General features: G+C 35.7%; 3 protein-coding genes across 9 annotated transcripts in view; 2 read left to right on the top strand and 1 right to left on the bottom strand.

Annotated features, from left to right (window-relative positions):
* Positions 1-14,660, top strand: part of LOC142344808 (uncharacterized) — a 134,869-nt gene extending 120,209 nt beyond the window's left edge. Inside the window, exons 4-8 of the mRNA XM_075396779.1 lie at positions 1,727-1,808; positions 2,161-2,355; positions 9,223-9,299; positions 9,503-9,653; positions 13,702-14,660. Of these exons, the coding sequence (XP_075252894.1) occupies positions 1,727-1,808; positions 2,161-2,355; positions 9,223-9,299; positions 9,503-9,653; positions 13,702-13,877 (681 nt within the window). The 3' untranslated portion in view covers positions 13,878-14,660. The remainder of the gene's footprint in view (positions 1-1,726; positions 1,809-2,160; positions 2,356-9,222; positions 9,300-9,502; positions 9,654-13,701) is intronic.
* Positions 14,661-24,227: 9,567 nt separating this feature from the next.
* On the top strand, positions 24,228-92,440 carry LOC142344806 (uncharacterized protein F21D5.5-like). The gene is made up of 5 exons (XM_075396770.1): positions 24,228-25,583; positions 34,930-35,298; positions 48,272-48,401; positions 91,347-91,665; positions 91,968-92,440. The coding sequence occupies exons 1-5, from the start codon at positions 24,887-24,889 to the stop codon at positions 92,403-92,405; spliced, it is 1,953 nt and encodes a 650-aa protein (XP_075252885.1). The 5' UTR covers positions 24,228-24,886; the 3' UTR covers positions 92,406-92,440.
* Positions 49,048-73,508, bottom strand: LOC142344807 (uncharacterized). Of its 7 annotated transcripts, none has more exons than XM_075396774.1 (4): positions 73,370-73,508; positions 72,746-73,009; positions 58,583-58,724; positions 49,048-49,262 (listed from the first exon to the last, which is right to left on the bottom strand). In XM_075396774.1, the coding sequence occupies exons 1-4, from the start codon at positions 73,395-73,397 to the stop codon at positions 49,154-49,156; spliced, it is 543 nt and encodes a 180-aa protein (XP_075252889.1). In that variant the 5' UTR covers positions 73,398-73,508; the 3' UTR covers positions 49,048-49,153. The 7 variants fall into 7 exon arrangements, with proteins under 7 accessions (XP_075252889.1, XP_075252888.1, XP_075252893.1 ...); XM_075396773.1 differs by having other exon boundaries at positions 58,557-58,724; positions 73,317-73,460; XM_075396778.1 differs by having other exon boundaries at positions 49,048-49,278; positions 73,317-73,460.
* Positions 92,441-117,935: the final 25,495 nt, after the last annotated feature.

Below are 117,935 nucleotides of genomic sequence, written 5' to 3'. Positions count from 1 at the left end.
GGTTTAATATCTTGAACGCGTTGAACTATCTGAATTATAGTATCCCAACCAATGTCTTATAAAAGCATAAAAGGAAGGCTAGCGTGGTTTTGTGCCGCAGTCAGATTTTGCCCTGCATCAATATTTAACAGCACGGTATTACAATCAAGTTTCCAGAACATGTCAAACATTTAATTGACTGCACCTCATCAGTTCACCTTGTCTGTTTGACACTTAGGCTCGGGAGGTCAATAGTTCGAATCCCGTTGGAGTCAAGGATTTTTGCACTCATAAAGAAAAATTTAGGCTACAGACCCTGAATTAAATTGCCTCGCCTGTCGTTCAAGAGCAATTCTTCCAACATTTGTCGGTTTATGTTTCCAATTGCTCTTATACCGAAATGAAGTTCGTTGCTGATATAAAAGCGATTATTAGAGGTTGATTCTGAAAGCCGTTGTAGCTTAGTGGTTAAGATGTGTTACTGTTATCCTGGAGGTCTCGGGTTCGAACCCCCTGCTCGGGTCCGAGTTTTTCCACCGATAAACAAAATTCTAAGCTACACGCCTAAATTTAATTTTCCCCCACCTGTCGTTCGGGAGCAATTCATCCGACGTTGGGCGGTTTATATATATATAGGCTGTGGCCTTGGTTTTGGTGTTTGTTTCGTTGTCTGACGCTCTTCGTTACGTTTTTTCGACGCTATTTTACAGCTATCTTGCTATTTTTATGTGAGTGACGCTATTTCTTCAACTAATTGGTGGTGAGTTTTAAGTTGAGTTGTTTGATGTTTTTACCTCTTTGAGATTACTCTAACCCCTTTCAAGGTCAATATAGGACTCCTATATAATGATCAATCATCAAGCATGGCATCCAAATTGATATCGCGGATTTAATTTTTAGAACAACTTTTTTTTAGTTTGAAAAGCTGTCAGTCTTTGAAAAGGTTTGCGACTCCATCAACTCAATTCTGTATCATTTTCTATCTATATTCTACGTCACGAAAGTAGGTTTTACTGCTGCAAGGGGCAATCTGCCGGCTATGTAAAGGCTCCTTATTTGTGATGTTTGCAATGCAAAAAAAAACGTTGTGAAAGTACGTTTCTAAAAAACCTTTCTAAACGTATAATGTCAATAATCAATGAGGCACAAAACGGAAAATAGAAAAAACACCAAAATATTTATGTTCGCTCTATGCACGGTGTCATTCTGCAAGCAAACCATGATTGTTGAAAACTTTTTGTCTTTGTTTTTCATGGCAAAATTTTAGCCAGATGGTTCGATTATTATTTCCTCCTGGTTTTCAATTAACTTTGATTTCAAATTCACTTGCTTTTTTAAGAAAAAAACATCAATCCTCTTTGCTCAAGATAGTTGTGAGAAAAGCACCATGCTTTTATAGGCGAGCGATAACTGTTGTTTCAAAATTTGATAACATAGCAAAAACTTTTGAAAAAATTGAGGCGAAATGGTTGCAACTGATCAGAAGATTGTGTTGGCTAGGGGAAATTTGGACTCTCTAAATGTTATTGAAAAGAATTAGCGCTAGGTTTTGAATTTTTTGTAGTTTCTCTTTTTCACAATCAATATGTTTACCACCGGCGCGTATAGCTTCTGTTTTTCTCGGTGGATTTATTTCCGATGATATTATTTGTAAAAAATATATTGAAATTGATTTTAATTTTTGTTTTGACTCTCTAGACCTGCTAGCCCCTATGTGGAGATAACTTGAATTGCGCGTTTGTTTCAGTTAAACAACAATGGTGGTCCCAACCCCAAAGAATCTTACAGACCAGCCATGATTGATATCAACGAGATACGAATTGATTCAGGTATATTCTATAGAAATATAGATATCTTTAATGTTTCGTTCATCGATGTATATTTGTTGCCTTTTATGCTTAATAAATTATTTGAGGTAGAAAAAATAGAGTCTACTTATAAAATAAAGTCACGCTGGCAATATGGACTCTATTCACAGAAAGCTCCGAGTCAAGTTCTTGCATGAGTTTACCGAGAAGTTAATTTAGCTGAATTAAGCGTTTAAAATATTGTGAAATTAAAAGTAAATGAAGATTTGAATTGTCCTGCTTGTCTGTTAAGTGGCATTTTATCACGCTTTACTCAGAAATGAGCCGGTGAAATTTCTTAAATAGGTTTCTAAGTTTGAAAAGGATTCTTTAGGCAGCAACAGTCGAGGTCGTCGAGACGCAACAGAGTCCAAAGAGAGAGGTGGCAACAAACTGACAAAGTTCCGTGTTTTTGTATGGATACCAGAGTCAACTGATGTGAATGACTACTTGGACAGAGTTACTTCGAAAATGGCATCAGGAGGCAACAGTTTCTTCCACAACATCAAACAGATTAAAGGATCAGAAGGTATTGTATGAGCACAAAGTATCATCTCAACGCAAATTAATCTGTAATCATCCTTACATGTAAATTGTTTGCGCAACTACATCTGTGATAGCCACGACGCAATAGAAACTGAAACTATACTCAGTTTTAAGTGCTCTCAAACAGAAGTTGCAGCAATTTTAATAGTGCTGTTTAATAGCCGCCCTCATCTTCTCAGCCGGCTATTATAGCGCTCCTATTTTCTTACAATTCAAAGAATTTGAATTGTATTGGGGCGCTGTTTTTTACGACTCGAAGAGAAGTATTGGAGAAGTCCTTTTTTTTAAATCAATTTATTGGAGTGATTTTTAAAGCGGGAAATGAAACGCGTGAAAAAATTTGGAGTGGTTTTTGTGCTGAACAAAATTGAAGAGTGGAGCGCAAAGAGAGTGGTTTTTGTTCATACCGCTGTTTTTGAGAGCGATAAATTGATGTGTGAAAAAATTTTCTCTAAGCGAGCGAAATTTTTTTGTTCACATACGGCTTTTTAAAACCGTTTTTTTGTTATTTTTTGGTTTAAAGGTCTGATTATGTTATTGTGTGATGCTTAGGGTTGTTTTAATAGTGATTCGCAAGTTTTTGGTCATTAATAAGATTTTTATGCCATTTTGCTGGTTTTTCAGCTATTTTGCTGAATTTTAGTCGAATTTAAGCAATTTTTTGCGTTTTGTTTTGTTATAATGCTTTGTAATGGCTTTGAATAGACGCATGTTAGTAACTGAGTTTTTAGATACCAAGTGATTACATTCTCTTAGGTTGGAAACGATTTTTTTGTTTAGAAAAATGACAATAAACTGAAAAAATTTGAATTATTTTTCTTAATTTTTTGCTGTTTTTCGTTTTTTTTTCTAAACTTAGAAAAATTTTTCAGCCTGTTCGACTTTCCTATTGTTTTCGAAGTCTTCCAGTACTAATTCACTCCAATTAACGTGTTTTGGGTCTATGTGCTCCCGTGAAATTGAAAAAAAGCTCAATTGCCCTTTGTTCTTCAATTTTTTATAGCATTTGGGGATGTCTGTAGTCCAAATTAGTTGTCCTTGATGCATGTTGATGATTTTGATTTCAGTTTTGAATCATTTTTTTAAAGATAATTGAGTAACTTTTATGAAGAGTTCCGCACATTTTCGTGTTTTTTTTGGAATTTTTGCTGAGTTCTTCTGATTGTCTGCTTTTTGCTAGTTTTTAATGGTCTAGTTTTTGATAGGAGCTTTTCTAGAGGTTTTGTTGAATTATATTTAGTGCACTTTTCAATGCTAATATCACTAACTTTTCTTAAACACTAACTTTTTTTCTATTTTTTTCGTTCTTCGTTTTTACTCATATAAATAAACAATGATTTGGATTGGTGGACACTTGACCAGATGTAGTATTAAAAGTTTTTTGAAATAATGATTTGATTTCAGCATAATGGTATTTGATTCATTATTTTAGGCCAATTTTTTTTGTTTTTTTTACAGAAAATATTTTTGGTTTTGTTTTTCATTTCCTTTCTTTTACCTACGTTTATTCTACTTGAAATTTGTGTTTGGTTTTTGTCTTAAATAGCAGTGTTTCAACAAAATTAAACTTAACCTATTTCGCGGGTTTTTGCCAAAAGTTGTTTTAAACTTGCAACTCAATGTAAAATTTTTACCACGTGCTTTATCGTCTTTTCTGGTCAGTTATTTTTTCATTGTTCTTTTTCTTTTGTTTTAAAGTGACAAGTGTTATTCAGTAGGATAAGCATTATGTTAGTTATTGTGGTCAATCAGTAGAGTAAGTTTTATGTTTGTTAGGGGCGTTCGTTTTTTCCTTCGAGTCGTTTCCGGAATTCTTCCGGCTATGTTTTTTTTTAAGATCTGTTCACACATTTTCATGATTTTTGAAGTCAAATTGGAGTAGTGATTTTGGTCACGCCGAAACAGGAAATGGAGCGAAAAAGCGCGTGGTTTTGCGGCGTGAATTTTTTTCGCTCTAATTTTAAAGTGGAGTGCGAAAATGGTGTTTGAACAAAAATTCGGTTTCTCGGTAGTGGTTTTTTGTTCACATGCGGCAATTTCACTCTGATTCTTACAGTTTTTTCAATTTTTTGATCGGATTTTTTTCGAAATGGTTTTCCTAATCAATTCACAGCTCATTTTAGGCCTAGTTTTTTGTTTGAATTAAATTTTCATTTCTCGCTAGTGGATTTTTTGTTCACATGCGGCATTTTGACATTGATTTTTTGTTTTTTTTTCTTATTTTTTGATCTGATTTTTTTAAAATGGTTTTCTCAATTCACTTATAGTCCATTCTAGGTCTAGTTTTTCTTTTTAGTCAATGAAAATTCTTTGAATTGTACGCCAGGGCTTGTCCTGCTATGTTTTTTTTTTAAGATCTGTTCACACATTTTCATGATTTTTGAAGTCAAATTGGAGTAGTGATTTTGGTCACGCCGAAACAGGAAATGGAGTGAAAAAGCGAGTGGTTTTGCGGCGTGAAATTTTTTCGCTCTGATTTTAAAGTAGAGTGAGAATACGGTGTTTGAAAAAAATTCGCTTTATCGGTAGTGGTTTTTTGTTCACATGCGGCAATTTAACTCTGATTTTTACTGTTTTTTTCAATTTTTTGGATCGGATTTTTTCTAAGTGGTTTTCCCAATCTATTCACAGTTCATTGTAGGCCTACTTTTTTGTTTGAATTAAATTTTCATTTCTCGGTAGTGGTTTTTTTTGTTCACATGCGGCATTTTGACATTGATTTTCTGTTTTTTTCTTATTTTTTTATCTGATTTTTTTTTAAAATGGTTTTCTCAATTCACTCTTAGCTATTCTAGGTCTAGTTTTTTTGTTTAGTCAATGAAAATTATTTGAATTGTACGTCAGGTCCTGCTATGTTTTTTTACTTCGTCGAATAAAAAATGTTTCGCTTTACCTCATTTTGCCGCCTTTTCAACATTTTGCGTGAAATCTTTTTGACTTCTCTAGGCTAGTTTCTCTCTTCTCTCATTCTGCTGAAAGTGATTTTGAACATCAGTTGCTCAGCAAAGCAAATCAAAATGAACAGAGTTAGTACAAAAATGGATGTCAGAAATAGAAACGGGATAAACCCATAAAGCCCAATTTTAGATGCCCGCTATTTGAACGTCGTTTCTATAAGTCTTATTTATCATCTCTAATGCTTATTTTTATTGATAGTAGCCCCTGTAGCCTCTCTCTAAGAAACAGAAGTATGTTCAACTACGAAATGCCATCAAAATAAATCGGACTTAAAAAAATGTTTTTGTACAAAAATCTTTTTTTTCAATATCTTCTGTTATTGCATTCCCAATCATGCTTATTGGAATCAACGGCGGCTATTTTCCGGCAATCTGCCGGGTAGGTTACTCTTTTTCATCGCAATTATTCGTACCACCAACTTTTTATCAGGCCATTTGACTTACAATCGTCATAAGTGTTTAAATCGCCGGAGCTGCTGTGAAGATATAAAATCACTGTGACTCTGTGAGAGGCTGGTTTTTTTTGTGGTTTGGAACCCCCTCACTGCACCCCTCCCAACGCGCTTGCTCGATCACCTCCCCCTATCCGCTCGCCCCTGCTCTAACCCCCGCTATTGCACACCCCCTTTTTTAATCCTTTTCTATACTAGCCTGTTTTTTAGTTCTGTTATTTTTGGCCACCCGAAATATTCATCGAACGAAGTCATGAGTCGTATCATTTGTTGAAAGCTATTAGAGAGTAGAGTTTTTTTGTTATAGAAGTTTTAATTGCTCTCGAACGAAGTTATTTTTAACGTGTTTTTTATGCAAAATTTTCACTTGACTATTTTTGCACTTTTGTTCATGAACATTCTTTGTCTCTTCAGTGACTTCTTCACGCTTCAGTTTTTCATTCTTGAGCGATCTTAGTTCCTCTGATTCTAACAAATTTTTTGCCAATATAAAAGCGATTATGAGTGAAAGAGAATCAAATCCATTGTTTGTAGCTTACTGACATCCTAAAGGTACGAGGTTCGATTTTTCGGTTTAATTTAGTTCTCAGATGCGATTTTTTGGTCTAAGAAGGTATAATTTTTCCGTTTGGTTTAGTTCTCAGATTGCTCAACATTTTGCGCGAAATTTTTTGACTTCTACACGCTATTTTTGTTCTGCACTCATTTTAATCAAAATGCTTTTAAACAGCAGTAAAGCGATCAAAAAAAAACAGAGTAAATGTCGAAAAGCGAATAAAAAATTTGAACCGCGTTAAACCCATAAAGACCAGTTGCAGCTACCCAGTATTCGAACGTCGTTCTACTTACTCTTATTTAGGAGGTGTAATGTTCCTGGCATTGATACGATTCCTTGTATCATCTATTAAAGAAACAGGCGTATGCCAACTAATCAATCCAATAAAAATAACTGGCATTTTAAAAAAAAGTGTTTAAAATGTGGATTTTTATTTGTTTTTCCTTTCTATCCCAATCAGTTTCATGGGAATCAAATGGGCTGTTTTCCGATAATCTGCCTGGTATGTTTCGATGACCATTAATGGTGGCCTCAGACTGCATGTTAGAGTGCCCAACTTCTTTACGGGGCATGAACCAGATTTTAATTGGAGCTGTGATTTGTTGAAGATATCTTCTTCCATTTTGAAAAGAATTTCAATTCTAAGAAAGGATAAAACACGTGGCAAAACTGAAAGGGGTCAAATTGAGCGGCAGATGACTGAGCTCTACAAGCCTCGGAAATGGACGAAGTCCAAAGTATGCCGGTTGACCCAAATTTTTAATGCTTTTCAAGAAGTTTTTGACGTGATTTGCTCACTTCATTTTGTTGTTTCAATTAACAGACATTGACCAAAATATGACTTGAAACCATAAAGAAGTTTGAATTGAGCTGTGCCAGCTTTTCTTCGTTTTATCAAGTCAATCAATGCGATTAAATAGAATGCGTTTAGTGTTATTTAGCGCCGTGTAATTCCTTAGCTTGACAGGTGCAGTGAGCGCCAATTATTTTGGATGACTTTGAAAACCCATTTTTATCTAATTCTTGAGTTCGATCGATTGTTGCTACTTTGTAGCTGCGAAGCTGTAAGGTGAGGGTAGCTATATTTAGTGCTTTGTTATTTACGACTCCAAGAGGATTATTGGTATTATACTGTGTTTTTTAAGCTGAAGTGATTTTTTTCATGACTTGAAATTTGACTTTCTATTGGACCATTTACCTCCGTTTTGAACTTTGACTTCTGTTTTTGAACATTGGTCTTAAACAGTAGCTAAGAAAATAGTAAATAGGAATTGCTGGTAATATTCAAGGTGAAAAGGCAATTTTGAGAATTTTTGAGCCAATATAAGTCCTCCTTATCTAAACTACAACCCCCCCCCCACAAAAACACACCTACCTACCTATCCCGCACCTCCCCTGGCTACCTACACATCCCACTGCCTACTACCCCCGTGCGTACTCACCCATCCCTGCCTCCCCCAGCTATGTAGCCCCGCCCCACGAACCAACCCACAGCAATAACTGCAAATTGTGTCCAAGTTTTTAATTTTTGATTTTTCTGAATTCGGTTAGGTTTGTTAGAGCTTATATTGCACGAATCTTTGAGATGTTTCCGGTATTTTACCGGCTGTTTTTGTTTCGTTGTCTTTCGTTCATTTTTGGCGTTACATTCGTTTCTTCTCGCTTGATTTTTTGAGCGACTTTTTCGCTCTTGATTTGATGCTTGTTATTAATAGCCGCCCTCATCTTCTCAGCCGGCTATTATTGCGCTCGTATTTTTTTTTACTTCGTCAAACTTTTTTTCGCTTTACCATTTTGCCGCTTTTTCGACATTTTGCGTGAAATCTTTTTGACTTCTCTAGGCTAGTTTCTCTCTTCTCTCATTCTGCTAAAAGTGAATTTGAACATCAGTTGCTAAGCAAAGCAATTCAAAATGAACAGAGTCGGTATAAAAAATTGAAGTCAGAAATAGAAACGGGATAAACCCATAAAGCCCAATTTTAGATGCCCGCTATTTGAACGTCGTTCCTATAAGTCTTAGTTACCACCTCTAATGCTTATTGGTATTGATAGTAGCCCCTGTAGCCTCTCTCTAAGAAACAGAAGTATGTTCAACTACGAAATGCCATCAAAATAAATCGGACTTAAAAAATATTTTTTTTCAATATATTCTATTCGTTCAATCCCAATCATACTTATTGGAATCAACGGCGGCTATTTTCCGGCAATCTGCCGGGTATGTTTTAAATTTGAAGTTCAAAAGGCGGTGTTGCCTAGTTGTTAAGGGCTCTGACGGTTATACCGGAGATCGCATGCTCGAACCTCTCCAGTGCCGAAAGTTTTTTGCACCCAAAAATGTGTTCTAGTGTACAACTCCTCTCTGAATTAAATTACCCCTACCTGTCGTGACTACATTTTGATCATGTGTCTTACCTTACTCAACCAAATGATTAATTTAAAATAGTTTAAGGTTTGAACGATGCGAGTGATTTGATAGAAACAATGCCAGAGAATAAAAAGTGAAAGAGCTTGCAGTTGGAATTTAGAGAGAATTATGGAATTGAAACCAAAGGTAGCTCGCTCGCGCCAGCAAATTATCTAGCGTTTTTAATTAGTTATACTGAACGTATAAATGGGTATATTCAGAAATTATATTTGCTTGAAAAAAAACCTATGAATAATGACCTCTTGTAGTTCAGTGACCTCCTGTATATTTTTTGTGAAAGCTTTATATTTGTTGCTGTGTCTTTGAAAATTTCCTATTTTTACAGAAATAATTTGAGAAATACTATTCGGACAATTATTTGTTCAAATCATCTTACTCTGAATTCGGGCAACAAAAACAAAGTGCGATAGTTGGTATCTCTTCGAATGGTGAATCAAATCTGACTGTTGGTTTGTTTCAGGTGATGAATTGCGAAAAGTGGTAAAGGAGAATGAGCTGAGGAGATTCGCAGCAGAGAGATTGCCGCCTATTAAAGGGGTGAGTCAACTCTTGGTTACAATTTAGATGGAGGGGTTAAGAGGATAAAATATCGAGATAAATAAAGATATCAGTTTATAGACCAGTTATGTTTTTAGCTGCATAAGGTTTTATTTCTGTACGAAATATTTGCAGAAGATGCTAAAAGCTTCTATTTGTGTTAGTAGACAAACTTTTTAGACCGATTTTAAGTTTGTTTTTAGAACAATATTGAAACTGACCATGGGCACGGCCTTCTGCGCAACCCAGAGCCCACTAACAACGGTGGAAACACTGACAGGGAGAATGAACCGGTGATTGAAGTCGAGTATGAAATTCCCTCGGACTTTTTCAGAAATCCCGCCACACTTGCAGGTGAGTGTCTGTCCTATTTTTATTGGTTTTCATTCTTCAGATCTAAGTCGGCACATTGAAAATAGTGCCCTGAACCGTTTTTGCATCCATGAGCAGGATTTGATACTCCTTACCAAGTGGTTAATGGCTTCGAACACGCAGGTGCAAGTTTTAAAATACCCAATCTCTGCAGTGTCATTTTTATATATAAAGTCAAGCAGAGAGAGAGAGAGAGAGAGAGAGAGAGAGAGAGAGAGAGAGAGAGAGAGAGAGATTTTGTTTAAGCATCTTTCTGAGAGAGCGAGAAAAGTAGGTGAGAAAATTTTGCGCTTAGCGAGGCGACATTTTTGATCACGTGCGGCTTTTTCAAAGCGGGTATTTAGTTTTTATAATTTATGCTAGAAATAGTACCTTTGAGGTCATTGTTCAACTTTTGAAGCAAATTGAAGCAACTTTTAGATGGAAGTTTGAGCTATTTTTGCGATTTTTCCCTCTTGGACATTTTTTCAACATTTTTTTTTCTCCGGGATTTTTTTTTGTTGAAATTAGTTGTTTAAGTGGTTTAGGATGTCTTTTGATTCGATACATTTTAACCGTGAGTTCTGTTTGTTAAGGAAAATGGATAATTAAAGTGGATAAATGGATTAATCTAAAATGGATAAATGGATTAATCTATTTCGGCCCATTTTCGTTTATTTTTTAAGAGTTTTGTCTATTTTTCGGAATTTCAGCTTTTTAATAGTCGCCGCCCGCTCTCAACCGCTATTATTTAGGCGCTCTCCTTTTAAATCGCTTTACTTTTCGATCACGTTTTTCGTTTTATAATAGGTCACGATTTTCATGTTTGAGTTCTGACTTACTTCACTCACTGTTTCAACTGAATGGATTTTAAATTCTTTCCCGCATTCAATTACGCAATGTGGTGAATACTGTCAAAGTCAAAAGATCAAAATCAAAAGAGACGGGATAAACCGATAAAGCGCGGTCATTAAGTCATTGAGAATTAGGTTATCAAAGTTCATTAGAGTGTTTGCTAGCTGACAGTAAGCTTTTCAGCTTTCAGTTTAGAAGCTGAATTAAGTATAGTTTTAGAATCCAACTGAAACTTTACGCCAAATTAGAACACTTTTTGTTACTGAAAAAAAGCAGACAAAAATTGGGTTATTTATTTTTTCTTTTTAATCCCGATATGCGTCAAACGCGTCAACGGTGGTTATTTTCCGGCGATCTGCTGGCTATGTTTTATTTTTTCGCTTCCTCTTGTTTCCTAGTTTTAGCTCAATGGAAGTGTATGGGTTGAATTGCGTGATTAATTTTTACAATGATTAATAGCCGCCCTCATCTTCTCAGCCGGCTATTATAGCGCTCCTATTTTTTTTTTACTTCGTCGAATAAAAAAAATGTTTCGCTCTACCTCATTTTGTCGCAATTTCAACATTTTGCGTGATATCTTTTTGACTTCTCTAGGCTAGTTTCTCTCTTCTCTCATTCTGCTAAAAGTGATTTTGAACATCAGTTGCTCAGCAAAGCACTTCAAAATGAACAGAGTCAGTATAAAAAATTGTAGTCTGAAGTAGAAACGGGATAAACCCATAAAGCCCAGTTTTAGATGCCCGCTATTTGAACGTCGTTCCTATAAGTCTTAGTTACCATCTCTAATGCTTATTGGTATTGATATAAGCACCTGTAGCCTCTCTCTAAGAAACAGAAGTACGTTAAGTTCAACTACGAAATGCCATCAAAATAAATCGGACTTAAAAAATGTTTTTGTACAAAAATCTTTTTTTTCAATATCTTCTATTCTTTCAATCCCAATCATGCTTATTGGAATCAACGGCCGCTGTTTTCCGGCAATCTGTCGGGTATGTTTTATTTGCACAATCTCTAAATGGCACTTGAGATTATATTACTTTTCCGAGGTCAAGAAGACTCCTAATTTAGAATATTTGTTAATATTAAGTCTGTGTAACGAAACAAAATGAGCAATTTGATGTTTTCGAACGAAATGAAGGTTATTTAGAAAACAGAGTTTTGTAGTATATTTATTTTGTAGTATATTTATGTAGTATAATTCTAAGACTAAAACATTGCAGTCTTATATATGTTCTTTCTCTATAATAAGGCCGTTGCTGTTATTATACTTCTCACTTTTCTTTTAAAACTCTTTTTTTGCAAGTTTCATAAATCTAAATAGACTTTCGTTGTTGCTGCAGTTTAAAATTGTTTAAGGAATGCAATTAGGATTTTATTAAATGGATAATTGGCCGGGGTTGAGTTTGTATTTTGATCTGTTTCTTTTAATTATATTGTTTATCGGTTTATCTTTTTTTTATTGGTTGAACTGAATCTTAATGGTGGACCTCTGCTAAATTTAATTTCAAGGAACTTCTCCTCAACTGAAATCTTGATGGTTCCCGATAATCAACATTTTGACAGCAGAATTAAGTGAAACAAAAACTTTATGGATTTTTTTATTGATTCTAAAATAATTTCTTAGCTTTTTAAATGTCTTAATTTGAGTTCAGCTTTTGGTTTCTGATCAAATGTTTTGAATCTTAAGTTTTTTAATAACTGTAATTGGTGGCTTGGGGTCAACTATTTGCATCACTTTCTGATGAGTTTACTATAGTCATAACTAAGACACGTGTTGGGTATGCATCCCTATTTAGTAAAAAAAGCAATTTGTTTTTCAAACAAAATTTGTCGCAATTATATTAGTATTGTGGTCTTATGTTATGCGATTTTTTGCTCCACCGATTTTTTGTCGACCCATTTGACTTTTCGTTCTCCAAAATGGGATAAACAGGTGGCGCCCAGAGGGCATTAAGTTCTCTTCGAGCCTTTAAGCTCGGTTATCTCCAAGTCTGCGATTCACAAAAACTGTTTTGGAGCCGCATGCCCACACCCTCACCCTGCGCTTACCTCACGCGCCTTCATATAAGCTAAAGCAAGCCTTACTAAAGCGTACCTGTCTACTGATTAGGCTAACTGCTCGCCGGTTGTTTGAGAGTAATTCTCCGGACCTTAGTCGGTTATGTTTTAAGTTTTAAATCTTTCAATTTTTAAACGTTTGTTTTTCAGCGTAGTAAAGGTTCAAAATCAATAGCAATTTTTTTTGGTAATCTGTCAGCCCGGGATTAATTTCACCGTGATTGCTGATTTGAACATCCCCTTTCATAATATGTGCTATGTTGCGTGGTTTCGAAATTTTAATCCAAGACATTGAATACGTCTTTAGGCAATCATTGGGGTAGTTGTTCAATTGTTCTCGAACAAAAATAAAAACTATTTTTTATAAACGTATGGTTTTTTGTTCGAAGAGGACTGTTATTTTTACGGGTTTTTTTTTTCAGCTGAAGCAAATTTGTTATGACTTGAACTCTGACTTCTTACTTTTCGAACCTTGACTTCTGTTATCGATCGTTGACTTCAGTTTTTTAACATTGGTTCTGAACATAATTTAAATGTCTAACGTAAATTAATTAGGAACTGTTGGTATTGCAAGATTTTTTGGAAGAGTTTATATTTCCCGACTACGAGTAGTCTCGGGTGCTCTATGTGTTGTTTTTAATAGCCGCTCTCATCTTCTCAGCCGGCTATTATAGCGCTCCTATTTTCAAAATTCAAAGAATTTAAATTGTATTGGGCGCTGTCTAAAAGATCTGTTCAAATATTTCGTGATTTTTAAGTCAAGTTGAAAAGATGATTTTCGCTCATTCTGCTCAAAGTGCTTTTAAACAGCAAGCTTAGGCTGCTAGTTACTTCAAGTTCAATCTTTCGTCTGTAATTTGAGACCAGTTTGTCCAATAGTAGTCGGTAATGTTAAGATTATTGGTTATGTCGTAATGGGTAGCAACATGGAAACGTGTATATTCTAAACTTTATTTTATAACATGTAACTTATGATTGAACAACAAATAACTTCAAAGTTATAAGACTAGCTTTTCGAGAGCAATTCATGCGGACTTTGGTCGGTTACCTTTGTTTCTGTTTTTCGGAGACAATTAACAGTGCTCCAATTTCAAAGATGTCTAAGTTATTTGAATATGAGTGGGAGATGTTGTTTCAGCGTTGATTGCGGGAGCATTGGCTGGTCTGCTTTGTACAATACTATGCACAATATTTGTGGTGTACAGAATGAGGAAGAAGGACGAGGGCTCATACGCATTAGACGAGCCAAAAGTATCCTACAAGTACAAGCACGAGTACTACATTGCCAGTGCTACCAAAGAGTTCTTCGCCTGATCAATTCAGGACATGCAGAGCCAGGCAGATTAAGATGACCACAACAATACAATAGAAGTAGTCTACAGAATACATACATTAAATATATGATCTTTTCAGACAACAGCAGCAGATTGTTTGTTTGTTTGTTTGATTGTTATTCAGTTGTTTCTTCTTAACCCATGCATCAATGCAAACTGCAATTCTGATTGTTCGCTCGAATGGATGACTGTAAGTGGGTAGAAATTTAGGTTATTTGGGCAAATCTACCTGTCTAATTTGACTCCACGATTGTGAAATTAAATGGAATGAAAGTTTGACATGACAGCCGTACCTCATGAATGCGGTATCTGTTACTTCATGTATACGGTATCTTGTTTTCAATAGTGGCTTTTTGGAAGCCCTTTTCTCAGCGGCCCTCTCCAGTGTTAATATATCATGGGACTGATTTCTGCTAAAAGAAGGCTAGATAAGATGTTCCCGGTGATTCTCATCCATTTGTATGATTCTGTTCACTCATTTTGATAATAATCTGATTTAGCCAATAATTTTTGTTGTCATTTGTTTGTTTATACAGTGTACATCCTTTTCCTCACCCTTTCCCTATCCGTCCATTCGACCCTCCCACCCCAATCCACACACAATGCAAACAGACATGCAAGCTTAATTGCGAGTGCAGAAAAATTAATTCAGTACATTAGTAGAAAGCCTTTCTTATTAGCTATGATATGTAAATGTTTACAAATAGTATCTATCACCTGCAGAAACGATTGTGAATTGAAGTGAAAGTAGATTGAATTGAGGTGTAATTTACAGAATCAGCAGCTAGTCAACTTTTCAGAATTTGCTAGATTTCAGACAACACCCCCCCCCCCCCCCATCATGAACTATTTTTTTGATGTTTTCATAACCTTATATGTGAAGAAATTAATGCATGTTTGAATAAACTGATAAGAGGCAGGACTAGCCTTTACAAATTATATGCTTAATTATAAGGGTGTAAAAGTAAGGGTGCTTCGCTTATTCTAGCTAATATCATATTGCCAGAATGAGGTGATATTTCGTTTGAACGATTTGATGCATTGTCAAGAGCTTGACTTAAGTCACGTGACTAGATGAATGAAACGCAAGTCAAGTTGTTGAGACTATTAGCAAACAGCCTACAGAAAAGCGAAGTTTGCGTTGGATTAATCTGAAACAGTTGACCTATTTGGCTGATTATGTTGATCATGATGATAGCGATTACGCCCCAATTACCCTACCTTATTATATATGTGGGCTCCTCACTCAACGTATACAAGTGTTGGTAATATGTTCGTTCTTTCTCCTTTCGGGTTTTGTCTGATCCATGCTACCTAGTCATGCTATTTTATGCAACCTATCTTCGGAATCTTGATCACTCGATTTCACCCCCGTTTATATCGAGGATAGTATATTAACATATACCAATAACAATTAGGCCGCAAACGTACTGGCCTTTGTGGTACCATTGCATCGTTCCTAAGGTCTAAGCATAAAACCGAATCCTATTCGTAGGGTCACTATAATGGCGGTCCACGATACTAAGCGGTCCAGTATAAAGAGTTTTTATGGTTCAAGTTAAAAAAGCAAGTGATCTCAAGAGTCCGAAAACATTGAAACATTATGGGATGCAAACTGTAGATGTATAACCTGTGGCTCTCGTTCTCTCTCTCTCTCTCTCAATTTCTTCTTTTCTGTAGTGATGATTATTATTCGCTGATCTCTAACCTCTCGCGTGCTAAAAAGTCCTTTTTGTATAAATTTCAAATTAGTCTAAATCTCATCAATTCGTTTGTTTGTTTGTTCACACTTTTCTCTTTTCTTGCTCTCTATTCTATGTTAGATTTGTCTCTATGATTTTAGTTTACATTCAATTATACACGTGCATCATTATTCGCCTAGGATACCTGCGAAAAAGAACCAAGGAGAACATTTCGTTCCTGGTACTATTACTCCTCTCTTAATTGCAGAACTTTTTTTACCATGAAAAGCAATTGTATCGAATCGTTAAGAAAATTTACAATTTTGCATTCGCTAAGTATCAAAAGCGACAAATTATAAAAATGAAAGTTAAGAGTAAAATTTTTAGGAACGAAACTCGGTGTTTGGAAAGATTAATTCCACTACACATGAAGGCCCAGAAATTTGCAGTAAATTCATCAAACTGTTATTGAATTATACACCAATATTGGGGCTAATAGAAGCCACACTCCCTCTCGCCAACCTCGGACCCTCAAACCAGAGCCTTGCTAATATACTTGTGGAAGAGAGCTGCTGCTTAATAGACATGAAACTAAACAGTTTAGTGGTATTTTGTATTTTTTCTAATTGTATACTCTCGTGTGAATATGGACACTTTGAGATCTAAATGGAAATTGGAACTGAACAGATTTAGTTTTCTAGTCATTCTTCACCATTGACTACTCCTGTAGTAAGTACCTGAAGGCAATATTTGGTGGTTGCTTTTGATCTATTCTGTCCCCCATCACTCCTCCCCCCCCCCCCCCCCCCCCACCCCCACCCCCCAGCTCAATGGGCATGAGACTTCTACATCCGACCCCACATCGCGACTGTGCAATTTGTTACATATAGGAAGGTGCTATGAACAGCACATAATTTAATGGGGATAATTAACGGTTTTTGGGGTACAGAATAGATCCATCGGTTGAAAAAAGTATAGACGATTGTAATATGTATCCACAGAACTCTATCGTGATGCCCGGTCTTTTAATTTTCATACAGGGACTATAATCTCTAATCCCAATCGCATTCGGGCTCTCCTAATGCTGACTAAAATTACTGGGTGTTTGATTTTTGTATAATAGAAATTTAGAGCCTGAATACGATTAGATTTGATTTTAACATGTGGTCCAATCACTGGAAAGCATACTTATTACATGCTAAAGTAGTTTTTGTTCAATAGTAGGAATTAAATTTTTCAGCGTCAGACTTTTTAAGCGAGATATTATATCTGGGCCATTTGTAACAAAGGCTTAGAACAATCCAATTTGTCTTGATGTTGCTATAATTGGCAGAAAACTAAGATTTACTCTAATACCTTCGCTGATCAACTTTAAAACGGTGAAAATGCAAGTGAAAAAAATTTGGGAAACTTTAAACTTCGTCGACGACCTTTGACACGTATATAACTGAAACCTAGAAAATGGCATGCTGGCAAATATAACAAAAACTAAATCTCTTATTTTCAAACGACCTATCAAAATTGATTGCGAATTGGGCTCTCTGGACAAACTCATAAAGATCTCTGCTTCATTATCCACTCAAACTTGAAGTGAAGTGATCATATCGACTGCAAATTTCATCAAGCTAGAAGATCTCTTGAAACTAAGAAACACGATCCGATGCATGCTCCTTCAGGTTCAAAGCGACATCTGTACTTTATGGATCAGCTCTATGGAATCGTTCTTTCTCGCGCTTCAAAAGTTCAGATAAATTTCAAAATTTCTCTGTTGGATTTTTCGTAAAAAGAATTATGTAGACCTGGGAGCAGATAAACTCTTTGCTCTGCAACTAAACATGGTATCATTCTTTAAATTGCGTCTCGGTCTCTACAGATGTGTCTATCAGTATTTTCATATTGCCGCAAGCCATGAAACAGAAGAAGTATCACATGTAAGCCATTCACAATCGGTCCTAATATTCCTGATGGTTGATTTTTTCCAAGCTGACAATACATTCTTTGGCCAGAAAACAATATATGTAGTTTTTTTGCTTGTCAGATTTAATAATTTGGTTGTTGACTTTGATAATATATGCCCTCACCTTATCTGCCAGGTGTTTTTGTTTTTTAGTCGCGATTTGAAAAACCATGTATGACTGTAAGATGGTCCTTCCTTAAATTTCTGTATTTTGTTATAGCGGAACTGCGTTTCCTTTTGTTAATGGATCGTGAATCAATAAAAGCCAGAAAACAATATATGTAGTTTTTTAATAGCCGCGAAGCCATGGCGGCTATCATTGGAGACATCGTGTTTTTTTTACAATTCAAAGTATTTGAATTGTATTGGAGCGCTGTCTGTTTTTAAGATCTGTTCACACATTTTTTCATGACTTTTTTAAGTCAAATTGGAGTAGTGATTTTGGTCATGCCGAAACAGAAAGCGGATTGAAAAAGCGAGTGGTTTTGTGGCGTTAAATTTTTTGGCTCTAATTTTAAAGTAGGAGAAAACGGTGTTTGAACCAAATTCGCTTTCTCGCTAGTGGTTTTTTTGTTCACATACAGCAATTTCAATTTGAATTTTACTCTTTTTTCGATTCGTTTATCTGATTTTTTTTCTAAATAGTGCTTCCAATTCACTCATACTCCGTTCTCGGTTTACTTATTTGTTTAGTCAATAAAAATTCTTTGAATTGTACTTCAGGACTTGTCCGGCTATGTTTTTTAATTCGTCGTCTCCACCGATGATTCTTACGGCCTGACTTCTTGGAATTGACTTTTTAAATTACTTCAGTGAATTCTGCTTTGCAGTTAAAATTTGTGTTCGTAACCTCATTTCTACTTTTAGGCCAATTGCGTGACTTCACTAAAAAAACTGACTTCTGAACTCACTTATGGTACTTTAAATTTTCTGAACATTTACTAGTTGAAGATCAATAGTGTGCATCTATCTAAGTAGTGCCAAACTTACATGCCCTAATGCTTGACTATTAGTCTGGAGTTTTTGATTTCGATATTAATTTTGAAAAAGCTCTTCTGGGCTTTTTCCTTGTAGACCGTATGTGTCCTCAAAATGACAGTCTGATTATAACCCAAAAAGTCTAGTGGTCTACTAAAGCACTGGTGGTCTATTTTATTTCTTTAGTTGTTTGAATTCATGGAAAGCCAGAGGCGTCTATCGCGGCTATTTTCCGGCAATCTGCCGGCTATTTTCTCAAATTTGATTTGGTTGTTGACTTTGATAATATATGCTCTCTGACTTTATCTGCCAGGTGTTTTTGTTCTTCGCGATTTGAAAAACCATGTATGACTGTAAGATGGTCCTTCCTCAAATTTCTGTATTTTGTTATAGCGGAACTGCCTTTCCTTTTGTTAATGGAGCGTGAATCAATAAAAGCCAGAAAACAATATATGTAGTTTTTTTTTGCTTGTCAAATTTGATAATTTGGTTGTTGACTTTGATAATATATGCCCTCACCTTATCTGCCAGGTGTTTTTGTTTTTTAGTCGCGATTTGAAAAACCATGTGTGGCTGTAAGATGGTCCTTCCTTAAATTTCTGTGTTTTGTTATAGCGGAACTGCGTTTCCTTTTGTTAATGGATCGTGAATCAATAAAAGCCAGAAAATAATATTTGTAGTTTTTTAATAGCCGCGAAGCCATGGCGGCTATCATTGGGGACATCGTGTTTTTTTTTACAATTCAAAGTATTTGAATTGTATTGGAGCGCTGTCTGTTTTTAAGATCTGTTCACACATTTTTTCATGACTTTTTTAAGTCAAATTGGAGTAGTGATTTTGGTCATGCCGAAACAGAAAGTGGATTGAAAAAGCGAGTGGTTTTGTGGCGTTAAATTTTTTGGCTCTAATTTTAAAGTAGGAGAAAACGGTGTTTGAACAAAATTCGCTTTCTAGCTAGTGGTTTTTTTGTTCACATACAGCAATTTCAATTTGAATTTTACTCTTTTTTCGATTCGTTTATCTGATTTTTTTCTAAATAGTGCTTCCAATTCACTCATACTCCGTTCTCGGTTTACTTATTTGTTTAGTCAATAAAAATTCTTTGTATTGTACTTCAGGACTTGTCCGGCTATGTTTTTTAATTCGTCGTCTCCACCGATGATTCTTACGGCCTGACTTCTTGGAATTGACTTTTTAAATTACTTCAGTGAATTCTGCTTTGCAGTTAAAATTTGTGTGCGTAACCTCATTTCTACTTTTAGGCCAATTGCGTGACTTCACTCAAAAAACTGAATTCTGAACTCACTTATGGTACTTTAAATTTTCTGAACGTTTACTAGTTGAAGATCAATAGTGTGCATCTATCTAAGTAGTGCCAAACTTACATGCCCTAATGCTTGACTATTTGTATGGAGTTTTTGATTTCGATATTAATGTTGAAAAAGCTCTTCTGGGCTTTTTCCTTGTAGACCGTATGTGTCCTCAAATTGACAGTCTGAATATAACCCAAAAAGTCTAGTGTTCTACTAAAGCACTGGTGGTCTATTTTATCTCTTTAGTTGTCTGAATTCAATGAAGGCCAGAGGCGTCTATCGAGGCTATTTTCCGGCAATCTGCCGGCTATTTTTCTTAAATTTGATAATTTGGTTGTTGACTTTGATAATATATGCTCTCTGACTTTATCTGCCAGGTGTTTTTGTTTTTTCTTCACGATTTGAAAAACCATGTATGACTGTAAGATGGTCCTTCCTTAAATTTCTGTATTTTGTTATAGCGGAACTGCCTTTCCTTTTGTTAACGGATCGTGAATCAATAAAAGCCAGAAAACAATATATGTCGTTTTTTATTAGCCGCGAAGCCATGGCGGCTATCATTGGGGAAATCGTGTTTTTTTTTAAAATTCAAAGTATTTGAATTGTATTGGAGCGCTGTCTGTTTTTAAGATCTGTTCACACATTTTTTCATGACTTTTTTAAGTCAAATTGGAGTAGTGATTCTGGTCATGCCGAAGCAGAAAGTGGATTGAAAAAGCGAGTGGTTTTGTGGCGTTAAATTTTTTGGCTCTAATTTTAAAGTAGGAGAAAACGGTGTTTGAACAAAATTTCGCTTTCTCGCTAGTGGTTTTTTGTTCACATACAGCAATTTCAATTTGAATTTTACTCTTTTTTTCGATTCGTTTATCTGATTTTTTTCTAAATAGTGCTTCCAATTCACTCATACTCCGTTCTCGGTTTACTTATTTGTTTAGTCAATAAAAATTCTTTGAATTGTACTTCAGGACTTGTCCGGCTATGTTTTTTAATTCGTCGTCTCCACCGATGATTCTTACGGCCTGACTTCTTGGAATTGACTTTTTAAATTACTTCAGTGAATTCTGCTTTGCAGTTAAAATTTGTGTTCGTAACCTCATTTCTACTTTTAGGCCAATTGCGTGACTTCACTAAAAAAAACTGACTTCTGAACTCACTTATGGTACTTTAAATTTTCTGAACATTTACTAGTTGAAGATCAATAGTGTGCATCTATCTAAGTAGTGCCAAACTTACATGCCCTAATGCTTGACTATTAGTCTGGAGTTTTTGATTTCGATATTAATTTTGAAAAAGCTCTTCTGGGCTTTTTCCTTGTAGACCGTATGTGTACTCAAAATGACAGTCTGATTATAACCCAAAAAGTCTAGTGGTCTACTAAAGCACTGGTGGTCTATTTTATTTCTTTAGTTGTTTGAATTCATGGAAAGCCAGAGGCGTCTATCGCGGCTATTTTCCGGCAATCTGCCGGCTATTTTTCTTCTCAAATTTGATAATTTGGTTGTTGACTTTGATAATATATGCTCTCTGACTTTATCTGCCAGGTGTTTTTGTTTTTTAGTCGCGATTTGAAAAACCATGTATGACTAAGATGTTCCTTCCTTAAATTTCTGTATTTTGTTGTAGTGGAACTGCGTTTCCTTTTGTTAATGGATCGTGAATCAATAAAAGCCAGAAAACAATATATGTAGTTTTTTAATAGCCGCAATGCCATGGCGGCTATCATTGGGGACATCGTGTTTTTTTACAATTCAAAGTATTTGAATTGTATTGGAGCGCTGTCTTTTTTTAAGATCTGTTCACACATTTTCTCATGACTTTTTAAAGTCAAATTGGAGTAGTGATTTTGGTCACGCCGAAACAGAAAGTGGATTGAAAAAGCGAGTGGTTTTGTGGCGTTAAATTTTTTGGCTCTAATTTTAAAGTTGGAGAAAACGGTGTTTGAACAAAAATTCGCTTTCTCGCTAGTGGTTTTTTGTTCATATACAGCAATTTCAATTTGAATTTTACTCTTTTTTCGATTGGTTTATCTGAGTTTTTTCTAAATAGTCTTCCAATTCACTCATACTCCGTTCTCGGTTTACTTATTTGTTTAGTCAATAAAAATTCTTTGAATTGTACTTCAGGACTTGTCCGGCTATGTTTTTTAATTCGTCATCTCCACCGATGATTCTTACGGCCTGACTTCTTGGAATTGACTTTTTGAATTACTTCAGTGAATTCTGCTTTGCAGTTAAAATTTGTGTGCGTAACCTCATTTGTACTTTTAGGCCAATTGCGTGACTTCACTCAAAAAACTGACTTCTGAACTCACTTATGGTACTTTAAATTTTCTGAACATTTACTAGTTGAAGATCAATAGTGTGCATCTATCTAAGTAGTGCCAAACTTACATGCCCTAATGCTTGACTATTAGTCTGGAGTTTTTGATTTCGAATATTAATTTTGAAAAAGCTCTTCTGGGCTTTTTCCTTGTAGACCGTATGTGTCCTCAAATTGACAGTCTGAATATAACCCAAAAAGTCTAGTGGTTTACTAAAGCACTGGTGGTCTATTTTATTTCTTTAGTTGTTTGAATTCATGGAAGGCCAGAGGCGTCTATCGCGGCTATTTTCCGGCAATCTGCCGGCTATTTTTCCTAAATTTGATAATTTGGTTGTCGACTTTGATATTAAATGGTCTCACGTTATCTACCAGGTATTTTTGTTTTTAGTCGCAATTTGAAAAACCATGTATGACTGTAAGATGGTCCTTTCTTAAATTTCTGTATTTTCTTATAGCAGAATTGCGTTTCCTTTTGTTAATGGATCGTGAATCAATAATAGTCCTTCTATCTATATATCTCAATAAAAATATATTTTTGGTATTTTTTTGAGGTTTTCATGTTCATAAAATGGAGCGGTACTCTTTCAGTCTTGTAGAGATGCTAGAAGTAACGTTTTTTCTTAAACATACTGGGTATTCGGAAAATCATTGTTCACCTGCAATATTTTGAAAAAAAGAAAGCCTCTAAAATTTCTTGAAATGCGGCTGAGTTTACTTTAGCGGATTCTGTTTCTGAAAAAAAATTGTGAGTGTAAATATAACCAGAATCCTGTGAGTTTTAAACTGAACTTAAGGTATCATCAGATTGCCATTTCATCTATTGAATTTCAACAAGGATTACAAATCGAGTTGCTGGGCTTGAAAACAAAAGCTTTTATTAGCTGCCTGAGCTACTATTAATTGCTCTCGAATGAGAAGCGATTATTGTAAACGGATGTATGTGTTTGTGCGTGCGTGCGTGTGTGTGTTTGTTTATGCAATTTTTTCGCTTGACCGTTTTTTTTTGCTTTTCTTCTAGAATAATCTTTGACTTCTGAAGTGACTTTTTCTTGCATTTCTTGATTTTTGAGTGATTTCAATTGCGCTCACTCCGAAATTAAGGTTAATGTTGAGTTTGCACCCATGAATAGTTTGCACTATTAAGTGGCTGTCACTAGAGAGCAATTTTTCCGACGTTAGCCGGTTTATGTTTAAATGCTCCCAAACAAAGTTTATAGCAATCATATTTATACTGGGGTCTTTTATGCGATTTTTAACTTGACCGAATTTTCTTATCCTTTTTGACTTTTCGTTCACAATAATCAGATGAACAGGTAAAAAGCTAGAGAGTATTAGGTGGCTGTGTAGCTTTCTTAGAGGCCTACTCCTTACTGGTCTCTGAGCATGCGATTCACTGAAACTGTTTTGAGGAGACAAATTCATGATAAAAGGGCGGTTGTCAACCTTAGAAACGCGCGGTTGTTAAATTTGAACTCAATTAGATGTCAATTTTGAGTGATTATTTATGCCGAAGAGGCAAAGGGAGAATAATAGCGAGTAGGTTTAAATGTGAATTTTTTGTTTTCTTTTAAAGCAGATTGCTAAAGTTTTTCTGTTTTTTTCATGTGCTACATGTAACTTCTGTGACGTTGTTCCTTGTTTGTCTATCGTATTTTTTCATCGTTAATAATTTAAAATAACATTTGTAAGAATTTCGAGGTTTATTTTTTGATCAAATTGATCAAATTGTTTGTTACAAACTGTGGCTCATTTGCATTGTTTTGGATTATCCCTCATGCTGGTTTCAGTGTGTGAAGCCACTTTGAAATTCGTTTGTTAGCGGTGATCTCCCTCTCTTGAAATGCAATTTTTGCGTACTTTAAGTAGAGGTTTGTGATATGGGTAAATTTGTTTTTGGGTGATTTTACAGCGCAATTACTTTCGTTAATTCTCAGCCAAAATAGGGGTACATATTTTCCATCTGTATTGTTGCTCTCTGCTTTTCGTAGTTTCTGGCAAATTCTACAATGACTCAAAATAACAAGACTTTGACATTCAAGAACAAAATTATCTGATCTCTCATTCTGGTAATGATGAAGACTTGGATTTTGAAGAAGAAGGTTGGAGATTGAAATTGGAATCAGAAAACGTACCTGTTTTCATGTGCAAAACGAAATGCCAGAATTGCACTTTCTGTTTAGGTGCAAACTTTTGCGCTCTGTTAGCTGGCCGGACTGCCCAATTATGTAGATGTCGCATTTTCCTCTTATTAGCATATGGAACACAATTTTGTTCAGGTAACTAAGTACGAAAGTTTGCTTTCCTTATTCCATACTCTCTTGGTACATGTCTTCGACCAATCCAATAAAAATTCAAACGAATTGTGGAAGCAGAAGCATTCAAAAAGTTTACCTTTTACTGGGTTGGGATCCACCAGAACTTAACTTAAAATGAAAAATTACTAAATGAATTTCTCCTTAAGAACCTCAATGGAACAAGAAAAAAGGCTGATTGAGTGAGCAATAATCCAGATTTTTTCAATGACAGAACTGTGTACGCGAACCGACGTATAACATCGGCGTTATTTAATTTTTTAGTCAAGCTTGAGGAATTTTCGTACTAACGGCTCTGATTATTGAAAGATGAAAGATGCTTGGTTACCTGCGCAGGTAAGATTTCATCGTCTACTCCTTGAAAGCTTGCTTTTCAGATATCAATGGTTCATGCTTCACGCAGTCATTAGAAAGTTTCATGAACCATGGTAGAGTTTTCAGTTACTCTCACACCTCAAAATTCACTAAAATGTAAAACAATCGATTTCAAACTTGTCGTTAAAAGTAATGAAACGGTCTCTAATCCTAGCTCTGAATTCGTAATTGGTCGTAATCGAGAATGTGAGATAAAAGACACACGGATAAGTAGACAGCACGCTAAAATTGAACTGAGGCCTAGTAACTCGTCAGCCAATTGCCACGGTCTTCATTTTGTTAATGTTGGTAGACATCCTTGTTTGGTTAGAGACGAGGCAGTTAAACCTAACCAGGCGGTAAGTCTATGCCCAGGGGACAAAATTGGCCTTCTTCCCGATGAATTCATATATGAAATTCACTTTACTGTTAATTTTGGAACAGAAGAGGAAGTTCAAACGGTGAAGCCAGAAACTAAGTTACAGTCACCTGTAAGTTCAAGTAAAAACAGCCTTTCTTTAAAAAGTGAAGCAGCCACCGAATTCAAAGCTAAAGAGGCTTCCATGAAGATAAATAACATGACAACTTCACCTACAGTCCAAGTGCATACGTCAGAGAACTGTGGGAAATTCCGAAAGCGTGATTGTACTTCATTGAATGATTACTTCAAATCATCCCCTACCAAAATACGAAGCAACGATTACGCCAAGAAGACAAAAGTCTCGTTGGAGAACGAGTCTGAGAGCAATAAGCCTTCAGATGGAAGAGGTAAGGGATACTCAGCAAAAAAAATGCGTCTGGTGAGTGAGGATCTAATCTGATGACCGGAACAAAAGAAATTTCAAGACTTATGGTCCTTTCTATTTGGTCTCGAAGTTTGAATCAATTATTGTAAACGTGCGTGTCTTTTTATGCAAAATTTTTGCTGACCGTTGTTGCCGTTTCTCGGATTTTTTTTTACTTCGTGACATTTTCACGCTTGAGTTCATTTTCGTGTGACCTTATTTGCTCTCTTTCTGAATTAGAGTTTGTTGTTAATATAAAAGCGAGTGTGAGCGAAAAAGATTGCGCTCAATTGTAGTTAAGTGGTGAAGGGCGTGGACTGGCATACTGGAGGTCCGGTAAACGAACCCCTCGGGTCGATTTTTTGCCACCATAAAATATTTCTGAGCTACACTCCCTCTAAATTAAATTATCCCCGTCTCGTTATAGAGCAATTCATCCGACATTAGTCGGATTGTTTCTGTTACGTTCAGTGCAAAGCGGGTTTTTCAGCTGTGAAAGATTTTGTCAGAAGCGACAAAAGCGTAAAACTATGTCCGTGCTTTTTAAAAAAAAACCTCTTCCTAGTTGTCCAGGTTTTTTGTTATCTATTACATGGTTTGCCTTATATGATTTCAGTCAGAATGCTCCGCAAAGATTAAATTTCAAAATTCATCTAAAAAATCTTAATTTTTAATGCCAGGCATATAAAATTTCGAAATTCTATCTCCGCCAAATTTGTTTTCTGTTTTCATCAATCTGTGTATTGTTTAGCTCTGCGTACTATTGACTAGATAATTGCTCTCAAACAAAGTTTGTAGCAATTATATTAGTCCTGTCGTTCTTTTTTCATGCGATTTTTCGCTTGACCGATTTTTCGTCTGACGCTTTTGACTTTTCGTCCTCAAAAACGGGATAAACAGGTAGCACCCAGCGGGCATTGAGAGCTCTTAGAGCCTTTCAGCTCTGTTTCAGCTCAAAGTGTTCTGGAGACTTATACTTATGGTGTGAAGGGCGGTTCTTAGAGGTTGAAGACACCCCCACTGTTGACACCCCGCACACTATTGCCTCCCCCCCCCCCCCCCCCCACCGTGCTGTTGCCCCCCACCACCCCACTATTGCCCACTTCCGCGCTCCCTCCCCATCAGCGCCCTGGTTTCAATTTTTGAAAAACAATGTTCCAGGTTTATGGATCTTTGAGCCAGTGAAACTATTTAAAGCTTGAAATAAGGATACTGGATAGTCTCTTGAGACAATGAATTGGTTTTGAAGATTTTAGTATCTTGATTTTTAGCAAATTGTTTTTAAAAGTTGTCAAATTTTTGAATATTTTCGTCCTTTTCTGAGTTAAACGATCATTACTGGCCAACGAATTTTTTCAAGTCTTGTAGATGATATAATACTTGATATAACTCCAGACACAAAAAATAGTTTTTAACTTTTTTTACTGCAAAATCTGGAAGCTTTTCTTTTAAATTTTCCAATAATTTGCGATTTTTTAAAATATCAGTTTTTTAATTGATTTATTTACTAACAAGGCTAGAAAACTACACGTTGAAGTGTCGAATCAAGCTTAAGCTAGCCTCACTAAAGCGTGGCTAGCTGCTGACGAAGCCAACTGCTCGCTGGTCGTTTGAGAGCAATTTGCCCGACGTTAGTCGGTTATGTTTAATTTTGCGAAGCATTTTCAATGTAAAGCAACTGATTAATGCTTATGTGGACCTTGTTTTAAAATTGCGTGGTTTTAAAATGTTTAAGAATAGATGTTTTTCTTCGAAAAACTGAAAATGAGTAGATGAATAACATGTATAAAGCTGGTAAGAGTGAAATAAAGTGAAAAATAAAGTGAAAAGTCGCACAGGTTATTAAATTAAATTCGTGCTTTTAGACTCTACTGTATATTTTTAGTTTGTCTAAATTTTTAAGAGTCTAAGTTGTCTAAGTTTTTTAAGAGTCAAATTGTCTAAGTTTTTTGAGAGTCCTAGAATTGAAAAAAAAATGTTTAATGAATTTATAAGCTGTAACTTCACTGTTGAATTTTTCTTAGCACTCTGTTTTCAAACTAAAATTGCTGTTCTTTTTTGTTGTCACCCAATTTGGCACTAAGAGTCGGTTTTTGAAATGATGCTCAGAAAAACCGTCAGATGGTATCGCTGACTAATAACAGTAATGTAAGCAGGAGTTTTTAGAAATCTAGAGTTTCTATGAAAAACTAGTAGGATTTTTAGAGATAAAAATCCTACCAGTATTTCATTTTCTTGTACAGTGGTTCTCTTTGTTTCGGAAATTATTTTAATTAATAATTTTAGTTTTATCAGCTCAATTGTTTTCTGTTCCAGGAGATTTTTGTTTGTAGTGCTATTTTGGACTACTCTGCTCAGACTGTGCTATATTTTTTACGGTAATTTTGTCGTCTTGACTGAACAGTAATAGAATTTGGAATTGGGGCTCAATATTTATTTTTTTGAGGACATTGTTTTCATGTTTAATTGCTCTTGAATGAATTTCATAGCAATTATTGTAACCGTGTGTGTCTTTTTTTATGCAAAATTTTCGCTTGACATTTTTGACTTTTCGAGTGACTTCTACGCACTTGAATTTTTGCTTTTCGCGTGATCTAAAATTCTCTCTCAATCACAATTTCAAGCAGCTGAATTCAATTGGCGGCAATTTAATACTAAAAGTCAAATGAAAAGTGCGCCGAAACTGGTGCCATTTTTACTTTAAATCTTAATAGTGGTATATGTTAACCTCTAATGTGGTTATTTGAAGCCCACTATTGAACTTTTTAGTCCCATTTAGGCTCACCCTCCCTCACTTACCCCCCCCCCCGACTGAAGCAGGCTGCAATTGCTTAGAACTCCCACTGGTCGTTCGAGAGCAATTCTTCCGACGTTTAGTCGGTTATGTTTTTCATTGACTTGCGCATCCTCATGTTACATATCTTTGGTTACTTCAGATGGTTAGTTTGTTCTAATGTGTTTCGATGATGGTATGTGTTCTTAAATTCTTTGTGCGAATTGTTTTTGTAGGAGCATTAAATGAAAAGCTCTTGGATCTTTTGGACGTGTATATCTTTTTTGAAGTCATCGGAAACTGTTAATTTTTTCAAGGATTGATGAAATATTTTTGTTTGTTTTGTACAATATTCGTAAAAGAAATGAATTTAATGAAGAACGTGGCTTGCCGTCCATATCTTATTTTATACGCAAATGCTTTGTTTCCAGTAATGTCCAGAGTTGCGCAACTGTTACCTTCTGCTTGATGTTGTATTTGGTTTATTTTGTAATTAGCTGAACTAAATACGTTGTTTTTTGAGTTTTTAGCCATGAGAATGGCGTGACTCCTGTCAAAGTTAACTTCCGTTCTTCTATTTGACGTTTTCGTCAAATTAGGGCAAAAATTTTTTTCAGAAACGTTGTAGCTCACCTAATCGAACAAGTTTTTCTGAATACAATCGTAAAGTACTCAATGTTACAGAAGCAGATTACTTTACGATTGTGCCGAAACAAATTGTTCAATTAGGTGTTTTACAATCGTAAAGTACTCTCCTGCCTCTGTAACATATTCTTTCCTTCTTTACGTTAAGTATCGAATGCATTTTTCCACGATGTAATACCTAATTAACTCACCGTTTTGGTGGGAAGATCACGCCACAACGATGAGTGTCCAAAGGAAAGTTAATAATGCAGATTAGTACATTCATTAGTTCTCTGTTGAACATCAAAGTAATTTAACACCTTATAGTTTTACGAAGTCAGGCCTCATTTTTCACTTGATGTTACACAAATTTATGGTTAAATTAAGAAAAAATTTTATGCCCTTAATCCCCTACAATGATAGTGATGCTTACTTATGAAATTGAGTTAATACGTAATGGTGACTTCTATATACCGCAACGTAACTGGAAAAATAAGTTGTCTCTATTTGTGATGTGATCTTACGTTTGTTCAACTATAATTAATTGCTCTCGTAGAGAAGCAATTATTGTAAACGTGTGTGTCTTTTTTATGCAAAGTTTTTTTTCGCTTGACCGTTTTGACTTTTCGAGTGACTTTTGCGCCCTTGACTTTTTGCGTTTCGCGTGATCTAAAATTCCCTCTCAATCACAATTTCAAGCAGCTAAACTCAAGTATGGGCAATTTAATACTAAACGTCAAATAAAAAGTGCGCCGAAACTTCACTTTAATAGTGGTATATATTAATCTCTGATGTGGTTATTTGAAGCCCACTATTGAACTTCTTAGTCCCATTTTGCCCCCCCCCCCGTCTGAAGCAGGCAGCATTTGATTACAGCTTCCACTAGTCGTTTGAGCAATTCTTCCGACGTTTAGTCGGTTATGTTTCAGTTTGCGTTTAACATTGAGAGAAAAATTGTGATTCAGTAGGAACTTTTTGGCGAATTTCTGGCAGAATTAAAATTTTTTTCGAAAACACTATTGGCACGCGTTGATCAAACTTACTTAACATAAAACGGAACATAAATGGTCCATAAAGAATTCCCTTCTATGAACTTGCTGGGCTTTGGAGCAAATCTGAAATAAACGGAAAAATTGGATATTTTTTATGATCGCATTTTTAATGAAAATTAGTAAGCAGAAAACGGGCCAATTTTTAATGGCGTTTCATGTTAAGTAAGATACCATAAAAGTAAACTTTGTTTTTTTTTGACGTTTAATGAATCAAAAACTGGGCTTTCGAATTGATTGGAAAAATAACCGGAAAAAAATAGTCATTTTATATTATTATCTTTTTTTTGTGGAAACTTTTTAACCATAAAACGGTCCATAAACATTTTTTATGTTAAATACGGAACCATAAAATTTAAGTACAGAATTTTGAATATTCGTGCACAGAAACGTTGTTTTGGAACTGCATGTGACCCTTTGGACTTTGTCAGCCAAATTGAAAAATTTTTATGATCGTTGTCTATTTAGTAAGTTTCCATTAAATCCTTATATGGCGTTTTATGGTTGGTAAGTTTCTTTTATGGTGGTCAACCAGGGGGATTCTCGGGTACTTCTGATGTTTAGTGTATTTAGTTTCCTTCTACATAGTTTTTTGCGTAATTCAGATCAAGCAGAGTCTATTTATTTGTTTGGGCATGGGAAGCTTTTAAATTTTTTTCTGTAATTTTTTTTCTTATTTTTGAAGAACAGTTACACTTTCTTTGAGCTGTCTTGGTGAATGTTGTATATAAGGAAGCATATAGTTATAGGGAAGCGGCTAGGTGACATTACGATTACTTGAAGGTTCATCATCTCGCATGTAGTGAATTACTCTAGCGCAATCTAATCTCAAAACTGTTGCAGCTTTGTTGACTTGAGGAGAGGAAAACTCGAGGCGACAGTCATATTTTTAATTGCTCTCAAATAAAGTTAGTAATAATTGTTTTGGTCCTCTCGCTTTTTTGCGGAAGAGGAGTATTTGGGATACAAAGCAAAGTGACCTTCACTCTTGTTAACCCTCTGCACCAACCCACCCCCACCCACACGGTATTCCATTTCTTTCCCCCTCAACTCTCCAATTACCCTTACGCTTCGCGTATCTCTCCCTACTCCATCTACTACTACGTTTAAATCTCCGCGCTGTTGGTGCTCCCCGTAAGCACACATGCCATATTTCGGCATCATGATTTACTAGACAATGGCACGTGCTATGTAACTGCGGTTGCATAACACACGAGGAACAATAGTTCTAAAACTTTTATCTGACTTTTTGGTCATTTATTGTTTATTTAAATGATTCCTTGAGTCGTTTCCATTATTCTACCGTTTATTTTGTACGCGGTTTTTTGTTCTGATCAATGTTTTGTCATAGATTTGAGCTGGAAAACGGAAAAATTTGAAAACGGGAAAACTTACCAAACTCTACTAGTGTCTGAGTACTCGGTTCTCCAGAAATGTCGAGGTATCCGTTCATAATCTGGAGGCAAATAATGGGAAGGCTCCCTAATTCGGACTTTTGTTTGTACTACTGATTGGAACTGTGTTTATTATCCGTCATACCAATTATTCTGCAAAAAAGTGGAGATATTGAAACAAACCCTGGCCCAGCTCAAATAGACAAATTGAAAACAAAGAAAAGAACAGAACAGACGATAATCTCAAGACGATAATGAATTGTAGAAGCCTAAATATTAAATACGAAAAGTTATCAAATTTTTTGACAACTCTCGAACAGTTGTCTTTCCTAGCTGTTACCGAAACATGGATTAAAGAGAACAATGCTATTCCAGATTCTTTTTTGAGCAGTAGTCATCAATTTATTCACCAGCCGAGATCATCATCGACTGAACTGGAAAGAGGGTGAGGTGTAGGCATATGGATACCCAAGAAGTTTTCAATCAAAGAAATGACTTGAACACCATCAACCGGAGTTTTTTTGAATCACTATGGATAGAAGTAACTGAGCCTCTGAATGAAAAACTGCTCATAAATGTGGCGTATTGTTCAAACGTAAACCTTTCAAAAGTCTTCCTTGCTGAAATGAAATCAGAAATTTCAAATGTTTACTCTAGCACTGACAATCTAATCCTGTTTGGAGATTACAACATAATTATACTTAAAGAAACTGGGAAACAATTACTAAACAACTGCATTGCAGATAACGAGCTTTAGTATGTAAACACAAAAAATGCAACATGGACAAATGGAGAAAAATTTTCTTTAATCGACCACTGCTTTATTTCTAAAAATCAAATCTTCGAAACAGATATAATAGAGTCAATACTTGAAAATGATAATTTCACTATTGTATATCAATCATCATTGAAATTAGAATGGAAGCAGCAAAAGGCAGAATATTTAATGCGAGATAAAAGGGTACACAAGAAGTATGCAAGATAAAAAGATACACAAGAAGTATATACAGAAGAAGTTTAACCGTGATATTGCTTTGCAAGACTGGTCACTAATGTACAAAATCATCGGAGCAAATGAAATTGTTCATAAATTTATTGAAATTTCCTAAAATGTATTAAATAGTCACGCACCTTTGAAAAATATAGAAGTGAAAACAAAAAAGGAGCACAAAAAATGGCTATCAAAAGAACTGCGTAGTCTCATTAATGAAAAGCATCGTGTATTCATCGAATGGGAAAAAGATCCTAATCAATAGATCTTTAACAGTTACAAAGTACTTAGAAACAATGTTAATAGAAAACTGCGTAAAGCATCTGACGATTATACAAAGCAATTTTTCGAGTATCTCCCAACTTCAAAAGAACAATGGAAATTTATCAAGAACAAAATTAACTCAAATAAACAGACAGAAAAAATTGCAAAGCTGAAAGAGGGCCATAACGTAATATCAGATGAAAAAAGCATTGCTAACTGTTTGAATAATTGTTTTGCCCGTCTTAGTCTTTACAAGGGCGAAATAGTTGCTGCTAACTGCCTTCTTTTAATTTAAAGGGAAATGATTTCAATTTCAGGCCGGTAACCAGAAGAGAACTATACGAAATTATTGACAAACTACCAACGCAAAAATCAGCTAGACCAGGGTATATACCATCCTGGGCATTGGAAGATTGTAAATTGTCCATTGGAACCCATTTACAGTTTGCTATTAATGAGTGTATAAACGCAAACACATTCCCTGAAATTTTAAATGAAGCCTATGTCACTCCCATCCATAAGAAAGGAGACATGCATAACCCTGAAAACTATCGACCAATTTCGGTCACTCCAACGTTAGCAAAAGTTTTGTGAAAGACTTCTCTTGGAACATTTAGATATGAATAAAATAATTAACAAAAACCAATTTGGTTTCCAAAAACAAAAGTCGTGTCTTAATACAATAATTGCACAGACAGAGAAAATAAATCATTACGTTGAGGAAAAAGATATAGTCTTCACAATCTTCTTGGATTTAGCGGAAGCTTTTAACTCAATATCCTTGGACATTTTTATTCAAAAAACTGAAAAATATGGTTTAGGAGAAAACGCAAGAGTCTTATTGAATTCGTTTCTCATTAACAGGAAACAGTGTGTTAGAAACGGAATAGTTGAATCCGACTGGACAATTATAAATCATGGTGTTCCACAAGGTACTGTACTAGGACCACTAGTATTCATGCTTTATGTAAATGACTTCGGTGAGGAAATAGGGAAAAGTTCTAATGTATTACAATTTGCAGATGACACAGCAATTTTATGTCATGAAAAACATGAACAGTGTTTAGAAGCAAAGGCTAAAAAAATATTGATGGAAACTGAACAATATATGAAACAAAACAAGTTAACTCTAAATGAAGGGAAAACAGAAATAATGGTTTTCAAAAATGAAATGTTACCAACTGTCAATTGCGTTGAATTTAATAGTCATTCAGTGAAACCAACAGATGAATGCAGATATTTAGGTGTTATTCTTGACAAAGACATGAACCAAAAACAACTTAATACCAAAAACAACTTAATAATGTGATCAGTAAAATGGCTTTAGCTATCAGATCAATTTATTTGGTACGCAATCAAATACCTTTAAAGGCTCGAATGAATCTCATTAGATCACTTGTTTTATCGCATTTAGAATTTAGTGCAATATTTTTTCAAAGTTTGCCGTCCTACTCAATTGACAGAATAAACAAACTAATTAGATGGGGCATAAAAGTTTGCTTTTTTCGAACAAAATATGACCGTGCTCATAAACTACTTCTTGAAAATAAAATACTTCCCGCAGAACTTCAAATAGCAAAAACTTTCTTAAATATACTTTTCGATATTGTCCAACAAACAAACACACAAGACCAAAAAAATTCAGAATAATCGGAGACGTTGAAATTAAAGTTAATAATTGTACATTTGATTTTTCTATCACAACAAAATGTAAATCAAAATGGTGTCAAAATTCAATTATAAGAAACTTTGTTCGGAAATGGAATAAACTTCCAAGATCTCTAAGAAAGCAAACATCAAAGAAAAAATTTAACAAAGAATTAAAGGAAGAGATGCAAAAAAGACAAAAACGAGTTCCAATGGACAAAAAATTGAAGGCTTTAAAAGTTTATTTTTATAAAATAATTCACGAGAACTATAAACTGAACCTTTGTTTTTTTATTATGATTATTGTGTTTAGTTATTCAAGGGAAAGATGTAGTATGTTTGATTTATAATATTACAACATGTAACTTTAACCTTGGGGTTATTCGAATTTACATGTTTGAGATTTAAAAAAAAGAATACGGAACTGCTTCCCTGGTATAAATTGGTTAGCTATTGTCCATCGCCAAAATGGAAGACCTCTTTTAAAATTATATCCTTCGTATGACAAGTTTTTTTTAATGATTAGAATGCGTGTTTGCACATATATTCATGAGATTTTTTTTCTGACTCTTTGAATCTGTTTGCAGTGAAAACATCGGTCACCAAGTTTGCACTGTCAGGATCCTGGCATTCCATTGGAACAAGAACGCAATGTGGTTTCTACTACAAACCAGCTTTACCTACAACTCTATCGTCATTTACTGGGCTGAAAATTGCGGGTTTTGACCTTGACGGCACTCTCATAACTACTAAAAGTGGAAAAAAGTTTCCTGTCAATGACGATGATTGGCGTTTACTGTTCAACGAGAAGATCAAGAACAAGTTGCAGCAATTGGTTAGTGGTGGATTTATCATAGCCATTTTCACTAACCAGAATGGGATCCAAAGTGGCAAGGGCACCATCGAGGGATTCAAGCTCAAGTGCACGAGTATCATGACTTTACTGCAAATTGAAGGTGAGATTTTGCTTGACACTCAAGTTAAATTGAAAGTTTGGAACCCTTTCCGAAGTTTTATTTGCGAAACAAGTAATCAATCAACAAAGGCGGGTAGGTTAGAAGACCTTGGGTTGTTTTCAAAATCGTTTTAGTTTGATTACCATTTAAATCCGATTTGAAATTAAGGTAAATGGAATAAAGCCGGTCTCCATTAAATTGATATCAATTTGAGCCTCAGTGAAAAATAAAAAGAAATTTGTCTTGCTTTGTAGGTGAAATTGTAGTTAAGCACTACCTAGACAAGTAGGGTCTCAACGTTATTCAGCGGCCTTACACCCATTAGAGGTTTTAGAAAAATAAGGAAGAGCTCAGAGGCAGGCTTGAAGTCTCGACGACGAGTACCAAATCGCGTTGCTGTCGACGACACAGTCTGTGTAGTTCTAATCCATTTGCTGTCCCCTTCAATTTCAAAACATTCAGAGTGTTCAGAGATTTTAAATTCAATTTCTTGAGCGAGCTCGAAGTTCAACATTGTTACTGCAAAATGTGGAAGCTTTTTAAATTTTGCAAAAGTTTTCAAATTTTTAAAGTATCAGATTTTTATTTGATTTTTTTAAAATGCTAGAAAACTAAAGCTTGCAGAGTTGAATCAGATTTAAGCCAGCCTCACTAAACCTTAGCTAGCTGCTGACGAAGCCAACTGCTCGCTGTCGTTTGACAGCTATTCGCCCAACGTTAGTAGGTTATGTATTTCGTTTAACGACCAACCAATTTTGGAACAGCTGTTCGTTATTTTGGTAACATAGTTAAGGCTAATTTCAGGAAAATTAAACGCTGTTGTTGGTGGACTGTACAAGGTCCTCATAAACTTGATCTCTACAATAAGCCTTGCGGGTGAAGATGAGTGCTGTTTTTGCTCGGCGAATTGTTTTGTATCTTTGAGTGATCAATTGATTGTGGCTTCGAAGCTGGTTAGAACTAGCCGTTCTTTGATCTCGGAGAATCTCTGAAACTCCAGCTGGCCTCTACAGTTTTTGCAGGCCAGGCAATGACGTTAATTCTTTTGACAGGATCACAAGAGATGTCTTAAAGGCTGTTGCTAAGACTCAACAATACACCAAATAAATTTCTATGCTGAATTTTGAACTTACTTTTTAGTCAATTTAGGAGGAAGATAAGAGCGTAAATTTGCAAGTAAATTTGACCGAACAAAAAGTGATGATTCTCCAAACTTGACTTTTTTGATTGTCTAATATTTTGTAGTTAAAAAATGCAATTTATCATATATTTAGAGGTGTGTGTGTGTGTCTTTTCATTGAACGATTTTTTTTCAGTAATTACATATCATTATACACAACCTGCTCAGATGCACTTCTTGGAACAATTTTAACTCGTTGATTTATTAATTCAGCCGTTTTTTTTAAGAGACATTTGTAAGCGCTGTATCGTTTAACGAGCAACCACGTTTGGAACAGCTGTTCCTTGTTTGTTAATATAGTTAAGGCTAATATCGGGAAACTTAGACGCTGGTGTTGGTGGGCTGTACAAGTTCCTCGTAAACCTGATTTCACAAAATTATTTAGGGTGAAGATGAGTGCTTTTTTGTTGGGTGGATTGTTTTGTATGTTTGAGTCATCAATTGATTGTAGCTTCAAAGCCGGTTGGAACTAGCCGTTCTTAGATCTCGGAGAATCTCTGAAACTCCTGCTGCCCTCTACAAGTTAAGCAGGTGAGGAAATAGCGTTAATTTGTTTGACGGGTTCACAAGAGATGTCCTACAGCTTTTGCTAAGACTCGACAATAAATCAAATTAGTTTGCATTCAGCGTTTTGAACTTGTTGTTAGAAAAACAAGGAGGGAGATAAAAGCACAAATTTGCAAGTACCTGACGGAGCAAAAAAGTACGGATTCCCAAAACTTTTTGATGGTCTAACTTTTTGTAGTAAAAATGCAATACGTCGTATATTTAAAGGTGTGTGTGCCTTTTCATTGAACGATTTTTTGCAGTAATTACCTATCACTATACAAAACATGCTCGGATGCACTTCTGGGAACAATTTTAACTCGTTGATTTATATAGAAAAATACAGCTGTTCATTGTTTTGTTAATATAGTTAAGGCTAATATCGCGAAACTTAGACGCTGTTGTTGGTTGGCTGTACAAGGTCCTCATGAACTTGATTTCTACAAAAAGCCTTGCGCGTGAGGATGAGTGCTATTTTTGCTGGGCGAATTGTTTTGTATCTTTGAGTGATCCATTGATTATAGCTTTGAAGCTGGTTAGAACTAGCCGCCCTGAGCTCCGAGAATCTCTGAAGCTTCAGCTGGTCTCTACAAATTTAGCAGGCCTGTCAATGACGTTAATTCGTTTGACAGGATCACAAGAGATCTCCTAAAGGCTTTTGCTAAGACTCGACAATACTTGAAACAAATTTATTTGCTGAATTTTGAACTTTTTACAGCGAATCAAGGAGGGAGATAAGAGCGTAAATTTGCCAGTTGCTAACCGAACAAAAAGTAATGATTCTCAAACCTTGAGAGATTTTTGATGGTCTAACATTTTGTAGTAAAAATTACAATACATCCTTTTTTAGAGGTGTGTGTGTGACTTTTCATTGGACGATTTTTGTCAATATTTACATATCCTTATACAAAACATGTTCAGATGCACTTCTGGGAACAATTTTAATTCGTTGATTAATTAATTCAGCCGTTCTTTTTAAGAGACATTTGTAAGGGTTTTATCGTTTAACGAGCAACCAATTTTGGAACAGCTGTTCATTGTTTGTTAATATAGTTAAAACTAATATCGGGAATCTTAGATTATTGTTGGTGCGCTGTACAAGGTCCTCGTAAACTTAATTTCACAAAAAGCATTGAGGGTGAAGATGGTTGTTTTTTTTGTTGGGCGGTTTGTTTTGTATGTTTGAGTCGTCAATTGATTGTAGCTTCAAAACTGGATGAAACTAGCCGTTCTTAGATCTCGGAGGATCTCTGAACCTCCAGCTGGCCTCTATATGTTAAGCAGGTGAGGAAATAGCGTTGATTTGTTTGACGGGTTCACAAAAGATGTCTTACAGGCTTTTGCTAAGACTCGACAATAAATCAAATTAGTTTGCATGCAGCGTTTTGAACTAGTTTTTAAAAAATCAAGGAGAGAATTAAAAGCACAAATTTGCAAGTAACTGACGGAACAAAAAAGTACTGATTCCCAAAACTTTTTGATGGTCTAACTTTTTGTAGTAAAAATGCAATACGTCGTATATTTGAAGGTGTGTGTGCCTTTTCATTGAACGATTTTTTTGCAGTAATTACTTATCACTATACAAAACATGCTCAGATGCACTTCTGGGAACAATTTTAACTCGTTGATTTTTTAATTCAGCCGTTTTTTATATAGACATTTTTAGGGGTTTATCGTTTAACGGGCAACCAATTTTGGAACAGCTGTTCATTGTTTTGTTAATATAGTTAAGGCTAATATCGGGAAGCTTATGCGCTGTTGATGGGCTGTACAAGGTCCTCATAAACTTGATTTCTATAAACAGCCTTGCGGGTGAAGATGAGTGCTGTTTTTGCTGGGCGAATTGTTTTGTATCTTTGAGTGATCAATTGATTGTAGCTTCGAAGCTGGTTAGAACTAGCCGTTCTTTGATCTCCGAGGATCTCTGAAGCTTCAGCTAGTCTCTGCAAGTTTAGCAGGCCTGGCAATGACGTTAATTCGTTTGACAGAATCACAAGAGATCTCTTAAAGGCTTTTGCTAAGACTCGACAATACATCAAACAAATTTCTATGCTGAATTTTGAAATTTTTTTAGTTAATCAAGGAGGGAAATAAGAGCGTACATTTGCAAGTAGCTGACCGAACAAAAAGTAATGATTCTCAAACCTTGAGACATTTTTGATGGTCTAACATTTCAGAGCTGGTTGAAACTAGCCGTTTTTAGATCTCTGAAACTCCAGCTGGCCTCTACAAGTTAAGCAGGTGAGGAAATAGCGTTAATATTGTTTGACGGGTTCACAAAAGATGTCTTACAGGCTTTTGCTAAGACTCGACAATAAATCGAATTAGTTTGCACGTAGCGTTTTGAACTTGTTTTTAGAAAATCATGGAGGGAGATAAAAGCACTAATTTGCAAGTACCTGACCGAACAAAAAAGTAATGAGTCTCAAAACTTGAGACATTTTTGATGGTCTAACTTTTTGTAGAAAACAATGCAATAAATCATATATTTAGAGGTGTGTGTGCCTTTTGAAGATTTTAATTGTATTTTTGAAGATTTTAATATCTTGAATTTTAGCAAGATTTTGTTAGAATTTGCAATTATTTTCAAAATTTTTGAATATTTTCGTCCTTTTCTGAGTTAAGCGATCTTAACTTGCCAACTAAGTTTTTCAACTCCTGCAACTGGATAGTCTCAACTGGATAGACAATGAACTGTTTTTGAGGATTTTAACATCTTGAATTTAGCAGGATTTTGTTAAAATTTGCGATTATTTTCAAAATTTTTGTCCTTTTCTGAGTTTAACGATCACTATTGGCCAACAAAGTTTTTCAAGTCCTGAACATGGGCTACCTGACACAACTCCGGAGACAAAATTAGTTTTAAACGTTTTCACTGCAAAATCTGGAAGCTTTTTTAAAAGTTTGCAATGGTTTTTAAATTTTTTAAATGTCAGTTTTTTGTTTGATTTATTTTCTAAGAGGCTAGAAAACTTAAAGTTGCAGAATCGAATCAAGCTTAAGCTAGCATCACTAAATTGTGGCTAATGGTGACGAAGGCAACCCCTCGCTGGTCGTTTGAGAGCAATTCGCGACCTTATTAAGTTGTTTATCGTTTAACGTTCAATCAATTTGAAACAGCTATTCGTTATTTTCTTAACATAGTAAAGGATAATATCAGGAAAATTGGCCGCGGTTGTTGGTGGACTGTACAAGGTCCTCACAAACTTGATTTTCTACAAGGAGCGTTGCGGGTGAAGACGATTGCTGTTATTTTTGGGCGGATTGTTTTGTATCTTTGAGTGATCAATTGATTGTAGCTTCAAAGCTCATTAGAACTAGCCGTTCTTTGATCTCCGAGGATCTCTGAAGCACCAGCTGGTCCCTACAAGTTAAACAGGCCAGGCAATGGCGTTAATTTGACAGGATCACAAGAGATCTATTACAGGCTTTCGCTAAGACTCGACAATAAATCAAATGAAATTGCATGCTGCGTTTTGAACTTGTTTTAAATCAATCAAAAAGGGAGATAAGAGAATGAATTTTCAAATAGCTGATGGAACAAAAGGTACCTATTCTCAAAACTTGAGAAACTTTTGATGGCCTAACTTTTTATATTAAAAAAATGCAATACATATATTCAGAGGTGTGTGCCTTTTCATTGAACGATTTTTCTCAGTAATTACATATCACGATACAAAACATTTTTGGATGCACGCCTCGGAGCAGATTGATCTCGTTGAATTGGTTGTTCAACCGTTCTTTTAAAGAGACATTTGTAAGGTTTTTGTTGTTAAACGAGCAACCAATTTTGGAGAATCAGTTAATTATTTTGTCAATATAGTCAAGTTTAATACCGGGAACTTAGCTGCTGTTGTTGGTGGGCTGTACAAGGTCCTCATAGACCTGATTTCTACAAAAAGCTTTGAGGGTGAAGATGAGTGCTGTTTTTGTTGGGCTGATTGTTTTGTATCTTTGAGTCATCAATTGATTAAAGCTTCAAGGCTGGTTAAAAGAAGCCGTTCTTAGATCTCTGAGAATCTCTGAAGCTCCAGCTGGCCTCTACAAGTTTAGCAGGTGAGCAACTAGCGTTAATGTGTTTGACGGGTTCACAAAGGTGTCTTACAGGCTTTTGCTAAGACTCGACAATAAATCAAAATAGTTTGCATGTAGAGTTTTGATCTTGTTTTTAGAAAATCATGGTGGGAGATAAAAGCACTAATTTGCAAGTACCTGACCGAACAAAAAAGTAATGTTTCTCAAAACTTGATACCTTTTTGATGGTCTTACTGCTTGGAGTAAAAAATGCAATACATCATATTTTTAGAGGTGTGTGTTCCTTTTCATTGAACGATTTTTCTCAGTAATTACATATCACTATACGAAACATGTTCAGATGCACTTCTCGGAACAATTTGAACTCGTTGATTTGTTAATTCAGCCTTTTTAATAGACTTTTGTGAGGTTTTTATCGTGCAGCGAACAAACAATTTTGGAACAACTGTTCATTTTCTTGGCAATATAGTTCAGGCTAGTATCCGAGAACATAGCCGCTGAGGTTGGTGGAAACCTGATTTATGCAAAAAGTTGTGAGGGTGAAGAAGAGTTGGTTTTTAGGTGTATTGTTTTGTATCTTCGATTCATCAATTGATTGTAGCTTCGAAGGTGGTTAAAATTAGCTGTTTTTAGATCTCTGAGAATCTCTCAAGCTTCAGTTGGCCTCTACAAATTTAGCAGGCAGCGTTAATCCTTTGTTTGACGGGATCAAAAACATGACTTAAAGGCTTCTGCTAGAACTCCATTTTCAACAAAAAATTACACAGTTCAACTTTTGTGAGGCGTTAGATTGTAAATAAAGCAAAGTTTTATTCATATTTTAGTTCTAAAAATACTTTTGCCTATGAGGAGACTTTCGCAATATAGTGCTCTGTCGTTAGCTTAAAGTTTTTTTACAGAAATTTTTCTGTAAAAATGTGTTTTTGTTTAGGGCCAAGTTTTATTACGTTTTAATATTGTTTTGTTTCTATTGTCATCTTCAGTTAATTTGCTGCTAATCTAATAAAACTTTTAGCAATTGTTTTTCTCAAATATTTTTCACTGACCGTCTAGCAGACCGCAAGTTTTCACTAAAAAATTGACAATGTTGAAGTTGTTGCTTTTCTTTCCCGTTTTAAAATTTGTGCTGACTTTCAGTTCTTTATTGTTCCGACCCCACTTGTGGGGGAAGGAACTATATACTCAAATGGGTTTTTTTTTTTTGTTCAGTGAATTTTGGCCGATCGATATATTCGTCGTAGAGAAATGTGAGTGGTATCATTAAAAAGCTGGTCCAGCGTAGAATTCAAAAGTAAAAAGATTTTTTTGAATTTCGTTTTTTTCGAGGAGTTATCGAGGATTGAAGTTTTGTGTGAACAATGGGATCTTTAGCATGATTGTTCACTTTTAGTACAATTTTCTTCAAACTAAGATCTTTTTTACGAAAACATTAATTCAAATTTCTATAAAAAGAATAAATTTTGAGTTCGTAAAAGTTGAATGCAAGGCGATAGAAAGACTAGTTCTGGTCTCATAGGGAAGTTCACTATCAAAAAAAAATCGAACTCTAATTGAGAGCCCTTTTTTTAATAAAACTTTTCTCTTTTTTGCTTTTTTAAGTCACCTAGAGACAAGTCACATTTTATATCGACGTTCTATTAATGACAAAACTCCTTTATAGTCGAATGAAGCGCAATGAACAAAAAACGTCGTTTTCAAGGAATTGCTCATGTTTTTTTTTGGCTTCGATTCTGAGTTTTCGTAATTTTGAATGAAATTTTGAATTTCTTTTTGAAGTTTTACTATTTTTTTTGGAGTCCTATGGTAGGGATTCATTGACTAACAGTGCAATATGTTCCATAATGAGCATTAAGTGAACATGTCTATTTCATTGAGGGGGCGGCTAATGGCTGTTAAGACTTAAAAAATAATTTTTCGAATTTTTTTTTGAATATTAAAGAATCATAATCTTATTATAGTGAATTGTAAGTCAGTCCAGGGGTGAGAGCACCCTCTTCCTTCCTACTGCAACCAAAATTAAACTGGTTAGCGGTTTTATCTTCTATCTATTGGTTATATGACTTCAATGACAAAAAATTTCAATTTTTTAAAATTTTTTTTGGATTTTTACGTATTATTGGTTACTTTTGAAATCTTATCACATTATCCAAATATTGACAGTTCCCATTAGCTTAAAAACGATGTTCTGTGGATGACCAATAAAAATTTTAAACAATAATTTATGGTTTAAATGGCTTCGACACGTTCTTCTTGCACTTTTCTACTGATTTTTTGGTTTTCTCCTGTTTTTTTTTTGTTGTTTTAATAGTCATTATACTTACTGTGATCTCATAATGAATACCTATGCATGACAAACATAAATGTACTGCCACCGGGGCATCTTTGAGCGTTTTTATTGACTTCCGTTGAAAGCTATTGAATTTAATGTCTGTTAAAATAAAAATCATTTTTCGAAAATTTTATTTGAACAATAACAATTCCTAAATTTTTCTTGAACTGTTAGTGAGTTTCAGTATTGACTGGACCCACTTGCTTTTTACTGCAACTAAAAATATTCTGTTTAGCTGTTTTATCTTCTAGCTATTGGTTATATGACTTCAATGACAAAGATTTCAATTTTTTTAATTTTTTTTTTTGGATTTTTTGAATTATTGGTCACTTTTGAACTCTTTATCACATTATCCAAAGGTTATTGTAATCCAATTGGCTTAGAGAGGACGTTCAGTGGATCACACAGAAAGTTTTCAGAGAATAGCTAATGGTTTAATTGTCTTCGACACTTTCTTCTCGCATTTTTCTACTGAATTTTAGTTTTTGCTGTTTTTGTTATTGTTTTCTGTCATAAGACTTATTGTGATGTCTTTTTAACTATCTATGCATGACAGACATCATTTTCCTCCCTATGGGTTATATCTGAGCATCGTCATTGAGCTCCGATGAAAGATTGAGTTTACTGGCTGTTAAGGGTTTAAAAATAATTTTTCGAAACTTTTTTGAAATTCAACCATTCCTAATTTTTTTTCGTGAATACTCTTGGTCATTGTTGGTTCTAACAGAATCCATTTCCGTTCTACTATAGCCAAAATTAATCTGGTTAGCGGTTTTATCTTCTACCTATTAGTTTTAAAACATCAATGCCACGAGAATTCATATTTTTTTTGGGTACTTTATTTTGTTTTTCGATCCTTTTGAAATCTTATCACATCATCTTACTGCTGAGAGTCCCTATTGGTTTAGGGAAGAAGTTCAACGGATCATAAATAAAGTTTTCAGGGAAGAGCTTATGATTTGAGTTGCTTCGACATTTTCTTCGGGCACTTTTCTACTGAATTTGTGGTTTTTGCCTCTCTCTGTTGTTGTTTTCATAGTCATTAACTTGTTGTAAGGTCTTATTGATGAAATACGATTGGCAAAAAAACTTATTGTCCCCTCGAGGCATCATTTATTGTATATACTGGCTTCCGTTGAAGGCTAATGAATTTAATGGCGTTGATAATACGTGTTTTCCCGCAATTTTCGTGCGTCTAATGTATTTGTTTATATTTGTTGATTTTTTGAAATTATATTGATAAAAAAGGTTTTCCCATTGCTCCTGAAAAATTAATTTAAAATTGAAGAGTGTTTAGTGAAAAGTTCATTTTTTTAATGCCTTCGACCCTTTTGTCGCTCAATTTTTTTTCCTGAATTCGCTGTTTTTGTTCTTTAGGTAGCCGTAAATTGCTCACAGATCTCATAGGCTTGTAATTGAGGACTGAATGAATGATGTTGCTCGAAACATTCAGTATATAGCGAATAGGTTCCTTTCGTCAAATTTAACTTCTATTCATCAATCAGATGTCCCATCGAATTTCGTGTATTTCAAGAAATAACATATATATTGATATTATGTGCCACTGTTGTTTCGTTTTTCTGAACGTTTATTGAATGGCCATTTTTTGCGTTTCTTTTTCTCTTCCTTCAGAACAATCGCGTAATAACAGATCCCAATGGTTTTTAAATGTGGCCCAAGTAAACTTATTTAATCTTTCAGTATAAATCCTTCAACTGAAATAGCAGAAATAACAACTGAATTAAAAATACATATTCAGATGATAGGTATTGATTTTAATGGTAGCAAAGGTTTGTGTTTTCGCAAATCGTTTGTAATTTTTTGAGTTTCTCTTTAGTTTGTTTCTATGGCATAGTCTGACCACAGACGGGTGCTTTTGGTTTTGTAATGACTTTTTAGTAATTTATCAAGGATTTTTTTATTAAAAACCAATGTTTTTTAAGATTTTTGAATTTTCTTGGTGCAAAAAATGTTGATTAATTTTTAAGTTTCGCCTCACTGTTCGTTCTTTTTGTCGGCTTGTTACCTAGTCTCGTTAAGAAAACTTTTCATCTGCTGTATAGTTAGTAAAAGGTAAACTTGTGTAGTTAAGGTTTTATCTGACTGCATTTTGACGTTGTTACCAGGTGCTTTTAAATTTAGATATTCATTTTTTGCCGCCAAAATTTTGTTGGTGCTATTTTTTTTCTAGTCTCTTCAATGTCAGGTCACGTTGGTGCTGTAATGAAGCATGGCATTAGTAATTCAATTAGTAGATAGAATGTGTAACGATTGTTTTAAACTCAAACATCTATTTTTGTTATCTCTTGATTTGGTTGACATTTTAGTCAAAAATGTAGATGAGCTCGGGTCGGAACATCATGTGCGAACGCACATTAACGAGCCGCCTTGTTCTTATAGAGCTCAAAGTGTTTGTGTGCCGTCATTGTGTACATAGTTGCGGGCATTTTTTGGCATTTAGTAGTTAAAGCGAAAGTTAAGATTTATGAAAGAAACATAGATTTTACTGCGCTTTTCTTTGAGCAAAACTAAAGTATGATAAATAGCACGCACAGATATCAAGGTCAAGAATGTCTACTTTACAAACTGTTTCAGCATTTTCCAGCGTCAATGAAAACAAAGGATTACTGAAAAATATTTAACGGCATTTTCAGTCTTAATAATGAAAGTCAAACTTGGTTAACTCATCGTTCACTACCAATTAAGATTTAATTCCGAGATCGAACTCGGTCAATTCATTGTTCGATGTCTTATCAAGCCAATGAATAATTCAGATTTCTTTTTACTCGTACAGTTTAGCACCACGTAGTCTGATTGAGCGGCTTCGTTTTTGAATTTTGAGACAAGGTTCATGAGCAATTGCAGATTCATACTTCTCGCATTCCTCCCACAACTTTACAATTCAAAGAGATTATTACAAAACGATTGTGTATGCTGTTTATTGATAGCCGTTAAAACAGTTTTGAGCAGTTCTTAAATCTGCAATTCGTAAACAGGAATTAGAAGATGCCTTTGCAAAATTTCATCGCAACTATCGTCTTTGTTCTGAAGTAATTAATTTTCACAATCTTTTTCTGAAGTGATTTAAGAGAAAAGTAGCTACAGCCCCCGAATTTTCTAGCACCGTATTGGCTGATGTAATATTTTATTTGATCAGTTGACAGCAGGGCACGAAATATCTCAATTTAGATGAAATTCCGCATTGTTTAGATTGTCGGTTTCCAACGTAAGTGTTAGGACTTCGAAAGCAGACTTTGCTGTCTAATTTTTAGCGTAGATTTTTGAAAACAGGTTCTACTTAATTTAATTCATTATTTAACAGTGATTAGAAGTATTGATTTTGAGTCGCAGTAAAGCAGTTTGCTTTTATAAATTAAGTACTAATTTTATTTATTCCAGCGACACGCTGACTTTTTCAGGATCCTGTTGATTGTCTTGAATGCAGCAGCTGTTAGCGTCGAAATCAGCATCGTCAGCGCACAAATTGATCTTAAAAATTTTTACAAACTGATGATGAGTCGTTAATATACATTACAAAAAGAATTGGACCAAGAGTGGAACCTTGTACACCACTGTTCATTTTTTCCAGCTAGATTTTACACCATTATTCACATGAACACATCGAGTATTTTTTATGGTTGGTTTTGAACCAACTAAGACAATTTCCTCCTATACCATACCTTTCTTATGTTTGCAGCTAATTATTTTGCAGTAATTTGTCGTTTCGAAGTTTTTTAAAATCCAGAAAAAAACAAACAATGGTTCTCGGCTTTTGTCATCCTGAAAAGTTCTGTGAGCTCAAGTTAAACATCAGCTGCAGTGTGTTTACTTCAGAATCTAAGTTGCTTGTTATGTATCCTATGGAATTTTTCAATAGGCGTAGAGTCCCTTGTACACTATACATTTATAGAGTTTACTCATAGAACTACCAATAAATTTCAAGTCAATAAGTAATTTTGATAGGTGTTGATCCCATAGGACTGCCTGCTCCCTATGCAAACTACAGAAGTACCCAATATACCTGCCCCTCCACCCAAAAACGATCAAATCCCTCCACCCCATCGTACACCTCCACCTACCTCTTCCTCCCCACATACTCTTCAACCCCTACCTACCTACTCTTCAACCCCTACCTACCTCTTCAACCTCGAAAACCTATCTATCCCACGACCTACCTCTCCCACGACGACGCACTACCCACAACCCCCTAACTACTCACACCAAACTAATAAATAGTAACGGCATCTTTTAAACACTTTCTATTGTTTTAAGGCAATTAATTGACTTTTGGTTTCTGTTGTTTCCATTCTTCCATTGATAGTTCTGATAAAGTTAAACCTAGTTGAGATTTTATATTGCTTGACCAGTTTTTCGTTTGACGCTTTAAACTTTTTGTAAAAATGGGATTGTCGCATTCATTCTCAAAAATGGGATAAACAGGTAATGCCCGGAGGCTATTAAGTGACTGATCAACTCGCTTAGTGCCTTACGCTGTACTTTTCTCTAAGCACGCAATTCACCGAGACTTGAGTAGACATAAATTTATGGTGTGAAGGGTCATTCTTAGTGTCCCCCCCCCCCCCTCCCCCGGAACTCATCCCCTCAGCACTCCCCCGCCCACACTCCTCCACCTGTCAATTTCCCATTCCCCCCCCCCGAACTACAGCTCCGCTCACCTCCCATTCCTAATGCGCATCCTAACGTTAGCATCCTTTAAGCCACCAATGGCAACAATCGTAGCCAAACGCTCGCTGGTCGTTGCAAATTGCTCCCAAAAGGAAATTGCCCGGCGTTATTCGTTTATGTTTCTTTTTGAATAGATCCAGATTTTGGATCCTGATTGCAATGTGATTTCGAAAACTTTTGTTGCCTTTCTTTTGCAGGTTTTATCTTTGTCTCAACAATGAAAGACATATATCGTAAGCCGAGACTGGGCTGTTGGGACCATATGGTCTCTCTAATTGCAGAATCATTAGCTGATGCCGGGAAGGGACTGCCATCCGACTGTGAACTGTTAGTTTTTTCTTCTACAATTTTACCAAGCAGAATGAATATATTGAGTTGTATTATTTGAGATAATTAGTGTTTCCTATAAATCAGATGTTTTACTGCGAGCGTGTTTTTTTTCTGTCGTAGAGGGGATCGATTTTGAATGGATTTTTAATCACGGAAGCGATAGCTAGGTACAACTTTGTTGCGGTTGTTCTTGTTTCTGTAACCAGTAAAAAAATTAACTTCACAACTCGACGGATTGTTTTTTATTTGTCCTTTTGTTGCAGTTGAAAATTATTGAATGGTCTACACAGATTAATTTAGCTTTAGTGGCGTGTTCAAACTTTTATTAGGCTGAGCAAATAGTCAGCTCAAAAAGGCGCGTGAATACAATTTCCAATGATAACAATCTGTTTGTTCACGGTGAAAAGATCTGCGATCAAGTTAGCTACCTAACTCAGATGCATCAGGAATTTGCCGAGTATTGATTTTCTGAGTTGCAAGCAAATTTTGTGCATGAACGTCAATTGTTCAATCATGCTGTTATGATATATTATCCCGCATCCCGTTAATAACCTCCAGTTTCTTGTGTTTTCTGTCTAAAAAGTCCTTACAAAAAGGGTTTTTTGCTTGAAAAAGTGTTTTGACTTTTAAGATTTGAACAGAATTTATCCAGATTTTGAATTGCTTGGTTACAATTCGCCACTCTGTCACCAATCTGTTTTATTTGAACCACATTCAAACGCTCTGCGAACCATTTGCTTCTTCTTGATTTAAAATACCCAGCGTAGTAGAAGTATTAGAGTGATGATTCCCAATCTCTGTCGAGTATGTGTTGCTGTACATTTTTCCTCAAAGCACGTGCGAAAGTTATCAGCCTCCCTTCAGTCGATCAGAGCTGTGTAGAATATGAATATATCAGCTCGATTTTAAAAGGAGTATTCAATTTATATAATTTTGCTATTTCTGCAATAGGCAACGCCGTAAGATTGCTAAATCAAGAATTACTGCAAACTATTTTGGATCTAATCTCTTTCCCCAGAGCTTAGTGGGTATATATATTATTTACGCCCCACAGGCACACGTGTTTTTTTTACATAGTAAAGAAGAGTATTGGTTTTCTACAGTTGTTTAGCTGAAGAAAGTTTATTAATTGCTTGAACTTTGACTTATCTTTTCAAACATCAATTTGTTTTCAAACTTTGGGTATAAACATTAAGAGGCTTTAGTTTTTTCCACTTTAGAGTAGAGAGTAACTTTTTCGATGTAAAATTGTTTGTTTGTGAAGCTATTGAAATCTGAAAACTTCATTTCATATGAAATATGATTTCATTTTGAAATTTACAACTTACGATTAGTCTAGGTTTTTTGTCTTTTCAATTACTCTGTTTTGGGATCTATTCTGTTCCCCCCCCCCCCCCCCAGCCTAGTGAGCATAAATTTTGTACGACCCCCAGGCGCACGTGCTATTTTCTTACATAGTAACGTGCTATATAACAACATATAATTTGTAACTGGGGGTGTCATAAAAAACACTGGGGGGGGGGGGGCAGAATAGATTCCTGTTTTGATTTGATGGTTATAACTCTATTGGTTTGAGAGTTTCTTGTGCATGGTTGTTTTTCTGCTCAATTTTTGTTTAGTTGATTTGGCTCTTCGATTGAGTTTTTGCATTCTTGACTTTTGACATTTGCGAGATGCAAATATAATTCTTGCAACTTTAAACAGCAGCTGAACTCAATGGGTGGTAGTTTAATGCTTAAAAGGCCTTTGAAAAGTTGCAAAAAGATTTTGTTTGTTTTGCAATGCAATTATTTAAATTGTTTACGATTTGTTTTACAACTCAAAGAGGCATGTTGGTATTCAGTGTCTTTTTTCAAGCTGTAGCTGGCTTGCTTCAAGGTATAGAGTACTAAGCTTATTACAATTGTACATTAGATAGTAACTTCTGTAAGTCTTTTTGAATTATGAGAAGTTTTGACTGTGGCACAAAAGAAGTTCCCCCATCCCTAAATGAACCCATCTACTCCTCCCTCCTCTATGGCTCCCCTTCAACTTCCTAAATTATACTCAACGTCCTCAACCAACCCCTACACCCCCCCCCCCCCAGCTCTCTCGAGAAAGGGACGAGAAGGCTATCAGTAATGCCTTCAATCAGGTTTTTGAGATGAGGTAGCGAAGAAATTCAAAGGAAAAATTACTCGCTTTCAGTGTCTTCGCATTAAACATTTTTGGCATTAAATGATGTTTATAAAACTCTTGATAATCTCGGTACCAATAATTCTCCAGGCCTAGGGTATCTTGGGCTTGAACTGTGCATCCCTTACTGTTTTAAAGTTGCTCTAACGTAAATTTTGTCTTTTTTCCGACCCCACTCGTGGGGGAAGGAACTATATACTCAAATGGGTTTTTTTGTTCAGTCAATTTTGGCCGATCGATATATTCATCGTAGAGAAATGTGAGTGATATCATTAAAAAGCTCGTCCAGCCTAGAATTTGAAATAAAAAAGATTTTTTTGAATTTCGTATTTTTCGAGGAGTTATCGAGGAATGAACTTTGGTGTGAACACGTGATATTTGGTATGATTTTGTTCAATTTTAGTGTAATTTTTCTTCAAATTATGAAGTTTTCATTCAAAATTCTATTTAACGCCACAACAGGAATCAATTTTGTATTCCTGATACACGAAATATAATAAAAAAGCCTAGTTTTTGTCTCATAGGGAAGTTTACTATAAAAAAAATTCGAACTCTATTTGAGAGCTGTTTTTTTTAGAAAACATCATTTTTTAGGTCAACTAGAGACTGGTCACTTTTCATATTGATGTTTGGTTAATGATAAACCTGATTTACAATAAAATGACGCCCAATGAACAAAAAACACGTTTTCAAGGAATCGTACATATTTTTTATGGCTTCGACTCTGAGCTGTTGTAATCTTCAATTAAATTTTGATTTTTTGTTGAGGTTTTACTGACTTTTTGGAGCCCTATGGCATTGAATCGTTGACTAAAAGTACAATGGGTTTCGTAATGAGCATTAGTGAAGCTATTCAGTGCATTGATTGGACAGCTAATGGCTCTTAAGACTTTATACACAATTTTTTGAATTTTTTAATAACATTAACCGATCGTAAACTTATTTCTATAAACTGTAAGTCAGCCTCAGTACTGACATGATCCCCAGTTTTAAATTTATTGGTTATATTCGTGTTTTTGAATCCTTTTGAAGTTTTATCACATTATCCTAATTTGGATAGCTCCTGTGGTTTAGGGAAGACGTTCAATGAATCATAGATAAAGTTTTCAGAGAAAAGCTTATGGTTTAAATGGCTTCGTTACTTTCTTCTTGTAATTTACTACTGATTTTTGATTTTTGCCTTCATTTGTTGTTGTTTTCATAGTCATAATACTTATTGTGATATCTTATTGATTACCCATGCTTGACAAACATTGTTTTCCTCCTATAGAGTCATGACTTAGCATATTCACTGACTTCTGTTGAAAGCTATTGAACTTATTGTCTGTTAAGACTTGAAAAAAATTTTAAAATTTTTGAACAATAACCAATTTTAAACTTATTTTCATGAATTATAAGAAATTCTCAGTAATGACCAGAGCCCTATCCTTTTTTCTACAGCAATCGAACTTATTTTGGCTGCCGTTTTTTCTAACTCCTGGTTTTATGGCTTCGATGCCACAAGATTTAAAAAAAAACTAAATTTTTGGATATTTTTGTATTTTTGGGTCCTGTTGAAATTTCATCACATTATCCTAATATTGATAGCTTCCATTGGTTTTGAGAAGACGTTTAATAAAGCATAATTAAAATTTTCAGACAAAAGGATACGATTTAAAGGGCTGCGATAGTTTCTCGCACTTTTCTACTGATTTTTTGTTTTTGCCTGTATTTGTTGTTGTTTTCATAGTCAATGACTTATTCTAATCTCTTATCGTATCGTTGACTTTTAAATGACAAACATCCTTGTCGTCCCATCGAGGCATATCTCTTATGCTCCAATCGAGCGCTTTTATTGCCTTTCGCTGAAAGCAATTGAGTTTAATGGCGTTTATACTAACGGTTTCCTCAGAAATTTCGTGGTTTTAATGTATTTGTTAAAATTTATTGATATTTTGATGTCATATAGAAAAAACAATCTCATGCTGTTAAAAACTTAATGGATGCTAGAAAAGGTATTATCGAAAAATAATTTTTTTTAATGGCTTCGACACTTTTCTCGCTCAATTTTTTTTGAATTAGCGGTTTTTGCCTATTTTTTTTTAATTTTTAGGTAGGCGTAAAATGCTGGCCGGTCTCAAAAACTTGCAATTGGGTATTCAAGGATTGATGTTACCCGAGACAGTCATTTTATAGCGAATAGTCTCATAGTTTATGATTTTATACGTTTTCAATGATTTTTTAATTTTTTTTCAGTTTCTGTTGTTTTTTCGTCAACTTGTAGCTTATTCTCATCATTGAGAGGTCTCTTCAATTTCTTGTATTCGAAAAATTCAATTGTCCAATGACATGATGTCGTAACTGATGTTTTGTTTGGGGACAATATGCTTTTATTTAAAAGTTTTAGTGGTGTACTGGTGTTTCTTTTTCTCTACTTTTAGCACATTCGCGTAATAACAGATCCCAATGATTTTCAAATATGGCCCAAATGCACTGATTTAATCCTTCAGTATGATATTAATTGCCTTGGTTTGAATGAAAATCGAAGGAAGAATGCACAATATGCAGATAATAGCTATGATGTTAATGGCTTCAATAATTTGTGTTTTCGCAAATTGTTTAATTTTTTTAGTCTCTGCTTCTGTAGTCCGTTCCAATGGCTTTATCTAACCAACGACAGGTCCTGTTGCTTTCATAATGAATGTTTAGTAAATTTATTAAGAATTATTTTGTTAAAAGCTAATGGTTTTTAAGGCTTTAGAAATTATTTGGTTTAAAGAAAATTGATTAATTTTTCAATTTCGCCTTATTATTTCGTTTTGTCGACTTTGTTACCTGTTCTCATTAAGCAAATTTATCATATGCTGTATAGTACGAGCAAAGTAAATTCGTGCAGTTAAGGATTTATACGATTGCGTTTCGGCGTTGTTACTAGGTGCGTTCAAATTTAAGATATTTTGTTTTTGCCGTGAAATTTTTGTTTTTGCTGCTTTTGTTGTTTGTTTTTTTTTCTCGTAGTTTTTTCAATGAAAAATTTTGTCAGCGCTGTAATGAAGCTTGGGGCATTATGTAATTCAATACGTAGTTAGTTTTTTAAACGTTTTTTAAAACTCAAACATCAACTTTTATTATGTCTTCAAATGGTTGACTATTAAATCAAAAGTGTAGATGAGCTTGGGTCGGAACATCATGTGCGAACGCACATTAACGAGTATCCTTGTTAATACCATCGGTTGATAAAGTGTCAGAGGCTCCTTTTAGGGTAATTAATGAATCTCAGACAGATAAGTTTAAGATAGGTTCGCAAAACAAAAATCTTGGACAGATGCTGTTCTTTAAATAGAACAAGGAGGCTCGTTGAGGTGCGTTCGCACATGATGTTCCGACCTGCGCTAAACTACATTTTACATTTTTGGCAAAGAGATAATCAAAAATAGGTTTTTGAGATTCAAAAAAATCGTTACAAAACCAAACTAATAATTGAATTAAATAGTGCCATGCCTTATTACAACGAGATCTGCCATTAAAAAGACTACAAAAACATCAAAAAACCAAAAAAAAGTGAAAACAAAAAACTCAATATCTAAAAAGCACCTAGTAACAACGTCAAAATACAATCAGACAAAACCCTAACGACACAGATTTATTTTTTCATTTTTAAAACAGCAGATGGGATTTTTTTAATGTGACTAGATAACAAGTCAACAAAAGAAGAAATAATGAGCCGAAATCAACAAAGCAACCAATATTTGTTTAACCAAATACTTTCAAAAGTCTTCAAAATTGTTAAAAATCATTAGCTTTTAACAAAATAATTTTAAAAAAATTACTGAAAAGTCAGAATGAAACCAATAGGACCTGTCTTTGGTTAGACTAAGCCATAGGAACGGACTAAAGATGTAGAAAAGCTCAAAACATAACGAGCAACAATCTACAAACGTTGAGAAAACACAAATTAGTGAAGCCTTTAAAATCATTAGCTATTATCTGGAAATTGTTTTTTATTTCAGTTTCTATTTAAACTAATTAAGCTAAAATTATACTGAATGAATAAATAAATTCAATCAGGCCAGATTTGAAAATCATGGGAATCTATTATCACGCGATTTTGCTAAAGGAAGAGAAAAGAAACACAAAAACACCACTCACATAACTTTATGAAAACGCATATTGTCCACCAAACAAAATATCAGTTACGACATGATTTTCAGTGTTGCCTTAAACAAACAAATATGATCGTTAATGTGTGATTGCACATGATGTGTCGACCTGAGCTCATCTACATTTTTGACCTAATTGTCAACTAAATGAAGATTTAATCAAAAATAGCTGTTTGAAAATAGTTACACACCCAAACTACTAATTGAATTCCATATTGCAATGCCTCAATACAGCGCTCACGAGACCTGCCAATAAAAAGACTACGATAAAATAAACAAAAGAAGCCAAACTAAATAATTAACCGCAAAAACTCCGTATCTAAATGTAAAAGGACCTTGTAAAAAACGTCAAAATGCAATCAGATAAAACCTTGACTGCACAAACTTTCTTTTATCGTAACTGTGCAGCACTATGCTTACGAGATCTGCCATTATAATCACTACTAGAAAAAAACAAGCAACAAAAAAAAACAAAAATAACTAAAAACAAGAAATTTTGACACTAGGTAACAAGTAGACAAAAAGATGAAAAAAGTCTTAAAAATCATTAGCCTCTAACAAAAAAATTCTGAATAAATTTACAGAAAAGTCATTATTAAAGCAAGAGGACCTGTTTTTGATTAGACTAAGCCACAGGAAGGGACTAAAAATGCTGAAAACTTAAAAAATTAAAAAAAAAAACACTTTGCGAAAACACAAATTATTGAAGCCATTAAAATCAGTAGCTATTATCTGAATATTCTGTATTTTTATTTCAATTTTTATTCATACTAATTCAGCTAAAATTGTACTTAAGGAATAAATAAGTTCATTTGGGCACATGTGAAAATCATTGGGAACTATTTTTAACTGAATGTGCTAAAAGAAGAGAAAAATAAACAAAAACACCACTCACAAAACTTTTTTGAAAACGCATATTGCCCAAAAAACAAAACATCATTTACAACATCATATCAGCATGTTATTTTTTGAAATACAAGGAATTGTACGGGACCTCTGAATGATGAAGAAGTTACAAGTTGACGAAAAGAACAACAAACTGAAAAAATTGAAATATCCTGAAAAATCTTAAAATGTATAACATCCTAAACTGTTATACATTAAGATTATTCCCTATAATCCCACTTCTTTGGGTTAAACCTTTCATTCAATCCTCAATTACAAGCTTATGAGACCGGTCATCATCTTACGGCTACCTATAGAATGAAAAAAAAAACAAGCAAAATCAGCAAAGAGAACTGAGCGAGAAAAACGTCGAAGCCAATAATAAAATGAATTTTTTTAAAGACTTTTTCACCTCCAATTTATTGTTTAACGACAATGAAATTGTTCTCTTAACAATTTGACTCCAATAAATCAACAAACATGAACAAATACATTAGAACCACGAACCGAGAAAAACCGTAGTCTTAACGCCATTAATTTCAATAGCTCTCAAAGGAAGCTAATAATTACGTCTCGATGAGACTGCAAAGGTATTTGTCATGAGCAAGTCATCAATAAGACTACGATATGTCGTTGACTATGAAAACAACAACAACAAATCTAGGCAAAACTCCAATAATTAAGTAGAAAAGTGTGAGAAGAAAGTTTCGAAGCCATTTAAACTATAAGCTTTTCTTTGAAAACTTTATAATTGATCCATTGAAAGTCTTTTCTAAGCCAATGCAACTATCAATATTAGGATTTTGAGTTAGGATTCAAAAGGAACCAAAATTACAAAAAAAATATCAAAAATTTTTAAAAAAGTTATGAAAACTCATGCATCGAATTCATAACACAAATAGCTGGCATATAAAATGGCTAACTAGATCAATTTTGGTTCAAGTGGAACTGAAGGAGGTCCGCTCATTACTGAGACTGACATCCAATTCACGAAAAAAAGCTTAAGATTGGTTGTTGTTGAATAAATTTCTCGAAAATTCCTTTTTTAAGTCTCATTAGCCATTAAATTCAATAGCTTTCAACGGAAGTCAATAAATACGCTGAGTTATGACTTGATTGGAGGACAAGAATATTTGTCAAACATAGGTAACCAATAAGGCATCACAATAAGCCTTATGACTATAGAAACAAAAACAAATACAGGCAAAAACAAAAAATTCAGCAGAAAAGTGCGAGTAGAAAGTGTCGAAGCCACTTAAACCATAAGCTTTTCTCTGAAAGTTTGTCCATGGTCCATTGAAAGTGCTCCATAAGCCAATGAGAGATATCAAAACAGGAAAATGTGATAAGATATCAAGAGGAACCAATATTACGAAAATATCCAAAAAAATTTTTTTTTAAATTTGAAATCTTGTGGCATTGAAGTCATAACAAATAGTAAGATAAAACCGCTGACCAGGTTTATTTTGGTTGCAGTTGAAAAGAAGGGGGTCCTGTCATTACTGAGACTGATTTACAATTCACGAAAACAAATTTTTGATCAATTAATGTTAAAAAAATTCTCGAAACAACAGTTTTAAAGTCTCAACAGCCATTAGCTGTCCACTCAAAGATCTAGATAGGTTCACTTAGTGCTCATTTTGAAACCTATTGCACTTTTTGTTAACGAGTTTATGCCATAAGGCTCTCAAAATTAAATAAAACCTCAAAATGAAAATTAAAATTTTATTTAAAATTACAAAAACTCAGAGTCGAAGCAAAAAAAACACGAGTGATTCCTTGAAATCATTTTTTTTGTTTATTGGGCTTTATTAGGCTGTAAATCAGGTAGATATTAACAGAACCTCGATATGAAAAATGACTAGTTTCTGAATGACTAGAGAAAACAAAAATCTATGAAAAGTTCTTAAAAAAAGAGCTCTCAAATAGAATTCGAATTGTTTTGATATTACACTTCACTATGAGACGAGAACTAGTCTTTCTATCGCCTTTCGTTCGCCTATTAGAACTCAAAATTGATTCATTTTGTGGCGTGAAATGGAATTTTGAATTAGTGTTTTTTTAAAAAAGGTCTTAATTTGAAGAAAAATTGTACTAAAGTGAACAAAATCATGCCAAATATCCTGTTGTTCACACAAAACATCAATCCTCGATAACTCCTCGAAAAAAAACCAAATACAGAAAAATCTTCTTAGTTGTTTCCAATTTTACGCTGGACGAGCTTTTTAATGATACCACTCACATTTCTCTACGATGAATATATCGATCGGCCAAAATTGTCTGAACAAAAAAAAATTAATTTGAGTATATAGTTCCTCCCCCCCCCCACAAGTGGGGTCGGCACAATAAAAAAATGGAAATCAGTATTGATACCGCAGCTGTTGGATCTTGCTAACGCTTTCAACTTAATGTCGAGTCAAATATTTCTAATGAAAGCAGTAAATTTAATTTTTTTCCATAATTATTTCCCTTCTAGAGCTTTTTCTTAGAAACAGAAGAAAATGCGCAATAACATGCTTTGAATTTTCAGATGAAATTGCAATTAGCCATGGTGTTCCCTAGGGCAAAGTTCTGGGACCATAGATTTGTATCTTGTTTGGTAATGATTTCTCACAAAAAAAAACATGTGACTTTGATATGGTCCAATTTGCAATTGATGCTAGTTTGTATGCAAACTTGATATTGAAGAATTCATTTCAGAAAGAAAATAAAAAATTTTGCATCAAACTGTTACCTACTTGAACGAAAATCAACTTACGTTGAAAGCAGATTAGATAATAGTACGAATGTCTATAGTACCCAACATTTACAGGTTGGGGTGAAATGATGGAGAGGTTAAAAATAAGGGGGGAAAGAGGGTTAAACAAATATAAAGGTGGGGGGGGGGGGGACCTGCAGACCCAAAAATTGTTCAACCTTCTGTTGTTCAACCTAATAGCTAAGATAGATTAACAGCCATGATCATGACAATAGACTGACGCATCGGTGATTGTTTTGTATATATCCTGAATGTTGTCATCCTCACACTCGTTCATGGCGTTCGTGAACTTCTTGTCGTCTGTGCACCCTACGTCACCCGGGATGCCCGAGAGAGAGTCTCGTCTGAATCTTCCCACCCAGTCTAATTGAATAATTTTAAACCTCACCATGTTTAACTACAAACGTTTGAGTCTTTCCATTATAGCCCCCACCCATGACGATAAAGCGGTCAAATTGAAACAGGGGCAATGGAAATGCAAGTTTGACCTCCTAAAATTTATATTTTGTTTTGACTCCCCTTCCCCAGGTGCAAATGGATAGATCCAGTCAAAATCATGCTCCTGCTACAAGAGAAGACTGACCAGTAATTGCATATCAATTTTAAGCCCTTCTTGCTTACAGGCAAATTGTAGTAACTATTCTTAGAAAATAGGCAACAGTTGTAAAACGTTTTGCAATCTCGAATTATCCTCTTCTATTTTCTATTTATTTCGCCAAAATTGTTGCTTTTTGATCTTTTTAAACTGGTAAAAATCTGCTTAATTGTTCTCGAACAAAGTTTGAGGCAATTATTGTAATTATGGTCGTTTTACGACTCGGAGAGGAGTATTGAGATTCTACTGGTTTTCACGACTCGAAGAGGAGTATTGAGATCCTACAGGTTTTTACGCAAGTTTGCTCATGATTTGAACTTTTGGCTTTCGCTTTTGCACACTGACTTTAGTTTTAGAACGTTGGTTTCTGTTTTCGAACAGTGGACTTTAACAGTAGCTTTAGTTTCTAATATATGGTAATGAGGAACTGCTGGTAATATTCAAGGTGAAAAGGTCATTTCGAGAATATTTGATCCCATATAAGTCCCTCCTACCTTTCCAACCTTGTGGCCCGCTTTTTCAACCCTATTCATTTAACCCCGATTTATTCACCCCTGTATCATTTAACTCCTCTATCTTTTAACCCCTCTATCATTTCACCCGGATTTTAATCTTTCTTTAAAATCAGGGTTAATAAATTAGCAATATAATCATTTGACCATGCCTTGCGGGCCATGGCGATGCCTCAGCGGCCCGTGGGGCTTGATATGAAACTATCACTACCAAACGTCGGATTAATTTATCCACCTAATTATGACAAAACATGCCTTTAATGTCGACTGCCAATTGGCGGGTTGAAATGATAGAGGGGTTAAATGATAGAGGGGTGAATAAATCAGGGTTAAATGATAGGGGCTAATTGAATAGGGGTGAAAAGAAGTAGAGCCTTCCAACCTACCACTCCCCCACCCCCCCCCCCCACCACCACCACCTCCCTCCCTCACCTTTCCCACACCCCACCCACCCTCATTCCTAATTAAAAATTGGTTGTTTCCAACTATATATTGCAATGTTGGTATTTCTTTTGATATTTTGGAAGAGGCAGAGTTGTTTGTAAAAGTTTTTATTGCACGAATATTCTACCGGCGATGGTTTCTTAGCTTACGCAAGTTTGTTCATGATTTGAAATTTTGACTTTTGTTTTCGAGCATTGGTTTCTGTTTTAGGAAGGAGACTTCGATATTCGAACATTGGACTTTAACAGTAGCTTAGTTTTTAATATATAGTATTTTGGAACTGCTTGTAATATTCAAGGTGAAAGTTTGCTTCGAGAATTTTTATCCCATGTAAGTCCCGCCTACCTTTACGACCTACCTCCCTCAACTACCCCCCACTCCTATCCCCCTCCAGCTACACCCTATGCCTACACACCCCCGCCCCTGAACCTACTGCCTACCCCCACCAACCTACCCCCCCCCCCCCACCCACCCACATTCCCAATTAAAAATTGGTTGCCTCCAACTATATGTTAATCTGTTTGTATTTCTTTAATATTTCTAAAATGGGTAGGGTTAATTGAAAGAGTTTTTGTTGCCTGACTCTTCGGGTCATTTCCGGTATTCTACCGGCTATGGTTTCATATGCAAAATTTTTGCATGACCGATTTGACTTTTCGAGTGACTTTTGCGCCCTTGACTTTTTCGTTTGCGTGATTCAAAATTCTCTCTCGTTCACAATTTTAATCAGATGAACTCAAGTAGCGGCAGTTCACTGCTAAAAGTCAAATAAAAATGCGTCAAAATTGGTGTATTTTCTTCCACTTAATTTTCATTAGTGACTATAGTGCTAGATAATAACCTCTAATGACCTCATTTGAGGCCACCACAGGGATTTTAGTTGCACTCACTGATGCAGGCGGCAATAGTTTGGTGTTCCCATTAGTCTTTCGAGAGCAAATCTTGCGAAGTTAGCCGGTTGTTTTTGTGGATTGGAAGAGAACTTCTTACAAAAGTCATTAATGAAAATCAATTTTCTGTTTTTTCTAAATACAAGTCGCCATTGAACAATTTTTTTGTTCAGACAGTTTTATGGTATTTTGGAAATCTGCTCGATTGGAGAGGGCAATGCTTTGTTCGAAAAATGTGGTTTTTGCCCTTCTAAGCCTCTTGTGGATTTCGAACCAATTTGAGGATACCGATTTAAGTGAATGACAGTGTACTATTGAATTGATGACAACAATGACTGCAAGATATCCTATAACATGATTAAGTTAATGAATTCAGTTCTCATTTGTTTAATTTTTCCAAAGTGATTGTCGGAAATGAGGTTGCAAATCAGTTTCTTACCTGAGGTGGCTTGCTTTATTTGTTAGGATTTAAGTTCTAAAAACACACTCAACCAGGCGATTTGAGAACAGTTTGGGAAATTTCATAGCGAAAAAGAGCAAAGTTTTACTTTCTTTGTTGTCGACGATAAAATGATGCCGTATTCAAGAGTTCGCTCAGGCATCTAAAGCGGGGATAGTTGCTTAATTTTTAATTTAAAAATTTAACTATCTGTAGGCAAAGTTGTCAGCATTTTCGAATTGGATGGTCTTTTAAAATTAAATAACCTTGGCGAACATCCTCTGCTTTCAATTTTTTGGCTTTAAATTCACGCTGTCTACTTTTTCAGAGCTCGAAAGCCAACTAAAAATGGATCTTTTCGGTTTCTGCCCCAAGCTTAAAGGGCGCATCTTATTTGCACCCCCAGAAGCACGTGCCGTTTTTTTGCATAATAGTTTGCTATGCAATGTCACGTGCTCTGTAACTGGGGGGTTGAATAACGTACTGGGGGCACAAACGGAAAAGATTCAAAAAATTTAGAGACAAAATTGTTCAAGTTTTTTGTTTTTATCTTCTGCAGGGAGCCTTTCACTAATGCAAGGGCGTTAGAAAAGCTGAGCTTCGAATCAACCTATGGTTGAAGGAATCTTAATAATATATAGGACATAATCCAAATTAACCTAAATCCATGGCTGCCAATGGTTTTCATGTTGAATTGTTTCGATACGAAATTTGATGACAAAGTTAAGGTTTTTAAACCGCGTTGTTTGTACTTGTATCAAATTTGCCGTACAACAATTCTCAAATCAAAATAACCAGGGGATCTATTCTGTTTTGGCCCCCGACCTTAGTGAGCTTATAATTTTTATACCCCCAGGGGCACGTGCTATACTCTTACATAGTAACGTGCTTTATAACGTAATTTTTATAACGGAGGGGGCAAAATAGAATAGATCCTAACAAGGTTTCTGTTTATTCCCTTTTCGAAAATTTTCCGTTTTTGCCCCCCCCCCAGCTTAGTAGGTGCATATAATTCTCACCCTCCAATCGCACGTGCAATGTTTTTACATGATGATTTACTATGTTATGTAATGACACGTGCTCTGTAACGGGGGTGGCCTAACGTTTTTGGGGGGTACAAACGGAAAAGATCGCTCTTTTCCCACTCGTATCACCACAATAGGTATTCAATTGTTATTTAGCGAGTTGTGATTTCAGGCTTTCCTAATTTCTCCCTATTTTTGGCCAAATGAAAAAATACGCTTTAGGATCTCTTCCGCTTGTACCCCCAGTACGTTATGCCACCCCAGTTACAAAACACGTGCCATTATGGAGTAAATTTTTATGTAAAAATCTAACACCTGCGTCGGGGGGAGGGGGTGCAAATAATTTGTACCCTATAAGATGGGGTCACAAACCAAAAAGATCCTGATTTTCGAAGTACACATTTATTTTGATTTGAGAATTGTTGTACGGCATTTTTGATATAAGTACAAACAACGTGTTTTAAAAGTTGTTACATTGTCATCAAATATCGTATCAAATCAATTTCACATGAAAACCATTGGCAGTCTTGTAATTAGGTTAATTTGGATTATTTCCTATTTATTTATTAAGATTCCAACAACTATAGGTTGATTCGAAGCCCAGCCTTTCTAACGCCCTTGCTTTAGCAAAATTCCCCCTCCAAAAAATAAAATAAAAAACTTGAACAATTTTGTCTCTGAATTTTTTTGGATCTTTTCCGTTTGTGCCCCCAGTACGTTATGCGCCCCCCAGTTACAGAGCACGTGACATTGTATAGTAAGTTATTATGCAAAAATACGGCACGTGCGTCTGGGGGTGCAAATAATATGCGCCCTTTAAGCTGGGGGCACAAACAGAAACGATCCATTTTTGTTGGCTTCCGAGCTCTGAAAAAGTAGACAGCGTGAATTTAAAGCCACAACAATTGAAAGCTGGGGATGTTCGCCACGGTTATTTAATTTTAAAAGGCCATCCAACTCGTACCTTGTTAAGATGCTGATAACTTTTCTACTGATAGTTAAATTTTAAATTAAAAAATACAGCAATTATACCCACTTTAGTTGCCGAAGTGCACTCTTGAAAAAGGCATCGTTTTAGCGTCGACAACATAGGAGTAAAACTTTTAGTCTTTTTAAATATGAAATTTCCAAAACTATTCTCAAATCGCCTGCTTGAGTGTGTCTTTAGAACTAAAATCCTAACAAATAAAGCACGCCACTTCGGGTAAGAAACTGATTTGCAACCTCATTTGCGACAATCACTTTGGAAAAATTCAACAAGTGAGAACTGAATTCATTAACTTAATCATGTTCTAGGATATCTTGCTGTCATTGTTGTCATCAATTCAATAGTACACTGTCATTCACTTAAATCGGTATCCTCAAATGTGTTTGAAATCCAAGAGACTATGAAGGGCAAAAACCACATTTTTTGAACAAAGCATTACCTTCTCTAATCGAACAGAATTCCAAAATGCCAGAAAACTATTGTAACAAAAAAAATTGTTCAATGCTGACTTGTAATTAGAAAAAACAGAAAATTGATTTTCATTAATGACTTTTGTAAGAACTTCTCCTCCAATCCACAAAAACAACCGGCTCACTTCGCAAGAATTGCTCTCGAACCACTAATGGGAACTCCAAACTATTGCCGCCTGCTTCAGTCGGTGGGCTGGAGTGCAACTAAAATCACTGTGGGGGCCTCAAATGAGGTCATTAGAGGTTATTATCTAGCACTATAGTCACTAATGAAAATTAAGGGGAAAAAATACACCAATTTTGACGCATTTTTTATTTGACTTTTAGCAGTGAACTGCCGCTACTTGAGTTCATCTGATTAAAATTGTGAACGAGAGAGAATTTTGAGTCACGCAAACGAAAAAGTCAAGGGCGCAAAAGTCACCCGAAAAGCCAAATCTGTCAAGCAATTATACGTTGTTATAAGTCATGTTACTATGCAAGGAAATAGCACGTGCTCCGGTGGGCGTAAAAAATATAAGCGCTCTAATCTGGGGGGGGGGGGGGGGTTAAACAGACTAGATCCCATTATTATTTTGATTTGAGAATTGTTGTACGACATAATTGATGCAAGTACAAACAACGCGGTTTAAAAACTGTTACTTCCTCATCAAGTTTCGTATCAAAACAATTAACATGAAAACCATTGGCAGCCATGGATTTAGGTGTTAATTTGGATTATTTCCTATATATAATTAAGATTCCTTCAACCATAGGTTGATTCGAAGCTCAGCTTTTCTAACGCCCTTGCATTAGTGCAAGGCCCCCTCCAGAAGATAAAAACAAAAAACTTGAACAATTTTGTCTGTAAATTTTATGAATCTTTTCCATTTGTGCCCCCCAGTTACAGAGCACGTGACATTACACTGTAAATTATTTTGCAAAAATACGGCACGTGCGTCTGGGGCGTCCAAATAATATGCGCCCGCTATGCTGGCGGTCGTGCACAAACAGAAAAGATCCTTTGGATTTTTTTTCCTTTATGCCCACCTCCAGTACTTTATGCTCCCACCGTTACACAGATCTCGTGTAATTACATAACATAGTAAAGCATCATGTAAAGATATTGCAAGTGCTTTTGGGGGGTCCAAATAGTAAGCAACCACTAAGCTGGAGGGGCACAAACCGGAAAGATCCAAAAAGGGAATAAAGCGAAACCTGGTTATCATTTGGTGAGGACTCGAATCAGAATTGAAACACAAACGTGCTTGATTTAAAACGTCAATAGTCTACAGTGTCGGGAGTTAAAATGCCTGAAGCTGAGATATACATAGCCAGAAGTTGACTATCACGGTCTTTCTGGGTTAAGAACGTTCAACCGGCGCGTTTTTAAGCATGTTGCGTGACTCGGCTTTAAATCACTGAGAATTTCTTGCGTTTATAAAGAACCGCGTAGAAAATATAATGTTAATTGAAAATATAATGTTAATTGTTTAAAGTATGAAAAGATATACGTACCTCAATCCACGTGCTGATTTATATCTTGGTTATTTATGAAATGAGTTAATGCAACAAGGAGCTAACACGTGCTATTTATACCAGATTTGTCCCCAACTTTTCATATTGTTATGTGTGATATGTTGACCCTTGATCTTTTGGAGAAGTAAATTATCAGAGTAGATAGCTAGCTAAGTTCGGATGTCATAAGAAGTCAGGGAAGTTATAAGTTAAATGTGATCACCATGAATGTGAAAGTGCGGTAATTTGGGGTTATAAATAGGGTCTGAATTTTGTGTTAATCGCCACAGTTGTCAACCACTATTTCTAAATTAACTATTCGATTACAAGATTTGTCGCTGCATTCCCATTAGCCGACAGGTTATCGGCCCAGAGCTTTTCTAAGTTAAGTAATCAACCCCCCCTCGTAAATAGAAAACCATTGTTGCTGCGCCTCTTTGCTATAAAAGAGGGTCGCTGAAATCACGGGGGGAGGAAGACAGAAACGACAAGGAGAGACAAGCCTTGTAGTCAAGAAGTGGCCAAGTGAGACCAGAAGGAGCAAGAGTAAGAAGCCTGTGTAACTGGTTGGGGGAGTTCAGTTGTGGAGTTGGAAGCTTGTGTAGCTGGTTGGGGGACTTCAATTGTGCAGTTGGGAGCTTGTGTAACTGGTTGGGGGACTTCATTTGTGAAGTGAACAGCTTGTGTAGCTTGGTGGGGGACTTCATCTTTGGAGTCGAGAGCTTGTGTACCTGGTTGGGGGACTTCAATCGTGGAGTGCTAAGTGTGTGTAGCTAAGCAGTGGATTCTGCTTGTGAAGTAAGAGTCAGTGAAGCTGTTGTGGGGGATCAGTGAGGAGCGCGGAGGTTCAATTGTATAACAGCTGTCGGGGAAACCAGGATTGCTTAGTATAGCTGAGAACAGCTCAGCTTAAACAACTGTTTCATTTTCAATTGTGTGTGCTGTGCTTCTGTAAGATACAAGTTTGGGTCGAAAGACACAAAAGTTGGTGGTAAAACATTTCTTAAATAGGACTAGGTTTAAGGTTCGAGTACATTATCCTCGGAGGGTGTTGGTATCCTCATCGTGCTTAATCGCGGCAGAAAAACCCTGGCTCAATGTCAATGTCCTGCTTTCGACTTTGTCAAGGATACTACAGAACTCGAACAGAACACCAACTTCTAGATTAATTTAGTAGACCAAACTTTTTTGCTTAGTGTTTTTTTTGTTTCTCTAACAAGTGCTACCTTAATACAACAAGTGCTAACCTGGTGCTATAAAGCATTTTTTGACACACAAACATAACGACTCACCGCTTCGTCGTCCTATAACAAAGCCACCAACAGGCAACAGATTCAAAAATGCTGTAGAAAGGAAAGGAGTTTTGATCTACGTCCGAACACGATTTTTTCACAGCCCGAACCTTTTTACGAAAGAATATTTACCTAGAGCAGTACTAGCTTAAAAAAAGGACATAGTTGTTGGGGCAGCATAAGCATTTGGTTCAGTAGCGAACAATTAGTGTTAAGAGTCAGTTTGAGTCAGACGGAAATTAAAAAAAAGGATAGTCTTAACAATGAGCTCAAAAACAGAAAGACTGGTATTAAGCGGGCGTGAGGATGATTTCTTGTATTTTGCTGAACAGTTTGAGGCTCGTATGCATTCTTTAAAACTTGGCAAAGTTCTTATTGGAGAAGCTATCTATGTTAGAAATAATTCTTCGGAGGAGCAACGCAGGCAAGCTATAGAAAAGGGGCGGGAAGAATTAGAAGAGAAAATGAAGACTTTGTGGTACGAGTTAGTTCAGGCTTTAGACAAAACATCAGTTCTTTTTCTCAGACCACATAAGGGTGATGGCACTAGAGCTTGGGACGTATTGTGTGAACGCTTCAAAAGTTTCGAGAGACCTCAGCCACATAAATTGATAGCCCAATTAACGAGCCTTAAAAAGACTTCAATTGAGAGTGTAGTAGGTTATCTCACCAGAGCAGATGATATGCAATACAATTTAACAGTAGTGAATGAAGGGATTGTTGAAAAAATGTTTATTTCAATAATTCTAAAAGGGCTTCCGAAGGAATATGAAAACTTCGCAACTTTCGTGAACTACAGCCAAGACGAGAAAACTCTAGAAGAAATTAAGCGAGACCTGATAAACTTCGATAATGAAAATGTGAAAACAAAAACAGAGAGCGTTTTCTTTGACAGGGAACAGAAATGTTTCAACTGCCAGAAAATGGGACACATCGCAAAAGAATGTAGGCTTAAGAAAACAACTCATGAACAAACCAAAGCTTCTCCAATGAAATGTTTTAAGTGTGGTGAGCACGGACATATTGCTAAATTTTGCAGAAAGCAGCAGAAACCTGAGAAAAAGTTTGTAAGTCAAAGCAGGAGAACCAATCAGAGAGGCTCGCAAAATTTATTTGAGGAACAGAATTTAGAAGAAGAAGAAGAAGAGGAGATCTTTTCCTTCTTTCAAACGTCAGAAAACAACCTTGCAAATGAGCTAGTTTTGGACTCAGGTGCTACCAGTCATATGATTAAAGACAAAAGTTTTTTCATAGATATAGACAAGGACTATTCGGGTACCATCACTAATGCAAACAGCAGTAAAAGTTTAATTAGTGGGAAAAGAACTGTTGAAATTAGGGTTTTAGATTCTAATGGTTCAGAGCGAAAAATAAGATTAAGTAATGCGTTGCTTGTTCCGAACAACACAAGGAATCTGGTATCAGTGTCAAAACTTAGAGTAACAGGCAATGAGGTCTTATTTGGTAGAACTTTGGAAATACGAACTAAGAACTGATCAATTTTCCCTTTTGAGGAAAGAGATTTGAGGAACGAGAAAAAGTTTGTTTATCTGGAACAACATTGATTACAAAGAAATCTCAGGGCATTGCAATTTAGCAAACGGAGATCTCCTTAGTTTGTGGCATAAGCGTTTGGGCCATAATAATGTTGCGGACATATACAAACTAAAAGATCACGCAGTAGGACTAAAACTAAGCGAGCACAACTTAACAAACTGTGAAACATGTCAGCTAAATAAATCAAAGAAACTTCCAGTACCAAAAGACTCAGGAACAAGAGCAAGCGAAGCCTTAGAATTTATCCATACTGACATTTTAGGGCCAATCCAACCGGAAGTGGTCGATGGCCACCAGTATGCAATAGGGTTCGTGAATCGTTTTAGCAGATATCAGAAACTTTATTTTTTGAGGTCAAGGGACGAGGCTTTTGAAAAAGTTGAACAGTTTTTTGCAGACATAGGACAACCAGGAACCTTACTTTGCGACGGTGCAGGGGAATATGTCTCAAATGACATAAATCATTTATGTAGACAAAAAGGTGTAAGACTTGAGTTCTCGGCACCGTACACAAAAGAAAACGGAAAGGTTGAGAGGAATTGGGGACAATCACCCCAATGGCTAGATGTCTTTTAGAGCAGTCAGGTTTAGAAAAAGAGTATTGGCCATATGCACTTAATATGGCAAGTGAGATTAAAAACTTTTGTTTCCATTCAGGTATTCGAAAGACACCTTTTGAGGCAATGTACAAGAAGAAACTTAAATTAGAGTCTTCAAAGTGTTTGGTTGTTCAGCTTTTGTTCATGTTGAAAAAAGTTTTTGAGGTAAGATTGATAGAACTTCTCAAAAAGGAATATTTTTGGGGTCTGCAGACAATATTAAGGGGTCTTTAAGGTTAGAAAATCTCGGAATGTAACCTTCAACGAAAACGAAATGTTTATTAAAGTTAAAGAAATGAAGGAGGAGATAGTCAACAAGCATCAGTCAGATAGTGATAGAGATTTAAACCCGGTAGCCTTTCTTGGTGAAATTGTGAACAACGATTTACTACCTAAGTAACTAGGGATAAAAACTGGTACGAAGCAATGAAATTGGAATACAACTCATTAGTGGAAAATAAAATTTGGGAACTGGTAGAGAACAAAGGAAATAATCCAATTGGTAGCCGCTGGCACTTTGCTCTTAAGTTTGGTCCTAGCGGGGAGATAACAAGGTATAAGGCAAGATTCGTAGCAAAAGGATTTAGCCAAGTTCCAGGTCGGGATTACAACGAAACATACTCACCAACAACACGCCTCTGAGCAATTCGTGTACTGATAAGCTACGCACTATATAAAAACACCGAGTTGAAACAAATGGATATCAAAACAGCATACTTAAACGCTGACATCGAAGAAGAAATCTTCATGCAACAGCCCGAAGGGTTCGAGAAATTTGACCAGCAAGGAAGTCCATTAATTTGTAAGTTGAGGAAAAGTTTATATGGATTGAAACAGTCCGGTAGAAATTGGTACTTAACAATCAAAAATTTTCTCTGCCAATTAGGTTTCACAGCGGCTATTCAAGATGAGTGTCTTTTCATAAAGAAAGGTGAAAATGCTATTGAGGGACTAGTGTGTCTTTGGGTAGATGATATGGTGATATTAGGATTGCAGAAATACTTTTTTGAAAATTTTAAAAATAAAGTTAGTGAGCGATTTCAAATTAGCAGTTATGGAGATCTTAGTTGGTTCTTAAATATAAAAATTGAGCGAACAGAAAACGAAATAAAGCTAAGTCAAGAAGCTTATGTAGAAAAATTGCTAGAGAAGTTTAACATGAGCGAATCAAAAACACTGGAAACACCATTAGATGTTAGCCTGAAACTGTCAAAATTAGATTCACCGGAAATAGGCAGCAATGGGCATAGAGAAATGCAATCATGTGACTATAGGGGTATAGTGGGATGCCTGAATTATCTGACATTAACGAGTAGACCAGATATTGCGCACGCAGCTAATTTATTAAGTTCTTTTCTTCAAAATCCTGGAAAGCGACATTGGAACGCTGCAAAAGGGTGTTTACGTTACCTAAAAGGGACAAAATCAGAGAAGATGTCTTTTAGAAAAAGTGAGAAACTGGAGTGAACAGGATTTTGAGACTCAGATTGGGCAGGCAACATAGACAATAGAAAAAGTACAAGTGGCTTTTGTTTTAAACTTAATAAAAGTTCAGGTGCAATCAGTTGGGCTAGCAAGTTACAAAAGTGTGTATCTACTTCAACAGCCGAAGCTTAGCTTAACGCCGTAGTCGAGGCAAGTAAAGAAGCAGTACATTTAGTAAACCTATTACGTGAATTAGATTCAGAAATCCAGCAGCCAGTAAACCTCTTTGTAGACAATCAGGCTTGTATTGCTCTTAGTAGAAATTCGATGAATCACGGAAAGACAAAGCACTTTGCATTAAAAGTGCACTTACTTCGGAATTTAGTCGAAAGACAACTATTAGAGCTAAACTACTTACCTACCGATCGCATGCCGGCAGACGCACTCACCAAAGCATTGGGGAGGACCAAAGTATCACTTTTTTGTGATGTCCTTCTCGGAACAAACACTTAACATGATAGGAGGAGTATTGAAAAAATAATGTTAATTGTATAAAGTATGAAAAGATATACGTACCTCAATCCACGTGCTGATTTATATCTTGGTTATTTATGAAATGAGTTAATGCAACAAGGAGCTAACACGTGCTGTTTATACCAGATTTGTCCCCAACTTTTCATATTGTTATGTGTGATATGTTGACCCTTGATCTTTTGGAGAAGTAAATTATCAGAGTAGATAGCTAGCTAAGATCGGATGTCATAAGAAGTCAGGGAAGTTATAAATTAAATGTGATCACCATGATTGTATAAGTGGGGTAATTTGGGGTAATAAATAGGGACTGAATTTTGTGTTAATCGCAGTTGTCAACCACTATTTCTAATTTAACTATTCGATTACAAGATTTGTCTCTGTGTTCCCATTAGCCGACACAACCGGCGCCTTTTTAAGCATGTTGCGTGACTCGGCTTTAAATCACTGAGAATTTCTTGCGTTTATAAAGAACCGCGTAGAGCTCGAGATGTTAAGACAGAATTTTGAAGTGACTTCTGCAGAGTAACCTTGCTTAAAACACGCAATTTGCACGTTTTAAACTACGAAAGTTATTAAAAATCCTCTTCTGGCTCTGTATATAGTTGTTTCGGGCATTGTAACTTCTGGCACTGACTTTTGCTTTTTTATAACGTGCACGTGCGTGTTTTAAGGAGGTTCACGTAACTCTGCAGAAAGATTCGAAAGTCTGGTTTAACGTCTTGGACAGCTAGGCGTTTCTCGATAAACGCCGAGAGTTCCCAGTGACTTCAAGCAGAGTAACTTAACCTATAATTCTTATCTTTGCGAATGATAATTAAGCTTGGATCTATTCTGCGCCCGAGTGTTTTTGCGCCCTACTTTGTGTTATTTGATAGCATGAGGCAAAATAATCCAATTTTTAAAATTCTCTTATTTCTAGCTCCAGTCACTTTGACTCTTTATGTCCTCGTAGCTTAACAGATTTATAACGCATATCGCTTACCCTTCCCCTTCGCAATACAGTAAATTAAATGTTATGGGGGCTATAATGGGAAAGAGATCTTCAACATTATGGTATTTTTACGGTATTTGCGTTGAAGGGGGAGTGGGGTGGGGGCTTAACGTTATGAGTGATATACGTGTATTATATATTGGATTTGAACTTTATGTAAATTGAATTCATGGTGACCGACCAAGATGTCGTCGTGACCGCTTGCACTTGACTCCTAATGAGCTCTAAAGAGAACCAATATGCACAATATTTAACATTTATATTAACTTAATCTTTAAACATCAATTAGCCTCTTATACATTTAAATATTGTAATTGTCACAGGATATCATCGTGACCACAAAATTGATCTCGTTTAATGTCAGTTGTTATGATTTATTAGACTTTTGGGATCTTTTCCGATTCCCCCCCCCCCCCCCCCCAGCTTATTGGGTGCATATTGTTTGCCATATTTTTACATTTTACATTATGATTTAATGACAATGACACAAATTATGATGACACGTGCTGTGTAACTGGGGGAGCATAACTTAATAACTTACTGGGGGGAGGAGGGGGGGGGAACAAACGGAAAAGATCCAAGGTTTGAAGGTTTTGTCAGATTTGTAATTCAGTAGAGAGTTAAATCTTTGTCTGGACTACTCTAACTGAAAGTTGACAATCCGATCAATATTCCTTAGATCCGCTCAGGCACCACTAAATTAGACTGGAAAACGCTTCCGTCTAGTATAGAAGTTTATGTGGCCACTAAAATGGGAGAGGTATAATGGGAAAACCAAAATATGGAGCGGGTGTTGAGGGGATTGAAAGTAATATACATCCCAGCTAATCTTTTTTGGGGGCGGGACGACCCCTAACCTCGAACCCAACTTCTGTTCTATTCTAAATTGGATCTTTTTCGTTTGTGCCCTCCCAGCTTATTGGGTGCATATTATTTGCACCCCCATAGGCTCATGTCATTTTTACATATTGATTTAACATGTAATGACACGTGCTCTGTAACGGGGGAGCATAACGCACTGGGGGCAAAACGGAAAAGATCCTCTAAATTTATGGGAAATTTGCGTTGACGGAGAAGCTCTGCAGAAATAGATGAAATGATGGAAGTGGTAGCATATGATGATAACCTGTCGAATTATTGTCATACATTTCTCTTCTGAGCTGCATGAATTTTCCTAGCATATCTCTCACTTGAGCTGTGCTCATTTCTGCAATCGGTTTTGGAACTATTTTTGACTCTCTCCTTAGTTCATACTCGGCAGCTGCTTCTTCGTGTGTCCTTAGAGCTACTTTGATAGGGTCTTCCCGTTCGTGATGGCTTCGACTCTTCTCTACCTTAAAGTTTGCCTGGTCTGTAAGCAAGATGAATGATAATGTAATTAACAGAAGACCTGAAAAATAAAAAGCTCTTTTCCACTTGAGGCTTAATTGCAATAGATTTTTTTTCTGGGTTTTTCCCGTTGTAGCCCCCCCCCCCAACTTAGTGGTGATATAACGTATAGCCCCCTCATTACCGTAAATATACCATATTGGGTGAGCTATATCTTAGGGGTCTTTCCCATTATAGCCCCCCCCCCAGCTTAGTGAGCAGATAACCTATAGCCCCCCAATCATGGTAATTATACCATAATGGGAATGACCCTATTTTTTTGGGGGGGGGGGAGTAACGTGGTAAGACGGGGGCTATAGGAAACGCACCTGTTGTACTGGAGTAGATATTGTTCATCTTTGTTTATCAAATTGATACTCACACTCAGTTGAAAAATTAAGTCCAAGCATTTTATCACGTGCTTTAAAATGCGCTCAGATTTAATGCTTGCGCTTGTTAAGTAGGCATGTTGAGCATCATATCCTGCGATTCCAGGTACAAGAACTGGTTGATGTTCCTTCGGGTTCAATATGCGCATCTGTTCATTCAGATAAGTATGTGCGTATTATCTGCACTCTCAAGCTGCGTACGAGCTATTTTTTGAAACATGTAAATTACTCAGACTATAACCCTAAGGTTAGATATCTACATGCGTTAAAATGTTAAATAAATTAATCAGCATTGTTATTAATATAATAATCTTCAAATTGTGGCTGTCCGTTCTCATAGGTAAAAATAGGATCTGAAGGCTCCTATTTGTCTATTAACGGGTGCTTTCTTGTGCTGATCGAGCAAAAACTCGGTGAAAACATTTTTAAAGCAAGTTTTACTGTTAAAATTTCTTATTGAAGAGGGCAAATTGTTCCATTTTTGAACGCTTTTCAAGATTAAAGATTTGTTACTCCACTTCGTTTTGGTTCTCTTTTTTATAATAATTTGATTTGTTCTCTTGTTCTGTCTAGCATCATGGCGACTAGTAAACTTTTTAAAATTTTCTAATGTTTCCCACTGTCTTATATCTGTTTGTAGCTTCATTAGGCTAACTTTTGAGATAAACAATTCGGCTGGCAGGATACGATCCTTAATGAGAATATCAATGGATTTACGGATCTATTCTGTCCCCCCCCCCCCCAGTGTTTTTACGCCCCCAGTTACAAATTATATATTGTAATATACCACGTTACTTTGTAAAAAAAAAATAGCGCCCACTAAGTTGGGACGCAAACGCAAAAGATCCTGATTTACTATATAATCGCGCGTGTTCTATAACTGGGGGCGCATAGCGTAAAGGGGGATAATGAAAAAAAACGTCAATTATGATGGCATTCTTTAAATGTGGTGGATTGTTTCACATTTGGATTGTTTCACATTTTGGCCCCAACGGCTTAGTCCTTAGCCCCGTCAATTTTTTTCCCATTATACCCCGCCAATGAATTTATAGCCCCCCATTTTGGTATAATTACCAAGATTGGGGTGGCCATACGTTATATGACCGCTAAACGAGGGGGGGGGGGGCTATAGTGGGAAAGACCTGCCCTGTCAGTTAACATAAAAACTCTAATAGTAGGTCTAAAATGGGAAAGAACTTAAAATTTTAATTCTGACTTTTATTAATGTGAACTCAAATTCACTCATTTAAAGCTGTCAATAAACGGAGGATCGCTAATGTGCGTTGGCACATGATGTTCTGACACCGCTCATCCACATTCTTGGCTAAATTGTCTACCAATTGAAGCGCAGCTAGGGTAGCCTGAAAATAAAAAGTTAATGAAAATTTTGTTACTTAAGTTTTGATGGATTCTTAAAAAATGAAAGACGTTTATTAAAAAAGGGGTTGTCATCCGTGAGATCAATTTTCTCTTTTTTCCACTAGAATGAACACTATAACAAACAAAACGGCAGACATCAAATCAACTCTTCTGCAATTTAGTGAAGTAGAGAAAAAAAATAATCAAGTAAAAAAAATTAATTTTTACCAAAAAACAAAAAAGTGAGATACAGAATTCCAACTTGTATCTCCTTTTCAAAATAAATCCTAGACAATAATATCTTTTGGTTAACAACTTCATTAATATCAAGCTTGCGTTTTAATTAATTTCGATTATACTCTGTATTCTCATTTACGATTTTTGAGAGTGCAGAAGTCAATAAGGAGAATCGGCAATGTGCGTTCGCAGAATAATGTGCCGACCCCGCTCATCCACATTCTTGAAATAAATGGCTACCAAATGAGTAAGAGGCAGAAATCTTTCATAAACATACTTATGCTTCAACAAACCACTAGTGGAATAAAATAATGCAGCTTTAGAAGGCCGATGAAGCTTGTTGTTAATAGGGCTTATAAAAAAGACGATCATAAAAATCAAATAAACATTAATGACCACCAAAACTTGATGTCTGTATTAAAATAACAATAATAAAATCAAACTCGTATCAGATAAAACCTACTAAAAGCAAATAAACCTATACTTCATTAGAAATGCAATTCAGTAACAGGTCGACAAAGAAGAGCAAAAAGCGGTGAAGTTCAAACATACGGTTTTATTTGTTTTTCAAAATAATTAACTTCCAGTGATTAAAATTATTAGATATTAAACGAAACCACTAAAATGATTATTTTGATTGCCACAGGAAGCAATTGAGACCTATCATTATCCAGTGTACGTTATAACACTACAAAAAGAAGAAATACTGGAAAAGTAAAATGCTTAAATAATCTTTGCGCCAAAATGGTAGTGAAGCCGTTTAAACGATAAGTTCGTCACTAAAATCATTGAAAATGTTCAATTGCGCAATTTTTCAAAGCCATTGATACCTAGAAATAATGTTACAATTTTATAGGATTTTCGTTTTCCTTTTAAATTATAACATTATTTCTAGGTATCATTGGCTTTGAAAAATTGCGCAATTGAACGTACAGTTCTTGCAGATAACATCTTGTGAAGTTTTGACTTCGGCCTGTGTTTGATTTTATTTTGCAGTCTTATGACTTAGTCCCATAGATAAGTTGCAAGCTAATCCATCCCTTTCAGTTGAAACCTTCTGACTGCTACAACTTTTGAATATAATTGTTGATTTTTTTGTTTATGGTTGTTGGATTTTTGAGCTTCGCCATTTTTTCAGAACATTTTTCGGTCAATTTGTAGCTTAGTCTAAAAAAGAAAGGTCACAGCCCATATCCAGGGAGATGTTATTTAATCTTTTTAACGCTTTTATTAACCATTTGTTTCTCGGCTACGAGATTCCATAAAACGTTTAATTTTTATATCTGTAAACTTTAGGATTTTTATGTTTGTAAACTTTAAGATTTTCGTTTTCTTTTTAAGTTTACAAATAAAAAAATTAAACGTTTTAGCAAGAACTGTATGTCTAAAAAATGGTTAATGCTTCTCATCTGAACATCAGTGGGTCTTCCTTATAAAAGTGCAACGTAGAAATTCGAAATGACAACAAAAAGGAACCCAAAAATTGAACATCATGGAAGACTTGGAAATTTTTTATGAAATTGAATGGTCGAAGCGATCAATCAAGAACATATAAGAGGCGGCGAAATTATTGTTTAGATCAACAAATATAGTTGAGACTTCTTATCATTGAGGTTGAAATACAAGTTGACTGAAATGAGAGCAAAATGAGACAGTTGAAAAAAATCTTTTTTAAAATTTGTTTGAAAGTCATTAAAACAATTAGCTATAAACTAAAATTGTTGAATAGGTTAAAGTTACGTCTCGGGAAGACAATGAGACATATCATTATCGGATATATGTGTGGTAAAAAATCGAAAAGAAGAAACACATGTAAAAAACAGTAGTTTGCAGGAGAACGATGTCTCAACCCATTAAAAAATAAACTATTAAACAAAAACAAATAACGTATTCAGTTGCACCTTTTTTGAACTCCGTGCTTTCTTCAAACGCTGCATTCATTTATTTGGACCTGTTAATAATGTGATTATTCGACAAGGAAACTTAACGTATAAAATGTGCAATTAAAATCAAAACTCATTTTTTAAAAAACTCGTATCGAAACCAAGAAACGTTGAATATAAAACCCTGACGAACATTAATTTACAACTCACAGGAATTGGGTTTTTGGCTGTCTTTACTGAGTTTACGCCAAAAGTTGATAGAAATAAGATAAAAACAGTTTGCAAATTTCACCGACGTCTTCGTAATACAAATATATTCAAAGTCATAAGAGACATTAGATAAGAACCGAACACATTGTTTAGGTTCACTTGTAGCTTCTTAAGAACCCAATTGGTTCTTTGATTTGTGAGACTAAGCAATTGGACTACAAGAAGTATTTCAAATGCAAGGAAAACATAAGTCCATATAATTTTACGAAAGCGTTTGGTCAAAGCCATAAAAATCTTGAGATAAATTCTGAAAACATAATAAATGTTCGTTGGGCCCCATTTTTTTATTTTTGTCAATAATTGAGCTCTGATTTGAAACTTTTGTCGTAAATTAGCATAAAAACTACAAATGCGGACAAAAAGTGTGCGCCCAAAAAATCTAAAATTGTTTATGATAAGGCCCTATATTGAGCATATTTGGTCCCATTTTTTGACGAAAGAAATCTGAATTTTGACAATTTTAGCATATTTTTAGTCATAAAACTCGGATCGATCAATTCAGCAGCCCTCTGTCATGAAGGATTAAACCAATAACACTACTGTTTAAAATTTTATTGCAGGAGAATTGACAAAATTTTAGGAAAATTTGAACGAAAGCATCGTAACTCGGCCGAATGCTAACAAAACTTAAAATTTCGATAACTGACTGTTGAAACGAAATTCAAAAATTCTTTTTAACTCCATATTCTACGCTAGACGGGCTTTCTATTGATACCGCTCAAAACTCTCTACGATGATTATATCGATCGGCAAAAAATTGCCAGAACAAAAACCCATTTGAAACAGAGCTTGAAACATTGAAACGGATGCGTCGCCGAACAGAGCGATTCTACCAAAAGAACCCAACAAGTGAGAAAACATTAGCGTACCAGCAAGCTATTTTAAAGTATAAAGAAACTTTTAAACGGAAGAAATTGATGTACTTTGACAGAAACGTCAATAAAAACATCAACCTGCGTGTTAAATTTGCAAATTTTAATCGGCTACTTGGTGTTCCCACTGAGCCCAAGGTTCCAAGGAACTGGGGATCAGTTAAAATGAGCGTTGACAGATTTCAGAAGTTCTTCAGAGACAAGGTACTTGATATCAGAGAATTAATTCCTACTTCCACTGATAACGGCCTGAATAGCTTGTTTTTGGTTTATGAATTTAATCACGTCACAATGTCTCTTGATCAGTTCAATTCAGTGGAATTGAAAAATGTGAGAGAAGCTCTTATTGATACATCAAATAGTTTCTGCGTGCTAGACCCAGTTCCAACAAGTGTGGCTAAGCAGAATTTTGTCTCCTGGTGTGATCATTTTCTGAATCTAGCCAATAGCAGCTTTGAACGAGGCACGTTTCCTGATTTTTTCAAAGCTGCAGTCATAAAGCCAAATCTGAAAAAACCGAACCTTTACACTGAATTATCTAGCAGCTATAGGCCTATTGCAAATACATTATTCTTCTCAAAATTATTAGAACGATTAGCGGCTGATCAACTTAAAGAGTATCTTGAAAATTACAAACTTTTGGATGTGCAACAGTCAGCATATAGAGCTGGCCACTCTACGGAAACCTGCTTAATTAAAACATTTAATGATATTCTGCTCCAACTTAATTTAAACAAAAAACAACTAATTTTGGGCTTGGATCTCTCAGCAGCTTTCGATACAATAGATCATGACATTTTTGGCTGGGTGTTAGAAAATCGGTTCAACATCAGAGATAAATGCAAAAGTTGGATCATGTCTTACATCAGCAAACAAAAACAGAAAGTACAAATTGGAAACTGCCTCTCTGCTGAAGAAATTGTTGATTTTGGCGTACCACAAGGTTCGATCCTTGTACCTCTGCTTTTTACTATGTACGTAACTCCAATTGGTGATTTGATGAAGCGAATTCAGTTGAAATATCAGGTTTATGCGGATGATACATTAATTCTTTCGACTTTGAGGCAACAAACTTTGGAACATGATATAAAGGATCTAGACACGAAGTTGAGTCTTTTGTTCCAGGCTTTCAGTCAGATGAAGTTAAGAGTAAATCCTGGTAAGACTGAAGTAATGTTAATCTCATCAAGAAAGCAAAAACTGAACTTAGCTAAGCTTGATTTAGCAGGGGAAAATCTCACGTTGAAGCCCAGTTTGAAATCACTGGGCATAACGATCGACCAACACCTTTCTTTGACAAGACACATAAACTCAGTGACTGCTTCGTGCTACAATGAGCTTCGCAAACTATACAAGATCAGACATTATCTTACGATTTAAACGAGAAAACTAGTGGTCCAGAACCTTATAATATCTCGCCTTGATTGCTGCAACTCAGTTTTATCTGGAGTACCCAAAACAGAGATTATGAAATTCCAACGGGTACAGAATGCAACGTGTCGTTTTATCTTTTCACCAAAAAAGTCTGAATCATGCAAAGATTTCATGTATCATCTACATTGGCTTCCTATCGATAAACGGATTGATTTTAAAGTACTGATTTTTGTCCATAAAATTATTCATAAGTGTCATGTGCCGGATTATTTGAATCATCTTGTGGAAATTCAACCTAACCAGTACAGGAAGAGATCAGTAAATGCTTTTAAGGCTGTCACAGTTCAGTCAAAAAATTCATATGGCGATAGAGCTTTTTGCATTCGCGGTCCGAAATTATGGAACAAACTACCCCAAACACTCAGAGAAATAAGCGACCATAAACTATTCAGGAAGGAACTCAAGACACTTTTCTTTTCAATGTGTTACGGACAGCCTGTTTTCAGAAATTAGTAAGGATTGCGATGCTAGAAGAAGGTCCAGAATTGATACCATCAAAAGAAACCTCAGTTTGAGGGGCTGTCTAGTTTATGACAAATCGAAGCCGTATCGACGTAATATTGTTGATAATGAACAACAATTTCAAAAGCGTACTTGCATTTTGGGATCATCTCTTGTGTTGGGTGTTTTTATTCAAAATAGTGTTACAATTTCATGTCCAGGTGGTTGTATATCTACTATGTGCTCTGAAAGCGTCTTTACAGAAATTTTTGAAAGAAACGTACGCCAAGTTATTGTGATGGCAGGAACGAATAATCTATTTGACAAGAAAAATAAACGATTGATGGGCCCCGTAGAGACATCGGATGAAATGTTCTATCTGATTCAGAAATTGAAGTTCTGCCGTTTGCATGTTTCAATTCTTGAGCTAATTAGTCGACGAGGGAAAGCGGAAACATATGCTAGAGTGAACTATTGTTACAGAGATGTTGCTCGAGAACTGAATGTCCCCTTTGTAACATTGAAGAAATTTAAGGCTGTGAAGCACCTAAGCAAAGATGGAATCCATCCAAATCCGCGAGATATTCGAGAGCTTGCCTCTGATTTCAGACGTGCTGTAAAGCATACAGAACTCTATTATACAGTGAAACGATATCAGTAAGAGCACGGTTAGTGCTGAAGATTTTAATCCTTTTAACAACGTTTTAAACCAATTATTCAAGATGTATGCGGTTCGGCCAATCTGACGATATTCCTGGTCTTGTTGTGTCAGAATTAGTATTTTGAATTGCCTGGCTAAGGCGGAAGATGAACATTCCTTGATGCTCAACATAACCCACCTTTGTGTACAGAAAGGGTGGATAAAGAAAGACCAGCACTACTACTACTACAAAAACCCATTTGAGTTTATAATTCCTCCACTAAAGTGGGTTGGGACAATGAGATGACATCTGAACCCAAATAAAAGTAATTTCAGAATGCAACAACAGATCGATATGTATATAGAGTTCGTTCATTCTAATTAATCCGGAGGTAAGTCAACAATGAAGCAAGTGAAGTTTTCCTATAGAACTCACCAATTGATTGATCTAACAATTTGGTTATCAAATAATTTAAACCCACATATCCCAAAAAACAAATGCTGAAAAAAGATAAGTTTAATTTCTGGGAAAACTTTTGCAATACAAATTACAGCCTTATAATAAACTCTAAGTAGACATTATAGGAAAACTGGACAATCAAAGAAAACAGAATTTGAAATATGTTTGAACGAAATCAAAATCTTTTTGAAAATAATGATATCTTTTTGAAAAGAGAATATATGTTGAAATCGTCAGCCACTTCCTACTAAAAATGTTAAAAAACATCTGAAAAGTGTTTACAAACAAGTGGCCTTTCGGTCAGTTAATTCAGCTGCGAATTGAAATCACTGTTGAATTTTTTTTCAGAAGGCTGATTGGATTTCTTCTATTGAGAATACGAGACAGGTGAATAAAATCCACTATAATCGGCAAATCACGAGAAAATTCACTATTCGTTCAAACAGAAACAAAATGAAAATTCAATTAGTTAACTCAAATAGCTAAGTATATGCATATGTGTTTCGGTGGCGAGCAGCAGTCTCAGTGTTCTTTTTGAGATTTTTTTCAATTTTCAACTCAGGAAAATATTGTTTAAACAAATGAGAATAACTCAAGAGAAAACAAATTATTTTTTTTAAAAATCTTAACTTTTTTTAATTAAAAACCAATTTCATTTAATTGGACACAGATAGAAGGTTAACTTATGTCTCCTTAGAACCCTAATCGAACTTGTAACTATTAATTAAAAGGATAAAGGAGCAGAATAAGCCAAATGTAGCTGAAATTCAAAATTATTTAAAAATTGTATCGTTTCCGTACACCACCCAATAGCAATATTTCGACATATTGATTTGCCATCTAATGGCACGTGATCTGCTACAGCGGAGAAGGCACTTACGGAAAATATCACAGAAGTTTTACGAAATCAAATGGCAAATTATTGTAGCTATCAACTGCAAACAAAGCGCAGATTTATGTATGCTTCAATCTTATGAGATTAAAGGGCAATACGACAAAATTACAAAACAATTATCAGAACTGAAAATTCAATTACTTTTAAAACCATTAGGTAAGTCAAAAACTTTTAGCTATGAACTGAAACCATCAATAAGACTCACTTATAACGCTTGACAAAGCTTTTCGTTACTCGTGCTCTGATTCTGTGATAAAACTACAGAAAAAACAATATTTATAGTCGAAACTCAGCAGACGAATTCTGTTATAGCTGCGTTTACCAATTAGAATTGTCTTAGCGCTACGAATGCGTTGCCTTAGAAATATAATGGAATCGCGGAGCGAATCCGAATTTACGCGGAACTTATTACTTTTATTTAGTGGAATCGCGGTGCGAATCCAATCTAGAAATTGTCTCTGAGAATAAAAATAAAGAGCGTTTATTATGATAACTCGAATTCAGAATGCTAATCGAGATTGTGATTACTTATAATAAAATACTGTGAACAAAATATGAAATAATTTAGTAGACTAGCGGGAATATATTTATACGTGAATAATAAGAAGTCATAACCTTAGTTATAAATTGTATGATATGAATATCAAAATAGAGGATAACTGATAAATTAGTACACATAGAGATTTCCATAACTATAGGTAATCATATGTATCACATTTCCCCCATGACAGAAAGAATTGAAAATTTATTTACAATTTGAGAATCAACATAAATAAGAGATGAAATGAGAAACAATGAATGGAAAGGTGCCGCAAATGTTAAATTAAATGAACAAAAAGGCTAATAACAGTGGATTCGCAAAGCGAATACAGTATATAATTGTAACATGTAAATGAACCGAATTGGAGTAAATACATTAACAGCACACACATTAGAAAGTGGATTCGCGGAGCGAATACAGGAACAAATTGAAATGAGTAATTGAGTAACAAATGAAATAAATTAAGTTGAACATACACATTGAACAGAGTTAAAAAGAGTTTGCAAAATTTTAATTGTTTCACTAAATTTCATTTTCAGCGTCCCAGACTGATAACTCGTGTTCCTGCTCATACTCGTAGTACCTGATTCGGGGATCTGGTGGTGAAGCCTGTCCGATTTGGATATACGGCCGTGGTGGTGATGGGACTCTTGAGTGTTCGGCATCCTGAATTAGCGCTACTACAGAATTTTCAGTCTTCTCCTTTTTGGTTTTGCGTTTCTTTGGTTTTGCCGAACTAGTTGAAGCCAAAGAACTTGTTTGGGAGATATCTGCGTCTGTGAAGCCGTAAAATTGAGTCCGTTTTCTTTTACGACCTTCAGTCTGATCTTGAGAAGGGGAAGACTCGGGTGGTTCCTGATGGTCTCGTGTAGTAGGCGCCGGCGGAGCAGGTACAATGGAAATTAATTGTTGTGAAGAGGTCATTGCAGTATTGTTTGGCTCAGTTAAGTTTGTTTGAAGGCGACGTTTAGGTTGAGGCTTAACGGGTTTTCGGACTGTCAGGGCGCGCGAAGCATTTGAATTTACTGAAGAATACACAGAAGTAGTATCACGTTGGCGGTGGCGAATCTTTATCTCTCCTCTCTTCTGTCGTTTCAAATCGTTATTGTGTTTCGCGATCTATGTTTCAGTCGTCTGTTCATACGGCGCGGGACGTCGTTGCGCGTACATCCAGAGATTGGTTGATCGCTCTGCTTTGGTTCCAAATTTGGCTAAATCGCTATCGCGAACTTTTACTGGAGATTGTCCAGGTTCGTTAATTATCGTCGTCGTGGGTGATGATTTCGTTACGAATGATCCTGGTTTAAGGACCTCATAGAGACCAGCTAATTGCCTCTTTGCTCTCTTTTTGTTCGGGATTTTCCGAGCTAATTTGACGCTGAGAGACTTCTCTGTCCGGGGAATGGGGTCTGTGAGTTTTGGGTGGGTAATGAATCGGGATTCTTTATCATCTGAATCTCGATAACGAGAGCCCGCGTCTAGTGATGCCTCACACATTTTCTTTTCAATCTCGGTGTCACTTCGGTTCGGGTTGACCCATCCAGCTGCGTCCAGGAATTCGTCGGCGGGAACTGTATCAGCATCTAAATAGTGATTAATGATTTTTTCATATGTTAGATTTAGACTTGACGGATTAGTAGGGAGTATTTGCAGGACGACCGAAAAGAGCTTCAAACGGTGTTATCTGTGTAGTTTTCTGCCTTGTTAAACGTAAAGCGGAAATTATGTTTAATGGCTTTGGACGTTGAAAATGTGTCTTTATTTTCAGCTTTCATGCAAGATAAACGGCGTTTTATTGTTTGGATCATTCGCTCCACTAATCCAATAGCTCTATGGTCGCCGACCGGAGCATCAATAATGTTATTATTTTCATTACAGTAATTCGTAACTTGTTTACCAACCAGGCAAGTTGCTTGATCTAAGCGTATGGTTCGTGGAATGCCGTGAGTATATGCATAGTCTCGAAGGAATTTCACTACATTTGCGCCATTAGCTTTTTCAAAAATTCTAACTGTCGGATACTTTAAATAACGGTCGATACATGTTAGGAAATATATGTCTTTATCTTGATCGTTTAGTATCGGACCCCCAAAGTCAATCTGAATTTCTTCATTAGGTTCTTGACAAGCCTTATGCGGAAACCATTTAGATTTTGGGATAATAGGTTTGAGATTCTTACCAATATCCGTACACGGAACACAATCTGAAGTTTTGGCCAAAATTTCCCTGTGCATGTATGGCCACCATGCATATTGAGAGAGAAATCATTCCCCAACTACCGGGGTGTGTCATATGTATTGGTTCCAATACAGCTTCCTTAATGGAGTTGGGAATGGCAACGCGTTGGTCGACACACAAACAGCCAGACTTTACATGAAGGTCTTTCCAAAAGGAGTGGACATTAGGACTGACTTCCTTACATCGAGCCTCGTCGTCTTGAATGACACAATCCCGGATCTCTTTCAACACCGCATCCTTGCTAGTGAGGACTGCAAGGAAGGACTTGGTAAACAACTGATTAAGGTTGTTTTCGAAAATCTCCTCCCTAGAAAGTTCGATATCATGATTGTCGGGTGATGATGAGGCCTGGGTGTTACTGTGACTTGTACTAGTAGTTGCATTGGGGGTTGAATGAGTGCGGAACGTCACTCGGGGAGTCTGTGGGGATGCTGTGGGGCTGTTTTGCGGCGACTCATTTGCAGACATTGTGATGTGATGTATTTTCTGATCGGGATTTGTGATTAAATTACAATTTAAATTTTGCGAGTGGATTTGCGCTGCGGGTGCAGTATTATTTTGAAGCAAGTGATTTGCGTGGCAATTAAAAGCAGAATTGAATTTAGAATTGTAATTCTTTACTGTTGCTTGGGTAGTGAATAAATTATTTGAGGCATTTGAAATATTCGTGCTACTTTTAGCAGGTTTGCAAGAGTGGACGCGCGGCGTGTTTACTTGTAATTTTTGTATGCTGGTAGTGTGCCGCTTATGGAAAGGAATTTTATGTGGGTGACAGAAAAATGATGTAATTGCGTCGCGAATGCGGGAAATTGTTGCTACAATGAATTCCTCATCATATTGAGTGATGCTTTTTGCTCTTTGATTTGTTTGGCGCGAAATATAATCAACTAAACCCATTCTAGTACCGGGAATATGTTCTATATTAAAGTCGAAAGGTAACAAACTATCAATCCATCGTGTTAATCGGCTATTAAAGGATTTATTTGAACGATGAGATTTTAGAACCGAAAGAAGTGCTCTATGATCTGTCAAGACTGTGAAATTTTTTCCTAAAAGATAATATTTAAAATATTCGATGGCCCAAACCACACCAAGCAATTCCAGTTCATTTATACTGCAACGTTCTTCAGTATTATTCAGAAAGCGAGAAGCAAAAGCCACCGTTTTCTACCCGTCAGAATCCAATTGCTCAAGCGCAGCGCCTAATCCTTGGCGAGATGCATTGCATTTGATTCGCGTTTCCAATGTTGGATTAAAATGAGTATTCTCTGTAGCGTTTGCGATTACGGTTTTAATATACTCAAAATGTTTTTGGTGAATATCAGTCCAAATAAATTTTTCACTTTTCTTCAATAGGGGTCGGAGAGGGTGACAAATTTTAGCAGGATTGTGGATAAATTTGCTTAAATAATGAACACTGCCTAAGAATGATCGTAATTGTTTTAGTGTTTTAGGGGCTTTAATTTCTGCAATTGCTGCGGTTTTTGATTCCATAGGTTTAACGCCGGTTTGCGAAAATGTGAAACCAAGCCAATTTATCTGGTGTGTTGCGAAGTGACATTTGCTTAAATTAATTCTGAGATTATCAGCATCGAGTTTCTGCAAACATTTGTAAACGTATTTGAGGTGCGATTCCTTAGTGCCTTTGCTGACTACAATTATGTCATCGAGAAAACCGTAAGTATTAGACAAACCAACTAGTGTGTATTCCATCGCTTTCTGGAATTCTGCTGGCATATCCGTAAGACCATAAAATCCCGTTTTAAAGCGATACGTACCTGTTGCGTCGCCACAAATAATATTAAAATTACAATGGCGTGCGGTATCCGGATGCAAATTTAATTGACTATTTGCATATTTTAAATCAATCGTCGAAAAATAAACTTCATGATTAGAATCGTTAATATGTTGTGAAATCGAATCAATAAGACTATCTATGTTGGGCATTTGGTACTTATTTTTATGGATAGCTTTGTTCAGAAGTTTAGAATCAAGAGCTAGCTTTACTGATTGGTCTTTTTTAACTGTGATTACAATTAGGGAAATAAAGTTCTTGTCAGAGCATTCCTGCAATTTCTCGATATGTCCTTGTTCTGAATGTTTTTTCAATTCATCAGATACTTTGTCTAATAAATTTATGGGGACACGACGGCTTTTTTGGTGTGATGGGGTATAATTTCGATGAAATTTTGAACGAACTGTATGCATTTTGGACTTACCAATTCGGGAGATTAGGTCAGGAAAATCAGTTGCGATTTGCTTTTTGATTGGGCAGTATTCGTGATCTACCTGATTAACTGTCTTTTGATTATTAGATTGTTGGATAGAAAGACCAAGAGCAGGGAAGAGATCTCTACCCAATAGAGGACGATGACCATCCGTCACTACTTGAATTTCTATAGGATTCGCATACCAATTGTTGCTTCGAAAAGACGTTTGAAGGATGCCTAGAGTTTGAATGGGCTCGTTAGAGAAAGTTTTCAATTGGTTGGGATTCGCTTCGCGTATCCACTTCGAATTTAGATCTTGGGAGTTGATTGAATCCGCCAATGACTCATTTATTAGTGTACATACACTACCCGAATCCACCAGAACGTTTGTTGCTGTGTTTCCAAACACTACAGGGAGATTAATTGCTTCTACAGAAGTTGTAGAGTCTGCCGAAGATATTGAAGCTACACAATTATCTTCATCCGATGAGAGTTTGATTCCAAATCAGGATCAAAATTAGCCGAGATTTGATTAACATCTTCAGTTTGATCATCTTTTTCAACATTATTAACTCTCGGCTTCGGTTGGGATCTTTAGGTTTTCGGCAGACCTTTGCGAAATGGTTTTCAATACCACAGCTGTTGCATTTCTTCCCGCGTATCTGTTGCGGTGTTCTGGTGTCCAACTCATTCCACAGAAGTGACAGGTTGTGGGCTTTTTCCGTGCAGTGGTATTCATAGAAAAGGAGTAGTATTCGCGATGCGCATCCACTGTACTTGATTAACTGTTGAATTGAGTTCAGTTTTGTTTGCGTTCATTTTAAGTTGATTAAGAGTACCCATTTCAATATTGATTGCTATTGCTAAAGCCTTATCAGGTTCTACCGTTTCTTTGAGAAGTTATTTTTGGATCTCTTTATTTTGCATATTTGCGATGAAAACGTCTCTGATAATTGTATCCCCTTTTTCACCGAGATCACAATTCTCACAGAGTTCTTAAGGTGACCGTAGATTTTTTCGACCGGTTCCCCCTTTTCCTGTTTCCGTGTAAGAAAGAGATATCGGTCGAACGTTATATTATGGATTCAAATAAATGTTTTATTCAGGACATCCCAAAGATTTCGTGTTGAAATTTCGTCAAGATTAACAGTCTAGTTTTTAGAGTTGAATACTCGTCGCCCTTCCGTTCCCAAACTCAAATACATCAATGAAGTTGCTTTTCGATCGCAAAGTTGCCATTGTTTATCTCCGCATAGGATGCCTACCGCCGCCACACGTTGGCAGTGATTTTTCCACGCAGTCTTTGCCTGTTCGTTACGAGTGCGTCGATCTCGTTCGGGTTGTGCTGTAGGGTTTTCGACTGCATCTTCATATGCCGGTTCGTGGGGCAAAATGACATTTTCTGGAGGGTCAGCCAAGAGAATGTCCACTACAATGGCTTCACGGGCAAGAATTGCGAGTTTGAGTTGCGTCCTCCAGTATTCCCATCGAAGTGGGGGCTCCGGGGTTGCCTTTTCCCAGAAGGGTTGAATTCCGAGTGGGGATTTGCCGCAATCCTTTAAAGCCGACTGCGCCATGTTATAGCTGCGTTTACCAATTAGAATTGTCTTAGCGCTACGAATGCGTTGCCTTAGAATTAAAATGGAATCGCGGAGCGAATCCGAATTTACGCGGAACTTATTACTTTTATTTAGTGGAATCGCGGTGCGAATCCAATCTAGAAATTTTCTCTGAGAATAAAGAGCGTTTATAATGATAACTTGAATTCAGAATGCTTATCGAGATTATGATTACTTATAATAAATTACTGTAAACAAAATATGAAATAATTTAGTAGACTAGCGGGAATGTATTTATACGTGAATAATAAGAAGTCATAACCTTAGTTATAAATTGTATGATTTGAATTTTAAAATAGAGGATAACTGATAAATTAGTACACATAGAGATTTCGATAAATATAGGTAATCATATGTATCACAAATTCCAACAGCAGTATCTATGTACCCTTAAAAGACATTCATCTTCTGTATCGTTTTTTGCCGGAGACTGGCGAGAAAAAGTCAAAACATGTTATGACCTCACGTAAAAAAATGCTCTAATAGCCGAAAAATGTATACTCAAATCAGTTTAATTATCGGAAATCCCGATGAGACTAATTTTATCCAGGTTATCACTTCACCGTCTTTAAAACACGGAAATTTTGAAAATAGAACTTTATTGAGCAAAAATTGGCCGAAAATATTCCTGCAATATAATTTTAGATATGATATGATAAATTGTATGTTTTCAAATGCGAATGCGGGAACACTCTTTGCCACGCACAGAGTCATTCGAACCAGCTGCGAACTTGTTTAGTTTTTCAAGATCTAGATTTCATTTGTTTTTTGAGTCACTTGTTGTGGTCAGTCTCTGGACTAAGAACTCCATATCTTGATGATAAATGAAAAAGAAGGAGCTTCATCGTTTGAAATAACACTAAATTTCATCCTTTTTCTCTAATACTTAGGGTTTTCAAGGGTCCAAATTATTTTGAAGATGATTGGAAGGCCTCCTTCAACGCTGTGAATTTTTATTACAGCTAAGATAGAAAAGGTGCGGGTACTAGTTCTGTTTTTGGGGTCTAGGAAATAAACCCCCACGGAAAAAAAACCCCACTTAACTTTAGATAGGAAATAAACCCCCATTTTAAAATTTCGGTCGTGATAATTTGTTCGGTTGTGATAGTTTCATATCAAGTCCCACAGGCCGCTGAGGCATCGCCATGGCCCGCGAGGCATGACCAAACGCGCTAAATGCGCATCTCTTTAATAGTAAAGTGCGGGTTTGATAAAGGAGGCAGGATTTGGTCGATGATTTTCTTTTTTTTTAATCTGCAAACATGTAAATTAAACTAACCACTTGGTTAATGTTACATGTTAGAAATTTATTAATCAAACATTATTTTTTTCTAATTTATAACAAACTAAGGTTCGGTTTTAGTAAAATAATTTAATAAAAAATATGTTTAAATCCTGCAACCCTTCTGTCTATTGGAACTCTTTCGTGTCGTTTAAGCATTTCCGCTGTAACTTTTTGTTTAAATTTGGTCTTCGACGTTTCTTTTCTAATTGTAATTGGAAGTGTGTTCCATTTTCGAATAATGTTACGAACAATTGAACCATTACTCCATTTTGACTTACATTTTTGTTCTAAGAAAAGGTTATGGGTTCGTTTGTTTACAATAATAGGCACGTTTTCTAAAAATCTGAAATGTTTATTAGAGCGATTTCTTGTTTGTTGGAGAATATTGAAAAACCTATTTAAAGACACCCGTGTTATTTGGAGCTCTGCTGGAAGAATTTTAGTCTCCAGAAGTAGATCTCTGGCAGTATCGTATTTGGTTTTCATAAAGCAAACTTTTATTCCCCAGTTTATCTGTTTGTTAATTCTGTCAATAGAGTAAGATGGTAAATTTTGAAAAAAAATTGCGCTAAAATCTAAATGAGACAAAACTAGTGACTTAACTAGTGAGACAAAACTAGTGAGACAAAACTGACAAAACTCTGCGTAATCGGTATGCACGCATACACTCGCAAAGCACAATATTACAACTGGTAGCGTGGAGAAGAGAAAAAGTGGAATGTTCTTTTGAATAGAAAATTATCTGTAGTCGAAAAGGACGTGTTTTGGATCAAACGTGACCTTGCTGCTGTCCTTAAGCTTAAAAGAAAAGTTTGAGGAGATAGCTCAGAATGTCTAAAAAAGCATTAAGGCTGAAATTAGACGTAAAAACAATGATTAACCGTACGAGCTCGATGTTATTACTTCACGTCACAATGTTCCTCAGGAAATGGTTACAGGGTAGCTTATTTTTAATGTTCGTATCATTGTTCTCTCTCACTCAATGTGTCATTCTGTTGCAAGATTGTGAAATATGCTGACGACAAATTACGTTATACGAAAATGCATATTTTGAGTTTAGTCTGATCAATTGTAGAATCAGTTGCATTGAAACATTTTTGAGCTTTTAGAAAACTTCAAAGTTCATTTCCTAATGTCGTTTTGATGGAGTTGGAGATTTATCAAAGGTGAGAGTTACTTACGGATACTCTTCTACCATTATGAAGATGGATTGTTCAAGTGTTCATCTAATCAAATGTTTCAAATTTATTCATTTGTTTTGTTTTTTATTGCTCAAGTCTTGCTAGTCTAAGTCCCTGTCTCGCAGTTCAATTTGAGTTTGGTTGACAACAACTGGTTCAGATGAGATTCCGTCTTCCATGCCTCGCCCTTCTCGCATTTTTATGGGCTTTTTTAATAGAAAATGATGCATTCTCTTCGATTGTAAAATTTTGACTTGACCCAGGTCGAACAAAAACGACCCCCCTGTAACAATGTTAAGATCACAATATAGCATTTAATGATGAAGCAGTAATGAAAGTTCTATATTTCTGTAACATGGCGCTGGGTATGATAGCAGCTTATCTAAATACTGATTGATCTTTTAGACTCGACCTGAAGAGCTGTTTGTTTGTGGGTGATGCGGCCGGTAGACCTGCAAATGCAAAGAGTGGGCGTTCTAAGGACTTCAAATGTACGGACAGGCTGTTTGCGATCAATGCAGGCATCCCATTTTTCACACCTGAAGAGTTCTTCATGTCTCAAAAGGAGGAAAAATTTATAATGCCTGAGTTCAATCCAAACAAAGTTGTCGAGTCCGCTTCCTCAGTATTGCCCGAAAACTGTCTTCCTATTAAGACTAGTGAAATTGTGATGTTAGTTGGATATCCAGGGTCCGGGAAGTCGACGCTCTCCAAAATATTTGAGGTGAGTTTTCACATCTGAAAGAATGTTTTCGGGCACTCCCTTATGTTTACTTTAAATATGAAACTCCTTCTACGTTCATTAATGATTGCAATTAAGTTATAAGGGCACTGGCGCAGAGTTCTGAAAAGATTTTTCAGAAATTTTGTTGCTGGCAAAATTCAGCTATCGCATTTTTTATTGGCTGCTCCGGTTATCGAGATCTTGCTTAGACATCCCAAGACAAATAAGATCTAGCGCGACTTGTAAAGATACAGCAAGAATGTTTTCATTGTAAAATGAAGTGATGTTCTTGTGCCTTTCAGAGCCATAACTACAACATTGTCTCTCGTGATAAATTGGGCAGCATTGAAAAATGCCAGCAGCTATTTCAGTCCTACCTGAACAAAAACAGCAGCAATGACAATCCAACAATGAGGATTCTGATTGACAACACGAATCCCGATAAAGCTTCAAGAGCCAAATTCATATCAGTTGCAGCTGCTAAACTCAAAAACATCCCAGTTCGATGTCTGGTTCTTGACTCCACCGAAGAGCATTGTTTACATAATGAAATGTATCGAATATTGGCTAAAACTGATCATAAACCGCTTCCGTATTTGGCTTACGTGAGGTACAAGAAATCGTATGAAAAACCCACAACAGAAGAAGGATTTTCGGAAGTTGTTCACGTTCCATTTGTACCCAATTTTGATTCAGAAGAGTCAAAGAAATTGTACTGTATGTATTTGCTTGAAAGGTAGCCTAAAGATGGAAAATTTGAATTTCGTTAACTCAATTGATTTACTTGATTCTCAGAATTGCACAATGTATATAGGTGCATATCAAAGCTGCATCTCAAAAAACATGCAAATCTTGATTCAAAATCTGTTCAAAAAGAAAATCCATTTAGTTTGATGAATAATTCCTGATATAAAATTCAACTTGAGTGTGTGGTTTCGTAACCCAGCAAATCGATTGAAGCAGAAAAAAAAATATTATCTGATCTACCGTATTCATAACTTAAGACAATGTAAAACTACGCAATCAGCGCCGTAGAGTTAACCATTCTGAGAAAGTGAGGGGGAATTTCACGAGCCTATTGCATGCTGGTTTCTGTTAAACAAGGTGGAAGTTGAACGACAACTAAAGAATGACAGATGAAACAATCACTGATTTTCGACGCGTCATCGCTGATTAGATTGAGGGCTTAAGTAATATAACAATTTTGTTTGGGCGTGATCTTAAATTACCACCGGGCGGGTATTACCAGTCACGTGGGCATTTAATTGTTTTTTACAGTTTAGGTCAATCATTACCGCTGGCGATGACATGCTTTTCGTTGTAAATTGTACATTGGGTAATCCTGAGGACTTTCCTGGAGAACACTTCGTCACATTATCACTTTACTTAACTGGCGTCCACTGGCGTCGTTAACCGTTGACAGCGCTTACAATTAGTATTTATTTTGTCAAACATACTCACGGATAACGTCCAAATTTTGAACATTTATTTTTCACAAATTTTTCAAGCAGCCTCTTTTTCACTCAACCTTAGTTAGAAATTACATGAGAACCAATTCGGAGACTTGCATGTTATTGTAAGCCGTTAGAGCACTAGTTGCAAAACTGCTAGTGGTCTTAATCCGCAATTAGGATCGGGTGCTACTTTTGATAAGTTAATCATCAATTCGCCCGGCGGCTTTTTTTAATTTCGGTCTAATTGACACGTTAACTAACAAGGAGGCTCGGTAATGTGCGTTCGCACATAAAGTTCCGACCCCGCTCATCCACATTTTCGGCATAAATGTCCAAATGAGGAACAGAGAGAAAACACCTAAATTTTCAAGTAATTTTCGGAAAAAAATGTGCATGAACAAAAAGATTGCCTACAACGCAAATAACTCGGTGGAGTAAATGCTGCATTAGATTGATGAGATCAGCCATTACTACGAAAGCAAAGCAACACGAACAACAAAATCAAACAACAATAACAACAAACATTAATTGCGTCCAAACTTATGGCCATTTTTTCGCTAGAAAAGATATGGGACCACTCCATAAAAGGCTCGTTAACAAATAGACAAAAAGCAAAAACAGCAAAGCTAAAAATTGGCTTATATTTAAAAAATTAATTTCAAAATGATGAATACCATTAGATAGCAATTGAATACATGCAAAGCGTTTATGATCACATACGCCTCTACAGGAGGGCATTAACACCTGCTGTCATTCAATTTTTAAGCGGTTATAAAGAGAACAGAGAGAGAGACAACAAACAAAAATTCATATAAAACGTTGTCGAAGCCGTAAAGCCATATTTTGCACCTCGAAATATGTTCAATTGCGCCTTCCTCGAACGCCAAAAATGTGATATGCGACCTCTCATTATTGAGAATAGGTAACAAGTAGACAAAAAAGGGCAAAATTAGGTAACACTTGTACTTTCGAAAACACTTATTTTCAAAGTCATGAAAGCCATTAGCTACAAAATGAAATATATAAATTAGGTCGTCTTCTCCGTCCAAAGGAAACGCTTGAGGCCTGTAATGAATCAAAATTTGTCATATGTTTAAAACAAACGTCAAATAAAGACAAAATTGTTTATTTTTTTTTGCTAAAAGGTTGTGTCCAAGCCAGTAAATCTATAGCAAATTCTTTCAAAACATTAGATTATGTACATTTGTGCTTTCACTTGACGACAATAATGCCGTATGTGACCTGTCATTAACGAGACTAGATTATTTTCGAAGTCATGAAAGCCATCAGTTATCGCCTCAAATCAGAATATAGACTCATTTATTCCACCATAAAAAGTCAGAGACTTGTTATTATTCAGGTGATCTCATAAGGCTAAAAGGGCAAAGTGAAATTGACAGTTAGAACGACAAATAAAGAAAATGTAATTAATTTCTTCGAGAAAGGGGTGTCGAAGCCTTTAAAACCATAATTTATAACTTTCAAGTCTTTCATGTGTTAAACTGCGCCCTGTTTTGAACGCAAATAATGTAATCTGTGAACTGTAAATTATATGATAATGTGAAAAAAACGAGAAAGAACGTGCAAAATGGGCCAATGCCTAAAAATAGAAAAAAAATTGTGAAATCTAGTAGTGAAGCCAGAAAACCATAACTTAACGAGTAAAACCGCAAAAAAGAAAAGTATATTTCAGTAGAATGAAGAGGAAGAGAAAGCATTCCTTTGCTGACACTACGCCACAAGTGGACCAAATTAGGAGAAAAATAATTGCAGTGTCCAATAAGCCATTTTATTTAAGAGTCGAACAATTTTAAAGGTAAAAACGACCTTCATCTTTCTAGTAAAACAACTAGATACATTATTTGGAACTGATTATGAAGCCATTTGCACCTATCAACTTGAATTGTTCTGTTCTTTAATTAACATAAAAAATGGATTTTCAAAAGAGCGACTGATTACAATTCAATTTTTTTGTATTTTAACGGTTCAAAATGGGATCAAAACTTGTCTTGCTATTGCTGATATCCATTAAGAACACTCATTTGTTTCTAATGTTACAGATCCAGATGGTTTGTTAGTTAAAAGATAAAAAAACTGCTTTTTTGATAATCATAGAGTAAAGTTAGCAAAACTTTAATTCCAGACTACTCTCAATGGAGGTTGGAGTTAGAACTCGCTCTTTTTGTAGTATACGAAGATTGTGTTATTTGTTTTTAGATGTGTACTTTCGGGAATTTTAATCAAAGTGGACTATTCAAAGCTGAATTTGAAATATTTAGCCAAATTCTTTGCCAAAAAAACAATCAAAAATAGTCACCAATGCTTTTTTGTCTTCGGTACTCCTGTTAACAGTTTGTGCAAAATGGACGAAATTTTAGGCAAAAATTGCGGAAAATGTCGTAAAAACTGAATAAAAATGACGCCAATCTGTCTAATATTCACAAACATTTAAACCACGATAACTCGCTCTAGAAAACGAAATTCAAAAAATCTTTCTAATTCCATACTCTACACTGGACAGGCTTTTTAATGATACCACTCACAACTCTTTACGATGAATATATCGTTCGGTCAAATTTGTCTGAACACAAAAACCCATTTGAGCATAGTTTCTCCTTCTCAAGAGGGATCATAACAACGAGGAAATTATACTGTAATAGTAGACATTATCAATAGTGTGCTAAACTGAGGTTGAGTGTGGATAACAGGTACAAACTCGTATCAATGGTGTCCGCGATAGCTCAAAAACAGACATCATGGCAAATGCAATTAATATTTTGTTTGGAAGCAAATATGAAGTATTTTTTTGCTTATTGTCCTTGTTGTTCACATATGCTCACAGCTCTAATCTTAAAACTTGCTCAGCATAACAGGGTTTTTTCGAGTAAAATTATTTGATCGATTTTGCGCTTTATAACTTCAGCGACAATATAATTAGCGCGAGCCTCTTTAAACGTCAATCATTACCGCTGGTGATGACATGCTTTTCGTTGCAAATTGTACATTGGGTAATCCTGAGGACTTTCCTGGAGATAACTTCGTCACATTACCACTTCACTTAACTGGCGTCACAATCAAAAATCGATATGTTAACTGTAGAAAGCGCTGACAAAAAGTTTTTTATTCAAACATACTCACGAATAAAGTCCAAATTTTGAACATTTAGTTTTTCACGAGTTTTTCAAGCAGCCTACTTTTGATAAGTTAATCATCAATTCGCCCGGCGGCTTTTTTAAATTTCGGTCTAATTGACACGTTAACTAACAAGGAGGCTCGGTAATGTGCGTTCGCACATAAAGTTTCGACCCCGCTCAACCACATTTTTGGCATAAATGTCCAAATGAGGAACAGAGAGAAAACATCTAAAGTTTCAAGTAATTTTCGGAAGAAAATGTGCATGAACAAAAAGATTGCCTCCAACGCAAATAACTCGGTGGAGTAAAAATGCTGCATTAGATTGATGAGATCAGCCATTACTACGAAAGCAGGTCAAGACGAACAACAAAATCAAACAATAATAACAACAAACATTTGTTTCATCCAAAACTTATGGCCATTTTTTTCGCTAGAAAAGATATGGGACCACTCCATAAAAGGCTCGGTAACAATTAGACAAAAAAGCAAAAACAGCAAAGCTAAAAACTGGCTTATATTTATTTTGCACCTCGAAATATGTTCAATTGCCCCTTCCTCGAACACCAATAATGTGATATGCGACCTCTCATTATTGTGAATAGGTAACAAGTAGACAAAAAAGAGAATAAAGGACGAAATTAAGTAACACTTGTACTTTCGAAAACACTTATTTTCAAAGTCATGAAAGCCATTAGCTACGAAATGAAATATATAAATTAGGTCGTCTTCTCCGTCCAAAGGAAACGCTTGAGAACTGTAACGATTCAGAATTTGTCATATGTTTAAAAAACGTCAAATAAAGACAAATAGTTTATTTTTTGTTAAAAATCCGTGTCCAAGCCAGTAAATTCATAGCAAATTCTTTCAAAACATTAGATTTTGTACATTTGTGCTTTCGCTTGACGACAATAATGCCGTATGTGACCTGTCATTAACGAGACTAGATTATTTTCGAAGTCATGAAAGCCATCAGTTATCGCCTCAAATCAGAATATAGACTCATTTATTCCACCATAAAAAGTCAGAGACTTGTTATTATTCAGGTGATCTCATAAGGCTAAAAAGGCAAATTGAAATTGACAGTTAGAACGACAAATGTAGAAAATTTAATTAATTTCTTCGAGAAAGGGGTATCGAAGCCGTTAAAACCATAATCTAAACCTTTCAAATCATTCATGTGTTAAACTGCGCTCTGTTTTGAACGCCAATCGCCAATAATGTAATCTTTGAACTGTAAATTATATGATAATGTGAAAAAAACGAGAAAAAACGTCAAATTGGGCCAATGCCTGAAAATAGAAAAAAACTGTGAAATCTAGAACTGTATCAAAGCCAGAAAACCATAACTTGACGGGTAAAAACCACAAAAAAGAACAAAATTATTCAGTAGAAGAAAGAGGACGAGAAAACATTCCTTTGCTGACACTACGCCACAAGTGGACAAAATTAGGAGAAAAATAATTGCAGTGTCCAATAAGCCATTTTATTTAAGAATCGAACAATTTTAAAAGTCAAAACGACCTTCATCTTTGGAGTAAAACAACTAGATACATTATTTGGAACTGCTTATGAAGCCATTTGGACCTATCAACTTGAATTGTTCTGTTCTTTAGTTAACATTAAAAATATCGTTTTTTTAAGGAGCGACAGATTACAATCCGATTTTTTTTTGGATTTTAACGGTCCAAGATGGGACCAAAACCTGTCATGCTATTGTTGATATCCATTAAGAACACTCATTTGTTTCTAATGTTACAGATCCAGATGGTTTGTTTGTAAAAAGATCAAAAATAAATACTGCTTTTTTGATAATCATAGAGTAAAGTTAGCAAAATTTTAATTCCAGACTACTCTCAATGGAGGTCGGAAGTAGAACTCGCTCTTTTTGTAGTATACAAGGATTGTGTTATTTGTTTTTAGATGTGTACTTTCGGGAATTTTAATCAAAGTGGACTAAAAAAACTTATTTCGGGCAATTTTTGATGAAAAAGGCTGAATTTTGAAATATTTAACCAAATTTTGCGCCTAAAAAACAATCAAAATATTCAACAATGCTTTTTGTCTTTAAAAATAAAATCAACGGTACTCCTGTTAACAGTTTGCGCAAAATGGACAAAATTTCAGGCAAAAATTGCGGAAAATGGCGGAAAAACTGAATAAAAATGACGCAAATCGGTCTAATATTCACAAAAATTTGTTTGGAATCAATTATGAAGTATTTTTTGCTTATTGTCCTTGTTGTTCATATATGCTAACAGCTGTAATCTTTAAACATGCTCAGCATAACAGGGTTTCTTCGAGTAAAATTATTTGATCAAATTTGCGCTTTATAACTTCAACGACGATGTTATTGGTGCGAGCCTCTTGAAACGAAAAAACGTCAAAACAAAAATACGAACGACTCGATCGTTCGGGCTCAGTACCCAACTGTAGACCCGATTGTCTGGCTTTAGAAAACTTTTCTTGGATTTGCTCAATGCCATTCAAAAAACTTATCTCGTTTTAATGTCATTTAAAAAACTGAAATCATAAAAACTTACTCTGAGGAGGTATTTGACTCACCCAAAGGGGATTATTGGCTGTTTACTGAAGATTTCAAGTGACGAAATGATGGTGAAATAATAAGTTAATTGAAGTTTGTAAAAAAAATGGAAAAATTGTGAGCTTTAGAAGAAGTAATTGTTTGGGTTGCTTTTGCACTCTTTCATACTCTCCAGCTAGGGTCCATCCAAGCCTCCTCTTTACGCCGAAAGGCTGGTTTTTAGTTGCCGGGATGACTTCAACTGGATGTGTGAAAGCAAAAGTGTTTATTCCCAAAAGTGCACCAAATTTGCCTTCAGCTATTTCTGGGAAGTGAATGTGACGCAATTCTTTGAATGCATCGCAAAGCTGGTTGAGTTCAAATGTTTTAGCTGGTGCTACATTTAAACGAGGAGTGCTATAAATTGTTTTAATTTGACACTTTTGATCCAAATTTTCGTAGGGTGCAACTGTCACTTGTTCTGAAATTTTCGAAAGTGGCATATCATGCCCTGTGTTAAGATACTGAAGCGTAGTGGCTTCTTGATCTTCGCATGGAAGGGCAAGGAGCTCTGTGATTTTGTCAAGTATGAAAGTAAATTGGCTTCCGGGATCGATCAGAGCGTACGTATCGAAAGCTTTCTTGCCGTTTAGAAAAGTTACTGGAATAAATTGAAGTTGTTCGAACCATTCTTTTGGTGTAGACTGTAGATGATTCACGCTAAAATTTTGGTTGGCATTGTTCAAATTAGCGCGCTGAAATTGATTCTGATTTTTGTTTGCAAAAGACTGTCCGTAGCGGCTCTTTTGTGATTTGGATGAGACGCTTGCATTGTTGTTACTTCCTGGTTCACATTGCTGTTTGACTGGCTGATTTTCTTGGTTGGCAACATTTGTACCTGTGGAATTGCTGGTGGCAAAAGCAGCTGGCGGACGCTTGATAATTTTAGCGGGGTCATGCAGTGTTGTTTGGTGGTATCCGCTGCATGTTTGGCAGCGTTTTGTTGATGGGCAATTTTGCTTCTTGCGTTTATTGCTCAAACAGTTCGAGCAAAGATTGCTCTTGCTTACAATGTCAAATCGCTGGCTTGGGCTGCATTTTTGGTAATCGGGACAGGTCGCTAGTATATGGTTTTCTCGACATTTTTCGCAAGAACGCTTTTGTTGATTTGCGTTGTTTAGGGGTGGAAATGGAGGGGCGCTAGGCGGTTTCGGAGTACCGCTACTGCTTATTGTTGTTGAGTGATTTCGATTAGTCGGCTGTGATGGAAAGCCTGAACTTTGGGTACTTTAATTTCTTTCGTGACTATCGCTGTTGTTCATGTTTCCAGAGCTATTAAAGTTTTTTCTACGAGAGTTATTCTGCTGGAATGTTTCGCGGTTTATCTTATCGTACACATGTGCTTGAATTTCTAACCATTTCTGAAATTCAACTAAAGTAGCTGGTGTTTCGATTGATGTAACGGTGTACTCTGTCCATTTGAGGAGGATGTTATGCGGGACTTTTTCTTTAGCTTTCTCCATAAGTGTCGAGCTCTGTAGGCCTGCTGTGTATCCCAGGTATCGGAAAGCTTGCACTAAACGTTTCAAGAACAAAGAAAAGGCTACAAAATTTTGCTTGTTATAGTCAATAGTTGATTTCCAGTTTTCCAATTGATTTATGAAGGCATTCACCACTATTGTAGGATCACCAAAATATGACATGAGTTCGTCTAAAGCTGTGCTATAATAAGCAGGATCACACGAATACGCTTGGATGACATCTTTTGCTTTTCCAGTAACTGCATTTTGCAGGTAGGTGATACGATGTGTGTCAGTAATACTGGTGTTGTTATGTACGAGGCAAAAAAGTTATTTATCCATTCGTGGTACTTCAATGGGTTGCCATTAAAGTTTTGAATTGTAAGAGGTGGTAACTTTATTGAGTGTTTACTCGTTGGATTGTGCCAATATTGAGCTGTGTTTGAGGTCCACCGTAAAGAATTTATTTCAAATGAAGGGTGTCTGAACCTTTCATTTGATATTGGATGTAATACGCTGGAAAATTGACGTGAATGTGTTAATTGTGACTCGGGATTTTGCTCTACTGAAGGCAGTGCTTGTGGGGGAAACGTTGAGATTGAAGGAGCAATGGGAACACTTTCAGTTATTGGTTTTGAACAGGCGGTTTGTTTAACACCGAATGGGTTGAGAGGCTCTATGCCTACGGGTTTGACTGTGGCTGGAATTGAGTAAAGTTTCCTGGTAAAATTTTTTTCTCTGTGTTTTCCAATTCCTGTTCATTATGCAATGGTAAAGAAAATATGTTAGAAGTTTGAAAATTGTTTGCGTTTTGGCAGGAATTTTCAGAAAACTGATTAAAGTTTGTCATTGTGTTACTCAGTTCAATTGGTTGTTTTGTCTGTTGCGGATCAAAATCTAGATTCTGTGCGTTTTCTTGACTGTAATATTTGACAGAACTGGGATTCTTCAAGCGGGAATTATGTGTTCCTTGGTATTTGGAACAACCCATGCTCTTTGGTTCAAACGTTTACGTTTCCTCGGCGATATCTCGAGAAAATTCAGATAGCATGTTTTTTCACTGAAATTGATTATTAAAGTTTTCCTGAGGAAAATGGTTTTGAAATTTATTTTGCGTTTTTACAAAACTAAGCGGCTGGACTGAATCATTGTCTGCTTTAAGCTGCTGCTGGTTGACTGTAAAATTATCAACAGCAGATAACGTTGTATCACTGAGAGCAAAACGATCGAGAGTTTTTGCGACGGTCGTCTCAGGTTTCGCAAAATTTTTATCCGAGTGTTTTACTTCTGTTTTGGATTCCAATGTGTAATCGATGTTGATTGGTCTGAATAAACTTGCTGTACTCATTCCCATAGAAAGCGGATTCTCATTGCTGCCATTTAAAAACTTTGACATCATTGGTTTGGTCGTGTGGCATTCAGACAAAAACAGTGATGGTTTCTCCGGTCTCAGTGGTAAAGGTGGTGTTTTGTTGGAGAATGATGAACGTTCTGGGTTGCTTGCTTCCGGAATCTCGTTCATTGATTGTGAGCATCTCCGTGAGGTTGGATATCTGGCAGTCGTATGAGTTGTTACACTGACATCATCGCGTATCCTAGTTGAAGATTGGCTGAGTAGTCCATCGTTATCTAAACTGTCAATTCCGTGTTCAAATTTTTCTAGACGTGACAGAAGGTTTGAATATCGTTCCATGACAAATGAAGTGCTGCTGGAGTTCGGACTTTCCTTTAACACGGCATCAAGTGTTGTTTTCCGCTCGTCAACATTTGCTTTTGCTTTATTGATGAGCAGGGTGAGTGACCTGAAACTCTTTCTTTGATCGATTGCAGTTTGTGAGAGGTCCAGCTTGCTTTTCAAACTCAGCTGTGCAATTTTGAATTTGTTTAACGCGCACTGACAACTTTGACTGTTCTTTTATGTCATCTTGCTCTTGTTGGTCTTTTTCGTTCTAACAGGTAAAAACGGCTTCGAAACCGGAGCGAAGCAAATTTCAAAGATGAAAAACAATGTTTGTGACGCTGTGAGTCTAATCAACCCCAGGTTTTTTTGTTGTTGAAAATTACGACGCAACTTTTCCGAAAAATAGAATCCTAAAGTTTTTTTTGTGCTAAATCTAGCTAGTTTTATCTGAAAAAAGAAAAATAAACCTTTGCGCGCGCTTGTTTCGTTATTTCATTAAACACGACCAAATAATTGCTACAACTTGGGGAAATCAAGATTTTCTTATGAATAGAATAAGTGTATGATGGCTCTTGAATAGTTCTTGTTACAATCTTTTACAAGGACAAACCATTTTTGAAAAAGGAACAAAAAAATGCTTAGAGGTTGCTACTGCTTAGACCCTGTGTTGAAAAAGTATAAACTTTTTTGTTTTTTTATTGCAGTGCGAATAGGCAACGTGAGCTACAGACAAGCAGACAAGACAACTCGGTTTGTACTGGGGCTCGTTTGAAATTTTTTCCTCTTAAGTTGAACTGCTTGCTTCTTGTTTTCTTTTCAAAACTTTTGAAATCTTTAATTTGAATATTCCTTCCGCTCTTGTAACTGCTGACACTAAGTTTTGAAGATCATCTACTATGGTAACTGCTGACACCAAAAATGCTCTCTTCTTCTATCTGGTAACTACTGAGACCGAAAAGGGGCAAGGGGACTTCTTTCGGCAACTTCTGGGACCGCGGACAGAAAGAAAGAGACGTTTGAGTTTTGCAACTCAAAGGGATTATTTGAGTGAGCAAATTTAAGGGAGGAGTTATTTCGAGCTTTTGATTTCCTTGCTTTTGAGCTAAAGAAAAGAGTTTTTAATTTTCTTTTTTTTTTCGTTTTCCTTGAGAAGTTGTTTTCAGTGCATACTACCCCATTAACAAGGCGCGCGGCTAGTGGTATACCCAAATTGAAAACAAAAAATGTGATTGTTTGGTCTCTTAGGAATACATACTACCCCATTAACTAGGCTCGCGTCTAGTAGTATGCAATTTTTTTTGTGAAAGAAGCAATTTCGCAAATGTTCTGTTGCCTCTTTAGTAAATGCAAAATCGAAATACTAAAATTGAAGTTTGTTTTAAACCAAACTCAGGGGGCTCAACGAATAGGTTTTCTAAGATCTACTAATTCTTTATTTCAAAACGTAAGGAAAACATTTTTTTTTGAATTTTTAAAGTCAAAGATGCAATTTTGCTAAATTCAAGCTGCTTCTTTACTAAAATGCAAAATTGATAAACTAACTTTAAAGCTTTTATTATGGCAAACTGAAGGGGCTCAATTAACGGGTTTTTATGGATTTAGTAATTGTATCTATCGAAATGTCAATAAAACGTTTTTTGAATTTTTAAAGTCAAAGATGGAATTTTGCCAAATTTTAGTTGCCTCTTTGTTAAAATGCGAAACCCATAAACTCATTTGAAAACTTGTTTTATAGCAGACTGAGGGAGCCCAATCAATAGGTTTTCTTGGATCTACTAATTGTTTATATCATAACGTAAAGAAAACGTTTTTTGAATTTTTAAAGTCAAAGATGCAATTTTTGCCAAATTCTAGTTGCCTCTTTGTTAAAATGCGAATCCCATCAACTAACTTTGAAAATTGTATTATAGCAAACTGAGGGGACCCAATCAATAGGTCTTCTTGGATCTACTAATTGTTTATATCATAACGTAAAGAAAACGTTTTTTGAATTTTAAAGTCAAAGACGCAATTTTTGCCAAATTCTAGTTGCCTCTTTGTTAAAACGCAAAACCCATAAACTAACTTTAAAACTTGTTTTATAGCAAACCGAGGGGGCCAAATCAATAGGTCTTCTTGGATGTACTAATTGTTTATATCATAACGTTAAGAAAACGTTTTTTGAATTTTTAAAGTCAAAGATGCAATTTTTGACAAATTCTAGTTGCCTCTTTGTTAAAATGCGAAACCCATAAACTAACTTTCAATCTTGTATTATAGCAAACCGAGGGGGCCAAATCAATGGGTCTTCTTGGATGTACTAATTGTTTATATCATAACGTCAAGAAAACGTTTTTCGAATTTTTAAAGTCAAAGATGCAGTTTTTTGGGAAATTCTAGTTGACTCTTTGTTAAAATAAGAAACCCATAAACTAACTTTGAAACTTGTATTGTAGCAAACTGAGGGGGCCAAATCAATAGTTTTTCTTGGATCTACTTATTGTTTCTATCAAAACGTCAAGAAAACTTTTTTTGAATTTTTAAAGTCAAAGATGATATTTTGCCAAAATCTAGTTGCCTCTTTGTTAAAATGCAAAATCCATAAACTAACTTTAAAACTGGTATGATAACAAACTGAGGGGGCCAATCAATAGGTTTTCTTGGATTTATTAAAATGTTTTCATTAAAAGATTGGAATAACGTTTTTTGATTTTTGGCGCTCAAAAAAAGCACTTTTGCAAATTTTTCGTTTTTTGAGCAAAAATTTTACATAAACAACTAGACTATAAAAAGTCAATTTAATGTCCAACTGAGGTGTTCTATTCAACTACTAATTTTACTGTTATGTAGATTTTTTGCGACAAATTCAGAAAAACGTTTTTGAATTTTTCTGATGCAAAAAACGCTATATCGTTTTTTTCGTACAATCTGTGTGTTTTTTGCTGCTAAATGCTGACATGTGGTTTCTCATGGCCATTTTTTTTTATAAAACATCGACAATTTTCATGTTGGGGGACAATTTTCATGTTTTTGAGATTTTTGTCGCAAAAAAAATTCAAGTTTTTTTTTGGATACGTCTAACCGGGAAAGGGACTTCTGAGGTGACGTCTGGGACCTCGGGCTATCATCTCTTGGTGACGTCTGCAACCAAAAAAAATTCAGGCCCTCTTGATCGGGTGACTTCTGGAACCATTGAAAAAAATCTCCTCGTCTTTGGTGACGTCTGAGACCGAAAAAAATCTTGGGGGCTTTTCTTGATGTTTTGAAGACGTATCTTATCTCTTTTTCTGAACTTTTTGGTGACTTCTTGCTGCGCAGGCTGGGTAGGTTTCTCAGACTCTTGGTTGGCTTCTCTAGAGCTTGGTTTGATTCTCTAGAACTGCTAATGCGAGCTTGTTCTGCTTGCAGGTGTAGGTTCAGCACTTAATTGTCTTGGGGGGGGGGGGTGATGTCACCCTCTTTGTTTTAAAAAAAATCCGTTTCAGAAGGTAGACGATTGGTTCTTAATCACGGAGGTAGGTCTCCATTTTATGTAATGAAACATATATTCTAGACTTTTGGTTGCTCATATTTGGTTGCGACTTGTCAGTTGTTTTTGGGAAAGAATAACTCTCAGGTTTTTGGCGGTAGTTTTAATCATCAGCAAATGTCATGCTTTTCTTGAGTTCCCAAGGTCATTGGGAACATCGTTTTTTGTTACTAGAGTTGTATCAATTCATTTGTTTGCAAAAAAATATAAGGTGATCAAGTTGTTTCTTCTTTCTATGACTAAAAAAAATCTACTGGAGGCGTCATCTGCGAAAACAAGCAGATTCTTTCATCAATTTTGAATCTGTATGGCGAAATGGTTAAACTACATGGACATGTTCCAATAGATAAACAAAAGAAAGAGTTTAGAATTTACTTTTACTAATAGTGTTTATACTGAACAAATCATTTTTGTTTGTAAATAGATTTTTCAGATGTAACAGTTTAACCAAGCATTTCCTTATGATATTAAACCTTATTGATTTAACATTTCATAGCAATTTTTTTTCTCAAATGCATGATTGGATGCGCTTGTTGTTATCGAAATTACAAATAAAAAGGTAGAAGTTTGTGAAAATTCTTTGGCTGAATGAGTTTGTAAAGTGACTACGGTTTGATCTTCAACAGTATGTAACGTTCCGATAAAAAATAATTGAAAAGGACACTATTTTCCCAGTAAGGGATTAACTCAACTTTCTTTTATCAACATAAGCAAGTAAAACAGACAAACATTTTGCTACAGGTTTTGAGTTTTTCCTTTTCTAGACAATGCTTATAGATGGTTGAGAATTTTAAAATTTTTACTCCCTCAATATTTTAGACATAATTAATTCAGATAGTTTAGATAGTGCTCGGGACTGGAAAACAACTGGAATCCAAAAAAACTCAAAAACGTTTATCTGCTATTTTGAAAATTAAAACGCGTCACTGATGAATAAAAGATCTATGCTTTTTGAAAAATGAAAAAATATATTTTTTAAAAAATCTCACTTTGAAGTATATTTGAGAGTGTGAATGATACATTGATATTTTTGTGAGATACTTGTAAAATTTTGGACCACACTTGTGTTCATGGGAACATTTTTACAACTTAAATCAACAGAAAGGAAACCTCAATATTGTTTCAATTATATAAATATTAAGATAGTGATAATTCGACGTGATTGTTAGACGTCTGCTTGAGAGGAGAGCAATATTAGTTATAAGCTGATGTTGAAAGATAATGCACAAAGTGTGGGTCTATTAATTTGCTTTGGAAATGTTGGATCTCAAAAGACATTTTTGAACAAAAAAAATCATGGATGGTTTTCGATCTTCTCAAGAATTGAATTTTCCGCACTTAAGTACAAAAAGTGTGGTTTTTGATCCTTTCTGACAATTTTTTCAAAGATTTTTTGCAGCTCGCTGAAGTACTATCGATTTTTATGTTAAATATTAGTAAGTTCCAAACAAATTGAAATATGCCTGCCTAAAAAACAAGAATTTTAGATGCTGGAGAACTACGAAAATATTGAGCATTTTTTGAGAAATTAAAACAAAACTGATTCAGATTTTTGTATTGCAGTGTTGGCGTTGCTTTGGTCATCAAATTGCTCAATTCTGAATCCCGGATAATAACATCTTGTTTGAAGTCGTGGTAACGGATTGAAAGCAAAACAAAATTCGCAAAACCTTCGATTTTTATCAAGTTTTTGCAACTGTTCTCCGAATTGGTTTCCAGTCAGTATTATTACAATAAGCTTAAAGATCTTGAATTATGTTTCTTGCTTATATATATGGGATTCAGTTTCTTATTGCATTAACAAATATATATATCCCATAGACTGACTGTAAATTTTCGTCTCTGTCAATTTACGCATTGGAAACACAAATTGCGGTAAAGTTTCCCTCTGATCTAAGGCACGAAAAAATAAAGCTTCTTTTCTTTTTTCAAGAACATATTTTGTTCTTTTCTTGGATAAGCTTATTCGACTGATCTCCTTGCAGAAAAAAGAACCTGGGTTTCCCTTTTCAAAAGAAAGCTACCAGAAGTATACAGACCTGTCTACTGAATTTGGCTAACTCATTTTTAGTTGTTCTCGCAAAAAAACCGAGCCAGAGAAAAAACCCCTTCTCAAGTAAAGTTTTACTGATTTAAAGTTTATTGTAGTTTATCATGAAACGCAGTTTCAAGAATAAATTTGAATTTCTAATCAAAATGGTGCATTAATATGCACAACAAATCTGTCTGCTTGTTTAGCTGCACAACTGCGTTTCTGCAAAACTGCGTTTTTTGACAGACCGCAAAATTCGTCAGTTAAAAAAAGGTCTGCCTCTGAAAATTAGATTACTGAAAGAAAAACTTTTTAGGTCGCCTAATGAGAATCATTAAAATGGTTTTTTTATTTTGACCAGAATATTTTTTTCTCAAACTGTAATTTTTTTATATGAACAATTAAAGTTTTTTATCCAAAAGGAGACAAAGAATAGTTATACAAATCTATTTCAACCAACTTTTCTGTATAAATAGGCAAAACGATTTTGAAATCTTTTTTAATAATTCGATGCTTTTCACCGCCTAATGAGCACAAACTGAGCTAGCTCTAGGTAGCGTTTTAAAACCATAGAGTAACCTAATGAATGAAGAGTTTCTACTGCAGTTACTGGCTTTTATTTTAACAGAAATTAACACACAACTAACTGTTTCATCCTTAATGAACTGCCAAAGATCAACAAATATGCAGGCCTTCGGAACTCCAAAAGTTATATAAAAAGTATAGTGCTAAAATTTAAAAACTAAGACTCAGGTTAAGTATTATGGTGCAATGAAGGAAAAATGGTAGACCAATAGTTTTTCTCAAAAATTCCTCGTTTTTGAAACTTGGAAGGTTAAACTGAACTTTTTTGGAGAAATTGTGAAAGGTTTTACAAAAAAACTGAAGCCTAAGTATATCTAAACTACATGGTTAACATCTGTTCATGGCCATCTGTTCATTTAAACGAGGTATATAAAAGCTCGTCTGAAAATTGATTTACTTTCGGGTTCTGACAAATTATCAAATTGATGAGTCTGATTTTGTCCATCTCAGATCTATGTTGAAATCAGTACTTATGATATACAAACAAAAATATGAGTATGGCTGACTATTGTTTATCTGGATCTGACCGTAACAACTTTTGTTTCAATGGGTCTGACCATTGACTGACACACACATAATGGGTGGATTTTGCCAAATCTCAAAAAAAGAAGTTTTGCGCAACACATGAAAATTAATTTAAAAAAATTAAGTTGAATCTATTCGTCATCTGTACTACCTTGTAGTTTGACTAACGTCTGATCTTCAACAGTGCACAACATTTAGATTGAACCTATGGAAACATCATGTTGTTGATGAGGGCTCAAGTCAGTTTTTTGATCGATAAAGACATAAACAAATAAACAGGACAAAAAAAGACTTCTTTGCACCTTGTTTTCTCATGATTTTTTCAATTTTATAAAGGTCTGTCTATAGCTATTGATTTGAAGTTTTAAGGTATTATTCCGTCATTTTCTCAGATAGAACTCATTCAAGTGATGCTTAAATTTTTGACTTTGTTAATTAAAAATTAGAGTCTGAGATTGGAAAAATTTTTTCCGTCATTTTGAAAATTAAGCGGGTTGAAGACGGATAGGAATTGTGCACAATTTTTTTTTTTGCAAGTTATGAAAAAAACCCTTTATAATTGTCTGTTTTCAAGTAAATTTGTTAGTGTAAAAATATATTACGCAAATCGTAAGGCATTTGTGAAACATCAAAATTGGTTTAATTAAAACATAACCAACTAACGTCGGGCAAATTTCTCTCAAACGACCGTCAGTAGCTAGGCACGGTTTATTGAGGCTAGCTTTAGCTTAAAAGAAGGGGCGTAAGTGAGCGCGGGGGGTGCACCGGGGGATGATGGAGGGCAACCCTGGGGTGAGAGGGTCAGCAGCACGATAGGGTGTGGGGGAAATAGTGGGGGTGGAATAACAGTAGGGGTGTCTACAACCTCTGAGAGCCGCCCTTCACACCACAAGTATAAGTTTGAGTCTCCAAAACAGTTTGAGCTAAACAGAGCTGAAAGGCTATAAGAGCACTTAATGCTACCTGTTTATCCCGTTTTTGAGGACGAAAAGTCAAAAGCGTCAGACGAAAAATTGGTCAAGCAAAAAACTGCAATACAAAAGACCGACAGGACTAATAAAATTGCTGCAAACTTCGTTTGCAAAAGCAAATCTCAAAAAATTTGTAAAAAGAATTACACGTTTTTTCAAAGAAATGCTAAAATTAGTGATGTTAAAATGTTGAAACCATTCCATTACCTCTAGAAACTATGCAGTAACCTACTATTAAAACCTAAAGGAGGTTCCTTGACACCTAGGGCTGATAATAATAAAAAAAATGTCCCAAATTTTTAAAAAGCTTGAAAAAATTGCAAAATAGTATAAATTTGCCTTTTTAGCAAGCGGTTGTTCGTCAGTAGCAAGCTACGGGGGGGGGGGGGGTGGGGTGCACCAGGGGATGATGGGGGGCAACAACACTGGGGTGAGAGGGAGCAACAGCGCGGTGGGAGGTGGGGGCAATTGTGGGGGGTTTAACAGTGGGGATGTCGTCAACCTCTAAGAACCGCCCTTCACACCATAAGTATAAGTATAAGTCTCCAAAACAGTTTGAGCTAAACAGAGCTGAAAGGCTATAAGAGCACTTAATGTCCGCTGGGCGCTACAGTTTATCCCGTTTTGAGGACGAAAAGTCAAAAGCGTCAGACGAAATATTGGTCGAGCGAAAAATCGCATAAAAAAGACCGACAGGACTAATATAATTGCTACAAACTTCGTTTGAGAGCAATTAATAATCAAAAAGATAGCGATAGCACAACGTGTTTGCTTGATGTCTGTCTGAGATTAGAGTTGTATTTTTTATTAATTAATATGTAAAATTTTCGGACAATTTTTGTGTTTATTAGCTTGCTTTTAAAAATGCTGGATCTCCAAAGATATTTTGAAAAAAAAAACATTATTTGAGGTCTTCTCAAAACTCTTTTGAATCTGTGATACATATGATTACCTATATATATCGAAATTTGTATGTGTACTTTCTTATCAATCTATCCTCGATATTATATAGAAATCATAAATATATCATATTTAAGGTTATGACTTTTTATTATTCACGTATAAATATATTCCCGCTAGTCTACTAAATTATTTCATACTTTGTTCATAATATTTTATTATAAATAATCATAATCTCGTTTATCAATCTGAATTCAAGTTGCTCAGTAAACGTTTCTACTTTACGCTCGCCAAAGTCTAGCTTGGATTTGCTCCCTAATTCCACTAAGTAAATTTAGCTACACTCACTAAATTCCGTATTCGCTTCGCGATTCCAATATATTTTTGGGATAGTGTATTTGCCACACTATTACAATTCTATCTGCTAAACTAACGTATAACATGGCGCAGTCAGCATGAAAGGACAGTGGCAAATCTCCACTCGTAATACAGCCTTTCTGGGAAAAGGCAACTCTTGAGCCTCCACTGCGATGGGAACATTGGAGGACACAGCTTAAACTTGCAATCCTTGCCCGTGAAGGAATTGAAGTGGATCTACTATTAGCTGATCCCCCCGAAAACGTAATTCTACCTCTTGAACCCGCCTATGAGGACGCAGTTGAAAATCCGACAGCACAATCGGAGCGAGATCGACGCACCCGTAATGAACAGGCAAAAACAGCATGGAAAAATAACTGTCAACGCATTATAGCAGTAGGCATATTATGCGGAGACAAACCGTGGAAACTCTGCGATCGAAAAGCATCGTCATTGATGTACTTGAGTCTGGGAACAGAAGGGCGGAGACTATTCAGTTCAAAAAACCCGACTGTTGTTCTGGATGAAATTTCAACAAGAAATCATTGGGATGTCTTGAATACAACTTTCATCCGAATTCACAACATCACTTTCGATCGATATTTCTTTCTTACACGAAAACAGCAAAAGGGAGAGCCAATTGAGAAATTTTATGGTCATCTCACAGAACTTTCGGAAAATTGCGATCTAGGAGAAAAAGGGATACGATCATTAGAGATGTTTTTATCGCAAATATGCAGAATGAAGATATCCAAAAAGAGCTCCTAAAAGAATCGGTAGAACCTGACAAAGCATTGGCAATAGCAATTAATATCGAAATGGGTACTCTCAACCAGCTCAAAATGAATGCAAATAAATATGAACTCAATTCAACCGTCAATCAAGTGCAGCGGATGCGCATCGCAAATGCTACTCCTTTTTCTACCATGAACAATACAGCACGGAAAAAGCCCACAACTTGTCATTTCTGTGGAATGAACTGGACTCCTGAGCATTGCAATAGATGTCCCGCTAGAGGAAAGAAATGCAATAATTGCGGTATTGATAATCATTTCGCAAAAGTCTGTCGGAAACCAAAAAACCCTAATTCGTACCCAAAACCCGGGCCACGGGTTAATAATTTCAAAAAGGACGACCAAGGTGAAGACGCTAATCAAATTTTGATTGATTTTGATCCTGATTTGGAATCGAATTTTTCATCGGATGAAGATAATTGCTTGGCTACAGTATCTTCGACGGAATTCACAACTTCAGTGGAGGCAATCAATCTCCCCGTAACGATCGGAAATACAGTAGCAAATTTTTTGGTGGATTCGGGCAGCGTGTGCACAATAGTAAATGAATCATTGGCAACTTCAATTGTTTCCCAAGACCCAAATTCAAAGTGGATACGCGAGGCGAATCCTAAACAATTGAAAACTTTCTCCAACGAACCTATTCATACGCTAGGCACTCTTCAAACTTCAATTCAAAGTAACAATTGGTACGCGAATCCAATAGAAATTCAAGTCGTGACGGATGGCCACCGCCCACTGTTAGGTAGAGATTTGTTTTCTGCACTTGGACTCTCAATTCAACTGTCAGATAATCAAACGACAATTAATCAGGTAGAACAAGAATACTGTCCAATCAAGACACAAATTGCAACTGATTTTCCTGATTTAATCTCCAGAATCGCTAAGTCCAAAATACATATTGTTCGTTCAAAATTCCATAAAAATTACACTCCATTACACCAAAAAGGCCGTCGCGTTCCTATAAATCTGTTGGACAAAGTATCAGACTAATTGAAAAAACTCTCTCAACAAGGACATATTGAAAAGTTACAAGAATATTCTGATAAAAATTTTATTTCCCCTATCGTAATTACAGTCAAGAAGGACAAATCTGTAAAGTTAGCTCTCGATTCAAAAATTTTAAACAAATCAATACATAAAAATAAATACCAAATGCCAAACATAGACAGTCTTATCGATTCAATTTCACAGCACATTAACGATTCTAATCAGGGCGAAAACGTTTATTTTTCAACGATCGACTTAAAGTACGCATATAGTCAACTAAATTTGCATCCAGATACCGCACGTCATTGTAATTTCAATATCATTTGTGGTGACGCAACAGGTACGTATCGTTTTAAAACGGGATTTTATGGCCTTACAGATATGCCAGCGGAGTTTCAAAAGGCGATGGATTACACATTAGTTGATTTGTCTAACACATTGACGACATAATTGTAGTTTTCCTGACGACATAATTGTAGTTAGCAAAGGTAGTAAGGAATCGCACCTCAAATACGTTTACGATTATTTGAGAAAACTTGAGGCTGATAATCTCCGAATTAACTTAAGCAAATGTCACTTTGCTAAACATCAGATAAATTGGCTTGGTTTCACATTTTCACAAAGCGGTGTCAAACCTATAGAATCTAAAACAGCAGCAATTGCGGAAATCAAAGCTCCAAAAACACTGAAGCAATTACGATCATTTTTGGGTAGTGTCCATCACCTAAGTAAGTTTATTCCTAATCTTGCAAAAATATGTCATCCTCTTCGGCCACTATTTAAAAAAAACGAAAAATTTAGTTGGAATGAATATCATCAAACACATTTCGAGCATATAAAAACCGTTATTGCGAATGCTACAGAAAACACTCATTTTAACCCGACACTGGAAACGCGAATCAAATGCGACGCATCCCGTCAAGGTTTAGGCGCCGCACTAGAGCAATTGGATTGTGAAGGGTGGAAAACGGGAGCTTTTGCGTCCCGATTCCTTAATAGCAATGAAGAAAGTTATAGTATAAATGAACTGGAATTACTTGGGGTGGTTTGGGCTATTGAATATTTTAAATACTATCTTTTTGGGAAAATTTTTACTGTATTGACGGATCACAGAGCACTTCTTTCAGTCTTAAAATCTCATCGTTCAAATAAATCTTATAATAGTAGATTAACCCGATGGATCGATCGCCTGTTACCTTTCGATTTTAATATCGAACATATTCCTGGTACTAGAATGGGCTTAGTTGATTATATTTCGCGCCAAACAAATCAAAGAGCAAAAAGCATCACTCAATATGATGAGGAATTTATGGTTGCAACAATTTCCCGTATTTGCGACGCAATTAAATCTTTATTTAGTCACTCAAATAAAATTCCTTTCCATAAGCGGCACATAAACAATAAATACAAATCACAAGTACACAAGACGCGCGTCCACTCTTGCAAACCTGCTAAATGTAGCACGCATAATTCAAATGCCTCAAATAACTCATTCACTACTCGAGCTCAAGCAAATAATTACAATCAAAATTCATTTCTCGCTTTAATTGCCACGCAAATCACTTGCTCAAATCTGACACTACACTCGCATCGCGAATCCAGTCTCAAAATTCTAATTGCCATTTAATAGCTAATTCTAAACAGCAAATACTCCCCATCAAAATGTCAGCAAAAGAGGCATCGCAAAGTAATCCACCCATTTCACCACAAACCCCGAGAGTGACATTCTGCACTCAATCTAACCCCATCTCATCTACAACAGCCGGACCCAGCAACGCCCAAGCATCATCATCACCCGAGGAATACGATATCGAGCTATCCCGGGAGGAGATATTTGAAAATAACCTCAACCAGCTCTTCACTAAATCTTTCCTGGCGGTCCTCACTAGTGAGGACGCGGTGTTGAAAGAGATCCGCGACTGTGTCTTACAGGATGATGAGGCCCGTTGCAAAGAAATGAGCACGTACATCCACTCCTTCTGGAAGGATCTACATGTAAAATCTGGGTGTCTGTGTGTTGATCAACGCGTGGCCATCCCAAATTCTATTAAGGAGGCGGTGCCCGAATCCATCCACATAACGCACTCTGGTAGTTGGGGGATGATCTCTCTCTCCCAATATGCTTGGTGGCCCTATATGCATAGGGAAATTTTAGCAAAAACATCCGATTGCGTCCCATGTACAGATATTGGTAAGAATTTAAAACCTTTCATACCAAAGTCTAAATGGCACCCACACAAAGCTTGTCAAGAACCAAACGAAGAAATACAGATTGATTTTGGGGGTCCGACAATTAATGATAAAGATAAAGATATTTATTTCTTAACATGTATTGACCGTTATTCCAAATATCCGACAGTTAGAATATTCGACAACGCTAATGGGGTAAATGTAGTAAAATTTCTTCGTGTTTATGCATATACTCATGGAATCCCGCGAACAATACGTTTAGACCAAGCAACTTGTCTGGTAGGTAAACAAGTTACAAACTACTGTAACGAAAATAATATCAACATTCTCGACGCTCCGGTCGGTGATCATAGAGCTATTGGATTGGTGGAGCGAATGATCCAAACAATTGAAAGACGTTTATCCTGCATGAAAGCTGAAAATAAAGATACGTTTTCAACATCTAAAGCGATTAAACAAATAGTCTCTGATTTACGACTAACTAAACAGAAAACAACATAGATAACACCTTTTGAAGCTCATTTCGGCCGTCCCGCAAATACTCCTTTAAGGAATATTAGCACACTTCCATTAATTTTAAATCTAATTTATGAAAAAATTGTTAATCACTATTTAGATGCTGAAACGGTTTCTGCAGATGACTTGCTGGACGAAGCTGGGTGGATCAGTGCTAACAGAAACGATATCGCAATTGAACAGAAAATGTGTCAGACCTCTTTAGATGCAGGTCAGCGCTACCGGGAATCGAACAACAAAGAGTCTCGCTTCATTACACACCCGCAAATTACGGATCCTATACCGAGAACGGAACAGTCCCTTAAAGTCAAGCTGGCACGAAAACTCCCAAACAAAAAACGAGCAAAAAGACAGTTGGCAGGTCTGTACGAAGTACTTAAGCCTGGATCTTTTGTTACGAAGTCGTCACCAACTACAACGATCATCAACGAGCCTGGCAGATCCCCAGTAAGGGTTCGGGATAGTGATCTCGCAAAATTTGGGACAAAAGCCGAAAGATCCACCAATTTGTGGGTATGTGCCCAACGACGCCCTGCTCCTTACGAGAAAACAACGGAATTTAAAATCGCAAAACACAGCAATGATCTTAAGAAACAAAAGAGGGGCGAGATAAAAATCAGACACCGTCAACGGGATACTACATCGGTAGTGTCGTCCATAAACTCAAACGTATCGCGTGCGCTGATGGTACGAAAACCGACAAAACCGCAGCTCAAAAGAAGTCATAATGTTATCTCTGATGACTTTCACGAAAATGTGCCAGCTCCAGATAGACCATTGATTTCGATTGTACCGGCTCCACCTGTACCTGCTTCACAAGTCTCACAATCAACACATATACCCCCCGCACAGGACGATCAAACAAAAGGCCGCAAGCGCAACCGACCTCAATTTTATGAATTCACGGATGCGGATGTTTCCCAAACAAGTTCCCTGGCTCATCAAGTTCAGCTAAACCAAAGAAGCGAAAAAATAAAAAAGACAAGAAAGCCTCAAAACAAGAAGATTCGGTAGTAGCCCTTATTCAAAACGCCGAACAATCAAGAATCCCGTCACCACCTCGACCTGATTTACAATTGGGGCAAGTTTCACCATCGGAACCCAGAATTAGATATTTTGAGTATGAGCAAGAACGGGTAATGTCGGTGTGGGCTGCAGAAAATGAAATATAATGAAAACATTCAAACTTTGAAAACTGAAATAAACTACAATTTCGTTATTCAATTATGTATTTGCTCTGTAATTCCAATTTTCAATTTCACTTATTCAATTTGTTGTTATCTTCCAATGTTAATTTAATTCATGTACTCGCTCTGCGAACCCACTCATATTCGTATGCGCAATTTAATTTATGCTTCTCAACTTGCCCATTTACATATTTTCTTTTCTCATTGTATTTGCCCTGCAAATTCAACTTTATTGGAATTTTCCAATTCAATGTGCTGTAATGGTCACTCTTATTTCTCAGCTCAATAATTCTTTACATATGCTTTGCATATACACAAGTTCATTCTTATTGTCAGTTAAATTGAGCAATTGCGACGTACCTCCAACTTATTTTGAGTTATGTTTAACTCCTTGATTCTTGATGTTATTTGATTTTAAAATTGTAAATAAGTTCCAATTTTTGTCACGGGGGAAATGTGATACATATGATTACCTATATATATATATATCGAAATTTGTATGTGTACTTAATTATCAATCTATCCTCTATAATACATAGAAATCATAAATATATATTAACTAAGGTTATGACTTTTTATTATTCACGTATAAATATATTCCCGCTAGTCTACTAAATTATTTCATACTTTGTTCATAATATTTTATTATAAGTAATCATAATCTCGTTTATCAATCTGAATTCAAGTTGCTCAGTAAACGTTTCTACTTTACGCTCGCCAAAGTCTAGCTTGGATTTGCTCCGCAATTCCACTAAGTACATTTAGCTACGCTCACTAAATTCCGTATTCGCTTCGCGATTCCAATATATTTTTGGGATAGTGTATTCGCCACACTATTACAATTCTATCTGCTAAACTAACGTTTAACAGAATCCATCAAATTTAAGTGTGTTTTTGTTCATTCTTGACCTTTATTTTAAAAATTTTATTTTCAGCTCGCTAAAACATTGTCAATTTGCATGTTAAATGTTAGTAGCTTCCAAAAATTAAAATAAGCTTGCTTCAAGAAACGTTTTAGATATGAGAGAACGTTTTAGATATTTCTCCGTTTTGGAGAAATCAAAATGATATTGATTCACATCATTCTATTGACGTGCTGGCGTTGCTTTAGTCATCAGTTTGCTCATTTCTTAATCTAGGATAATGAATATTTGGTTTTGAAGACGGGGTAACGGATTGAAAGCAAAACAAAAATTGTAATACCCCACAAACATTTTCATCTGTTTTTGCATCTGTTCGCCGAATTATTTTCCAGTCCGAGGTATAAAGAAGCACTAATGGAAAACTATAGTTACAATCCGATCATGGCTGAATATTGTCCGGATGTGCATGACCTTGTTGACCTCAAAAACGATGTTAAAATGAGTACGTATGAAAAAGAAATATAAATTTCTTGTCTAAGTG

Source organism: Convolutriloba macropyga, chromosome 8, assembly GCF_964194025.1.
Source record: "Convolutriloba macropyga chromosome 8, txConMacr16.3, whole genome shotgun sequence".
Classification (NCBI taxonomy): Eukaryota; Metazoa; Xenacoelomorpha; order Acoela; family Convolutidae; genus Convolutriloba; species Convolutriloba macropyga.
Note: the sequence above shows the minus strand (reverse complement) of the source record. Positions and strands in the feature narration are given on the sequence as shown.

Coding starts and splice junctions, on each gene's coding strand:
- LOC142344806 (XM_075396770.1), top strand. CDS start 24,887: ATGGTAGAGTTTTCAGTTACTCTCACACCTCAAAATTCACTAAAATGT. Junction 35,299..48,271: donor GACTTTACTGCAAATTGAAG/GTGAGATTTTGC, acceptor TTTCTTTTGCAG/GTTTTATCTTTGTCTCAACA. Junction 48,402..91,346: donor CTGCCATCCGACTGTGAACT/GTTAGTTTTTTC, acceptor TTGATCTTTTAG/ACTCGACCTGAAGAGCTGTT.
- LOC142344807 (XM_075396774.1), bottom strand. CDS start 73,397: ATGCTTGGACTTAATTTTTCAACTGAGT. Junction 58,725..72,745: donor GTATGACAATAATTCGACAG/GTTATCATCATA, acceptor TTATTCAATTAG/ACTGGGTGGGAAGATTCAGA. Junction 49,263..58,582: donor TACAAAACAATCACCGATGC/GTCAGTCTATTG, acceptor GATCGACTGAAG/GGAGGCTGATAACTTTCGCA.